The sequence below is a fragment of the Tamandua tetradactyla genome, chromosome 18, assembly GCF_023851605.1.
Source record: "Tamandua tetradactyla isolate mTamTet1 chromosome 18, mTamTet1.pri, whole genome shotgun sequence".
NCBI lineage: Eukaryota > Metazoa > Chordata > Mammalia > Pilosa > Myrmecophagidae > Tamandua > Tamandua tetradactyla.
This window is the reverse complement of record NC_135344.1, coordinates 57,226,594-57,370,772: the sequence shown is the minus strand read 5'-3', so window position 1 is coordinate 57,370,772 and position 144,179 is coordinate 57,226,594. Positions and strand designations below refer to the sequence as shown.

Genomic DNA, 144,179 nt, shown 5'->3' with positions numbered 1-144,179 from the left:
CATGTTGTCTAGGCTATTTTCAAGTTACAGCAGTGAGGTGAGTAGTTGCAATGGAGACCCTATGGCCAGGAATAAATGATGGTATTTATTATGTGGCCCTTTACAGAAAAAGTTTTCAGACCCCTGGTCTAGATACAGGATCAGGCCTTATTGAGAAGGAACTCAAACGAGAAGATACATGCATTGGACCATAGAGAGCCAGGGAGAAGCAGGGGCTCCTAGGATGACAGCGGACGGACTCTGCCAGGACAGCCCCAAAGTTATTCTGGAGCCTGAAAGCCCAAGTCTGAATCTAGGGACAGATGCAGGAACCCCCAACAGAGTCCAACTCATTAAAAGTACCTCCGGTTATCTCACACATGTTAGTCTACAGACTATACTTTGAGAACAGGATCTGGCTCTTCAGATGCAGGAAGAGGCAAACATATCCTGGTGCTCTTAGAATGTTCATCCCGGAAAAAGCTGATCTAAATCCCCCAACTGCAGCTATGATTTTTTGCACTTTCTAACAAATATGGCAGGGGGTTGAAGATCAGTTTAAACTTTTAGGCTAGCTTCATTAATTTAGCCTAGAATATGTGTAATTATCATTTAGCATTCATCTCAAATTTCATACTACTAGTACTCCAAGTCCAGATTAGTGAAGCAAATTTTGAATTAACAGAACCAAATTTTCATCAGACCAGAAAGCTAAATAGAGTTTGTTTGTTTGTTTGTTTTTTACATGGGCAGGCACCAGGAACCGAACCCGGGTCTCCAGCATGATGGCAGGTGAGAACTCTGCCTCATGAGCTACCATGGCCCGCCCCTAAATAGAGTTTTAACTCATATCATCACATATACAAATGCTTGTTCCAAATGTAACCTTAAGGCATTTTGGAGTTAGGAAGTTCTGATCTCTCAAAAAAACAGATGGGCTTATAGCTTGCACATATTGAGGGAATTTTAAGGGTATAGTGAGAAAACAGACTGATACCTTTAAGGTTACAAAAGAAATTTTGAAAATTGTCAACTTTTCAAACAAATGCAAAATTGTTTTGTATTCCATAAGCCTTCTAAAAAGAATTTAAAACCAAAGGACTTTTGCTTTAAAACTAAAGTATTTTAATGTTTTCTTTTTTGTGATAAAAGCTATATAAATCATTATAAGAAATGTATATAGAGAAAAAGAAATCTACCCACATTCCAAATACCTGAACACAATCATGTTAGTGAAAGAGAAAACTCCTAAAGATTAAAAGTAGATAGAATTTGTTTTGCTGATATGGAAAGAGATGTTTCTAAATTGTTGACAAGTAACTAAGAACGTCAAAGTTTAATGAAAGCAGGTGAGCAAGACCCAAAAAAGCACCAGAGTAAACATCCCTCAGAGTATCATTGACACACTCTCCTTATTTCCCTCCCCTGACTCAACCTTCAAGATTTATCCCTATTTCTTTTCCTCTATTTTATTCCTCCTCCCTAATTTCTATTTCTCTCTTCCTTTCTTAATTGGCAATAATATAATTATAGCTAACATTTATTGAACACTGTGCTGGGCACTTCACATGCATTATTTCATCTGATCTTCAGAAGAAACCTGTGAATAGTTACTACAGAGAATGTACTCACCACTTAGAAAAGCAGTGTGGCAGACTGTTGGTATCGAGGTCCCCAATTCATTCACATCTCTCTACATACACATTTGTTCAAGAGCTGGAATCTACGTCACTAAGCCTTAAATCTGGGCTTGACCATGTTACTTGCATTGGTCAATGGGAAAATAGCAAAGTGAAGCAAGTCAAGGCTAGAAAGGTACTTGCTCATTGCTGCTGGGAAATTTGGTCACCATAAGCAGCAGCCCAGGGTGGGCTGTTAGATGATGGCAGATCACATGGAGAAGGTCCTAAACATATGAGTGACATAGCCAGTGATATGTGGAGCAAAAATAGGATCTCAGCTGAGACCACCCTAAATAGTCAACCCCTCCAATTGTGAGCAAATATGTAATTTTTTTAAGCCATTAAGTTTTAGGGTAGTTTTTACACAGCTAACTGAACAAGTAGTTTGCCCGAAATTGCAGGTAGAACTAGGATTCAAACCCAAATGGTCTTGCCTCTGGAGCCCAATATCCAGCGTATTATGCTGTGAACCCCCCACAAATCTAGTCAGTGCCAGATATAAAGTGGATGTTTCATGATGACAGTGTTCCCTCAAAGACAACCAGATGAGCTATCTGTCAAGTTGGCCCAAATATGGGCCCATTCCACACATTGCCGGTAGTAACTCATTTCTAAATTCAGGCCAGAGGAGCCTGGGAAATAATTAGTTGCAGTGCTGCTATCCTCCTATAACAAATTTGAGGCTAACTCTTTATTTTGCTAAAGTTAAACAGTTTGTGGCAAGAAATGTTACACTTTTCTAGGAATAGAAATGTATTTACTTTCAATCAGTTGGGGACTCATTAGCGAGGCTGTCTTCATCTCCCTGAGCCTTCGCCTTCTTTGCTTTTTTGGCCCAGTATTAGTGTTTTGTTTGTTTTCTACAGAATCATCTGAAATGAACTTTAATGGGCAGAACAAATCGGAAAGAGAAGCAACGTCAACGGCAATATGAGTCAGTCCTTATAGCCTAACTCTTTTCACAAAATGAATAACTGATTAGTAAAAACAAAAAAGCTCTCATACAGCTAATCAAAATGCATGAAGCACTGATCTGGCGGAGAACCATTAATGAGAATTTCTAGAAAAGACTACATAGAATCACATCGTAATGAAACTTTTAAAATATTTTTTTCCATAATTACAGAAAAACTTTAAAGATGAGCAAGATGTGTAACCAAAGTGAATAAAATTTTTTGAGGTATAATCAACATGAGTCATGCAGAAAAGCAAATTTAAGAAACCAAGTTTGAAAACAATCATCACTACACCTAACATGCTTGACTTGAAGTAGATCACTTCTACTTCTTCCCCTCTTATTTTCTCTATCTGCAAAACGTGTCTAGTAGCCATTCTTTTGTGGAATGATTGAGAGTGGCGTTTCAGACAGTACGGCTTAGGAAAAGTTATTCTTTGAAATTCGGTGGTTCTTCACAGTTATTAATTTAGGATCTGCACAGAATTATTTTATCATCTACCTCTGACATACATATCTCTGGCCCCTGTCTGCATCGGAGTGACAGTCCTGGTAGTACATTTGGGCGCCTTCCCCCCACACACACACACAAGCAAATGAAGTGCGGACAGTCTGTAGCTCTAATGCCTCTCATCTGGTGTGCCTCAAGGATAGATTTAGGCAACCAGGCACTTCTGGAGCATCTGGTAAGGGTTTTTCTGCTTACCCATCTGAGTATGCCCTAACCATGACTTTTGCCCTGGTTGCTGGTATCCAGTTTTTCCTCTAGGTCTCTGCTAAGAACTAGAACCCAACTTTTGGGGATTCAGGGCCTGGGACTCCCCTTCATGTTGAGAACAAGTCAGATGTTTTTCCAGATGAGTGGGGGACTGCCAGGAGAGTATGGGGACGCTCTAAAAACTTTGGCAGTGTTGCTAAATGCTCTGCAACATATAGCAAGCAACTATCTGTGGGGGAAATCCCAAGTTGGCCCCTAACATCCATATCGGGAGGGGTGCCTGCCCTCCCAGACAAGTGGGGACTGCTGTGAGAGTATGGGGATGCCCTATAAACTCCAGCAGCATTACTATTTTGTAACAGATAGTAGGACAACTAACTTTCACTAAGGAGAAAGGAGACCTCCAAATAACAGCGGTCATAGCAGGACCCCTGTTAGGAGCCCTGTGAATGGATACCCGGGCAGAACAAGTGGAAAAAGCCATGGATGCTGTTTGGAAGAGGTATGGAAAGTAAAGGATAAAGGACCACCTTTGTTTGCAGTGGTTCCAAAAGTTGCCTCTTTATTACAAGGAATTAACACTCAATTGTCATTATCACTTTGTTTTGAATTTAGTTAATGTTTTCTACAGAATTCCCTTAAATGAAGCCAGTCAACCTGCTTTTGTCTTCACCTCAGAAGGAGAACCTGCTTTTGCTCTCACAAGGCTATTTATATTTATATTTATATAGTCTGGCCATCTGCCACAGCCTCATGGCAAAAGATACAGCTAAGTGGAAAAGCCTATTTCACTATACTGATGACGTCATGTTAAGCAATAACTTAGAAATCTTAGAATTAAAAGCAGCCTCAGACTCATTGTTTTCTCACCTTCAGAGTTGGGGATAGGCAACTAACCCAATAAACTGCAATGCCTCAGCTGCCCTGTCAAATTCTTAGGTGTTGTATGGTTGGGTAAGACAAAAAATTATTCCTTCTGATAATGTTTTCCTATGCCACAAATGCCAAAACAAGTAATGGTTTTCTTGAAGCTGTTGGGGTATTGGAAATCTTTTGTTCCTCACCTAACCCAAATATTAAAACCTTTATATATGCTAATTAGAAAAGCTCAAACTTGGAAATATGAGGATCTCCAGTATGTTGCTTTTTTTTTTTTTCAGCTTGAGTAGGTATTTTTGAAAAAGCAAACAGGGCAGTAGTGCAACAACAAGCACTGGGGGGCACAGAACCAGATCCACCCTGTAAATTGGATATAGCCAGCACTGATAATGACTTTGGATGGGGTTTGTGGCAGAGGCAACATTGTAGACAAACACCTCTCGGCTTTTGGTCAGAATTATGGAAAGGGGCAGAACTGAGATACAGACCCCCTGGTAAAGCAATTGTGTGTTGCATATAATGCCTTATTGCAAGTAGAGGGACTGACACAAAGAAGCTCAGCCACCTTGGAAATAGCCATTCCTATTCAGGGGTGGATAACTGGCTCGGCTTCTAAGCCACGTTCAGGCAGTGCCTAACTAAGCATACTGACAAAGTGGAAAGCCTACCAGCTATGCACAGCATTTTCAATACCAGCCCTCTGAGTGCAGAAATGCATGAGATTCTTGGACCAGTGTCCTATATAGAAGATTCAACAGCTAAAGTCACTGTATCTGAGACAGCTGCTGAAATGCCCACTATAGAAAGGATGAGTACCATTCCCAAGTTTGTTTGGTACACTGATGGGTCCATGGGCAGCCTCTCATGTGAACAGCTGTGCCAGTACAACCCAGTACGGACAATATATGGTGGAAGACTGGTGCTATCTCCCAGTCAATGGGCTAGTTTCAAGCAGAATGAATCTATGGATAGTAATAGTGCATAAGCCAGGAGATGTGCTATTTATACCCATAGCAAGGCTGTGTACAAAGGCCTTATGACCTGGTTGGCAACCTGGAAACAGAAACAATGGACAGTCATAAGTCATCCCCTTGGGGACAAGAATTATGGAAAGATATCTGAGATGCCTGCTAATGACCAAAGTTCCAGCTGCCAATCACATGACAGAAGCCAGTGGACATGACTAGAAAGTGCCCTTGCTATCCCCTGCATTGACCACATAGGCTACCATACCAGATGGGGCACATCAGCTAGTTACAAATCCCAGTGACCCAGAGGCAAGTGGATGATATCAGTCCCCTCCCACTCTTGGAGGGAGTGAGGTATGCTTTTACTGTCATGGACACGGCTACAGGACTATTGTTACTTTTCCCAGTGGGGAAGGCAGACCAGAGGTCCACCCACAGATGTTTGGAGAAAGTGAGTGCTCTGTATGGAGTGGCTACACAGATAAACAGTGACTGGGGACCCCTTTCACTGAACAGATAGCCCAATTCTGGGCCATGGATCAGGACATCATGTGGACATTCATCAGCACTATAATCCCACAGGTGCATTTATTGAAAGAATAAATGGCTTGTTAAGGAAACAACTAAAAGATCATTAACAGGTCCTTACAACAGTGTACTAAGAAAGTACACTGAACAAAGATGAGTGTCAGTATGGTTCAAAGTGGAAGATAGGGTCATGTATGACACCAGAAGGAAAGACAGAAGATAAAGACCTGACTGTATAACTTTGCAAAATCTAGAGTAGTCAAAGATGGTAATTAAATATACAAATATAAAAATGTTTTTGCATGAGGGAGAACAAATGAGTATCAACATTGTAAAGTGTTGACAATGGGATGGTACACAGGGAAAAAATATAATTAATGCAAGCTAGGGTCTACAGTCAACAGTAACATTACAACATGCTTCCACTGAATGTAACAAAGCCATTATATAAAAACTAAATGTCAACAAGTAGGGGATATGAGGAAAGGTATGGATTCTTTGCAGAAGAAAAGGAAATGTCTTCATATAGATTAAGGTGGCAAAGGCATGGCTATTTACTTAGGCTGGATTATATGATGTGCCAATAAAACTGTTAAAAATGAAAAGGGAGAAAAAGTGCTAGAGAACATGTGGAAAAAGAGATGTACCTATTCACTGTTGGTAGGGAAGTTGAGAGGTGGAGATCTTCTGGAGGACAGTGTGGTGGTTCTAAAGGAGGACAGGGGTGGGGTTGCCATATCACCCTGCAACCCAGTTGCTAGGTATATACGTGGAAGAACTGAGAGTGGGGACAGGAAGGGAAATTTGCACACTGGTGTTTATATGGCAGCAGTGTACACTATTCACAACGGATGGAGGTGGCCAAAGGGTACAGTGACTGAGGATTGGAAGGGGGAACTGTGGTGTTTACATACAATGGTCTACTGAATGGCTGCAATAAGGAATGAAGTTGTGAGACATGCAACTAGGTTAATTAACCTTAATAACAATATGTTAAATGAAATGCCAGAAACGAAAAGGCAAATATTATCAAGCCTCACTCAACCGGACTAACTATAATATACAAACACCGACAACTGAAGTCGAGAACATGGGTCATCAGGTTGGGGCCTATTGCAAAATGTCCTAGATTGTAAGCTCTTAAAGCAGTCATATATATTCAGAAGCTATAACTGTTACATCTAAATTTTGAGATACTGAGCTATTTGTATATAACCTGGTCATTCTGAGAAACTCTGGGTATTTTGTGACACCTGAGACTTGGAGTTAGAGCATGAAATTGTGAAAGTCCGCATTACTCCATTCAGCAACTGTGAAAAAGTGATCAGAATGTGACTAGAGATATGAATGAAGCTTATGTAGATAGGATTAAGTATATCAGAATCCTGGGTAAAGGATGATATGGCCCATATTCTCAAACTTCAATTTCTGTGTGAGACCAAAGAGAAAGATGTTTATTTGGTATAAAATTTATATTTGGTGCAGCACATTATCTAATTTGACTTGTATAGTCAGTTTACTTGAACATGATAATTACATGGAATACTGAATACAGCATGAGATCTTGTTGGTTTGTACAGGTTAATGTGATGCCCCGACATATTCGAGAGTAATTTGGGCAGAGAATAAAAAAGTACTTGCAAAGTTCCCTTGGGTAAATGGGGAGAAAAGAAATATTCAACTTCCCCATCTGGAGAATTCCTGATATTCTCACAAGCAGTGTGAACAACCAACTCAATAGGCTGAACCCTCCATCTTGGGGCTCACCCCTATGAAGCTTTTTCTTGCAAAGGAGAAGCTAAACCAACTTATAACTATGCCTAAGAATGCACCACCACCACCACTACCACCCTCAAAGAACCTCTTTTGTGGTTCAGATGTAGCCTCTCTCTCTCTAAGCCAACACAGCAGGTGAACTCTCTGCCCTCTGCTACGTGGGACATGACTCCTAAAGGTATATATCTCCCTGGCAACACAGGACCTGACTCCCAGGGACGAGCCAGGACCCAGCACCATGTGATTAACAAAGTCTTCTTGACCAAAAGGGGGAAGAGAGAAATAAGACAAAATAAAGTTTCAGTGGCCGAGAGATTACAAATAGAGTTGCGAGGTTATCCTGGAGGTTATTCTTATGCATTATATGGATATCCCTTTTTAGTTTATGTTGTATTGGAAAGAAAAGTATCAGAAACTGTTGAAAGGTATCCCAGCAGCCTTGATTCTTGAAGACGACTGTATATCTATATAGCTTTTACAATGTGACAGTGTGATTGTGGAAACTTTGTATCTGATGCTCCTTTTATCCAGGGTATGGACAGATGAGCAAAAAAAGAAAAAAGGTTAAAAAATAAATAAGAGGCGGAATAAAGAGTTAAAAATTCAATAGATTAAAATATTGGTGGTGGGCAGGCAATGGTGGCTCAGTGGCAGAGTTCTCACCTGCGATGCTGGAGACCGGGGTTTGATTCCCACTGCCTGCCCATGCAAAAAAATTAAATTAAATTAAAAATAAAATATTGGTGGTGAATGAGGGGGAGTAAGGGTATGGGATATATGAGATTTTTCTTTTTTTTAAATTTCCTTTTCTGCGTATGCAAATGGTCTAAAAACGATCATAATAAATATACAACTATGTGATGATATTGTGAGCCACTGATTGTATGCTATGGTTAGACTGTATGTGTGTGAAGATTTCTCAATAAATTTTTTTTTAAAAGAAACTCTGTCAAGCTTTAACTGGCTTGAAGGCAACGCCAGGGGGCTGCAGCCCCAGGTACTATTGAACTACTAACAGCAGGACGGATGCAGGCGCTGAGAATACAATTTAAAGAGCCAGGTGTTTTACAGCCTAAAGAGGGGAATAATAATAATTTGTTATTGCCTATGCCTCAGACCATAACAAACAGGGGAAAATAAGGCCCTTTGACCCTAAGCTGGCCTATGCAGGTGTGCTGCTTGGGAATCCTAAACCCATGGGGAATAGGAGTCACCCATAATATTGTAATTTGACAGTCAAAAAATGCCTGTTAAAATTTTTTATCACCAATCGAGGGCCTCCTACTTCCACAGGAACCTTATGTATAACTGTGGACCTCCCTTATGCCTAGACTAACAATTTATGTCACTGTGGAGGACTCTCAAGATTTGCAAAGGATGAATACCTGGTATTTAACACCTTCCCGTAATGTTCCTTTGCCTGGTACCTTATTGTTAACCAATGGAATTCTAGCATGTATATTGTTAGACAGCAGAAATTACTCCTTATTGTTCCCCATAAACATCTTTCTTTTCACCCATAGTACTCTAGCAAACACCTTTCTACACTGGGCTTCATCAGTAACTCATGCCCACAATTGAAACCAATGTTGGATTTGCACAGACTTGCCATTTTCAGGTATGACCAGCCTTCCCTAGACTGTGACCCCTGCAAATTGGACTGTGTAGAATACCCTGATGGCCTGGAAGAATTCAGCACATCAGAAAATCTGAAAAAGAACACAGAAGATTGTGGGGCAGCCCGATGTCCCCACTATCTTATATAATACTCTCAGAAATCAGGAAACGGTTTAATTCCCTTTCTTGGCCGTGATGGCATCTCCTTGTAGGGCTATTATCTCTGTGTGGGGACTCTGAGTGTTTTGTTGTGTCTTATACTGTAGAATATGGAAGTAATGTCTGTCCTATGGTCAATGTAGTCTGCTGTGTGGGGGTGGACTGTGGGGATCCAGGGCCCAGGATTCCCCTCCTTATTGAGAGCAGGTTAAGTAGCCCCTACAGGACTTGGGACATATATTAAAGGTCATCAAACCTCCTCAGGGAGGAAAGAATGTACAAACCTCATCATAAAAAGGGCAACGACACTCCCCTCACTTAATCACTGTTGTAACACAAGACCCTGATGAAACTCTGTTCTCATATCCTTGTCCCAAACCCTCATAAGCCCTTGCACTCTACCTGCCCCCTTTACAGAATGCTAAACTTCTTTTCCACAGCCAGCTGCCACTGAAAATCTTCTCTCATTTGTAAGTCCTGATAAAATTCATCTCCAACTCCATACCTGACGTGTCCTTTAGTGGTAGGCTGAAGTCCAAACCTCTCACTGGGTTTTTGCCAGCCTGGCGCTGGTCTTCATTTACTTTCTCAAGCTATAATCTCAAATCTCCTCATTGGATGACCGACCTAGATGGGTTCCCACCCGACGGTGAGAACTGTAATCTCCCAGAAATCTTTCTTCTCCATCTTGGATTTTAATGCTCACCTGTTAAGACTTAATTCTGCCCCACTATTTGTATCCTGGACAGTCAGACCTTTCCTGGGGGGAAAATTGCAAATGGCCCAATGACCCAAGGAAATTTACCCTGGTCTCTTCCCTGCACTGGTTCAGGAGATTCCAGACTTATCACTGGCCAAGAGAGCCAATAACACACTATTTTGGGGCGGCAGTAGAGGGAAATGTGTTCTGAAACCCTAAGGACCATAAGGATGGTCTCATACTAACAAACTATCTCCAGGGTGTCAATAACAAAAGAAGAGAATTATGAAGCCCTTGCTTCTTTAATCTAACCTTATTTGTCACTTCCTAAGGAAAAAAGGCTGTCTGGGTCAGGAATAAACTAACTTTTCCTCTTATAGATTTTCAGAAGAAAAATTCTGACAGCCCTTTCTAATCATGTTTATTTGCATCTGCATATGGTACGGAGCTCTCTCTTCCATTACACATGAGAAGGTAAGCACCTAGATTGGAATCTTTACTAATTTTTATTGTAAAATTGAATTGTTTGCATTCCCTTTTATTCCTTATGTATCTAAACAAGCTGTGTACTTTTTACTGATTAATTCTTGAAATCTGTATCTTGTAACTGGATCTTGTAACTATTTTAAAAGAGGATAGCTGAGTGGTCAGGAATGAACTCATTTTTCTTACCCAGTTTTCTACCTTTCCTAGTTTCATTTGGTAAGGAAAGACTGATGAATTCAGCTTAGCTATGAACTACTTGATTCCATTAACACTGCTTTCTTCATCTTCTACAAAGCATGTATGTAAATTCTTTAATCTCAAAACCCAGAATCTGATTCCTATTTCTCAACCATAAACCATAAAATACTTAAATACCATAATCTCCCTTTCTTCTCAGGCAAGTGCACCTTGGCACTATCAAAACCTCTCTTAGAGACAAATTCTCTTTTAAGCTCAATTTACATGGAATTTAGAGCCTTGGGCAGAATGCTGCTGGAATTCATTCAGTACCATATTTGCCTGCAAAAGGGCATTTACTCTTGACATTTTTGAAGATACTCATTTTACAACCCAATTTTCACACTCAAATAATCACCATCTGTGTTGTCCAGTTTTGATGATCACAGAAAGCAAGTGCAAGTTATTTTTCCCTTCATTTTTTTTTCTTTTAATTGGTGGGAAGATAATTAAACTTAGTATTCCACTTCTAAGTACTGTTGCTTTATACAAAGGAAGGGAGAAAAGAAGAAAGCAGAGGAAGGAAGGGATGAATAAAGGGATAGATGGATCGATGGATAGATAGATGGAGGGAGGAAGGGAGGGAGGAAGGAAAAACAGGAGGAAGGACATCTGGGAAAAAGTAAAACACACTAAGCCCTAGCAAGCTTTTTCTCATGGGGCATTATCTTTATTATTGCTGTCATTCTTTACCACTTTTACTGCACATCATCATAATTCCACCAAATCAGAAAGAATATCAACCTTTATGCCAATTTGAGATTCTTTAACATCTGAAATTCAGCTTAATCTGCATATTGCACTTGGTTTATAACTCGGTGCACTCTTAAAAATATTATAATGACATGCTAATTCCAGTAGTATTCCTGGGTTCTCATCTGAGGAAGCCCTTTCCAGAACAATTGCTACCTTAGGAGCTCCTAGAAGCCTGTACTTTCCCTTCCATAACACTTAGAAGTACTGATTCTTATTACCTTTTACTACCTATTAAGTTCTCCAATAGCACATTCCATGTCCATGTTATCTACTCCTAGAGGCACAGTGCCTCACATGATAGCACTTTCAATGTACCTTATAAACATTTATTAATTGAATTAAGTAAAGGACTGAATGTTGATTCCTGTTTCTTTTCTTTCTCAAAAGGGAATCTGAGCCTGTCTTGCCATGAAAATCTCCATCACAAGAATTATTACTGTTCATAGACAAAAAAAGAGAGACTAGTCAATATATTTTGCATAAAGTCAGAATTATTTTTTTTGAAAAAAAATACAGTAGACATTTTTCCTGGGGTAAAACTTATATGTTAAGCAATTATAGAATTTCATAAAAAATTTCCGTATCTCCCAGATAGTTTGATATTTTTATCTGGTAAAAAGGATATTTCAATGAATTTGTGTTTATTTTAAGATGGTGCTAACATAAGCTGAACAGAAAAGAACAAATACAAAATTCAATCTATTACTACTCAGTGCGAAGTGTTCACAGGACTCGGTGATCAGTCCACAGTCAACAGATTATTGCACTAAGGCAGGGAAAATGGAGATGGAAACCATATGGTTTGTAGTAGAATAACACAGTTTATCTCCACAGGTGAGAAGAGGTGCCTATGGGAATAAATACTATATGTCACTAAATTTAAACCAAACACATACTAAGAGTTCTTTTTTGATCTTTGTTGGAGGATAAACAAAGACTTCGGACAACTGAATAAGTAACTCTCTGTTCTCGGGGAGGGCAACATGCTTTAGACTACATATTGCTCCATTTTGTTGGACCCCTGTGTGAACACATCTGGAGGGGCAAAGCAGTTTAACATCTGTGCTGCTGAAAATCTGAGTTATTGTTTAAACCACATCAGTGACCTTGTATGGGTTTCTGTTAATAAACCACGTGACCAACTTTGACTACTATTTTTATTGTTTTATACCTGTATTAGAATTTTCTTCATAGAAATAAATTCATGTGATGTCAGGTCTCTAAGTAGTACTTCCAGGGGTGACTGTTACCTAGCAAAATCTGGACAAAAGGTGCAAACCAACTGGATTTTATAAGTATTCCTTCACAGGACAAAAGCAAATGCCTCAGTTCATAAATTCAGACTCAAGCTATATGCATTCCATAGGGACACTCAACACATAGACTCAGACCTGCTACATCTACAACCAAGATACCAAGAAAATGCCCTGATATACTCACATTTTAAAATACAGATTCATATTATAAAGAGGGTATCCATTTGCCAATTTTTATATGCCATTTTTATGGCAAGTTGAAGTCTATATGTAACGTCAAAGGTGCATCAATATGGAAATGAAAGTGATTGCCCATTGCTTCTTGACTTGGAGGTGTGCTTGTCTCAAGAGACTTCTAAGAGGTTCTCCACCACCTTGTGCTGTGAATGTCTGCAGCACCAAAATGCCCATACTATTTTTCCTGAGTGAATTAATAATCTATTTATAATATAAAAAGTAGACACCATCCTATTGCACTTGTATCAGGTTCATGCTGACGATCAAAATTTTAGTGGCCTAATGCCACAGAATTTATTTCTCATTCTTCTAGCAGTCCAATGAGGGTTATCCTGGTCATCAAGTACTTTTCTTCCACATGCTGATTCAGGGATCCAGGTTCCTTTCAACCTGCGCTACCATCCCTGAGGGCCTTGGAGTCCTCTGCTTCCAGCCAGGGGAAAAGGAAAGAACAAGTAGGAGTGAAAACCCTATCCACTTAAAAGTCTCAGCCTAAAGGTGACACATATCCCCCTTTATCACATTTTTTGGAAAGAACCGGTCACATGGCCACTCTTGGATGCAAGAGAAGCTGTGTAGCTATCTTCTAGTGACAACTCCACATTATCAAAGGAGAGACACAAATATTATTTTGAAAAACTATCTATACTAGAATGTCTAACATAAATAAGCCCTGGTTTTGTCATTAATTCCAAGGAGATTTAATTTTGCAGGATCAATTGGGAACAGGGGAGTAAGTGGATTCTGGGGTTTTAAAAATTTCCCTCTCCTCCATCCACAAAATGTTTTAGGGACCAGACTCATTTAAAAATTGTTATTCTAGATAATAATGCAGAAAGTGGTCAAATGTCTAAATATACTTTGACCAATTCTGCTGGCTGCTCTTCAGAATCCTGAAATAACTTCTGTAGCTAAAGTTAAGCATTTTACATTGTTCTATACCTGAATTTGAAAGCCCTTACAATGAATGTATCCTGCAAATAAAAAAGGATCATTAGTTATTGGTGCAGGATAGCTGTAAAGAAAAGGTACTTGCTTTTATACAAAAGAGCTACTCAAGCCCTAATGTCACTTGGCCCAATTAAAAATATAAATGGCAAGGGGCCAAGTTAATTACAGCTCTAGGGACCTGGACCAGACTAGGCTAGAAACAGAGTAGTAGGACAAATGGCCAAAGCTTACACTTTGCTCTGACTCCAAACAAAGCCTTTGCCTTCACTGGAGCCTAAGGGGAATATTTTGATCTGGATGGAAGGTAGAAGCATCCTGAAGAGCTTTGGCTCTTGATCATTATGAAAAAACTGGAAGAATATTAACCAAATCCAAAAAGAGGACTAGCTGAAATAAGGCTCATTATAATGTACTGAGATGCAGAAGTAAAATGTTGACCATTCAAATGCCTTAAGTCCTCAAAAAGGGTTATAAATAGAAAGTTCCTGAGCCAGTCGCTCTTCTAAGAAAATCTCCTAGGAAAAGTGCCGATGATATCTAAGGGATATTTACATGTAAGCAGTGATCCTTCCCATCTGGCTAAATAGTCTTAAAAAGCATCTTGGAAGTTTCAGTCCCTGCCCCCTTCTGCTGGTCAGGCTGTTTTGTGTATCAAGAGTTCTGCCCTGGAGGAGTGTCAGCAAAGTGGTTAGCGTGTCCAGATGTGGATACTTCCTTAAAGGTGAAGTACAACAGAGGGGAAAGATTAATCTGCAATTCACTGAAGTCAGACTTTCTGCAACCCAACGATGTGTTAAATGAAAAGGAAAAGATGCTGTTAAATTTTATCTTCAAGTGGTGTCATTATTTCCAACTACTTTATCCTTCAGGCAACCCAGATAGTTTGCTTTCCTGAAGGCCTTTTCCAACATAGTACCCTCCTCTTGTTTCTAGAACCCAGAGAGAAATGACAGCAGCTAAAAAAACATCCCAGTCCCCAGGAAAGAGAAAGAAAGACTGATGATTGCGAGTTGGTGGGGATGGCAGGTCATCAGGCCAGGTGCATTTCTCAATTTGCATCAGGGAAAGGGGGATTTGAGTTGGGAGGGAGCTTTTTCTTGGTTCTGTGCATCACAGGGGGTTAAAGTTCAGGGATTTTTCTTGGAAAAGCAGAAAATATAATTCTTATTGCTATGTATAGTATAGCTAGAATGTGTTATTTTCTTCCACTTGTTAAATTGGGATTTTTGTTTTATGTACTTTGGATTTAGCTCCTGGGTGCTCTCTGCTTAGTTTAAAAGGGTTTCCATCTCCACATTGTCATACATGGAAAAAATATACTGAGGTAGTGCACTGTACATTGTGACTTTTATTTTTGCTGTCAGACTGCAAGTTACAATATACCTGTGTGCATTGAAGACTCATGGGCTTTAAAATGGGAAAGGATCCCTTCATATGCTGTACAAAGAGAGCTACAACCCTAGAGGGAAGAGCTGGAAAACAACTACTGGCCTTCTTATGTACATCAACCACACATCCCAGACTTCTGCAACAGCTCCAATTGCTTGCCACTACACTCATTTCAGTGAAGGCCATTTGTTTAAAATACAACTAAAGAAAGTTTTTGCCCAACGATGTGTATTGAATTTTGGTTCATTCTGAAAACACACTCATCACATTTATGTATTAGCCTGCCATAAGCTTTGAGCAGTTCGTGTTCTTTTTCAGGAGTAGTGATAGATCTCTGGGGTTCATCCTCACTTATTGCCCTGGTCCCCCATTAGACCAACAGCAAACTTGTCCCAGCCTCTGCCACTGATAGGGATGCTGGCTGACCCTGACCTTGATACCTGACGCCTGCCATGTACTAATCACCTGAGCTAGCTGGCTCCAGATAAGCATGGCGTGTCTGAGGATTCGGCCAGATGCTCAAGAGTCTGGGATGTTTTTATTATTCTAAGCCTTATCCTAGCCATACAGTCAGCTCCTGGGGGGGAAGAGGCTCTACTGAATGGGCCAACATGATTATCGACCCCTAGAAATACAGTGGAAGCTGGAAACTATGTATTCACTAGTAAAGACCTTCTGGTTCCTGTCCCCATGACACACAAAAGCTAATGGAAACAGAGTCCAGTGGATTGCAAATGGCCTTGGGGTATCACTTAATTTGGGGGTCTTGTCAGAGATATCACAGATAGGGATACATAAGCACAAAGAAGTCCCTGACCACAGCCTGGAGACTCACTGTGTTAAAAAAGATGGGCGCCAAGTAAGAGTAACTCAATCAGAGTTTAAAAGAGCAGAGGCAACCTGTTAGTCATCTAAGTTCAGAAAGCTATTTAAAAGTAAATATTTGGGTGGGTCACAGTGGCTCAGCAGGCAGAGTTCTCACCTGCTATGCCAGAGACCTGAGTTTGATTCCCGGTGCCTACCCATGCAAAAGAAGAAAAGTAAATATTCAACTCAACCAGCAAGCTACAAGTTGCCACTCTTTTCTGTTCTGTAATAAAGTTTTCAGGGAAGATCAGCTATTGTGAGGAGAAAGAGCGAGTTGGAGAGAAAGGACACCTGAGAGAGCACAGGCCGAAGCATAACGGCAAGAACAGAGTGGGGACACAGGGAGGAAAGGAAGGAGGCACGGCAAAAATAATTTTTATTTATGCTGAAATAGGGACTTAAACTTATTGTATACACCTTTTCCTTGGCATTTAGATTTGAAGGTGCCCATAAGAGACTAACGCCTGGTACAGAGCCGAGAGTAGTTTTATTTCCAATACCAGGCTGTGTATAGAACTCCCATTTTATTCTTAGTAATTTGATCATTTGGTCACGCCTCCTAATAAGTGAAATGTTACACTGGAGTATTTGTTGAAACCTCGCAGCTTCAGATACAGTAAGTTGCTGAATGATGTTTGCTAATGGCATACATTCGATAATTCTGATAATGTGAAATCTCAGCCAGATTTAATGTTTAATTTCCCTGGGATTCACTCTGAAATTATTACAGACATTATGTATTCCACCCCCTGGACTTAGAATTAATTTCAAAACAGAGTAAAAGTGCATCCATTTTGGTACCTTATGGGAGTTCAGACTAGTAACATTCCATTTATTCTGAAGTTTCTCAAGTTTAAAATACTTTTCCAGTCTACTGTATTTGATCTCAGTTGAGTACCTACATGGCGTAGTCACCAGCACTACATATTTGCTTTTATTTGTGATCCTGGACACGTCATTGCTTGATAAGTTAATATTCTTGCAAAACTGGATTTATCCTCCAATTCTTGCTCTGCCTAACTAGAGGGTAACTTTGTGTGGTTATCGCAATACAAAAATATTGCCAGCATACAATAGTCTGGCATGAAAAATAATTAAATAGCTACATTTACATCTTCTTTTTATGACTATCTGTCATAGACACAGAATTTACAACATGCGTTGCTTTGATTAATCAATCAATGCATTGGCAACACTTCCAATAGCTGGCCTGAGTAGAAAGCTCAGTGGCTGGAAACCCTCCAAACATTATAGAATAAAGCAACCAGACCTATGTTAGGCTGAGATCCAAAAATTCCCAGACAATAAATCTTTAATTTGCTCCCCTGGCAACTCTCACCAAATCTGAATTAAAAGAATATTTTCCATACAAAGCCTTGAAAAGATTTGCCTCACGAACAGTTTTAAAAGTTTAACCTTTAGCTAAAGCATGCTTCCTACAGTCCAAAAGGAAACCAAGTGAAAAAAAGATATCAAGGGATTAATTCACAAGTTTTACCCCAAAATGAGTGACAGCTGTTTGGGAGTTCAAGTGCCCTGATGTCCCATTAGGTTCAAAACATTCTGGGTGTTGCAATTATATCATAGATTTAATAAAATCTTGTTAGTAAAAACTTCATCTTCCCAGTCTGGGGCTCATTCTCACACACATACAACTGCTTCAGATGAACTCCTGAGCAGTAAGAGCACTCAAGTGTTTAGTTCCTTCCAGAATTTTTCATTTCTATCAGATAAATCTTATTTTACAATCTCTCTCTCCCTCACCATGGGGAGATTATAGGTAGCGTCTATGATTTTACTTTCAAGTGAACAATAGAAGTGCAGCCTAGAAGTTTCCTGGAAGTGGCAGAACTTGAAATTTTGCAGCTGCTCTGCAAACCTTAAAATGATTGAAGAATTTTAAACCACAAAATGCTTAGAGATCAGCCGGAAATCTAATCCTCTCATTTCTCAACTAAGAAAATTGAGAACTAAATGAAGAAGTGGCTGGCCCTAAGCCATGCAGCCAAGGAGAGACAGGGAGAGGATGGCAGCGAGGAAGGCACTCTCTTCTATCACTGCACTCACCCCACTGGATGATTCCTATTTCTTTGTCTGCCTCCTCTAAACTGAGCTCACAGAGGGCCACAGCCATGTCTTCCTAGTCTCCATATCCTCAATACAGAGTTCAGGACTGTAAATGTAATAGACCTGAAGTTAAGATTTTTCCTCTCTTTCTCTCTTTACCCAAAATAAGAATAACTTTTTCTCCTATTGTATATGTCCTTTTACCACACATTCTCACAGTGAGACAAAGAAAAGTTGTAAGAAAAAATGAAAACTGCTGCCAAATTCACCAGCCATATATACCCATTGCTAGCATTTAGGTGAATACCTTCCAAAATATTCGCTGTACCTATATATAATAGTATTTGGCATTTATTTATTTGCTTAGTTACTCATTCCTAAGTGGGATTATATTCCATGAGATGTTTAATGTCCTGCTTATTTCCCTCAACAATATAGTGGGGAGATCTTGCAATCAATACGCACAAATTTAGGTCATTACTTTGAAGAACTGTATAGCATTCTCTTACATGGACATACCATAATGGATTTAACTAAATCTGTTTTTTTTCAGAGTTTAGGTTGTTTCCATTTCTTCATTACCATAAAAAATATTCTAGTAAATATTCTCATGCATGTAATTGTGAATTTTTAAAATCTGATATATAATGCAAAATTTTCATCCAGAAATACTATAACAATTTTCATTCTCACCAACCTACTAAAATCTGCATTTGTGCATTTGTCTATCCCCCTGCCAATACTGGGGGTGTCAGACTCTAAATGTTCCAATATTTGGGCTTCAAAAATCATGTGTTAATTTACACTTCAGGGCTTATTAAGGAGGTTTATGTATTGGTAAATAGTTATTAATTGCCTACTATTTTCCAGGCATGATATTACGAGCTGGAACTATTAAAGTGTACAAAGCAGACATGGTCCCCAACTTTGAGCAGTTTACTAATTCTAGTGAAGATACAGATGAGGAATAAGGAAATAAGCAAATAAATAAATGCCAACTGCAAAAAAATCTATGAAGGGTATAAGCCATGTGTTGTGATAATGAAAAATAGGGACGAGGATGGTGTTTTTAGACAAGGATGTCAGGAAAGTCCTGGCTGAGGAAACGACATTGAGACCAAGACATATAAGGCAGGTAAGGAGGAGCTGGTCAAGCAAAGAGCAAGGTTCAGGGCTTTCCAGAGAGGGGCACTGTGGGTGCAACATCCCTAAAGAAAGATGCCCACAGCATGCTCTGGGAAACGTCTTCAGGCTAATGTAGTCAGAAACAGCAAAATTGAAGCAGAATGCCACGCAATCAGACTGAAAAAGGAGGCCAGGAACTAGGGCCTGGAGGGCCTGCAGGGATCGGAGGACTTCGGATTTTAGTCAAGTACAATGAGAAGCCACTGAAGGGTCCAAGGCAGGGAACTGAAGTGATCCAATTTATGTTTTCAAAAGATCACTCTGGCTGCTGAGCTTGAAACGGATAGGGGAAGGGGTATGTAGGAGGAAGCAGAGGGAGCCATCAGGCGCATACTGCAGTAGAGCAGGTGCAAGCCCAGGGCTGTGGCAGTGGAAATGGGGATGAGTGACAGACTGGAGAATACATTTTGGAAATAGGACTAGCAGGACCCTGGTGATGGATTGGAAGTGGAGTTTTAATGTGGGAATGCGTAACTTCTGTATTTCTGATTTGAACAGCAGAATAAAGAATGATGCCATTTGCTAAGATGGGAAAGCTGGAACGAGGATTAATTTTGGTAGTAAATCAAGAATTCTAAAATAGCACTATTTATGCCATTAAAATAAAAAACAAACTAGAGGGTACACAGGTGGTTCAGTGGTAGAATGCTCACCTTTCATGCAGAAGACCCGGGTTCAATTTCTGGACCATGAACCCAAAAAGAAAAAAAAACTAAATATACAGCAACTGAAATGGTTAAATAAATTATAGTTTAACATATATTGTGCCCTCAGTGAAAATCATTTTGAAGAACTGTTATTACATAGGAAAATGTTCATAATATGTGAAGTGAAAAAAAGAGCACATTACTGTTTATACAGAATTATCTATACAAATATAGGTGTAGATATAGACATAGATAAGAGACAGTGATAGAGAAAAAGAGTAGCATGAAACACACCAAAAGGTTTCTAACAGTTATATCTTGATGGTGAGATTACAAGTAATTTTTATTATTTTCTTTATGCCTTTGTTTGCTAAATTTCCCATGATAAATGTGTTACTATTACAATCTCAAAGAAAATGTCATTAAAACAGAATGTATTGGTAGGATTGGGATTTGGGACAGTTTACCTGCAATAATCCATGGTCTACATTTGGGTCCAGTCATAATTAAACAACATAAATAACCTAACAGAAATAGATAAAGCACATTATTGTGCTGTCATGTCTTAGCTTAGCTTTGTCATAGCGTAAAACCTTGAAGATTATCACTGCTATTTTATTTACAGATGTATGTTTTATAAAATGAAATATGTGTATGCTTCCAGGCTAATTAGTGGAAGACTTATGACTAGAACTCAAGTCTCTGATTCACCATGAAGTGCTTTTTCCGCTGGGTACTTAATCCATCTCAGAAGCATGCATATTCACTGATCTCATCAAGGAAGCTGAACCCAGCCAAGAATGTTGAGAAGTCTGCGCCAACCATCATTTACAGGCAGCGCAGGAGGCCACTGATGTACTAGGGTTTCAGGGGCACTTGGTCTTTCCGTCCTTCCTCTGCTCCTCTTCCATCTACTTTGCTAATACATGAAATACCTTCAACAAGGATCGGTTCTTTTTATTCCACAATCAGAAGTAAGTCTAAAAGTACATATTCCTGGGAGAGGTGACTCCTTGACATAAATTCACTCTAAGTTTTCAGGACTTTTATCAAATACTTTCTTGAGGAAAGACTTTAAAAGGGCCACCTTAATACAGGATGCCTAAAACTTAGGGATTTTCAAAACAAGGGGAATAAAGAGAGAAAGATGAGATTTAGAGGAAAATGGAACAAAGAATGAAAACTTTCTGAATACTGGTCACTCACCTAGTTGTTATACACTCACTTTATTTAATCCCACCATGCCAGCAAAGCAGGATTACTATTTCCAATTACTCAAGAAATAATTATTGAGCATGTTCTATATGTTAGGCACTATTCTGGTCCCTGGAAATATTGCACAAACCAAAGCAGGTAAAGTCCCAGATCTCACAAAGCTTACTCAGGCTACTTGGGGGAGACTGGTAACACACAATTAAAAATGAACATACGTTTCATCACAATTAAAAACTTTTGTGCATCAAAGGGCATAATAAAGAAAGAGAAAAGAACCTACAGGATGGGAGAAAATGTTTGCAAATCATATATCTGATAAAAGTTTCATATCAAAATATGTAAATACCTTCTATAACTTCACAACAAAAATGACAAAACAACCCAATTCAAAAATGGGCAAGAACATTTCTCCAAAGAAGAGACACAAATGGCCAATAAACACATAAAAACATGCTCAACATCATTAGCCATTAGGGAAATACAATCACAACCAAATGAGATATCACTTCAATCCCACTAGGATGGTTATTATTTCAAAACAGAAAATGAAAAGTCTTGGTGATGATGTGGAGAAATTGGAACCCTTTTACAATGTTGATGGGATTGCAAAATGGTACATCTACTATGGAAACCAATTAAAGTTAAACAAAAAGTTTAAACATAAAATTACCATGATTTGGCAATTAATTCCACTTCTAAGTAAGTACTTCAAAGAACTGAAAGCAGGTACTAGAACAAATACTTGTACACCAAAATTCATAGCACCACTATTCACAGTAGCTAAAAGATGGAAACAACCCACTTGTCCATCAAATGACAAAAGGATAAACAAAATGTGGTATATACATGCAATAGAATATTGCACAGCCATAAAAAGGAATGGATTTCTGATAAACGCTTGTGCCAGTTTGAAACTATTTTATACTCCAGAAAAGCCAAGTTTTAATCCTGATCCAATCTTATGGGGCCAGACCTATAGTTTAGGGTGGGAAACTGTGACTGGATTATTTCTATGGAGATATGATACATCCAGTTGTGGGTGTGACCTTGTAGTTAGATTACTTCCATGGTATAATCCATCCATTCAAGGTGGGTCTTGCTTAGTTTGCTAGGGTCCTTTTAAAGGGGAAACATTTTGGAGAAAACACAGATGCAGATGCTTGGAGAACAGCTGCTTCAGCGCTGACAGAGACACAGATTTTTGGAGATGCCTGGAGTCACCATGTGCCTTCCCATGAGATGCTAAGCAAGCCAGAACCTAGAGAGAATCAAGGGGAGCCAAGAAATGAAACCCAGCCCTGGAGAAGCAAAGTAAGGAACCCCCACAGAAACAAAGGCTAAAAGCAACAGAGCCCAGGAGCAAGGGACCAGCAGTAGCTAGCCACAGACCTCCCCAGCTGATAGAGGTGTTCTAGATGGCATCAGCCTTTCTTAAGTGAAGGTAACCTCTTGTTGGTACCTTAATTTGGACATTTCTCAACCTTAGAACTGTAAACTTGCAACTTAATAAATTCTCCTTTTAAAAGCTGTTTCATTTCTGTTTGTACTCTAGCAGTTTTAGCAAACTAAAACCATGCTAAAACATGGATGAATTTTGAAGGCATTTGTGGTAGTTAGATTTAGTTGTCAACTTAGCCAGCTGAAGGCACCAGGTTTTGTTGTTGCGGACATGAGCCAATGGTACGTGAACTTCATCTGTTGCTAATTACATCTGCAGTTGGCTAGGAGGCGTGCCTGCTCCAATGAATGACATTTGACTTAATTGGCTGGTGCTTAAATGAGAGAGCGCAACATAGCACAGCCCAAGCAGCTCAGCATACCTCATCTCAGCACTCACAGCTCAGCCCAGGCCTTTGGAGATGCAGAACGAAATCACCCTGGGGAAAGTTGTTGGAACCCAGAGGCCTGGAGAGAAGGCCAGCAGAGACCATCCTGCGTCTTTCCACGTAAGAAAGAACTTCAGTTGAAAGTTAGCTGCCTTTCCTCTGAAGAACTAACAAAACAAATCCCCTTTTATTAAAAGCAAATCCATCTCTGGTATGTTGCATTCCGGCATCTAGCAAACTAGAACAGCATTATACTGAGTGAAATAAGTCAGAACAAAAAGACAAATAACATGTGATCACACTTATTTGAAATAATGAGACTATGCAAATTCATAGAGTCAGAAACTGGTACACTGTTTACCAGGGGATGGGGTGGGGATAGGAAATGGGGCATTAAGGCTTAATTGGTACGGAGTTTCTGTTTGAGGTCACGGAAAAAATTTTGGTAATGGATAAAAGTGATGGTAGCACAAAATTGTGAATATAATTAATACCAATGAACTGTATATGTGAATGTAGTTAAAATGGGAAATTTTACATTACCAGAAGAAAAATTTTAAAAACCCAAGACCTGTACAACACAAACAATGAATCCTAATGTACTCTATGAACTACAATTAATAGTATAATTATAATAATATTTTTTCATCAATTGTAACAAACATATCACACTGACACAAAATGTTAAGAATAGAATAAAACTGTGAGTTGTGAGAGTGATCCATACATAGGAACTCTACTTTCTGCATGATTTGCATGATTTTTCTGTAAATCTAGAATTGCTCTAATAAAAAATAGAAAAAAAGAGAATGAATTTCTGACACATACCATGACATGGATGGACCTTGAAAACATGCTGAGTGAAATAAGCCAGATAAAAAAGACAGATGATACATGATTCCATTTATATGAAATATCTAGAATTAGCCAATTCATGGAGATAAAGTAGATTAGAGGTTACCAAGGACCAGAAGGAGTGGGAAATAGGAAGTTACAGCTTAATGAGTAAAAGGTTGTTGTTTGGGGTGATGAAAAAGTTCAGTAATAGATGGTAGAGACGGCAGCACAACAGTGTGAATGTAATTATGTCACAACACAATTTTTTTTTAAATGAAAATACTGTAAATTATAGCAACTGGTAAGAGGTGCAAAGAAGATAAATAAAGGAAGGGAAAGGGATAGCAAGTGATAAGTAACAAAAAATGTCAAGCTCTCTGCTATTAAACAATCAGAAAACTATAAATGTTGGAGAGGATGTGGAGAAACTGGGACACTTATGCACTGCTGGTGGAAATATACAATGGTGTAGCCACTATGGAAAATTGTTGTGTGGTTCCTTAGGAAACTTAATATAGAGCTGCCCTATGAACCCAGCAATAGCACTACTTGGTATACACGGAGAATAGCTGAAAGCAACGACACAAACAGACATTTGCACACTGAAGTTCATAGCAGCATTATTCACAATCACCAAAAGATGGAAACAAACCAAATACCCATCAACAGATGAGTATATCGGAAAAATGTGGTGTATACATACGATGTAATATTATGCAGCAGTAAGACAAAATGATGTCCTGAAACACATGACAAGACGGGCGAGCCTTGAAGACAAAATGCTGAGTGAAATTAGCCAGACACAAAAGGATAGATACTGTATGATTCTACTTTTATGACCAGCATAAAGGTATAATCAGAGACTTATAAATAGAATACAGGGGACTTAGAGATACATAGAAGCTAGAGATGGATGAACCGTTAGCTAATGAGGTTGAGCTCCAATGTAAGGGAATAAATAGGAGTGAAGGTGATTCTTTAGTGGGTCTAGAAGTAATACTACCATATTGAAGATGAACAAGATTGAAAGGGGTTGTATAGATCTACATGAATCACTGACTCACACTAGTAATTCTCATAAGAATTACTTCAAAGATATTATTCTTGTATAAAGAATGTTTAAGTCCAGGGTACAGGAGGAAAACTGCTATTGCATGCTATGAGCTATGTTCAGAAGGAAACCATCAGCACTACCACAGCAACAGCAGAGGTAAATAATGGGGTGAGGAACAAGAGTTAAGAGGAGGTTTAGATCTCCTATTTGGTGAGGGTGTGTTTATTGGTTTTCTGTCTCTTGGGAACACTGAAATTATTTAAAATTGTGAATGTTGATGGACTGTGGACTTTGGGCCCTCTACATGACACCGGATAAATGCAGGTAGCTGAAGGGTGCACTGACGGAGAAGTAGAATGGCAAACGATGGTGTCTACTTATGAAAGAAGGCTGTGCTGCTACAAAAAGGAACATTGTTGTGAGGCATGCAACGATGTGAATAAACATGTGGGATATTTGATGAGACAAAATAAGCCAGAAACAAAAAACAACAATGGTATGGTAAACTTTAGAAAATGCTTATAAGAAAACAGGGGCCTAGACTCTAAACTTTTAGAGTAGACACATTAAGTCTGGAGTGGTGATTATTGTTTCTGGATTTTGAGAGGCTGTTTTAGATATATAACCTGATACCTTAGAGATAAGAACAAAGCCGAACAGGTTGGGGTTAAAGTAATTCAGAACATAGGGGTAAGGAAGACAGTGTCTATATTTTAGAACCACACATACTGTTTGAGACCAATGGAAGAAAGGATGATTTGATCTGGAACTGAAATTTTCTATAGCGCATAATCTAATTCAACCTATCTGTATAGCTCATTTGAACAACTGAAACAGAGAGCACAGAATGAGAAAGAGGTCCTGTAATCCTGTATAGATTACTGTAATGCCTGGAAACATCCTACAGTATATTAACCAGATAATCAAAAAGTATTGGCAAAGTCCCCTGAGGGAGGGGAGAAAGACTAGGGAATTATTAAATCTTACCATCAGGGAATTCCTTGATACTGTGTCAAACTTCAGGGACCAAATAAATAGGCCATGCCTCGATCATGAGGCTTACTCTTGTGAAGCTTATGTAGACAGCACAGAAGCTTAGACTACCTATATGCATGCCTAAGAGTTGCTTCCGGAAGACCTCTGTTGATGAGATGTGGCCTCAGTCTCTCTAAGCCCAACTCTGCAAATGAAATCATTGCCCTCCCCACTATGTGGGACATGACATCCAGGCGTGAAAGTCTCCCTGGCAACATGGGATCAACAATTCCATCCTGACCAAATGAGCAATAAGAAGTGTAATTAATAAAGTATCAGTGGCAGAGACAGTTCAAATAGAGTTGAGAGGCTGCTCTGGAGGTCGCTCTTAAGCAAGCTTCAGTTAGTCCTTGCTACTTATCATAACCTGCCAACCCCCAACCAGGATCAATCCAGTCAATCCTAAAGAACATCTAGGGCAACATATAAGATTCCACAAGGGTCCCAGGCACTAGACTAATTTTCCAAAAATCTATAGCCTCCAGATGGGTCCCTGGTCCAGATAAGTCCTAAAACTTAGCCCAGCCTCTCCAGACATCAGATGGTTCCATCTCCCTACCCCATATCAGTGACAGACCCTTCCAATATCAAAAATTTTGAACTGCCATAGCCCAAACACCCCTCAAGAGAGGGATGAAAAAAATCAAAGGTGATGGTTCAGTTATTCAGAGAAGATAGGGCTTAACAAATGAGTATGAATGCTGAATCATTAAATTGATATCTCTTTTAGTCTCCAGTATTTTAGAGCAGCTAGAAGTAAAAACCTAAAATTGTGAAATTGCAACCCATGTCAAAGTCTGAAATATGCTCTACAACTAATCGTGGTGCTGTGCTTGGAAATTTATAGCTTTTTTTGTATGTTATTGTTCACAAAAAAAAAAAAGGAAGAAAAAAAGTCAATTGTGATAGTAAAAAAGTATTTAAGCCCACTAGCCTCCTATATTCTGCAGCAGCTACAAGGAAAAATATGAGAGGATCATACTGTAGTCCATGACAAACTCTGGATCTATTCTGTAACCACTTTTTGAAGGGTGCTTTGAAAACTATTGCTTGTTATTTCTTCGCTTTGTATATATGTTATACTATACAATAAAAAAAGTTTTAAAAAAATTTTTAAACTCTATAAAGAACCTGAGTCTTTGATGACATTAAGCTTCAAAACAATGTCTAGCTTGTAAATATTATATCCATTGTTCATATTGTTCAAGACAAAAAAAAAAAATGTCAAGCTCTTACAGCTGGCAAGTACTTGATCTAAGACCCAACTCGAGTCTGCCTTTTCCTAGGCTCCTGCTTTCCTTCATGTGCTACTGCCTCCCTAGAAAGCTCATAGTCCCTGATAATTTTGCCTGATGTTAGCCCTGCAGGCAACTCCCAAATATCCTAATGAGTAAGCCTTTGGTGAACAATTGTTAGCCTACTGTGAGTTGAGTAAAATCTACTTACTGGTAATTGTTCAGCATGATTGGTCTTTGCGCATGAATTCAAGACTCATTCAATTTTGGTGACTTTCAACAACAAAAACCTTAACCTCTAAATGAAATGGAGTAAGTATTTCCTGAAATTTTTGGAGCCCCAGACTCTACCATGTGCAAGCAATATCAATTTCCATTTCTGTAAAAAAGAAAATAGTGTGAATACAATGTAAACCTCACATGACCATTTAAGCTGCAGTATAGCGTTCTTTGGTCTTATGAATTTTTATCTTCTTTTTTTTAACTTTGGTACTCTGTTAAATCATTTTTCCCCTAGGTCAAGGAGGGTAAGAATTCTAGTTCACAAAAGTAGGAAAAGAAGAAGCAAGGATCGATATATTTTTTTGTTTGATGCACATTTACATGCATATAAAATTCATCTTCAAAACATCTTACCTTCTAAATATAAGGCATTCAAAATTCATATTCTAAGCCCATCAGTGGTATAATACCATTGAAAGGTCAGCCCACCTGGAGTTTCCAGCTTCTCTGTGGACAAATATGACCTGATCATGAGCTGGGTGAGAGAATATAAGCCTCTACAGTATCTTAGCAAAGAGAAGAGAAGAGCAGGGGCAAACAGAAACAGTATTAATTTTCATCAAGAGAAAATCAAACTTGCTCAAGAACTTTATTGGCAGAAGTAAAATTAGTTTTTCTATAGCAAATAGTTAGTGGAGTTGAGGGATTAGTCTATTGCCCAAGAAGGAAAGTAAACCCGCTGGAGTCCAGAAGCATCCTTGTTCTCAGTAATGCATTAAACTCTCAAAAACAAATAATATTTGTCTCTACACTTTCACTTTTAAAAAATACCTAAGATTAGATGATTCTAAAACTCTCCCCTGCTAGAAACCAATTTATTAAAGCAAGTTTCCTAAACTCATAAAGCTTAAGACAATTGTTATTATTTTTATAGAACATGAAAAGGCAGTCCAGGCAGACTTTCTCCATTCAAACACAATCCACTGTAGATGGTAACAAGCACAGAACCATTCAATTGACAGAATGCAACAAAATTTAGTTACTTAATCCTGTGGTCCCTGAGCCCAGCGCATAAAGAGAAACAAAACAGAATTAGTATATTATCTGGAAGCTCTCTGGATTAAGCAAGTAGAAATAATGTTGCAGAATGTCATGACCTGTTAGCTTTCCTGCAGAACACATTACCTGAGCTTTTGGTAATTAGAAGTATGCTGCTGGTGGTCAGTTAAAAGCTGTTTCAGTGCAGGGGGTGGTGGATGGGACGCCCAGACTGTCCAGATATCTGATAAATGGAGTCCATGAATTTACCTATAGCACTGCATGAACCAATACTACAGCAAATGAGGCAGAGCAATTACTAAAGCTATAATCAGCATTATGAAGAACATGAACTTCGTCTAAACTTGGAGCAACTGCCATCAGAAAATCTGAGTTCTCTGTACTTCTAGAAAATCTGAGTTCTCTGTCCTTCTTTGTATTTCCCCTCATCCAAGAAAGTGACTTGCTTGGGACACAGAACAATGATAAACAAAAGATGAGCAATGAGACAGAGGTCAATGAAAGGAAAGAATCTGGACAGAGCTATATCTGCTGAGGATTTTGCCAGTTTCCTAGTAATGAGGGAATGAAATTGACCCCATAACCACTTTATCATTTGTGATGGCTGTCTCATAAGCCGTAAATTATGTACTTCAGCGGATGGGTTCTGCCAGTCTTAACTAATCTGTCTGTATATTTTTCAAAGTTAGGGAACTCTATCAGCTATTGTTAAAAGTTTGATCTGGGAGCCCAGGTGGACCATCAGGCAAATAGATCCCTTTGAGAAACGGCTTATCAAGTGTTATTCCAGCCTGGGTGCCACACCAAAGGGTACAGCTACTAAGATAGTGGAAGGATCTTGTACATTGTTAATAAAACCTAAATATTGTTTTTGCTGTTATTATTCCTGCCAAACAACCTTAAAATATTCCAAATATCATCCAACTCCCAGCAAGAACTGTCATACATTAAGGGACCTTACCAGCCCATCACCCACCTACTCCTTCCTATTAATCAACCCCAACCTCAGTACTAGGTTCCTATCTACAACAATTGAATACAGCTTGTCTGAGTAATAGCCACTGGGGGCTCTAAAGTCATAATGTATCTGTTTGCAGTGATAATGGTTTACCTTGAAGAACACCCACACATAGACATATAAACTCTTAAACACATGTACCTTCCTTTCCTCAAAAAGAAAATCCTAATGGTCTGAGAGTAGGCATTCAATATGTGCTGCTACTGCTTTTTTTTTTTAAGTCTTTATTTTTATCTGGTTTGCTTTAATTGCTTCCAAAGTTGTGTTCCTACCTGATTGCACAGGTTTACCTAGCAAAACTGTCCTGTTAAATACAGATGAAAGCAGTGAGCAGAAATAATGAGTTTGGGAATTCCTCATCCTTATAACTAACTTCTTCAGTTCCTTTCCTGGGGTTTGAGATGCTACAATAGATTCCCCCCCACTCCCCCCCACCCCAAATTATGGAGAATTAATCATTATGAGTCAATATGTTACTTTTGTTGGCATTTCTAGCACCGTGATACACCAGCTACCAACAGTGGGACTAAAAGAAAGCTACAAGAATTTCATTCTCCTCTGTTTCCTGTATAAATCAAGTACAATGCAAAATAAGTGCAATGGGATTTTGAAATTCATCCCCAAATCACACGAATTGGAATGCCCTCCCCCAGCCTGCAATCCACTTTCCTTTGGTAAGCAACAACCTTTCACCCCACAGCAACTTAAGGGGCTTCTTTTCTTGAAATGTCATTTTAACTTGATCTCATCTGATAGGATGAAAAAGAATAGTAATTTATGGTATTTTAGTGTGTAAGGAACATTATTTCCCAATGAGGATCTAAATAACTGCGGGCACACCTGTCCAGGAACACAGCAGTTTAAACATGCATGTGGAAGCAGAGCAGCTTAGTGTTTTTACTAGAGTCATCTCTGGCACTTCCAACTCCCAAGAACCCATTTTCTTCACCCTAAGCAGGCAACATATTGGCACCCGTATTATATGTAGGTGGTAATATCTGGTTCCTGGCAATTCTGTAGTGTCAGCCCCTGTTGAATTCAAGTGAAAGATGCTCTCTGCAACCAATAGGGGGAGAATATATATGTTTATACACACATACATATGCATGTGTGTGTCTTTACACACATACACATGCATACATATGAAATTTATATTGCTCACGTGTGTGAATAAAATTGCTAGTGTGTATACAAACATTCATGTGAATTTTAATTATATGCCCATTCTATTCCCAATTACAACAAAACTTAAAAAAAAAAAAAACAGGTAAAAATTTCTGTTCTCTAGAGTCGACATCCAACCGCCCTTTTTTCTCCACCAAGGGACCAAGGTCTTAACTAAGTATTTGAGGTCTTCAGTGATAAGTTCTTATCCAACTCTTTCCCTATATGTATCATAGTTCTAGTTATACTGAACTACTCACGGATCCAAAGGAAATCAAGATGCCTCCAAGTCCCTACTCAGGCCAAATGCGCCATCTGTAATATCCTTTCTTGTAGCCCTCCCAGTTAAAATCCTACACAAACTTTAAGGCTCAATACGAACACATGTACTTGGTGAAGCATTCCCTCATTCCCTAAGCAGGAATTTTCTTTCTGAATCTCCTGGCAAGGGAAACAACGTCTTTCTCAAACACCTTTCCTCCCCTTTGAAGAAGGTCAGAGAAAAGCAAACCTTGACGTTCAGAAGAATAAATGCGGCAAACCACAGCCCCTTTGTCGCTTTACATCCGTTATTGTATTTAATCCTCCCGATGAAAAGAAGTTCTTTAAATGAAACCCTTGAAGTCAGACTTAAAAGAATACTTCCCACCAAATCACTTTCTCACTTCTCAGATTTAAACACCTTTCAGAAATACCGATCATATACTGCCTTGAATCTAATTCTCTGCTAACGCTTCTTTTCTCCCTTTCTGTATCATGTTTGTTTGTTCGATGCTGTTACTGTTGAGGGGAAAAGTAAGCTCTTCACCTTTCCCCCTCGCAAGGTAAATTTCTCGCTTAAATGTTTGTTAAATAAATGATTACTTACACAGGTCTTCAACAGGCAAATGTTTTAAAGGAAAAATAAGCATGAAGATAACTTCTCTTTCTAATTATTTACCTTAAGGCCTCCAAAAAGAAACATACTAAAAGGAACTATTTTCTGGAAACGTGGTGTTTCGAGATTAGAAAAGGCCCCTAGAGGCTCAGCTGCGCGCTGCCTGCCGGGAGGCGCTTCCTCTGCGCCTGCGCAGGACCCGCGCGCGCAAAGGAAGAGAAGCATCCTGAGGTTCATCCCGCCTGGTCTCCGCGTTCTTCTCTTCTCCTCTTTCCTCAGCTCGCTGCCTGGCGGACCAGGCCCGCCGCTGCACCCGCAGACGGCCGCTTCCCCATCTGCCGCACCCTGCAGTACCTGGGCCAAGACAACGAGGTAAAGGACTCGGGGAAGGCCATGGCACACCGGGAGCTGGACGAGGGCGCCAGATCCCAGGAACAGGTCCTGGTGAACCTGGAGACAAAGGCCAATAAGGAGATTCTGGAGCACATCAAGAAAACCTTGGAGAAAAATGAAGACACCCTCAAGAAAGAGGAGTAGAAGAATAAACAGCTCTCTCACCCAGCCCACTCTGGCCCCGAAAGAATTGCCTGGGGGCGCGCATTTGCAAAGTAGAAAGGGCCCGTGGCCTGCCCCGCCCTTTGCTGGTACCCAAAGAGATGAGGGGCTGTCAGTGTCCAGGGCAGAGGCGCCCGGGGCCTGACTGGCAGAGGTGATTGTTTCTGGCCAGGGGAGAGCTTGGTTGGTATAGGCCTGCCTTTGTCACCAGGAAGATTCCCTGGTTCTGTTTCCAGAGAGACTCTGCAAATCTCCTTGCAATATAAGGATCCCCTTTAGACACCGTTGTAAAAGGAGAGAGGGAGGAATAGCAGCCATTGAGCTGCTAAGTGAATATCTCTGCTGCATCATGTCAATAAAACATTTCTTAAGTACAAAAAAAAAGCTGCTTCCATTTTTTGCACATTGATTATGTGCCTGACATTGGACATGCATATCATTTAATTCTTATACCTGCCTTTACAGGAGGTAGCATGATTGCGATATTACAAATAAGGACCCTGAGACAGAGTAGGGGTAACAAGTAAAAGCGGGACTTAAATGCCGAAGCATGTGCTCTTAAACACTGCCCTATCTCACCATTGCTTATACCAGAAAAAAACCTCATTTTCTCCCTGCTTCTGTACAGCAGACCCCTTTTTCCCAACTTCATCTTTCTCAATCTCTTTCTGTGATTCCTCAGATAATTTCCCCTCCTTTTGGACAATAGAAGTCATGAACAGTGATTCAGGAAAAACAATGCTGCTTTCTTGCTTTATTCAGTAATGTAAATGAAAATAATTCAATGGAGTCTTCACAGCATCTAACCACAATAATAACACCCGTACTACAATCGGTACAGCCCCCGTGTAAGTAGTATGACTCCTAGTGGGCACCAGTGGTTAAGTATCTAGCTATTCCTACCAAGACACAGACCAATGGTTTCTTTTAATAGGTGGATAGAAAAATAAGTCAAGATGTTGTAATTACGTTTATGTGAATTAAAGAGAGTACGCATTTTTGGTTGACTATTGAAATAAAGAAAAAGTAGGAAAATACATAGTTTTAAAAAAAAACATAATTCAGGAACCAATTCTGAAGTGGGTTTTTATTTACATTTCCTTTCATTTACAACCTTTGTCTTCTATAACTTAATTACATCTCTTAATCTTCTACATTTCTTCAGCAAAGATAAGTTGCACAGGAGTGCTTTCAAGAAGGATTAAAAATGGTAAGGTTGGGACATCTTGAGTTTGTCTAGATAAAATACTCTCATGAATCCATCATTTTAAAATATCCCAATCCACACTCAATGTTACTTGTAATTTCACTAATGTTTAATTTATTTTACTACAAATTATAGTTTAATTAAACACCAGACAGAAGCTTCACTGGGATCACTCTTTTCTACCCAGCAATGTTTAGGTCTTACAAATTTCAGACAAAGCAAAGAGTGGTAGTCAAAGGAGTAGTGAGCTCATGATGTTTCATTTAAATAACTGGGTCACATTCATTTCCATTTTATTACCAGAAGACAGTCTATATTAATCCCACACCCAACTTTCTTTTTTAAAAAAAGTAAATAGGAATTCTTATTAACAGCAGTGACACCTGCATTAAGGTGGACAAATCTGGTCACCAGCAGGTCCCCCTGCTGTTTTATTCAACTGGCAACATGCTTTCAACCCTGTCAGCTGCTCCTGTTTTGTTTTTTCTCTCAGGCAAATAGGAACTCTCTGGATGTTTAAAAACTTTGGTTCAGAAAATAGCAATAGATAATAAACTTTTATAAAGGTACTTCATTACACAAAAAATACATGAACATACTTCCATAAAAAAAATTAATAATGCTAGTATGTATAAACTGTGAAACCTCTTTTATGTCCTGCCTCTCCACCCCATCCTACTTTCCTCCCCAGCACGAGGTCGTCAAGAGAGTCCCTCCACCAAATTAAGTATAAAACTATACGATATTATTTAAAACAACCATTTCAGAGCATTGGAAAATGGTGAAAGACAGAAAACAACATGAGAATTTTTTTGTTGTTGTTTTCTTCCAATCCTTTGTATATAGTCAAATAAATTGTTTGGGTTTGTTTCTCTTTACAGAAACAGGATCCTATAATATGTTTGTTCTGCAACTTGTTCTTTTGATTAACATTAGATATTGACAATGTTTCTGCACTGGTACCAACCTCTCTCATTCTTTTTAAACTATGGCACAGCATTCAAAAAAGGATGTATCATTGTTTATTTGGGCATTTTCCTATTGATTTAAGGTTGGTTATAAAACTTTCTTATTACAAACAATAGTGCAATGAGCACCTTGAACTCTCTTGGTATATATAAGTAAATATTTTCGTGTCTAGATGCCTCAAGTAAAATTACAAGGTCAAAGGATGTGCTAATATTACATTTGGATGACACTGCCAAATTCTCTCCCAAAAAGGCAGGAATATTTTAAGAAATTACCAGTCCTTTGGAGTTAATCATCACATTAGCACAGGTGCTCTTTGAAATTACACAGTCAAAAAACTTCATTCTTTACAGCAATACTGAAACTTTCAGAAATTATGTGACTGGTCCAGAGTCACTCAGCTAGACTCCAGTTCAGGTTTTGTTATTCCCAGCCTAGTACTTTCTTCACTGCAATATATCCTATAGAACAAAAATGAGACTTGAGTTTTGGAGTAATCCATTCCAGAGAAGTAAAGATGTTTTTACAAACAGTTAAAAACACGTTTCTTTCCTTTGGTTTTTTCATAAGTAGAACTGGTGTTATATATCCAAAAAATCAGTGGAAATAACTCTACAAATCAAACAGGTTCTGTATTAGCACTCAATATAGTAAATCAAAACATGCAAACAGAGTCTGATTTCCTTTTTAATGACGTTAGAAAAGGAAGCTTCAGTTTTATCTTCAGGTACCTATTATTTTATGGAAAATTCAATTACCACAGTAAGCTCCTCTAAATATCTACTGCTCCATAAAAAATCACATTATGTAACAAATCTCCTGATTCTGTGGGTCAGGAATTTGAAATTTGCACAGCAGAAAAGTCTTGTCTCAGCTCCGCAATGTCCAGAACCTCTCTTGGGACATCTCAAAGGTTGGGAGTGACTCAACAGCTCAAGGCTGGAATCATCTAATGGTGCACTCACTCTCACATTTGAAAGTTGATTCTGGCTGCCATCTGGGACCTCAGCTGGGGCTGGGCCAGCACACCTACACCTGGGCTCACCCTGTTGTTTCTAGGATTCTTCATGGTATGGCAACTAGGTTAGAAGAGAAATTGTCCCAAGACTCACCTTCCACTAATGGTGTTATGAGATCAGGCTCATACTCTCCACAGAAATAAGTGTAAAACCTGGCAACCTTATTAAAATCAACATTTCAGGTCATTGGAACATGGCTAAAGGTAAGAACCAACTTGAGAAGAATTTACTCATAAAAATTGTCATTACATGGTGATTTCTTGCCTAGGCATCCCCTGATTAGTGTTAAAAATCCTCAGCTTTACCTGCTGGAGATGGTGTTCTGGGTTCAGGATGAATGGTAAATCTGTTAGAACCAGGAGATACTAGAGGTGAGAGAATCTTCAAAAGGTAGAGATACGTTATACTTACAGGCCCAATAATATAACTATATATGTATATATTACAATTGCTTTTAAATCACTTAAGAAAGGAAAAGAAATGTGCAATTGTAATGTCTTTTATAATCCCCTAAATACCTTTCCAAGCACTCTTTGTTTTTTAAAGCAGAATTTGAAGTATAAAGTCCTCATTTTGCCCTCACTTTATAAAGACAGTTCTTGTTGGATATAAGATTCTAGTTGTTGTTTTTTAGTTTTTTCTTTAATTTCCTTTCAGCATTTTGATTACATCTCATTGTATTCTGGCTTTCTTTTTTTCTGGTGATAAACGGATGTTAATTTTATTGGGATTCCCTTATAAATGATAAGTGATTTTTCTGTTGCTGCTTTCAAGATCTCTCTCTGTCTTTGTTTTTAATATTTTTACTCTGATGTTTCTTGGTGTGCATCTCAATGTTTATCCTACTTGGAATATGTTGAGCTTCTTGGGCATATAGATAAATGTTTTTATCAAATTTGGGGAGTTTTCGGCAGTTATTTCTTGGGATATTTCTTCTGCTCCTTTCTCTTCCCTTCTCCTAATACTCCTATTACACTTATGTGTGTGCACTTAGTGGTATCACACATTTCTCTGAGGCTTAATTTTTATTACTCCTTTTTTCTCTCTGTTCTTCAGATTCTACAGCCACTATAAATCTGTCTTCAAGTTCACTGGTTCTTTCTTCTGCCAGTTCAAATCCATTTTTGAGTCCTTCTAGTGAATTTTCCATTTGTTATTGGAACTTTCAACTCTGGAATTTCTATTGGTTTCTGTTTTGTATCTTTCTAATGATATTCTCTATTTGATAAGACATTGTCATCATACCTTCCTTTATTGTTTAAATGTGGTTTCCTTTAGTTCTTTAAGCATATTTATAATAGCTGTTTCAAACTCTTTGTCTGCTAAGTCTGACTTGTCATCAGAAACGATGGAAGCAAGAAGACAGTGGGATAACACATTCAAAGTTCTCAAAATAAGAAATGGTAGACCAAGAATCCTATATCCAGCAAAGCTATATTTCAAAAATGGAGGTGACATACATTCCCCAGATAAAAACTGAGAATTTGTTGCTAGTAGACAAACATACAAGGAATACTAAAGGAAGTTCTTTAGTCTGAAAGCCCACGTGGTGATTTGAATACATACAAAAAAGCAAAGAGCACCAGGAAGGGCTATTAGATAATTATAAATAAAAGAACAAAAACGTACTTTTTCTTCTTTCTTCTCATAACTGATTTAAAAAGCAATTGTATAAAATAATATATATATATACATATAATGTAATATCTGGACTATAACATATAGAAATGTAATGTATGAGTAATAAATATTTGCCAATAGCAGCATAAAGGAGGCGGATGAGAGGAAGGCTTTATGGCTAAGGAATTTACAAAAGATAGGGCAATGTGTTGTTGGGTTTATAATATTAATAGATGTGATATGTGTAACAATAATACCACAAGGTAGGGGGAGGAAATAGAGCAATAAAGGAGTAACATTTCTATGTATCACTGGAATTTAGGTAGTATAATCTGCAAATGATTCTAATATGGCTTAAAATATAGAGGTTCCTATTTGGAATAATGGAAATATTGTATTAATGGATGGTGGTGATGGTAGCACAACATTATGAACATAATTAACAGCACTGAAACATATGTTTGAATTTGCTTAAAATGTGAACTGTTAGGTTGTAATTCTGGAAACAGAATTTAAACTTCTTTAAAAATCCATGGAACTACACCACACAGTCAACCCTATGTTAAACCATGGACTATAGTTATCAATTGTAAAAAAATATTCCACACCAGTGCAACATGTTAATAATAGGGTGATATGTGGGAATCCTGTATTTTTAGGCATGATTGTTCTGTAACCCACAACTTCTCTAATAAAAGGGGAAAGCAAGATGGATATGATGAACCCATTCGTTATTTAGTAATAAATATCTCAAATAAAGGCAGTTCCCCTGTGGAGAGCTATAAAGAGCTCTGTTTTTAAGACTGCCTTTCCCTCTGAGCAACTGCTAGTGAGGGTAGGAATAGTGATCTGCTTCTCTTGGAATGATATCTCTGGTTTACAAATGTGGCACTGGGTGGGGATGGTAGACCTGGTCTTCTTGGCCTTTCCTTCCTGGAGTAGGAAACTCATCATACAAAAATGCTGGGACAAGGGTGATCAGGGTCCAATATCCTCACATAACAGTGCTTGGGGTAAAGCTTTCACTCTTTGATTTGGGACTGAGTAGAGGAATGAAGCCCCAGATCTCTTAGTCTCATTTGCCTGAAATACAGTTTCTTCAACATGGGGTGTGGATGGGGAATGCTGGCAGTTTGCCCTCTCTGGAAGAAACTGTATTTCTAGACTGGGATCTGGGGATAGTGGGAGTCCATCTTCTTTGTCACAGCCACCATTAGTAGACCTTCTAGCACTCTGAGCTATCTAGATAGATGGGGAATGGGTTATGGCTCAAATACCACAGATTCTTGCTGTTCTTATCAAGATTTAGTAGATTTTCTTGAATAACTGCTTCTCCATTTGTTGTATGCCCTTAAGATAATTTCCAGAGACATTAAATGGTTGGATTTTTAAAAAATAATATTCATCAGTTATGGTTGTTTTGCTGAAGAGAGTCAGTACAGCTCCTCACCCACATTCTGGAAGTGTCTCTTCTATATTTACTTAAAAGAGGAGATTTTCCTAAGGTCAGGACCCAGGAGAGACCCTTATGAGAAGAACTCCACTGAACCAGGAGACTAGAAGAGGAAGCTAAGGGTAGAAGCAACCAAGACTGGTGTTCTAGTTTGCTAGCTGCTAGAATGCAATATACCAGAAAGGGAATGGCTTTTAAAAAGGGAAATTTAATGAGTTGCTAGTTTATAGTTCTAAGGCTGAGAAAATGTCCCAATTAAAATAAGTCTATAAAATGTCCAACTAAGACATCCATCCAGGGAAAGATACCTTGGTTCAAGAAGGCCGATGAAGTTCAGGGTTTCTCTCTCAAGTGAGAAGGCACATGGCAAACACAGTCAAGGCTTCTCTCTTGGCTGGAAGGGCACATGGCGAATATGGTGTCATCTGCTAGCTTTGTCTCCTGGCTTCCTGTTTCATGAAGCTCCCCAGGAGGTGTTTTCCTTCTTCATCTCTAAAGGTCGCTGGCTGGTGGACTCTGCTTTGTGGTGCTGTTCTCTCTGAATCTTTCATTCTCCAAAATATTTCCTCTTTTATAGGACTCCAATAAACCAATCAGGACCCACCCAAATGGGTGGAGACATGTTGTCCCTTAATCCAGTTTAACAACCACTCTTGACTAAATCACATCATCCAGGGAGATGATCTGATTACAGTTTCAAACATACAGTATTGAATAGAGATTATTCTACCTTTATGAAATGATATTTTGATTAGAACATGGCTTTTCTAGGGGGCATATTTGCTTTCAAACCAGCACAACTGGCCTACATAGTTGTGAAGACTATGTACTCTGCTCACCAAGCCATGTGCCCATGGAACTGTATCAGCCTAGAACAAGCACATTCTAAAGTGTAAAAGCAGAAGGGTACCTTTTTTCTAATCCACATAAAGGCACCAATGTACTTGCACAGCCCCAGAAACCACACAGACTCCAGCTTTCAGATTACATAGAATGCATCAACCAATCAGAACAGTGGTTCCTAATCTTGACTATTCATTAGCATCACTTGAGGAGCAACAATATTCATGCTTGGGTCCCTCCTAGATCAATTAAATCATATTCTCTTGGAATGCAGCCCAGATATCAGTATTTTTAACAGCTTCTCAGGGGCTTTGAATATATAGCTAGGATTGAAAAACCAGCACTCTAGAGCCCAGAGCCAAGGGAACAGGATTCTTTACACCTCAAGAGGAAGTAAGCTGATGATGGAGTTTGAGTGCTGGCAGCTGTAAAATGTTCTAAGTAAATAGTAAAATTGGCAGAGCAAAAAAGTCAAATCACAGTGAGTTGAGAAATAACCTCTTTCTGTCTGCAGGAAAATCTCTGAAGTTGCTCCCAAGTAATAAGAAAAACAGACTGTGGCCCTATAAACATAGGTTCCGCATCTTCCTCCATTGTCAGTCCTAATTGACATAGCTCATCTAAGCCCAGTTGATTATATCCTCTTGTGTCACTATGATGCCTAGAATGGCAGAATCTGCCACTCCTTTAGTCACACTCTACTCCATGCTTCTCTTGGCACAGAAAAGACAAGAGGCTATTTTTACAGAGACATTAATTCCCAAATGCCAGAGTGCGTTCATCCCTGGGACAGATTGCAGGTCTTTAACAAAAAGGAACTCTACTTATTTTCCATAATTAACCCAAAAGTAGTCTTTACTGTGGTGTAGAAAGAATTCTCTGAAAGAAAACCAGTGTTGAGAGAATTTTTGTAATGTTAGGTTCCTCTAAGTCATTTGCTGAATTATTTGCTCTTATCTTGGATGCTTAGGTTTATGTGGAGTCCCCATTTGCTGAACTATTTGCTCTTATCTTGGATGCTTAGGTTTGTGTGGAGTCCCCACTATGCTACAAAAATATCGTATTGTTCACCCTTCCTTCTTTCAGAGACCCCATGACTCACCCAAAAAGAACCATAGCTTAGTAAAATTGAAAATGTTGGTGGAGATGTTCTAAATAATGAAGACAAATACATGCATGGCTTACACCCCCCATTCTTTATTATTAGCAGTTGTCACTAATTGATTCATGGTGAGCTTTCCTTAGAGTCCCACCTCCAGGCAGCCAATCCAGAGCTGAAACATGAGCTGAACCTTCATTGCTACCTCTGCATCAAATCAAAGACAACTAGGTACAATTGGAAGAATTTACAGACTTAAGTTCAAATTCTAGCCTAGTTGCTTTAAGCTGTTGATCTTAGCAAGTTACTCCACCTCTCTGAGTCTTCTCAGTTAAATGGAAGAACAAATGCCTACCTGGGTTATTGAATTAAATAATCTTGAAGATCACCTAACAGTGTACCTGGCATGTGACGCATACTCACCTTCTCTTGTCCTCCCCCTCCCTCTGCCTCCTCCTCCCCCTCCCCCCTCACATTCAGAAGAAAAGGAAATGAATGAAGCCCTAAGGGATGAAATGACTTGCTAGTTAATCAGTGTTGGAGTTATTATAACTCAATGAAGGGTACTTGATTAATGAATAATAACAACCTCAGCTCAAGATAAATGGCTTTTAAGTGTTTCTTGGATTGGTTTAATGAAAAATATGCTCTTCCAATGCTCACACATGTTTTTGTTTTTTACTTTTTATTTTTAAATAATTTCAAACTTATAGGACAATTACAAAAATAATACAAACCCCATACAGAGAACTCTGATAAACTTCTACCTCCACCCCACCCTCAGATAGTCAGATCCACCAATTTTAACATTTTATCAGCTTTGCTATACCATTCTGTCTATCTGCCTGTCTATCTATCTTCTGAACATTTGAGAGCAGGTTGCACACATCATACTCCTTGAACATATAATACTTCCATGTACATTTCCTATGAACAAGGATATTCATGTATGTAATCATCCTAAGTACAGTTATCAAGCTCAAGAAATTTAACATTCACATAAAACTAACATTGTTATTCCAATTCCTGATGTACCAGTAACGTCCTTTTGAGCCTTTTCTCCTCCCTTGTTAGAGCCCATTTAATATCATGTATTGCATTTGCCTGTCATTATCTCTTTAGTTTCTATTTCCTTTTTTAAATGTGGAAACATATATACAACATAAACTTTCCCATTCCAAGCATTCCCAAGCATACCATTTAGTGGGATTAATCACACTTACAATGTTGTAATACCCTCACCACTATCCATTACCAGAACTCTCCCTTCACCCTAACAAGAAGCCCTACATTCATTCTGCATTAACTCCCCATTGCCCCTGCACCCTCCACCCTGGTAATCTGCTCTCTATATTTCTATGAGTTTGCATATACTATGATTTTTTTTATGGTTATGATGACTCATATTTAATATCCTATATCCATAACAATTTCATTTGCTTTGATACCTACTTATCAACTTCAACAGAATAAATGAACTATGTTCCTATACCCCTTTTAAACCATTTTGCCAATCTCTGTCTTTTGAATAGATAGTTTAATCCATTTACATTTAAACTCACTATTTATAATATAGGACTTTTCTCTGCCATTTTACTATTTAGCCTTTGTAAGTTGTATACTTTTTTTGTCCCTCACTTCTGTTAAGGCCTACTTTTACATTTATTTGCTATTTTACATTGAACCATAATGAGTGACACCTCATTTCCATCTGAATATATTTTTCATCTGTTTACCTTGTGGTTACCATGAGGTTAACATATGTATGTTAAAATATATACAATCATATTTGGTATTATACCAACTTAACTTCAATAGCATACATCTATATTCTTCCTACACCCCGCTGTCCCCTACCATTCTTTTGAACTTGTTACCACTTATATATTTGTATATCATATGTCTAAAAACCTAGATTTCTCATTACTTTTTATGCTTTTGCATTTTAGCACCTGTAGGAGGTAAGAAGTGGAATTACATATCAAACAATATGATACAATAATACTGGCATTTATAATTACCCAAATGATTACCTTTACCACAAGTCTTTACTTCTTTATGCTGCTTTGCATCACTGTCTAGTGTTCTTTCCTTTCTGTTTGAAGAACTTTCTTTAGCATTGTTTGTAGGGCAGGCCTAGTGGTGAACTCCCTCAGCTTTTGCTTATCTGAGAATGCCTAATTTCCATCATTTTTAAAAGAGAGTCTGGATGGATATAAAATTCCTGGCTGGCTATCGTTCTCTTTCAGAACTTCAAGTATTTCAATCCACTGCCTCCTTGCCTCCATGGTTTCTGATGAGAAATCAGCACTCAATCTCATTGGGACTCTCCTGTATGTAACACACTGATTTTTATCTTGGAGCTTTCAGAACTCTTTCCTTGTCCTTTGCATTTGGTAGTGTAATCAATATATGAAAGAGTACATTTTTGTATACGTTTATTCTGTTAGATGTTTTCTGAGATTCCTGGATGTACATAGTCACATCTTTTGCTAAGTTTGGGAAATTCTCTATCACTGTTTCATTAACTATTCCTTCTGTCTCTTTCTCTCTTTCTGTTTCTTCTGGGACTCCCACAATGTATATCAGTGTGTTTGTTGGTGTTCCATAGCTCTTGCCATGGTCAGGTTCATGTGTCAACTTGGCCAAGTGGTGGTACCTGTTTGTCTGGCTGGGCAAGTGCAGGCTATATCTGTTGCTATGAGGACATTTCATAGAATTAAATCATGATCATGTCAGCTGTATCCACAGCTGATTCCATTTGTAATAAGCCAAGGGGAGTGTCTTCTTTAATGAGTGATGCTTAATCTAATCACTGTAGGCCTTTTAAGGAAGTTTCAGAAGAGATAGGCTCTCTTCCTGCTTCAGCTGGCAAGCCTCTTCTGTGGAGTTCATCCAGACCATATCCATCACAACCGTCAGCTTTACAGCCTGCCCTACAGATTTTGGATTCTACATTACCATGGTTATGTGAGACACTTTTATAAATTTTATATTTACAAATATTTCTTGTTGATTCTGTTTCTCTAGAGAACCCTAACTAATACAGCTGTCTCAATCTATTTTGCTTTTAATATTTATTTTTTCTTTCTGCTCTTCAGCCTGACTCATTTCAAGTGTCTTGTCTTCAAGTTCACTGATTCTTTCTTCTGCCAGCTCCAATCTACTCTTGAAACCCTGCTGGGCATTTTTCATTTCAGTTATTCTGGTCTTCAACTCCAGGAGTTCTGTTTGATTCCTTTTTAGAATTTCTATCTCTTAGTCTCTCATATTGCTCATTCATTTTTTTTCTGATATCCTTTACTTCTTTCTCTGTACTTTCCCTTATTTCCTTGAGGATTTTTAAGATCATTTTTTAAAGGTTTTGTTCAGTATGTCCACATTCTTGTCTTCTTCATTGGTATTTTCTGTATTTTTATCCTCTTCCTTTGGGTGGGCCATCATTTCCTGTTTCTTTGTTTGCCCTACACTGTTTTGTTGCACATGGTACATTTTAATATTTTTAAATGTTTACTCTGGGATTTATTCCCCACAATATCTGTTTCTTGGTTTTGTAACTGGCTGGTGCTAAGACAGAGATTTTCTTGAGCTTTAGTCCTTCTATCAGGAAAGTCTGCCCAAGACAAATGCAATGTGCAGGGTTTTCTCTATCTTTCCAGGCCGCTGTCTTGTCCTGGGCTTTTGATTGTTAGTTGTTTCAGAATTCACTTGTTTGTAGGGATTGGTTGTCACCTCTGTTTCCCAGGAGACAGACCTCCCTCTCCTAGGCATTTAAAGCTGGCAGGCTTTGTCCAAGACTGCCGAACTATATAGTTTTTATACTTCTTTCATTGTCTCAAGCTGCTTTTGCCTGGAGGACAAAATTCTGGGAAGAGAGCACAATGGATAGGACTTTCCTAAGTCAGTGTTTCCCAGTCAAAAACAAGGCCAGGGACCCATGGAAGGGGTGCAGACCAGCTCAAAAGTACCTTGGGGAGATCAGGAAGGGCACCAAAAGCTTCTCTGATGGTTCCCCAAAGCTGAGCTTTTCTAGCCTACCCAGGACAGTTTCCTTCTGCTAACTGTCCCCCACAGCCCTGCCAAATCACTGCATCTTTAAATCTTTAAATCTTTACCTACTCCACCTCCACTTCCCCCAACCCTGTCCAGAGAGGGTGGAAACAATGGCTGCCACTGCCTTTTGCCAGGGTGGATGAAACACTAGTATCCTCAGAGCTTGGTCCCCAGAGATCCAAAGTCTCTAATCAAAAGCCATGATGGTGGTTCCAGACCAAGATGGCGGCTTAACAATGTGTGCATTTTAGTTCGCCCTCCAGAATAACTACTAAATAACCAGACACAGTACAAAACAGCTCCTGGGGCCACATCAGTGACCGGACACACAGCATACCCCAATCTGGACCAGCTGGACCGCCTGAGAGCCCCCCCAGAACCATGAGTTCCCCAAGCCATGGTGTCTGGTGCCCCTCCCCCACAGGCTGCTCCCAGAGGGGAAAGAAAAGAGACTTTACCAGCAGCAGGGGCTGAGCCCAATCAAACGCCAATTGTGGAATTAATTAACAAATTATGACTACTAAAAATAGGCCCCCAGCTCAGGTGAACCTGGTCAAAGTGGAGGGCACTCATTTTTGCCTCAGTGCCAAGGGGGCAGGGCTGATGGAAAAATAAAAAAAAAAAAAAGAAAAAAGGAAACAGAGGTTTTTGTGGCTGTGTTTCTATGAAGGCTTGACTGCCTTTGGATACAGTGGCAGGGCTTCTCAGGCTGCAACTGCCCCATGCATAGGCAGAAACAAACTCGTTTGAGGGCTTTTCTGAAGCCTGTGCCTTGCCCAGGGGAGGAGGGAAGCTGAACTCAGGTGGAATCCCTCTCTCAAGGAATTCAGACACCAGGGCTTGGTAATTTGAAGCCATTAAAACCAGCCTACAACCTCTCCTCTGTCTCCACCATGCCCCCAGCCAAGTTAAAGGTACTGCGTCATCTTATGCTGGTGGGACCTGCAGGCAGACAAGCACCACATACTGGGCAGGATAAGAAAAAGAGAGGCCAGAGACATCACAGGAAAGTATTTCAACCTGCTGGGTCTCACCCTCAGGGAAAACCAACGCAAGTGACTCTTTCCTCCTGATAGGAGGCGAGTTTAGTCTGGGAAAATCTGGTTGCAGTCTATAATATCTAAGTAGACCCTTCTAAGGGTGGGGGGGAAAGGCGCCATCCAAGCAGGGCAAGAAATAAGAAAACAAGAACTGAAAAATTCTCCTCTGTTAAACAAAACTTAAGCTAGAGGTCCAGACAAAGCTGAATTGAATGTCAAAGAACAGATAGACAACAAATTCATCCAGCAAGAAAACCTTAGACAAAAGAAGTGCAAGCAATCTCCAGAATAAACTAATTAAGGTAATTAAATGCCTAGACACCAGCAAAAAATAACAAATCACACTAGGAAAATTGAAGATATGATCCAGTCAAAGGAACAAACCAACAATTCAAATGAGATATAGGAGCTGAAACATTTAATTCAGAATATATGAACAGACATGGAAAACCTCATCAAGAACCAAATCAATGAATTGAGGGAGGATATAAAGAAGGCAAGGAACGAACAAAAAGAAGAAATTAAAACTCTGAAAAAACAAATCCCAGAACTTATGGGAATGAAAGGCACGGTAGATGAGATGGAAACCTACAATGGTAGATTTTGAGAGACACAAGATAGGATTTCTGAACTGGAGGATGGAACATCTGAAATCTGGCAAGAAAAAGAAAATATAGGGGAAAAATTGGAAAAATATGAGCAGGGACTCAGGGAACTGAAAGACAATATGAAGTGCATGAATATATGGGTTGTGGGTATCCCAGAAGGAGAAGAGAAGGGAAAAGGAGGAGAAAAACTAATGGAGGAAATTATCACTGAAAATTTCCCAACTCTTATGAAAGACTTAAAATTACAGATCCAAGAAGTGTAGCGTACCCCAAAGAGAATAGATCCAAATAGACATACTCCAACACACTTACTAATCACAATGTCAGAGGTCAAAGAGAAAGAGAGAATCTTGAAAGCAGCAAGAGAAAAGCAATCCATCACATACAAGGGGAGCCCAATAAGACTATGCAGAGAGTTCTCAGCAGAAACCATGGAGGCAAGAAGACAGTGAAATGATATATTTAAATTATTAAAAGAGAAAAATTGCCAACCAAGAATACTATATCCGGCAAAATTGTCCTTCAAAAATGAAGGAGAAATTAAAACATTTTCAGACAAAAAATCACTGAGATAATTTGTGTCCAAGAGATCAGCTCTGCAAGAAATACTAAAGGGAGCACTAGAGACAGATATGAAAAGACAGCAGGGAGAGGGGTGGAGAAGAGTGCAGAAAGGAAGACTATGTGTAAAGATAGACTGACAGAATGGATTAAAAAACAAGACCCATCTATATGCTGTCTGTCTCCACTCAAAGGACATGAGAGCAAGGACACAAATGGACATTTACACACCAGTGTTTATAGCAGCATTATTTACAATTACCAAGAGATGGAAACAGCCAAAATGTCCATCAATGGATGGGTGGCTAAACAAACTGTGGCATATACATATGATGGAATAGTATGCAGCTATAAGACAGAATAAAGTTACGAAGTATATAACAACATGGATGAACCTTAAGGACATTATGCTGAGTGTGATTAGCCAGAAACAGAAGGACAAATACTGTATGGTCTCACTGATATGAATTGACATTAGTTTATAAACTTGGAGTATTTCATTGGTAACAGAGACCATCAGGACATAGAAACAGGGTAAGATATTGAGTAACTGGAGCTGAAGGGATATAGATTGTGCAATATAAAAACTCAGAAATGGATAGCACAACACTACCTAACTGTAATACAATTATGTTAAAACACTGAATGAAGCTGAATGTGAGAATGATAGAGGGAGGAGGGCTGGGGGCATAAATGAAATCACAAAAAAAGATAGACAATAAAGATTGAGATGGTATAATCTAGGAATGCCTAAAGTGTATAATGATAATGACTAAATGTACAAATTTAAAAATGTTTTTGCATGAGGAAGAGCAAAGGAATGTCATTACTGCAGGATGCTGAAAATAGATGGTAATTAATATTTTAAAATTTCAACTTATGTGTGAGACAAAATTAAAAAATGTCTATTTGGTACAAAATTTATATTTTGACTGGTGCATCTCCTAATATAACTTATGTAGATAGTTGGTTAAACAACATAAGTACATGGAACCTTGGGTAGGATATTAGATTTTATTGGTTTGTCCAGAGTGATGCCCCAATGAATCCCAGAGTGATTTGATCAGTGAGTGGAAAAGTATTTGCAAAATCCCCTTCAGGGAATGGTGAGAACAGGGGAAAATTCAACCTCCCCAAGTTGAATTCTTGATATTCTCACAATCAGTGTGGACAACCAAAGCTATAGGCTGAGCCCCCAGTCTTGGGGTTTGTTCACATGAAACTTAACCCACAAAGGATAGGTCAAGCCTATTTAAAATTAGGCCTAAGAGTCACCCCCAAGAGAACCTCTTTTGTTGCTCAGATGTGGCCTCTCTCTCCAGCCCATATAATAAGCAAACTCACCACTCTCCCCCTGTCTACATGGGACATGACTCCCAGAGGTGTAGACCTTCCTGGCAACATGGGACAGAGATCCTAGAATGAGCTGAGACTCGGCATCAAGCATTGAGAAAAACTCTAGAATGAGCTGAGACCCAGCATCAAGGGATTGAAAAAACCTTCTTGACCAAAAGAGGGAAGAGTGAAATGAGACAAAGTGTCAATGGCTGTGAGATTCCAAACAGAGTCCAGAGGTTGTCCTGGAGGTTATTCTTGTGCATTAAGTAGATATCACCTTGTTATCCAAGATGTAACAGAGAGGCTGGAAGGAACTGCCCAAAAATGTAGAGCTGTGTTCCAGTAGCCATGTTTCTTGATGATGATTCTATAATGATAGAGCTTCACAATGTGACTGTGTGATTGTGAAAACCTGGTGTCTGATGCTCCTTTTATCTACCTTGTCAAAAGACGAGTAGAACATATGGAATAAAAATAAACAATAGGGGGAACAAATGTTAAAATAAATTCAGTTTGAAATGCTAGTGATCAATGAAAGGGAGGGGTAAGAGGTATGGTATGTAAAATTCTTTTTTTCTTTTTCTGTTTTTGTTTTATTTTTCTGTTGTCTTTTTATTTCTTTTTCTGAATTTATGCAAATGTTCTAAGAAATGATCATGATGAACATGCAACTATGTGATGATTTGTGAATTACTGATTATATATGTAGAGCGGAATGAGCATATATTAAGAATGTTTGCGTTTCTTTCTTGTAATTTTTTTTTTTTAAATCTATGGTCAATTGATTTTTTTATTTTTATTTTACTCAATTTTTTTTTACATGGGCAGGCACCGGGAATCGAACCCGGGTCCTCAGGCATGGCAGGCAAGTGTTCTTGCCTGCTGAGCCACCGTGGCCCGCCCTAATTTTTTTTAATTAATTAAAAATTATTAAAAAAAAAAAAGCCATGATGGTGATTGTCCATGCCCACCCCTGTTCTTGGGGAAGAAGATTTTTACGTCCCTTTCAGTCACCAGTGAGCTAGCCAGAAATGGACCCCAGGGGGCTTGCTGCAAGAGTGAGGGACAGGCACCAGTAGGGACAGTGCAAAATAATTTACTATCCTTAACTGTAGTTTAACAGTCTCTTCTTCCCACCCTTCCCTGGATGAAATGTTCTTCTGGCCTCCAAAGTTTAAAAATAGTTGCTTCAGACAGTTCCTGCCTGTTTAAATTTTATTGGAGGGAAGCAGTGAGTCCTAAAGCTCCCTATTCCTCTGTCTTACCTGGAAGTCTCACTCCCACATCTTTTTAAATGTACTGGTATATCCTAAACAACTTCCCATTCAGAGAAACACAGTAGAGGCCATTGTGTGGGAAAGTCTGCATTATGCAAAATGCATTGCTTGTAAAATACAAAGAAAAACTTTGGATTCCTAGGCCTGTTAATGAATCTTCTTTGAAAGAACACAGCTCTCTTTCAGTGATTAAAAAAGAACTTTCTTTCAGCAGCTTGTGTGAGTCATATTGCTTATCTTTCAAGTTGTCTGGCATATAAGGCAGTGCCCCAGAGATGATCATGTCATCAGGAGCCCCCCGTAGATCTGAGAACATCCTTCCCACCCTCATCCTCATGGCCTCTTGCATTTTTCCATCTCCCCAGCTCTCCTGTTTTCTACCTTTTAAAAAAATTTCTTTATATTTATTCTAGTGGTAGCCTACAATGCAATAAAAGAACGAGGAAAATCTCAGTAAAATTATATCAAAAAGAAAAAGATGAAATAGAACTTGAAATTTCTGTAATCTATAACACAATAACCTAATCAACAGAACATACAGGTTAGATGGAGTCCACCCTATGAGCCTGAATGATTAAGCCCCCTCCTCGGAAATTGGTACCTTCAGGGTGCCTGGTGGTGAGCCGTATTAAATGCAGCCATGAAAATATCTCACATTTTAGAGCACTTTTAGCTTACCCATTCACTTTCACAACTATTTATCTTACTGACTTCTTTCACTTGGGCCCTGGAAGGTGAGAAGAACTATTGCTGTTATCCTGTTTCGATGGTTAAGGCAAAGAAGGCAGCTAGGTTGCTCTAAGATCATCCACTTAGTGACAGAGATAAAGTCACTCAAGAATCCCATCTTGATTCTTCCCACACCTCATTCACTTACTTGAAATGGAACCAGGCCTAAAGGAAGTCACTGACCTAAAAATTGTACTATCGTCTTCCTTTTCCTTGGCTTTTTTGTTTGAATTTGACATGAGCCCGAATAAGTAGAGAATATAATATTTACTCAAGACTGAAAGTCAGGTTCCATTTTAGCCCAGAAACATGGGAGTAAAAGGAGGATCACAAATCCACATGCACAGTGACATTATCAGTAAGCTGGATAAATAAATGTCTTACTAGGTTTGTACAGATTCCATTCCAAGTTAATTCACAGTAGTTTGAGACAGCATATTTTCTCAATCAAAGAATATTAAAAAGAGAATTGTGGGACAGTAGGAAGGCTGGCAAAATTTGTTAGCATTAAAGAGGGGCCCTCAGATTCTAAAAGGTTAGAAATCTCCACTTCAGAAAATTTCTTCCTTGTCCTGCCACTCAAAATTCACCAGTTCTGATTTTCATTCCTTCAGGGGACAGATTTCTGCTTTAAAATGATAGTAAGCTAATATGATAATATAATACGTATTAATAATTTAATGCTTACTCTTCCTAGGTAATATATGTGCATTTTAAAATAAGCCTTTTTTGACAACACACTTTAATCCAACGCCAATTTTCTAACCCATTGTTCTCTGGCTCTGACCTCTCACCTGAGTTCCAGACCTGTATATACTCAGCTTACTAAACATCTCCTCTCTACCCTTCCACAGGCTCAGAAATGTAATATATCCAAACGTGGTCCTCTACTTCTAGTCTTTATCTCAGTCACTGCCACCACCAACAATCTATTTATACAGCCAGACACCTGGAATTCTTCCAGTTCTTCACCCCTCACCCCTGCCCCCCCCCCACATTCTCAGCCAAAAGCTCTTTCAATCTATCTAATTCAGTATTTCCCAAATTGTGTTCTAAGAACATCCTACCAATAGGAAAAATAGTTGCCTTGGGATCAAATAAATTTGGAAAACACTAGATTGGACAAAGATAAACCAATTTCTTTATCAAAGGACTTAACAGAGTTTCTACTGTGTTGTCCTGCACTGCAAATATCCAAAACGAAAATATATCACTTAATGATCTCCAAACTCATTTACCCGGGGAACCTTTATTTTAAAGCCACATATCTCGTAGGACCTGTGTATTACAGAACATGCTTTGAGAAACTCCAGTTTACATATAAAAAACTAAAATGTCAAGGTATTACATGGTCTGAAAGTCATAAATGTGAATGAAAATATTTCATTCCAAATATCTTTTAATAAATTCTAGTAAACAATTTGCTGATATTTTAGGGGCACTTCACAAAATGTGTCCACCCATAAAGATAGGGGAAAGTCCAAACAGATGCTCAACCAATGGCTTTGCAGCAGCTACCTCTGGGATGTGATACTAGAGGGGAGGAGAGAAAGCTTTCAAGGTTTATTTTCCACATTTGTATTGTTCGAATTTGTTATAGCAAGCACATGTCAGTTTAGTCATTTGATCTTGTTTTTAAATCAATACAGAAAATACTTTGTATTATAAGTACTGTTTTTAAGAATAAATCTGAAAGAACAAAAATGCAAGAAGATCCAACACATTCGTTAAAAATACAATAATGTATGAGAATTTATGCAACCAATTGCTACAAGGTATTAAAATCATAGCAATTTTTAAAGGAGATAGTGGCAGGAGTATATAACAGACAGATGAATAGAACTGATAGAAAGTCCACAAATAGAGGAAAGGAGGCATGAAACTTTAACGTGTGATTAAAGTGGCATTTCAAAGCAGTGAAGGAAGATCAACTATATTAAAATGATGGATTTGTGATTTCTCAAATAAATAAGGCTGGATTCCTAACTCATTCCTGATGCCAAAATAAATTCCAGAAAGATCAGATTTTAAAGTTAACCATGAATTTGTACAAGTTAGTGTCATGCCCCAATTTATCCCAAAGTAATTTTGGCAGAGAATAAAAATGTAGTTGCAAAGTTTCCTTGGAGGCCTGGGGAGAAAGGAATAAATATTCAGCTTCCCCATCTGGGGAATTCCTGATATTCTCACAAGCAGCGAAGACGAACAAACAAACAGGCTGAGCCCTCGATCTTGGGGTTTGCCCCTATGAAACTTGTTCCTGCAAAGGAGAAGTTAAGCCTACTTATAATTATGCCTAAGACTCACCCCCAAAGAACCTCTTTTGTTGCTCAAATGTAGCCTCTGTCTCTAAGCCAACTCAGCAAGTAAACTCACTGCCCTCCCCCCACTACATGGGACATGACTCCCAGTGGTGTAAATCTCCCTGGCAATGTGGGATAGAACTCCTGGGCTGAACCCAGGATCATATGACTGAGAAGGCCTTCTTGACCAAAAGGGGGAAGAGAGAAATGAGGCAAAATAAAATTTCAGTGGCTGAGAGATTTCAGAGTTGAGAGGTTATCTCAGAGGTTATTCTCATGCATTATATAGATATCCCTTTTTAGTTTATGTTGTATTGGAGAGGCTGGGGGGAAATACCTGAAACTGTTTAACTGTGTTCCAGTAGCCTTGATTCCAAAAAATGATATATAACAATACAAGCTTTTACACTGTGACAGGTGATTGCGAAAACCTTGTGCTTGATGCTCCTTTCATCCAGGGTATGAACAGATGAATAAAAAAATAAGAATAAAAAATAAATATGTAACGGGGGGATAAAGAATAGAAAACTGGATAGATTGAAATACTGATGGTCAACGAGAGGGAGGGGTAAGGGGTATGGGATATATGAGTTTTATCTTTTTTTCCTTTTTATTTCTTTTTCTGGAGTGTTGTAAATGTTCTAAAAATGTTCATGGTGATGAATACAAAACTATGTAATGATATTGTGAACCACTGATTGTACACCATGTATGGGCTGTAAGTATATGAAGAGTTCTCAATAAAAATATATTTTTAAAAAGTTAACCATGAAGCCATGAAAATAATAGAGGAAAATGAAGTAACTATTTTTATAATCCTTGTTTGAAGGAAGCTTTTTTAAACTTAATATAAAAGCCAGAGAATCGAAGATTATACATCTGACAACACAAAAATGTTCTAAAGCAAAAATCACTGCAAGGTTAAAATACAAAAAAAAAAAAAAAAAAAACCACATGGAGGAAAATGTTTGTAACATATACAAAAAAGGGTTAAGATCGTAATCTTAATATCTTAATTAAGTCTTAATTAAAATACCCTTGCAAATCACTGAGAAAAAGATGACTGCCAGTAGAACCCGAAAATTATGTCACAATTTCTTTAATTTACTTTGGTTAAAATTAAAGTTAAAATCAGAGAATACACATTTGTAATAGCAGGAATATCAAGAGGTTATTGAGAAAAATTAAGCCCTAAGTAAGTCTTTAACCTTTTTTTATAAGAATAAGGAAAAAGACTGCAGGATATTTAAAACTGGCATATCTAAAATAAACTAAGAATATAAAAACTACCCAGGTTGGAGTGAAGGTTCTTATCATTTTATAATTAATCAGTATCATGTCAATATAAAATTGGATGGTCCTTTGCAAGAAGCTCTCTGGTAAGCTTTTACTTTATAGACAATATTTCATTGATTCATAAACTTCAACCTTGAAATTAATAAATATGCTTATTCGCTTAGTATAGCAAGTTTTACTTATTCATTGTTCTACAAAGCTGAATTTGAATTCACTCAACATCACCTCTTTTTCTCCTTGCATAAAACACAATGCAAGTAAAAAAGAATGGCTGTTATAGCCAAAACAATGCAAAATTTCAACTTTTTCCTCAACATGTTTAAGACGAAAATTGGCTAAGAATGTTTTATCAATCAGGATTGCTTGTGGCTGAAAGCTACAGAAAACCTAACATTGTAGAAGTAATAAACACATTTAATTACTTCAAATAACAAGAAGCCTGTCACTGAAAATTCTAAGGATTAATTCAGCTATTCATGGATGTCAACTTGCTAAGTTGATATCTCTGTGATTCTCTTGTAAGAATCACCTCCTCAACAGCAAAAAAAGGAAAATCCAAAGCAACGGGGGTAAGAAAGGGAGAGACCCCCATGGCTCAACCGTATCCCCATTCTGGTCCCAGTGCTCACATCTATCCCTGCTCTTCTCAGGTTGTATTGTGATTTTCAGTTACATGATTCTCTCCTTCATCAGTAGTGAGCCACCTTCCATCTGATTTCCATCACCAAACAAATGCCTGCTATATGGGGAACCCCTCGATAATTGTTTTTTGATGAACGAATAATAGAAACATCATGATAAGCAAATAGCAAGATTTGGGGGGGGAGCAATGTCTTTTTCAGCATCTCTTTCATCCTACTTAGAACCTTGTAACTGCATGGGATATAACAATACTCGATCTAACAATAAGGGAATTCTGAAGTCCTAAGTCAAAGGTAATGAGATCATTCAGAACATAAACTGGCAATCCACACACCATGAGACCAGAAGGGGGTCAAGAAACACTGTCGTGGCCAGGTTGGGCCCACTTCAAACCCTGGCAAACTGAGCCCAGTCTCTCCTCCTGCCAAGACCGCTTCCACATCCCATAGAACATGTAAAGGATTAGGGGCATCCTTCACTCTTCTCCTTCTGGTATCTCAGGTTAACCACCACCCCTATTATATTTTTAAACCTCTTTCACTCATCCCTGAGTCCTTTACTGAACTCATAAGGGAAATTCTTCCCTTTCTTATTCTCAATGTTTTCCCCTTAGCAGCATCGTCTCTAACATGAGGTCTTTGCTCATGTAGATTTAGGCTTTGGAAACACAAAAACTGGAGACCAGAGTCTGGTCAACAGGAAGGGGCTGCCAGACTGAGAAATATGGAGCAAGGAATAAATATTGACACAAAATTACCACATTTCTTGTTCTAGGAATTCTTTGCATTTCTACAAAAGAAATTTACCTCTCTCCAGGTACCTCCAGCAAACTGGGTCTGTCTCAAATCTAGAGTTTTTTTCAGAATAGTAACTCTCTCAAGCAAGACATCATATGATATTGGGGGTGCTGTCTTCCCAAAGTTCCCAAAGTTCAGGTAGGTGAGGCTTTTTGCAGAGCAAATGTCTTGCCTCAGTTATCTGGAAAACACTAATCTGGTAGAACCCCTTCTGCATTTACAGCTCCATCTACTAGAAGGAGTCTGACCACTTTTGCACCAAGGTAAGCCTGCATGTGCTTCCCATCATACTTGGCTTCAAGGTGATGGACCTTGTGGGTGGCAGATTCTGCAGCTCAGCTCCCTAAATTGCCCTCTTCAGTTGAGGCTACATAGGTACTTGTGCAACATGTGAAGCAATTTCAGGCTTACCTTTCATACTCATGGATTAAGAAGCCACGTGCTCTGCTCTGTCTCTCCTTTCCCAAGACCCCTCTGTTCCACCTTAGCTTCAGTATTGCCATCTGTGATTCTATATAGTCAACTGTGAAATGTTCACTTTTTTCCTGCAAGAAAAGCAAAAAGAGGGGATTCTGGGTTTCCCCAAACTCTTGGCAGGGTCTTCAAAGCATTGACCTCCTAGGCAAGGCAGTACTTTGCATTCTCCTATATAGAGTACCTTCTCATCCAGGACACCGTTCCCAGACTCCACTGGGTACCTCAGGCCACTACAGCGAGTGGTGTGTTTCTATCTGTGTGAGTACTGGGCCAGCTCCAAGTAAGGGGCCCCCCACCTGGCTCCCCAAAAAGCCTGAGGAATGTTATTTGCAGCTTAACTGCTGTTCCCATCAGGCTTAACGGTCAGAAACTGAGCTGGAGCCACCAAATTTTCTCTTTCTAGAGGATTCCCATGAGAATGAAATAATATCATCTCTTCTGTGGGCCCCAGTAAGGCATCCTTCTTCTGCTTTCTACACTCCACACTCCTATCCTCCTTCCTCTCTCCGCTGTATTTTCTGGATCTGTCTACAGGGGTTAAAACAGTCTGCGGCAATCCTTCAAACTCAGTTTCTGCACTGTCCACTTGCATCCCCAAACTCTATGATTACTTTCTGGAGTCTACTTATTTCTGTCCATCAATTCCCCACCTGGGTCATGGCCTCAGACTCAAAATGGTTCTTCTACAGTTTGAGGGATCGTAATTGGGGATCTGGTTCTAGTCAAGGCAGGTACAAATCACGATACTGCTTTATTTTTCTATAACTCAACTTAATTTCTATATTGATACCAAAGTCTTCCAGGGTAGCAGAAACCCAGTACCAGTCTATTTGGAATCCACCCTCCTTCTCCAGGGTTGGTTTATGTTCTGAGAGGCTTCAGGCAGTGCTGGAATGTATGGTTCTCATAGGAGGCCATGTGGTGTCCTCCATTACCTTATGCCCCCTGGTACCCATTGGCTCTCTGTACAGCTACTATAGCATTTAGAGGGGCATAGGAATCTTCTGGCTATTTAGGTGCCAGCTTGTGGCTCAGAAACCTCCATAAAGCTATCTGTAGTATCTTTGGCCCAGCAGTCTTGACACCTCCTATGGTACTGCCCGAGATGTGGGCACAGAGCCCTTCTCTCCAGCATCCACCAACTCCTCTGTTCTAATTCTATTCCCTTGGCACCTCCTCAACTCCATGGCCCAAGGGAATCTTTTCCTATTCCAAAAGAAACACCCTTCTCAAATCCTATTTTACCTACATTCCAATTTTTTTCAATTCCCCCCAAGAACTGAGGTTTTGGAAAAGGCATTGGACACCTTCTCTCATCCCTCACTTGAGGAAATGAACCTAGAGAAATTTCTTAATGAGGAGGGGCAGTATAGGGAAAGAGAGAGGGCAGATAACAGCAGGAGTGAGAAGAAACAGAAGCTGATATTTTTATGTGCCATCATATTTGTATCTGCTATGACTTGATTTGAAGTCTTGTTCTTAAGCCTCAGGAAAAATTGGGGATTGTTAAAACTCCTTCCCTACAAGTTATTTTCCCTTGATCTCAGATCATGAACCTTGCTCTTTCCATATCCCCAGCCTGGGTTATGGGGATATGAACTCTTTATACCTTTACCAATAAGCCTGGACCCATTTTTTTATAGCAGCCACCTCCCCATTATTCCACTTAGGCATTCTTCTGCCTACAGCTCCTAGGACCCCTTCACATTTCATTAGGTACTTAAAGAAGATGGGAAGAAAAAATGTAGGTAGCTCAAAATTACTGTCTCTATTTGCTGATTTCTTTGTTTTGCACCAGGAAGCATTTCTGCAATTCAGTTGGAGTATTCAAGCATGGTTGAAAGAAACCCCTCCTGTCAAATCCAATTCCACTCCATTTACTGGCATACACAGTTGAGTGAACTGTTTAAGTGGGGTTGTTATGAAATGAGATGAGTTGGAATTTGCATTACATATTCTTTCAATTATTTATGGTTTAGGGTAGCCCATACCAATGACTTTTCTTCTTTCTCCTCCTGAATCATCAAGAGAAAGCAGAAGGAAAAGTAACTCCGCACTATTTAGTAAGGCCTGACAGAGATTCTGCTCCCTTGGCCAAGCTGATCTTCACTAGGAGTTCCATACCCTGGTTTCTTGCTGTTGCCTTACAAATCTCTGAAGATCCTTGGGTCTGGAGCCACTACCCTGTAGAGCTAGAAGAGACAACACAGGATTTGAGAGGCCTCACCAGGTACCAGCTGTTCTATCCTTCTGAAATTCCTAATATTGAAGTCCTTTTTTTAGACTGTTTTCAGAAATTGTCTTAATTTGTTACCACTTGGGTGACTCTTTAGAGGTCTGGGGCATGGCTCCTTAAAGGACACTGTTAAAATGTATATTTGTAGCCTGCTTGGGGAGTCTCCCCAAATCTTCTCTCATAATCAGCTTAGCTAACCATCCCCTGGGAAGGTTGAGAGAGTCCAGCTCTGCAAGAGGTGGGGTTTTATAAATAACTTCAGGACTATGCCCTTCACTGTAGAAGGACAGAGGATAACCATCCATTATTAAGCAAACCAAGTATTAAGCACATGCACAGGCTGCCAAAGAACGTACAAAATAATCCCTTGCTTTAGAAAACAAACAAAATAATCATCTCTTCAGCTAAACCTAAGAGGCTAAGAACAAAGAAATCAAGAAATCATTCCAGGCTTGAATTCCAGGCCTGAATTTGTTCTTGAATTCCAGGCTGGAGTTAGTTATCAAACCCATAGTCTGAATATGATCCTCTCCTGACTTAGTCCTTTCTCATACTACTCTTTTCCGCCCCAAGTTTATGCAGGTATTTTGGTGATTTTCTTAAATATTTTTTTAATTAAAAAAAAATTATAATTTAATTTGGGTGATTTATCATTAAAAAACATATAAAATTATAAAGAACTAGTATGGTCAACAAAAGCATATTATACAACAAAAGCCTAGAAAAGATAAACATAGGCAAAATTAAAAGACAGCATTTAGACATTCTTTAATTGCAGGGCAATTGGGAGTCAAATCAGACTCTATTTAGAATCCACAGTATCTATTAGGAGTCCAGAGGGCCAATAGCAAGTCAACCAAAGTTAGGAAAAGAAATCGGACTTTAATTGTAAACAGAAAACTGATCACTAACTGTTCCCTCTCCCTAGATTAAGTCATGGATAGTTGCCTGACATTTTACATTTTACTTTAAGTACAAAAAATTTACGCAAGTGGCCAACTCATTAGCAGGTTTTTCTGTATTAGTGGCCATCAGAAATCTAGCTAATGGCCAAGATTAAAAAAAAAATCTTCCCAATTCTTCCATAATAGCACACTCTCCGAATTGTCTTTTATCTACCCCAGGTCTGCAACTGTAGACAAGGACCACATTTTGCATTTGTGCAGGAGAGTTCATACCTAGTCATCGTCTGTTGCGCAGACCAATTACATATGCATTTTAAAAATAAAGTTAACCCCAAAACTTTTAGAAATGTGTCTCAGTGCTAAGTAGCAAAGAACTCTTTTCAACAGCTGTCATGTTAATTGATAGAGGAAAATAAGGTCAGCAGCTGCCACAATTAGTTATACATATTAACAGAGAATCAAATGATCCTGAAATTGGTAACATCTTTTAATAACCATGCTTATTATACAGCAGTCAAATATTATTTTCTATTACTTAATCTAGCTGTAATACATTTAACTGTATTAGGGCTCTATTAGCCAAATATATTAGAGGAATCTGTTGTTCAGTTAGAAATGACAGATGTGACAGACATTGTTGGAATAGATTATATTGGAAATTATAAACTGTTAATGTATGAAAAAGCATCTCAATCTCTTAACTTATTAAGTTCTACTATGATATTCTACAATTCCTTTGTCAGATTCATATCCTAATCTATTCTGTGTAGATTCTACAAACATTTCTGTAGAGAGAAACACACACACACAAATAGTCCTACTTGTTAATATTAAATTATTTATTAAGTAGGTTTATTTATTTATTTATTTCTGGCTTGGGCACAAAATTCAAACCCCAAGGGCTCTATGTTACACAGTTTTAAAAATACTGTACCAAGTCTTTCATGCATCTAATAAACATCTAATAAGTATAAAATACTATGATGGGCATTGGAAAGACTAGAAAAATATAAAAAGTAGAAAAGGACTAATATAATAAAACAAGTGCCACAGAAGCCCAGAGAAAGAGAGATGGATTCCAGAGAAAGGATTGAGAAAGGCTTCCTGGAGATGACAGAGTATGCAATAGGCCAAAAAGAGTGGGGAAAAGCTCCATTCATTTATTCAGCATATTTGTTGATTCCTAACCTGTGCTGAAAAATATCAAGGGTGAAGGTGCAGAAGCAGATATGCTCAAGAATGTTAGGGCAACTGTCAGAAGACTGATTAAATTAAATGCAGCATAGCTACAGGGCTGCAGTGGGAGATGGCTGTTGTATCAACATATGACTGATCCATGAAGGGATCTGAAAGACAACCTAAAGAGTTTGAACTTCACTCCCAGTCACTAAGTGTTTGAGCAGTAGGGGAGCATCAGCAGCACGTTTAATTAGAATAGAAAGAAACTGGAGTCAGAAAAGCAAGGTAGAAGACTGCTGGGAATGTTTCTGGATGTCAAAAGATATTAAAAGTAGTGTTAGAAATTTGAAAGTCATGCATCTATGGTGCAGATTGGCAAGAGATTATCTAGAGAGGGAGATAATATAGGCTAGAGTGATAAGATTATGAAATCAAAGAGACCACAATGGAGGACACGAAATTGAAGGAGTAGGCAGAGGTTGGAAACTTAGAACTGGAAGAAAATTATGTCTCTGGCACCGAGAAAGCAGAGTTTCATGAATAGGAAGTTGATAACAGCATTTATTCTACAGGGATATCACATAGGATGGAAACTGAAAATGGGCTCTTGGGAGTCCCTAATGGACCAAATAAATATGAGCAGTTTAGTGATTTTTGTGGAGCAGAAGCCAGATTGTTGCAGATTTTGAAGAGTAAAAACAGATGAAGAAGAGACAAAAAAGAGGGCAGAATGCTCTTCCCAGAAAGAGGATTATCATAAGCTATAGTGAGGGATGGCAGTATTGTAGTTAAGAGAAGAATAATTTAAGATAGGAAAGATCTGGGAGCATTTATATTAATAAAAGAAGGGGCCAGAAAAAGACAAACATTGAAGACATGGAGCACACATGAATCAACTGATGTAGTAAGACTGTTTAATCTAGTAAGTACTTTATAACAAGCAATAAGTAGAGAACAACACATTAGTTTTCAGGTCTCCCTAAAACCCACTATAAAGTTAGGTTTACATGTCATATTCACCAAGTGATGGTGCCCAGTTGTTCTGTTGCTGTGGATGTAAATGATCAGAATGGGAAATTCACCTATGGCTGATTACATCTGAGGTCAGCTAAGGGGAGTGCTTTCCACAATGAGTGATGTTTAATTTAATTACCTGGAGGCTTAAAAGAGAGGTCAGAAGGGAGCTCAGAGGCTCAGACACGGATATTTGCAGATCCAGAAAGGACATGCCCAGGAATTTCCAGAAAGGACTTCCTGGAACCCAGAAGTCAGGAGGGAAGGCCAGTAGATGTTGCAGTGTGCCTTCCCAAGGGGCAGAGAAACTCAGATGAAAGCCAGCTGCTTTTCCTCCAAAGAACTGTAAATTTATAAATAAATAAATCCCCTTTATAAAAGCCAGTCAACTTCCAGAGAAGATGGCGGCTTAGTAAGACGCACGGGTCTTAGTTCCTTCTCCAGAACAGCTACTAAAGAAATAGAAATGGTAGAGACAGTGCCTGGAGCCACGACAGAGACCAAAAAGACAGCGTACCCCACTCTGGAAAGGCTGAACCAGCAGGGAGAATCCGCTGCGGTGAGATACCCAAGGGGCGCATGCTCCCCCGGGCCGGGGCGGCTGGTGGCCGGAGTCCCTCCCTCCCTCCTTCCCGGGCCAGCTGGGAGAATTGGACAGGCGGTCCCCTCAAGCCGCGGCAGCCGGTGCCCCCCCCCCCCCACGTGCGGCCACCCGGGCCGGCTGGGAGAATTGGATAGGAGGTCCCCCAAGCCAAGGAGGCTGGCGACCGGGGTCCCTTCCACACACGTGGCTTCCCAGTCCGGCTGGGAATGTTGGACCGGCACTCCCCCAAGCCGCGGCAGCCAGCGCCCCACGCCACGCTTGGCTTCCTGGGCCGGCTGGGAGATTTGGACCGGCACTCCACCAAGCCGCGGAGGCCGGCGCCCCCCTCCAACGTGTGGACTCCCGGGCCAGCTGGGAGATTTGAATCGGAACTCCCCCAAGCCGCTTCGGCTGGCGACCCTCCCCCACAGTGAGAGTTTTCCAAAGTTAAAGGAGCCACAGCATCTTTTGCTGGTGGGACCCGCAGACAGACGAGCGCCACGAGCGCCACATACTGGGCAGGATAAGAAAAACAGAGCCCAGAGATTTCACAGAAAAACATTTCAACCTGCTGGGTCCCACACCCAGGGAAATCTGATTAAATGTCCAGACGCCAGCAAAAAATAATGGATAACGCCAGGAAAATTGAAGATATGGCCCAGTCAAAGGAACAAACCAATAGTTCAAATGAGATACAGGAGCTGAGACAACTAATTCTGAATATAAGAACAGAAATGGAAAACCTTTTCAAAGACCAAATCAATAAATTGAGGGAAGACATGAAGAAGACATGGGCTGAACAAAAAGAAGAAATAGAAAGTCTGAAAAAACAAATCACAGAACTTATGGGATTGAAGGACAAAGTAGAAAAGATGGAAAAAACAATGGATACCTACAATGGTAGATTTAAAGAGACAGAAGCTAGAATTAGTGAACTGGAGGATGGAACATCTGAATTCCAAAAAGAAACAGAAATTATAGGGAAAAGAATGGAAAATTTTGAGCAGGGGATCAGGAAACTGAATGATAAAATGAAGCACACAAATATACGTGTTGTGGGTGTCCCAGAAGGAGAAGAGAAGGGAAAAGGAGGAGAAAAACTAATGGAAGAAATTATCACTGAAAATTTCCCAACTCTTATGAAAGACCTAAATTTACAGATCCAAAAAGTGCAGCGCACCCCAAAGAGAACAGACCCAAATAGGCATTCTCCAAGACACTTACTAGTTAGAATGTCAGAGGTCAAAGAGAAAGAGAGGATCTTGAAAGCAGCAAGAGAAAAACAATCCATCACATACAAGGGAAACCCAATAAGACTATGTGTAGATTTCTCAGCAGAAACCATGGAAGCTAGATGACAGTGGGATGATATATTTAAATTACTAAAAGAGAAAAACTGCCAACCAAGACTTCTATATCCAGCAAAATTGTCCTTCAAAAATGAGGGAGAAATTAAAACATTCTCAGACAAAAAGTCACTGAGAGAATTTGTGACCAAGAGACCAGCTCTGCAAGAAATACTAAAGGGAGCACTAGAGTCAGATACGAAAAGACAGAAGAGAGAGGTATGGAGAAGAGTGTAGAAAGAAGGAAAATCAGATATGATATATATAATACAAAAGGCAAAATGGTAGAGAAAAATATTATCCAAACAGTAATAACACTAAATGTCAATGGACTGAATTCCCCAATCAAAAGACATAGACTGGCAGAATGGATTAAAAAACAGGATCCTTCTATATGCTGTCTACAGGAAACACATCTTAGACCCAAAGATAAACATAGGTTGAAAGTAAAAGGTTGGGAAAAGATATTTCATGCAAATAACAACCAGAAAAGAGCAGGAGTGGCTATACTAATATCCAACAAATTAGACTTCAAATGTAAAACAGTTAAAAGAGACAAAGAAGGACACTATCTACTAATAAAAGGAACAATTAAACAAGAAGACATAACAATCATAAATATTTATGCACCGAACCAGAATGCCCCAAAATACGTGAGGAATACACTGCAAACACTGAAAAGGGAAATAGACACATATACCATAATAGTTGGAGACTTCAATTCCCCACTCTCATCAATGGACAGAACATCTAGACAGAGGATCAATAAAGAAATAGAGAATTTGAATATTACAATAAATGAGCTAGACTTAACAGACATTTATAGGACATTACATCCCACAACAGCAGGATACACCTTTTTCTCAAGTGCTCATGGATCATTCTCAAAGATGGACCATATGCTGGGTCACAAAGCAAGTCTTAACAAATTTAAAAAGATTGAAATCATACACAATACTTTCTCTGATCATAAAGGAATGAAGTTGGAAATCATTAATAGGTGGAGTGCCAGAAAATTCACAAATACGTGGAGGATCAACAACACACTCCTAAACAACGAGTGGGTCAAGGAAGAAATTGCAAGAGAAATAAGTAAATATCTCGAGGCGAATGAAAATGAAAACACAACATATCAAAATCTATGGGACGCAGCAAAGGCAGTGCTAAGAGGGAAATTTATTGCCCTAAATGCCTATATCAGAAAAGAAGAAAAGGCAAAAATTCAGGAATTAACTGTCCACTTGGAAGAACTGGAGAAAGAACAGCAAACTAACCCCAAAGCAAGCAAAAGGAAAGAAATAACAAAGATTAGAGCAGAAATAAATGAAATTGAAAACATGAAAACAATAGAGAAAATCAATAAGACCAGAAGTTGGTTCTATGAGAAAATCAATAAGATTGATGGGCCCTTAGCAAGATTGACAAAAAGAAGAAGAGAGAGGACGCAAATAAATAAGATCAGAAATGGAAGAGGAGACATAACCACTGACCTCACAGAAATAAAGGAGGTAATAACAGGATACTATGAACAACTTTACGCTAATAAATACAACAATTTAGATGAAATGGACGGGTTCCTGGAAAGGCATGAACAACCAACTTTGACTCAAGAAGAAATAGATGACCGCAACAAACCAATCACAAGTAAAGAAATTGAATCAGTCATTCAAAAGCTTCCCAAAAACAAACGTCCAGGACCAGATGGCTTCACATGTGAATTCTACCAAACATTCCAGAAAGAATTAGTACCAACTCTCCTCAAACTCTTCAAAAAAATCGAAGTAGAGGGAAAGCTACCTAATTCATTCTATGAAGCCAACATCACCCTCATACCAAAACCAGGCAAAGATATTACAAAAAAAGAAAACTACAGACCAATCTCTCTAATGAATATAGATGCAAAAATTCTCAACAAAATTCTAGCAAATCAAATCCAGCAACACATTAAAAGAATTATACATCATGACCAAGTAGGATTCATCCCAGGTATGCAAGGATGGTTCAACATAAGAAAATCAATTAATGTAATACACCATATCAACAAATCAAAGCAGAAAAATCACATGATCATCTCAATTGATGCAGAGAAGGCATTTGACAAGATTCAACATCCTTTCCTGTTGAAAACACTTCAAATGATAGGAATACAAGGGAACTTCCTTAAAATGATAGAGGGAATATATGAAAAACCCACAGCTAATATCATCCTCAATGGGGAAAAATTGAAAACTTTCCCCCTAAGATCAGGAACAAGACAAGGATGTCCATCATCACCACTGATATCCAACATCGTGTTGGAGGTTCTAGCCAGAGCAATTAGACAAGAAAAAGAAATACAAGGCATCAAAATTGGAAAGGAAGAAGTAAAACTATCACTGTTTGCAGACAATATGATACTATATGTCGAAAACCCGGAAAAATCCACAACAAAACTACTAGAGCTAATAAATGAGTACAGCAATGTAGCAGGTTACAAGATCAACATTCAAAAATCTGTAGCATTTCTATACACTAGCAATGAACAAGCGGAGGGGGAAATCAAGAAACGAATCCCATTTACAATTGCAACTAAAAGAATAAAATACCTAGGAATAAATTTACCTAAAGAGACAAAAAACCTATACAAAGAAAACTACAAAAAACTGTTAAAAGAAATCACAGAAGACCTAAATAGATGGAAGGGCATACCGTGTTCATGGATTGGAAGACTAAATATAGTTAAGATGTCGATCCTACCTAAATTGATTTACAGATTCAATGCAATACCAATCAAAATCCCAACAACTTATTTTTCAGAAATAGAAAACCAATAAGCAAATTCATCTGGAAGGGCAGGGTGCCCTGAATTGCTAAAAGTATCTTGAGGAAAAAAAACGAAGCTGGAGGTCTCACGCTGCCTGACTTTAAGGCATATTATGAAGCCACAGTGGCCAAAACAGCATGGTATTGGCATAAAGATAGATCTATCGACCAATGGAATCGAATAGAGTGCTCAGATATAGACCCTCTCATCTATGGACATTTGATCTTTGATAAGGCAGTCAAGCCAACTCACCTGGGACAGAACAGTCTCTTCAATAAATGGTGCCTAGAGAACTGGCTATCCATATGCAAAAGAATGAAAGAGGACCCATATCTCACACCCTATACAAAAGTTAACTCAAAATGGATCGAAGATCTAAACATTAGGTCTAAGACCATAAAACAGTTAGAGGAAAATGTAGGGAGATATCTTATGAACCTTACAATTGGAGGTGGTTTTATGGACCTTAAACCTAAAGCAAGATCACTGAAGAAGAAATAAATAAATGGGAGCTCCTCAAAATTAAACACTTTTGTGCATCAAAGAACTTCATCAAGAAAGTAGAAAGACAGCCTACACAATGGGAGACAATATTTGGAAACGACATATCAGATAAAGGGCTAGTATCCAGAATTTATAAAGAGATTGTTCAACTCAACAACAAAAAGACAGCCAACCCAATTACAAAATGGGAAAAAGACTTGAACAGACACCCCTCAGAAGAGGAAATACAAATGGCCAAAAGGCGCATGAAGAGATGCTCAATGTCCCTGGCCATTAGAGAAATGCAAATCAAAACCACAATGAGATATCACCTCACACCCACCAGAATGACCATTATCAACAAAACAGAAAATGACAAGTGCTGGAGAGGATGTGGAGAAAGAGGCACACTTATTCACTGTTGGTGGGAATGTCAAATGGTGCAACCACTGTGGAAGGCAGTTTGGCGGTTCCTCAAAAAACTGAATATAGACTTGCCATATGACCCAGCAATACCATTGCTAGGTATCTACTCAAAGGACTTAAGGGCAAAGACACAAATGGACATTTGCACACCAATGTTTATAGCAGCATTATTTACAACTGCAAAGAGATGGAAACAGCCAAAATGTCCATCAACAGACGAGTGCCTAAACAAACTGTGGTATATATATACGATGGAATATTATGCAGCTTTAAGACAGAATAAACTTATGAAACATGTAATAACATGGATGGATCTAGAGAACATTAAGCTGAGTGAGTCTAGCCAAAAACTAAAGGACAAATACTGTATGGTCCCACTGATGTGAACCGACATTCGAGAATAAACTTGGAATATGTCATTGGTAACAGAGACCAGCAGGAGTTAGAAACAGGGTAAGATAATGGGTAATTGGAGCTGAAGGGGTACAAACTGTGCAACAGGACTAGATACAAAAACTCAAAAATGGACAGTACAATACTACCTAATTGTAATGTAATTATGTTAAAACACTGAATGAAGCTGCATCTGTGCTACAGTTTTTTGTTTGTTTGTTTGTTTGTTTCTTTTTATATATATATATATTTTTATTTTTCTCTATATTATCATTCTATATCTTTTTCTTTTGTTTTGCTAGTTCTTTTCCTTAATCGATGCAAATGTACTAAGAAATGATGATCATACATCTATGTGATGATATTAAGAATTACTGATTGCATATGTAGAATGGAATGATTTCTAAATGTTGTGTTAATTTTTTTTAATTAATTAAAATAAATAAATAAATATTAGGGGGAACAAATGTTAAAAATAAATTTAGTTTGAAGTGCTAGTGGTAAATGAAAGCGAGGGGTAAGGGGTATGGCATGTATAATCTTTTTTTTCTGTTATCATTTTATTTCTTTTTATGTTGTCTTTTTTATTTTTTTCTAAATTGATGCAAATGTTCTAGAAATGATGAATATGCAACTATGTGATGATATTAAGAATTACTGATTGTATATGTAGAATGGAATGATATCTTAATGTTTTGTCTGTTAATTTTTTTAATTAATAAAAAAATTAAAAAAAAAAAAAAAAGCCAGTCCATTTCTGGTGTGTTGCATTCCAGCAGGCTCAGCAAACTAAAACCCCCACCATCACAGAGTCAGATGCAAATTCTGTATGTTGAGGGGAAGAAAGTCAAAAGACACAAAAATAGAAAACTCCAATCCAAGCATGAATAAAAGCAATGAGTCACAATTGTCCAGCATCTAGTGATGAGAAACCTCATCTGGAGTAACTGAGAACCATCCAGGATGATGGTTTCATACACACTGATTGTCTCCATTGCCAAACAATAAACATACCTGACATACCTGACAATAAAATAAGATATGAGGTGGATGGTAGCTCATTTGTTCAAAGACTGGCACTCATAGGTGCCCTTGGGAAGGGGCAGGAGGGACTTCTCACCTGTGGATGTGACGTTCAGCCAGGTCAACAGAAGGACCAGGAAAAATGAGAAAGGAGAGCATAGATACCTAAAAGCACGACGGCATAGGCTGCCTCCTTCACCTACCCTTGGCCAAAATAGTTAGATGCTTGAAGTCTTGTCCATTAATGAAGTAGAGGAGAATTAGGGTGAGAAAGTAAAACAGCACATTATGCAAATGATTTCAAATAAATTCCTCAAAAAGCATCCCCCAAATACTTCATTGAGAGATAGATGCAGATATCTCAGATGAAGCAAGTTTATTGTTGACTTTCTGGGGTGGAGGCCCTAAGGCAAGCTCTTGTTCCTAGAAAATCTCAGTTGCTGCCAGCTCCCAAAGGGCATCTCCACATAATCCACTGAAGATGTTGATACTGCAAAAGGCTCAGGCTGAGGAGGTCCACAGGCTCTCCAAATTACCACGGGGCCTCTTGGCTTGACCTCTTAGAAGGTGGATCCTAATTCCCGCAAAGGATCCAGATTTGAAAATAGGTGTTTAGAAACAGCAGCGGCCCTCACATAAGGCTCACAAAGCAGTAGGCAAGTAGCATTCTCAGTACACCATTCAATGATAATAGGTTTACCAAGCAAAATAAAGGCTAAACTGGGGAGAGGGGAGAGCACTTTAGCCTGTTCGACCTCTTAGGAAAGTCACCCAGTGTGTCCCGGGGAGAGCAGAGCAGACTAGAGGGGAATGTGGATAGGTCCACCCAGATGAGTGTTATGGAATTGAAGAGAAAAAGAAAACTTTTCTTTTTCCAACTACTTTTACAATGATTTTCTTTGTTTCTAGTTTATTTATTGAAGTGGGGCAGTGTTTGTCTAGTTCTCCTGCCCATGCTCCATGATAATGGCACAGGGCCAGGCAGTTGAGGCAGCTAACCCTACAGGGTCTGTGTCAACCTCCTTGAGAACTCTCCCAGCTCACGTCCTCGAGGCCACCCTCTGTTCCCAAAGATCCCAGGCACAAGTGCTCACCCAGCAATCCTTCTCACCAAGAGGCTGGACAGGAAGGACTTGGATGGACTAAAATAGAATTTTTAGAGAGAGAAAGCTAAAAGCTCCACATTGCATTATATCATTTATTTTACCAACCCCAAAATTCTTCTTAAAAAAAAATGGTTATGTCCACCTTTCTGTGGAAAGAGAAAATTACGTGGCTTATTAATTCTGTTCATGTTTTTGCATAAAGATCACTGAGTTTTCACACCACTGGTTCTGCACATACATAAGCACATCACATTTTAGCAGCCTGCATGAGCTCCTTTGCAAATGTTAATGTCTCTCTGTAATGGGAATTCTTGTAATGGGTGTACATATATGCACTATATACGTTTTATGAGTGATTTTTGTCCTCCTGATTCCTATTATTTTCTAAAATAACGTTCTTCCCTGATTACAAGTGGAATACATGTTTATTATAGAAAATTTAGAAAGTAAAGGAAAGCATAAAGAAGGAAATTAAAATCATTCGTAAACCCCTATCCAGAGACAAGCACTCTCATCATTTTGGTATATATACTTTCAATCCACTTTGCTCTTGTCCCCCCCCCCCAAAATAATATTGCACTGTGTATACAGCATTTTACAATAAATAATTGACCCACTTTTCTATAGCATTAAATATTCTTCCAAGCATAATTTTCAATAGATGCATAATATATTAAGAATATACCTAGAGCTATTTCATCATTCCCTATTATTGGATATTTAGTTTGTTTCCAATATATTATCATTAGCCAAATTATGTCAAACATCCTTTTATCTTTGCTGGTACCCACAATTATTACTTAAAGGTAACACCTTGAAAGTCAAATTGCTGAGTCACTGGGATTAGGTAACTATTAAGGCTTTCTACACATTGTACAATTGTCTTTCAGGAAGATTATACCAATTTACATCCCCACCAGGAGTGTATCAGAGAGAGTACTTCCCCGAATCCTTATTAATACTAGGTTTCCTATTATTACGGCTTTGTGTTTTTTTTGGAATAGAGGGCATTCTTACCATTTTCTCTAAACCAGTAAATGAACAGTATGATTAAAAGTTAAACATGTCCCCACGATATCTTGCGTAAACCTGTCAGACAGAACTAACCATTAACATATTAAGCCTGATTCCAGAGTACTGCTCTCCTGCAGCTCCCATGGCCTCACTTTCTATGGCTAATCTGTTATTTTCCATCTACACAAAATGTTTCTGATCAGATAGCTAAATGCTCTTAAGTAAAAATAAAGGCAATTTCAAACAGTTGGGGATAGAGATTCCAAACATGGTTCTATAAAATGTAATGAGGTTTTGAATTGTAAAACTCTCAGTTGAGGGGAGAGTTCTCTGCAGTGACTGTGATAGTAGCAGGAAGATCTAAAGAGTAAACAGCTCAGATCCCTGAATGGACCTCTGAGGGATGAAAGCCTGGTAAGAGCTAGCAGGAGTGAACAGAACAATATCAGAGTAAATAGACTGTACCAATTCCAAGAGATAAGATTGATGAAATCCACTGTAGCGCTAATATATCCCACCCACATAGTAATATAAATAGGATTTCAGAACAGAGCTCATGGAAACGTATGCCAGAAGAAAGGTTTTGTCAGGTCATGGCAGCCTGGCAGCCGGCTTTCTTTAGGTAGTAAACAAACTCTTTCCTCATAAAATCAAAACCTTACATAAGTCTGATAGGGTATTATAAAACGGGATGTGCTGAAAATAATTTTCAAACTAGTAATCTTGTACATATAAAGTTCGGACCCAATTTCTCATGTAAAACAGTTTAGAAGTCAATAATTAGTATAAGAGATAACTTCTAGGGCAGGCCACGGTGGCTCAGTGGCAGAATTCTCACCTGTCATGCGGGAGACCCAGGTTTGATTCCCGGTGCCTGCCCATGCAAAAAAAAAAAAAGAGATAACTTCCAGAAATGTCTGACAGAGAAAATGCCATCAGATGAGAACGTAAGTGTCCCAGCATTATTGCCCTCCGAGGCTACCACCTGGACTTCAGGTCAACCACAGAGGTAAATGAGTCCCAGAATGCTTAGGGAAAGCTGACACACTAAACGAATCCCTAATTCATTGATTTGCTACCTCACTGGAAAAAACTAGTATATCAATAAACGGTTTCAGTTAAGAAGTTAAGGTCCAAGAAGAAACAGATAGGGTTTGCTGGAATATATCAAGTACTTCAAGGTTTATAGAAAATAAAATCGTGAGTTTCTGGGAGAAAATTGATGTCTGGTAAGGACACAATTACATCCAACAACGTAAACTTTATGATAAACAAGCTTTAGGATCTATTTTATAACCTCCTTCCTTTTTCCCCTGCCTCCTTCTTCGTACAAAGTAGAAAACAACAACAATAAACTGGAGATTTTTCAGATAAACTAATCTAAAAACAGTGAGTGGAATGAATAATTTAGCACTCTAGGATCCAGCAAAATATGACTTTGTAACTTATGACTTTATGCTTAATTATAATGATCAATTAAAGAAATCTCTGTATGAAAATTAAAAATAGGGAATCCTAAAATGATAAAACTAAAAAGGAAAGTAAAAGAGAAAAGGCAATGATGTAAAATTAAAATAATCCTTAATTCTGAAGATGAAAATGGTCCCTGAACATATTTAAATTACTTCGTGCTCTTGTAGTCTTGTATTACTCTTTCATAAAAATAAATTATAAAATTTTCCTTTATACTGAGAGGAAATGTTGTTAAAACAATTTCTAAGTGACTAAATACGACATATTAATAATTTGGAGAAGTACAAAATTATTTCTTCTAAATAAATACAGAAAGTTGATTTTTAATAAAAATTAAAATTTCACAAATACACGTGTAGTATAATATTTCAGAAGGTTTGAGTAGGGAAGAGAAGAATGACTCATGATCATATATAATTTTCATAGATTCCCTTCTAATATATTTAATTTAAATTAATGTTTATTCCATGGTTTTCATAAGCTACATAAAATTGTGTATTCTTTTCTATTTAATAGTATGTCAAAAGCATTTTTTAAGTTACTACACGGTAGCTACCAAACAGTCCACCCAGTGTGTCATTTTTTATTGTTTTTATTGGACATTTGAATTCCATTTATGTATTGCTACACTACAAAAACAACTGTGGTATCTTAATGCATATGTTTATGGTTTGACTATAAAATGGCTAGCAATTAATCCCCTTCCTGCATTACAAGCCCTCTTGTCGTGTAACTGTGAGTGTCCTCCCACACTGACTCTTAGCAACCAGATGTAAGCAAACACTTGCACTTTGGAGCTTGCTTCCTTGCTCCTCTTGGAGCTCTAACACCACAAGAACAAGTTCAGACTTGCTTGCTGGATGGTAAGATGCATAGCCCAATTGTTTCCATCACGTCTGCAGACCTGACATCACCAGATATGTGAGGAGAGCCATTCCAGATCATCCTGCCACCAACCAACTCACGACCTGAGCACAGAGACTTGAGCAAACCTAGCTGAAATCAGCTGTGCTGGCCCAGACAAGAAGAAATACCCAGTAACCCACAGACTCATGAGCCAAAGAAATAGTTTTAAACTACTTTGTTTTGGAGTGGTTTGTTATACAGCATAAGGTACCTAATACAAATTTTTTCTATATTTTTCTTTATGCTACTTTCCTAGAAAAGAATTTACTGGATCAAAAGGCAAGAGTATTGACTATCCTTTAGATATCACATTAGTGATGATGAGTTATGGTAAGCAATATAACTTCTCAACATTCAGTGGTTCCAAGGAAGAATAATCCTTTATGTAGCTATTATCCAAGTGGTTCCTACAGTTTTCAAAGATTCTTTTCTTCAGTGGGTCTGAACATGGCATTTGAGATGTCAGTGGGCTGAAGGAGGGCCCCTTGCTAGGATTTGCTTAAGGACTCAGAATTCAAACCTCCAATCCTAGTAAGGAAACATATGTCTCATTAATGTGGAAAGCTTCCTGTCTTCTGGGCATCCTTTCTTTAAGACCTAATGAGTTCCACTCTGAAGGAGGGAAGCCATTCTACCTCTATTACTCTCTTTCATACTTCATTCAAAAGGTTTTAGATTTTTTTTTTAGATTAACTAACTAATCAGGTTCTAGTAATGGTTCCTACCTTCAAGATGTGTGAACTTCTAGAGGAGAGGAAAAATGTATAGCCACACAGATCCTGCCAACATTCTCTGGACTTTCCATCAAAATATATCCTGAAACACACCTTGTTTAAAGCCAGCAACCCCTACCTTGATCCTAATTTCATATCTCCTTGGCTTTGGCAGTAAAGTAAAGATTATTCAGAACACAAATAATTTCTATATTGATTACATGTTGCAATGACAATATTTCATATGCATTGGGTTAAATAAAATATATTATTAAAATTGAGTTCACCTTTTTAATTTTAGTTTTTAATGTGGTTACTAGTTAACTGCAACCTGGACAGAAGCAAAGGCCCACATCAGATGAGACCACTTAGTGAAGGTGTTGCTTTGGCATTCTCCCTTTGACATAGAACCTTTAAAGAAGAGGCAAACCTGCCAATTAGTGGCACAGGAAGAGTGATCATAGAAGCATGTAGTCTTCAGGCCCAATACCCCATCTTCCAACTCTGACCACTCATGACCTGCCCATGAATTGTCAACCTAGTAACCAATCTCAGCTCGTCCAGTATAGTAAATTTTCTAATGGGTATGTTCTTAAGATTAGAAACTTTAGAATCAAATACATATACAATAAAGTAAATCAAACCCATAGTATTAACAAATTCGTGTTCAATTCAGGAATAAATTTTTATATTAGTGAGACAATTAGTGTGTATGTATCAAAATGTTTGTAATTTTAAGACAATTTAGCATATCAGAGATTCCAGTAGGTTATTAAGTCTTGTGATTCCAACTTAAACATGCAAGTAACTGTAGAATTGCTTTTGAAAAGACTGAGAGAATTTGCCAAAATTATGAAAGTACTATTAGAATTTTGGGAGAGTTTGTTTCTGCTAGGTTTGCAAACTTAACATATTAGATATATGAGTTTTTAAGTTCTTGGGAATGTTTCCTTTGTTAGAGTCAATAATTTGTCTTTCTATTAAAGAAAAAATATTAAATGCATTGCTTTTAAAAAACTGTAAATTGATCTGGCTGTTCAAAAATTTTCAGTCTTTTCAATTTGAGTTAATTAAATTTCTAATCTAAGAAAGAGTGAAGTTATTTGTTCTTATTTTAATAGATTTTTATATAGAACACAAGATTTGCAAGTTAAACATAAAAGCTTAATGAAAACAGGTTTTAATTTGTTTAATTTTTGTAAATTATTAAATTAAAACTCAAGTATTATAAATAGTTCTTTCTATGCACAAAAGCCACACTCAAGACATGTAAAACTCATGCTCATCAACAAAGGAAGGTCTCCAAAATTCTTGTGAGAAAACCAAGTCCCTTCTTATATAGAAAATTTAATTGCTTGCTATATGTTTCCATTAGAGAATTAAAATCCAGTCTTAAATGAGGTAAGAATGCCTGTCCCCATATCTGCCTCAGGAGGTCAGAATATCTCTACTCTTCAAAGTACTTGCCTGGTCGTGCCACAAAACTCAGCTGTGGATTGAGTGTAAATCCTCTATGAGCATCCTTTCAAACCAAGTGGCCACCTTGGCTCAGGGTCCTGGATTGCTCAGACAGTGAAGCATCTACCCTTGGCAGAGGTCTCAAGGAAGTACCTTCCACATTGCCTTAGACAGGGAATAAAGGGACAATGAAAACCTATCAATTGGCCACTTGGAGTCTTAAATTTTCTGTCTCATTGTTATTACAAGAACCAAAGTTGGACCTGTCCCAGGAAGAGGATCTATTCCTAATTTTGACAGATCCTAAAACATCTTCTACATGCCTATGCTTGCAACCATGTTGAAATACTGGCCTAGACTTGTCACAGTCTAGAGCTTGTTCTTTGAAGCCCCATACTTTCTTTTCAGAGAGAAGTAGGAATTAAAACTAAAATGCAGTTTGGGGCCAAATTATGGAGGATCTCCAACAAAAACCAAAGGGCATTTATGTTGTCTAAAAGGCAGTGATGTGTCAGCAAAAATTTTAAAGCAGAGGGTCAAGTTACCAGATAAAACACTCCAAAATTATTCATCTTTTCCAGTAGCAATCAGTGAGGGAGAGTGTAGAAGTAAGAGATTAGTCAGGAGGTACTGCAAGAGGAAACGAAGACCTGAGCTAGTGTTGTGTCAGTTTGAAGGCGACTCTCTCCCCTGTGGTCCTAACTGGGACATTCTGTGAATAAAAGAAGATGCTACCTGATTGGGAGACTTGGGGTAAATCCAGACTGTCTGGAGCAAACCAGGATGTATGATCTCCCCAGTCAGAAGGAAGGCAGGAAAAAAATAGATGTGAGAGGAAAGGGAAGAAAAAACACTTAGTAATTTACTAGATTCAAGAGGTCAAGAGGAAGGGAAGAATCACAGCTCTGAGCTCTGAGTCTGGCAAACTTGGTGAGCACTGGTACTATTAATAGAAACTTGACACCCATGGGGTACTGGGCAGTAAACAGGTAGAGGTGTCCAGCAAGCAGCAAATGATGGGTTAAAGTCTGATCAGACCTCTCCTTGGCGGCAGAAGATGACTCCCAGGGATGAGTCCAGTCCTGACACTGTGGAATTAACAATGTCATCCTGCCCAAACAAGGGAAAAGAAGTGTAACTAATAAAGTATCAGGGGACAAGAGAGTTCAGATCGAGTTGAGAGGCTACTCTGGAGGTCACTCTAAGGCAAGCTTCATTTAGACATTGCTACCTATCATAATTTGCCAAACCCCAAACAAAACCATTCCAGCCAATCCTAAAGAACACCTAGGGCATGATATAAGATTCTACAAAGGTTCCATGCACTAGGGTAACTTTCCAGAAACCTACAACCCCCAGATGGGTCCCTGAACCGGATAAGTCCTGAAAACTAGAGGGGCTAGCCTCTCCAGAACATCAACTAGTTCCATCTCCCTACCCCATATCATTGATAGCTCCCTCCAATATGAAAAAAATTAGTATGGCCATAGCCCAAATACTGCTAAAGAGTGGGATAGAAAGATCAAAGGTGATGGTGGAGTTATGCAGAGAAGGCAGGGTTTAACAAACGAATATGATTGGTGAAATCATTAAATTGATATTTCTTTTAGTCTCCAGTATCTTAGAGCAGCTAGAAGTAAAAATCTAAAATTGTGGAATTGTAACCCATCTGTGCTGGTTTGAAAAGGTTTATGTACCCTAGAAAAGTCATGCTCTAATCCTATTCAGTACTGTATGTCAGAAACTTTAATCAGCTTATCTCCATGGAGGTGTGACTCAATCAGTGTGGGTATTAAGCTTGATAGGTGGAGACATGTCTCCACCCATTCCAGGTGGATCTTGATTGGTTTTACAGGTATCCTTTAAAAGAAGAAGCACTTTGGAAAAAGCTAGAGAAAGACAAGAGAGAAAGCCAGGAGTTTCAGAGAGAGCAGAGAAGGGCAACAGAACACTAGGGAACCACGAAGCAGAGAGTCCTACTGGCCAGTGATTTTTGGAGATGAAGAAGGGAAATGCCTCTCAGGGACCTGAAGAGGAAGCTAGCAGATGCAACTGTGTTTGCCATGTACCCTTCCAGTGGAGAGAAAAACCCTGACCATGTTCGCCATGTGCCTTTCCACTTGAGAGAGAAACCCTGAACTTCATCAGCCTTCTTGAATCAAGGTATCTTTCCCTGGATGCCTTAGATTGGACATATCTACAAACTTGTTTTAACTGGGGACATTTTCTCAGTCTTAGAACTATAAACTGGCAACTTATTAAATTCCCCTTTTTAAAAGTCATTCCATTTCTGGTATATTGCATTCCAGCAGCTAGCAAACTAGAACACCATCCAAATTCTGAAATCTATTCTAAAACTAATTGTTGTGCTATGCTTTGAAAATTATTGCTTTTTTTGTATATATGCTAATTTTCACAAAAAAAAGTCGATTGTGATGATAAAAAAATGTTTATTCCTTCTAGCCTCCTATATTCTGAAACAGCTAGAAGGAAAAATCTGAGATGACAGTATGGTAGCCCATGACAAACTCTGGGACCTGTCATGTAACTACTTGTTGAAGAGTCCTTTGAAAACTATTGCTTTTTTTTCTCTTTGCTTTGTATATATATTATATTATACAATAAAAAAAGAAAGTTAAAAAAAAAGTCTGATCAGATCTGGAAGTAGAAATAGGGAACTCATTTTCATAAGGAGAAAGGAAAAAGAAGACAAAGATAGTCTCAGGGAAACTGCTTATGTGGGGGGAGAAGAAGAGGAAAGGCAGTCAGTGATGGAGACAAAAGGAGTGATCAGAGACAGAGTAGGAGGAAAATTGGACACTATTGCTAAAACAAAGGCTTTCAAGAGAGTTAGGGGAAAATAATAGTACCAAAAACTACAGAAAGCTCCAGGTTGCTAAAAACAGAGCCCACCTGACTGGCTTAGCAATTAGGAAGTTACTACAGAACGTCAAAAAGGTTATTTCTTTAGAGAGATGGAAACCAAAGACAGACCCCCAGGAATGTAATTAGTGACTGGCGATGAGAAATAGAGGCAGAGAGGAGTGACTGTTCTTTATAAATGTTGGGTAGGGAAATGAAGGAGAAAAAGGAAGGGTGCTTTGGGCATAATCAAAGCTTGTATAGTAAACCTATTTCCAAAAGCAAAATTCTAAAGCTAAATTCAGGTACCCCACCCAGGTAAGAACTATGTGAAAAGCACCTGATTCTCTTGGGCTCTGTCTATTCATTTTGGAGAGAGCCAAAAAAAAAGCCCATATAATAGCCTACAGCATGTTAACTTCTGTTTTGAAGTCTCTCAGTGATTGTAAATTCCTAATCTATTGTTTTTGTGGAATTAGAGTCAAGTGGTTCCTTCTGGTATTGGAATTTTGTCAAAATCTCATCTCTTGCTCAAATTTCCACTTTGTTGTTATTTAAAAGTTTATTAATTTAGATATAGTCCATTTTAGAAATAACATTTTTATCTGTAAATTGCCCAAGTAAAGGTTTAATTTCATCTTTAAAAGGTAGAAGAAAATAGAAACGGGAATTCACTATAATTTTTTAAAATACAAGAACGTAAGTAAAATCTCTCTAGATTTGTCCATTTGATGACTTGATCATTAAGACAATAGTCCAAGAAAATTAAAATGAATTTAAATTATTTATAGAGAGGACTTCCGGAGAAGATGGCGGCTTAGTAAAATGCGCGGGTCTTAGTTCCTCCTCCAGAAAAGCAACTAAAGAAACAGAAACAATACGAAACAGCTCCCGGAGCCACGACAGAGACCAAAAAGACAGCGTACCCCATTCTGGAATGGCTGAACGGGCAGGGAGAAGCCGCTGCGGTGAGATACCCGAGGGGCGCGTGTTTTCCTGGCCGGGGCGGCTGGCGACTGGGGTCCCCTCCACGCACGTGGCTCCCCGGTCTGACTGGGAACGTTAGATAGCGGGGCCCTCCCGCCACGCTTGGCATCTCGGGCCAGCTGGGCAATTTGGACCAGCACTCCCCCAAGCCGCGGCGGCCGGCGACGCCCCCCTCCACGTGCGGTTTCCCAGGCTGACTGTGAGATTCGGATTGGCAATTTAAAGGAGCCACAGCATCTTTTGCTGGTGGGACCCGCAGACAGACGAGTGCCACGAGCGCCACCTACTGGGCAGGAAAAGAAAAACAGAGCCCAGAGATTTCACAGAAAAACCTTTCAACCAGCCGGGTCCCACACCCAGGGAAATCTGATCAAATGCCCAGACACCAGCAGAAAATAATGGATGACGCTCGGAAAATTGAAGATACGGCCCAGTCAAAGGAACAAACCAATAGTTCAAATGAGATACAGGAGCTGAGACAACTAATGCTGAATATACGAACAGAAATGGAAAACCTCTTCAAAAACCAAATCAATAAATTGAGGGAGGACATGAAGAAGACATGGGCTGAACAAAAAGAAGAAATAGAAAATCTGAAAAAACAAATCACAGAACTTATGGGAGTGAAGGACAAAGAAGAAAAAATGGAAAAAACAATGGATACCTACAATGGTAGATCTAAAGAGACAGAAGCTACAATTAGTGAACTGGAGGATGGAACATCTGAATTCCAAAAAGAAACAGAAACTATAGGGAAAAGAATGGAAAAACTTGAGCAGGGGATCAGGGAACTGAATGACAATATGAAGCGCACAAATATACGTGTTGTGGGTGTCCCAGAAGGAGAAGAGAAGGGAAAAGGAGGAGAAAAACTAATGGAAGAAATTATCACTGAAAATTTCCCAACTCTTATGAAAGACCTAAATTTACAGATCCAAGAAGTGCAGCGCACCCCAAAGAGAATAGACCCAAATAGGTGTTCTCCAAGACACTTACTATTTAGAATGTCAGAGGTCAAAGAGAAAGAGAGAATCTTGAAAGCAGCAAGAGAAAAACAATCTGTCACATACAAGGGAAACCCAAAAAGACTATGTGTAGATTTCTCAGCAGAAACTATGGAAGCTAGAAGATAGTGGGATGATATATTTAAATTACTAAAAGAGAAAAACTGCGAACCAAGACTTCTATATCCAGCAAAATTGTCCTTCAAAAATGAAGGAGAAATTAAAACATTCTCAGACAAAAAGTCACTGAGAGAATTTGTGACCAAGAGACCAGCTCTGCAAGAAATACTAAAGGGAGCACTAGAGTCAGATACGAAAAGACAGAAGAGAGAGGTATGGAGTAAAGTGTAGAAAGAAGGAAAATCAGATATGATATATATAATACAAAAGCCAAAATGGTAGAGGAAAATATTATCCAAACAGTAATAACACTAAAAGTTAATGGACTAAATTTCCCAATCAAAAGACATAGAATGGGCGGGCCGCGGTGGCTCAGCGGGCAAAGTGCTTGCCTGCTATGCCGGAGGACCTCGGTTCGATTCCCGGCCCCAGCCCATGTAACAAAAACGGAGAAACAGAATACAATAAAAACAAGAAAATGTTTAAAAATGTTTCCCTTTCTTCCTTCCTTCCTTCCTTCTATCCTTCCTTCCTTCTCTCTGTCTTTCCTTTAAAAAAAAAAAAAAAAAAAAAGACATAGAATGGCAGAATGGATTACGACCCAGCAATACCACTGCTAGGTATCTACTCAAAGGACTTAAGGGCAAAGACACAGACGGACATTTGCACACCAGCGTTTATAGCAGCATTATCTACCATTGCAAAGAGATGGAAACAGCCAAAATGTCCATCAACAGACGAGTGGCTAAACAAACTGTGACGTATACCTACGATGGAATATTATGCAGCTTTAAGACAGACTAAAGTTATGAAGCATGTAATAACATGGATGGACCTAGAGAACATTATGCTGAGTGAGTCTAGCCAAAAACTAAAGGACAAATACTGTATGGTCCCACTGATGTGAACCGACATTCGAGAATCAGCTTGGAATATATCATTGGTAACAGAGACCAGCAGGAGTTAGAAACAGGGTAAGATAATGGGTAATTGGAGCTGAAGGGATACAGACTGTGCAACAGGACTAGATACAAAAACTCAAAAAGGGACAGCACAATAATACCTAAGTGTAATGTAACTATGTTGGAACACTGAATGAAACTGCACCTGAAATATAGTTTTTTGTTTGCTTATTTGTTTGTTTGTATCTTTTGTTTTTGTTTTTTTCTTTTTCCTTTTTTTATATATATATATTTTTTTATTAGTATTATTATTTTAATTCTCTCCTCTATATTAACATTCTATATCTTTTTCTGCTGTTTTGCTAGTTCTTTTCCTAAATTGATGCAAATGTACTAAAAATGATGATCATACATCTATGTGATGATACTAAGAATTACTGAGTGCATGTGTAGAATGGAATGATTTCTAAAAAAAAAAAAAAAAATTATTTATAGAGTCCTGTGCCACCTAATCCTCAGCTCTTCTCCTTCCTTTCTCTAATTCATACTCACTTTCAGGTCACAGCTGAGCTGTTACTTTCTCATCACCACCCTTAAAACTAAGGTAGGATAACTAAAATACCATATGTTACTTTCATAATCCTCCAACATGTTTTATTGGAATTACTTGTTTACTATGTGTCTTCCCCATTAGCCAATAAAGTCCAAGAGGGCAGGAAACGTATCTGTCTTGTTTACAGCTTTATCAGCAGTTTACCTACTGCCTAGACAAAGTAGCTATTTAATCATACCTAGCAAGTTAATAAATAAATGAATGAATGAATAAAGCTGTAAAAAATTTGATCATGTCTCCATCCTGACCAATCTCCCCTCCCTAACAGACTCCAGCATTATTTTTTGAATACATAGAATTAAAGATCATAATACTCCAGAGCAATAAAGATACTTAAAGATGATCTGTTTAAATACTTATTTTTAACAGCAGATCCTTTTTTTTCTTCAAGACATCATCTTATAAAAATTCTAATCTATAACTGATGTAAAAGAGAGCAATTCTGGGTGAAACATGGGTACAGGGAACCAGAACCCTGTCTCTTCTGCTTCTCCTCTCCAAGGAAGTACCCGTCCCCCAACATACCCCACAAAGCTCCATAAAACCTCAGGGCTCCATGGAACACAGTTTGAAAGAAATTGAACTGTATTTATAGCCACAAAATATTAAAAACATCTAGAGGTCTCTCCTCTCTGATTTGAAGTGGAGTATGAGGAGCTGCCATCCACTGATCCTTACCTAAGCAGTGCTTTACCAAAACTGGTTACAATAGGATCTCTTCCCTGTTCCTTTGAGTCCTTTGTGCTGTGATAATTTCTTATAAAACAAAATGGCTGGAAGATGGCAGAAGAGGAAGGCTGAGTTCATACCTGTTCCATGGAGCAACTAGAGAAGTAACAGAGAAACAGAGACAGTGGTTCCAGGGTATGAGTGATAGAGAGTGACTTCCACATTAAATAAGGAGGACCTGGGTGAAAAAGTGGAGAAATTACAAAAGAGAGGACAGAGTGAGTTTACTCAGACATGACTGTACCTGGGGTGGACTGCAATGCACAGGTTGGAGCGGGCACTGAAGGAGCAGCACACCCCTGCACCTCCATGCCCATATCAGCTTGCAAGCTCTCGGCTCCACAGCCAGAAACTCCCCTATGGGAACCTGGAAGCCAGCAAACTTGGCTTACCTATGCACAGAGACCTTGAGGAGCACAGTGCCTACCTCCTACCCCTGAGGCAAGTCGGTGTGGTTGCCTGATTTTGGCAGAGATTGGGGCCCTCTCCTTGGGAGAAAGGGAAACACAGAGCTGAGGTGAGCTGACAATTCAGCGGTGAAAGAGACTCCCTAGGTCCTACTGCTTCTATCCATTCTCCATGGAAACCTGGAGTACTCATGGCATGCAAGGGTGGAGAGGTGGAGAGGCAGGGATGAGGGAGTGAGCTGTACCACATTGCCAGGTGTTCCCAGGCTGACTCTTGGCAGAGTTAGTTGAAATACTTAGTTTCACAGCCCAAGGTCATGCCATGAGGGATCCTGGAGACAACCGGACCCATTGTACCCATGGGCAGATTCTCCAACAAGAATATGAAAGAATAAATAGAAAAATAGCACATCTTACAGAAATGAAAGATACTGTAGATCAAGTTAAAAATATACTAGAGACATAACAGCAGATATGAAGAGGCAGAAGAAAGAATAAGCAAACCAGAGGACAGGACAACTGAACTTGAACATGCAATAGAATAAATGGTGGGCCACAGTGGCTCAGCAGGCAGAGTTCTTGCCTGCCATGCCAGAGACCTTGGTTTGCTTCCCAGTGCCTGCCCATGCAGAAAAAAAAGAATAAATGATGGGAAAGATGGAAAAATATTAATTTTTTATTAATTATTTATTAATAACTGGGAAAATTTCCCGACCCTTTTAAAAGACATAAATATGCAAATCAAAGAAGCCCAACAAATTTCAAATAGAATAAATCCAAATAGAGTACTCCAAGATACATACTAATCAGACTGTCAAATGCTGAAGAGAAGGAGAAAGTCCTGAAAGCAGCAAAAGAAAAGCGATTCACTACATACAAGGGAAGCCATATAAGAGTAAGTTCAGACTACTCAACAAGCACCATGGAGGTGAAGGCTGTGATAGGAAAATTTTAAGATCCTGAAAGAGAAAGATTTCCAGCCAAGAATTCTTTATCCAGCCAAGTTCTCCTTCAAAAGTGAGGGAGAGGGCGGTACAATGGTGGCTCAGCAGGTAGAATTCTCACTTGCCATACCAGAGACCTGGATTTGATTCCCAGTGCCTACCCATGCAAAAAAAAAAAAAAAAAAGTTAAATTAAAATTTTCACAGAAAAACAAAGCCTGAGCGAATTTATCAACAAGAGACCTGCCCTACAAGAAATACTAAAGGGAGCTCTGGTGAAAAAAAAAAAAAAAGACAGGAGTGGGAGGTCAGGAAGAGGGCATAGTAAGGGTAACAAAGTATACAAAGAGAGAGTGGGAAAAATATATAAACCTGACAAATGAAAAACAAAGAATAAGATGGGAGATTCAAGAACTAACTTTAAAGTAATAATCTTGAATGTTAATGGAGTAAACCCACCAATTAAAAGATACAGATTGGCAGAGTGGATTTTAAAATATGATCCATCTATATGCTGTTTACAAGAGACTCATCTTAAACCAAGGATTCAAATAGATTGAAAGTGAAAGGATGAAAAAGATATTCTACACAAGTTCTAAGCAAAAGAAAGCAGGAGTAGCTATACTAATATATAAAATAGACTTTGAATGCACAGATGTCATAAGAGACAAGGAAGGACACTATATATTAATGAGACAATTCACCAAGAAGAAATAATAATCATAAATGTTTATGCACCCAATCAAGGAGCTCCGAAGTACCTGAGGCAAACATTGGCAAAACTGAAGAAGCAACAGGTGACTCAACAATAATAGTGGGAGACTTCAATACACAACTGTCTTCTATACATAGAACAAGAGAGAGGATCAATAAGGAAATAGAAAACCTAAACAATGTGATAAATGAATTTGACCTAACAGACATATATAGATTATTACACCCAAAACACCAGGATATACATTCTTCTCTAGTGCTCATGGAACATTCTCCAGGATAGATCATATGAGCAGGCACAAAACAGGTCTTAGTGTATTTTAAAAGACTGAAATTATTCAAAGCACTATCTCTGACCACAATGGAAATTAAATAACACATTCTTAATCAGTGGCTCAAAGAAGAAATTTGCAGAAGGAATCAGTAAATATCTGGAGATGAAAGAAAATGAGACTATAACATAACAGAACTTATGGGATGCAGTAAAGGTAGTGCTGAGAGGGCATTTTCCTAAATACCTATATTAAAAGAGAAGAAAGAGCAAAAATTGAGGACTTAACTTCTCACCTGAAGGAACTAGAGAAAGAACAGCACACTAAGCCCAAAGCAAATAGAGGAAGAGAAATAACGATTAAAACATGAATGAGTGAATTGGATAATAAAAAAAGAATAGAATCAATAAAAACAAAAATTGGTTCTTTGAGATCAAAAACCTAAATATAAGAGCCAGTACCATAAACTCCTAGAAGAAAATATAGGGAAACATCTTCAAGACCTAGTAATGTGAGGTAGTTTCTTAGACCTTACACCCAAAACACAAGCAATGAAAGACAAAATAGAGAAATGGGCAATCCTCAAAATCAGATGCTTCTGTGCCTCAAAGAACTTTGTCAAAAAAGTGAAAAGGTAGCCAAGTCAATGGGAGAAAATATTTGGAAACCATATATCTGATAAGGATTTGTTATTCAGCAATATAAAGAAATCATACAACTCAACAACAAAAGAACAAACAACCCAATTACAAAAAGGGCAAAAAATATGAATATACATTTTTCCAAAGAGGAAATACAAATAGCTAAAAAGCATAGGAAAAGATGTTCATCTTCATTAACTATAAGGGAAGTACAGATCAAAACCACAATGAGATATCATCTGACACTTATAAGAATGGCTGCTATTGGGCGGGCCACGGTGGCTCAGTAGGCAAGAATACTTGCCTGCCATGCCAGAGGACCCAGGTTCGATTCCTGGTGCCTGCCCATGTGGAAAAAAAAAAAAAAAAGAATGGCTGCTATTAAACAAACAGGAAACTGCAAATGTTGGAGAGGATACGGAGAAATTGGAACACTTATTCATTGCTGGTGGGAATGTATAATAGTACAGTGGCTGTAGGAGACAGTTTGGCTGTTCCTTCGAAAGCCAAATATTGAGAAGTGGCAATACCACTTGTACTGGTTTCAAAGGATGTATGTACCCTAGAAAAAGCCATGTTTTAATCCTAATTCCATTTTATAAATCTAGCCATTTCTTCTAGTTCCTATTCAGTACTTTATGTTTGAATCTGTAATTAGATAATCTCCCTAGAGATGTGACTCAATCTAGAGTGTTTGTTAAATTGGATTAGGTGGAGAACGTATCTCTACCCATTTGGGTGGGTCTTGATTAGTTTACTGGAATACTATAAAAGAGGAAACATTTTGGAGAAAGCTGAAGATTTCAGAGAGAGCATAGAAGAATGACATAGCCAGGAGAATCAGAGAGTCCACCAGCCAGTGACCTTTAGAGATGAAGAAGAAAAATGCCTCCTGGGGAGCTTCATGAAACAGGAAGCCAGGAGAGAAAGCTAGCAGATGATACTGTGTTTGCCATGTGCCTTTACAGATGAGAGAAAAAACCTAACAGTGTTCACTATGTGCCTTATAACTTGAGAGAGAAACCCTGAACTTCATTGGCCTTCTTGAGTTAAGATATCTTTCCCTGGATGCCTTAGATTGGACATTTCTATAGATTTGCTTTAATTGGGACATTTTCTCAGCCTTAGAGCTGTAAACTCACAAACTCGAACACCACTACTCAGTATATACCCAGAAAATCTTAAAGCAGTATCACAAATTTACATTTGCACACCAATGTTCATAGCAGCATTATTCATGATTGCCAAAAGATGGAAACAATCCAAGTGCCCATCAACAGAAGAGTGAATAAAAAAACTGCGATACATATACATGATGGAGTACTGTGCAGAAGTAAGAAGAAATGAGATCCTGAAGCATATGACAACATGGATGAATCTTGAGGACATAATGCTGAATGGAATAAGCAAGACCAAAAAGATAAATAGTTTTTGATTTCATGAATATGAACCTCCTGGAAAATGTAAACTCAGAGTCTTAAAATATAGATATAGGGGAACTCGAGATAGACAGAAGCTAGAGGAAGGTGGAACAGTTATGTACAGACTAGTTAATGAGTTTGAAGTTAAAAGTATGGGAGAAACTAAGTCTACCTACAATTATGCCTAAGAGTTACTTTCAGAGAACCTCTTTTGTTGTCCAGATGTGGCCTCAACCTCTCTAAGCCCAACTCTGCAAGTAAAATCATTACCCATCCCCCATGTGAGACAGGACATCCAGGGGTGTAGGTCTCCCTGGGAACGTGGGACATGACTCCCAGGGATGAGCCTGGCCCTGGCACCGCAGGATCAATAATGTCTACCTGAACAAAAGGGGGAAAAGAAATAAACAAAAAAAGACATCAGTGGCTAAGAGATTTCATAGTCCAGATTCTATTCTGGAGGTACTCTTCTGCAAGCTTCAGCAAGATATTGCTAATTGCCATGGCATGCAAAGCCCCAACCAACAGTATTCCTGCAAACTCCAAAGAATACCCAGGACTCTATCTGAGACTCTGTGAAAGTTTCACTCACTAAGTTCATTTTTTGGAAACCTAAAACCTCTAGATGGTTCCCATGCCAGATAAGCCCTTAAACCTAGAGTTACTAGCCTTGCCAAGAGCATCAACCAGTTGCCTCCCCTACCCTTTAATGTCAGTAGCCCTTTTCAACATGAAAAATTTAGAACAGTCATTGCCCAAATATTCCTAAAGATTGGGGGGGATGACTCCCAAATCATTATATTGATATTTCTTTTTAGTCTCCAGTGTCTTTGAGCATTTAGAAGGAAATACCTGAAATTATGGAACTACAACTCATACCATACTTTGAAATTTGTTCTATAACTATTGGTTAAAAATATACTTTGTAATTTATCATGTTTTTGTATATATGTTGTATTTCACACACAAAAAAGGTGTTTAAGAAATCAATAATGAAAAAGACAAATTACAATAGAAAAAAATGTGCAAAGTTTATGAAAAGGCAATTCACTGAAGAAAATATACTAATGGCCACTCAAAATTTGTAAAGATGATGAACTCCTCTCTTAATCAGGAAAATGTAGATTAAAACAGGGGGAAAGACTTTTCCTATGAAACTGGTAAAAATGCAAATATTGATATTATCAAGAAACTATGAAAGTACTCTACAGAAGTGGAAATTGGGCAGCAATTCCAGTTTTAAATTGTCTTTGCCCTTTGGTAAGGAAATAATACTTCCAAGAATCTATTATACAGAAATTCCAAACATTTGCACAAAGATAGCCATCCTTGTATGTATCTTTGTGCATTATTTTTTAATTAAAAATATTTATTAGAGAAGTTTTGGGTTTACAGAGCAATCATGCATAAAATACAAGATTCCCATTCACCACTCTACCACCAACACTTGCATTGGTAGAAAGTTTGTTATGACTGATAATTTTTTTTGTAATTCTACTATTTTTTAACAGTAGTTACATTTGTTATACTTGATGAAAGATTATTAAAGTAGTATTATAACTATCATCCATAGTTTATGTAGGGGTATTTTTCCCCGTATTCATGGCCAATTATTTGTTTTCATGCATGTCTTTATTACTCATCTACCCATACACTGGATAAAGAAAGTGCCAGTCTAAGGTTTTTATAATCACATGCTCACAAGATAAAAGCTATATAGTTATACAATCATTATCAAAGATCAAGGCTTCTGGATTACAGTTCTGGCTATTCTAGTATAGTAGAAACTAAGAAGAAATATCTATATAATGAGTCAGTAGTCAGAATCATTTGTTTAATTTTAATTTCTCAGTTACACCTCCTCCCTCTCATTTGATCATTCTCTCAACTTCAGGGATATCTGGGCAATGACCATTTTAATTTCTTCAGGCTAGAAAGGAATTTTGACCTTATGGGGTAGAGGAATGAGATTGGTTTATGTTCTTAGAGAGACTGGTACCTTTGGGTTTCAGGGTTTATCTGATTAAGGAACAATTGGGAAGTTTTAAGTTTCTGAAAAAATAAACTTACCAGGTAAAATAGAGAGAGAGAATTAGACAGAGCCCAGGGTATTCTTCAGGGTTTTCTGGAATACTATTGCTTAGGACTTGGCATTCTGTGGCAATTTGCAGTATTTGGCTAAAGCTTACATAAGAATGACCTCTCGATTCCATTTGAAATCTCTCAGCCACAGAAACTTTATTTTGTCTCATTTCCTTTCCCCTTTTGGTCAAGAATACATTGTCAATCTCATGATGTCAGGGCAAGTCTTATCCCTGGGAATCATGTCCCAGGTAGTGGGGAAGGCAGTGAGTTCACCAGCCAAGTTGGCTTAGCGAGGCCACATCTGAGCAACAAAAGAGGTTCTCTGGGGGCAACTCTTAGGCATAATTATAAGTAGGCTTAGTTTTACCATTGCAGAAATAGGTTTCATAAGGGCAAGCCTCAAGATACAGGGCTTGGTTTATTAAATTGGGAGTCCCTAATGTTTGATAGAATATCAGGAATTTTAATCATTTTGCATTTTCTTCCAGTTTGTGCATTATTTTTAATTAAGAAAAATGGAAACAATCTCAGTGACCATGAAGAGAAATCAATTATAACATCAATACTATGGGCAATCATTTTTTTAACAATGATAAAAGTAATAGCCAATATAGGAGAATGTTAAATTGGAAATTTTAACTGGGGCACCATGTGGAGATAGCTGTTGAGTAGGCAACCAATAGTGTCTGTGATGCCCCCCAACATAAACCATATTACTGCCCTTTAAAAGGCAAACCAGCTACAGTAATTTTCAAGATTAAAAGCAAATTTACTTTATGCTATTATAGATATACAATAGTCAGAATTCAAGGGCAGAAATGTAAGTGGTTCTTTGCAATCCTGCATTACATTAGTCTTCATCTGGGCACATCATCTCTGAGAAGAGGCAGGTTTTGGAATCCTGTGTGATCCTGGGGCCCATAAGGAATCAGAACAGCCATTCATGAGAGAACTACATATATTTCTTTGATATTTTTAGGAGCTTGTTCATGGTTTTAGCTACCACATATTTTTAATTAAATCAAAAGATATTTTAGCTGGTAGAAATTCAGATATTGTTTTGTCCAACAAACCATTTTACAGATTTAAAAATGAGGATTCAGGGAATTTATATCTATGTCCAAGAAAACAGTAAATGGCAGAGCCAGGAAGTTGACTTCTGAACCTCAGCATTCTTCCATCTCCCATTCTACCTCTACCATACAGAGTTCACATCTTTAGCTGGGTAGCAGAGTTAAATAAGAATACTGGATTAGGCGGGGACTTCCTGGAAGATGGCGGCTTAGTAAGACGCGCGGATCTTAGTTTCTTCTCCAGGACACCTACTAGGGGAGTAGAAACGATACAGAAAGCGCCCAAAGCCACAACAGAGATAAAAAAGACAGCGTACCCCATCCTGGAACGGCTGGCTGGCTGAGAGAAGCAGCTCGGGTGAGATCGCCGAGGCGCGCGGGCCTTAACGGGCGGGGTGGCAAGCGGCCGGAGTTACTCCCTTCCCCCTTCCCGGGCTGGCTGGGAGAATTGGAGAGGTGGTCCCCTGAAACCAAGGCGACTGGCGCCCACACCACGCGCAGCCCCCGGACCAACTGAGAGAATTGGATCGGAAACCCCCAGGCCGCGGAGAACGGTGACCCCGTGACTCCCGGGGAACGTGCACTCTCTCGGGCGGGCCGCTGCCGCTGGCGCCATCCCGCCACGCTTGTTGCCCAGGGCCGACTAGGAAATTCGGACGGGCTCTTTCCCTGGCTGCAGCGACCAGCAACCCTCCCTGCGTTCGGACCCCGGGCCGGCTCAAGCCGCTTCGGCTAGCGAACTCCCAGGACGGCGAGAGTTTTCCAAAGTTTAAGGTCCCACAGCACCTTTTACTGGTGGGACCCGCAGACAAACGTGTGCCACAAGCGCCACCTACTGGGCAGGATAAGAAAAATAGAACCCAGAGATTTCACAGAAAAATATTACAACCTTGCTGGGTCCAACACCAAGAGAAATCTGAATAAATGCCCAGACGCCAGCAGCAGAAGATAACTGTCCACGCTCAAAAGATTGAGAATATGGCTCAGTCAAAGGAACAAACCAATAGCTCAAATGAGACACAAGAGCTGAGACAACTAATGCTGAATATACGAACAGAAATGGAAAACCTCTTCAAAAATGAAATCGATAAATTGAGGGAGGACATGAAGAGGACATAGGCTGAACATAAAGAAGAAATAGAAAAACTGAAAAAACAAATTGCAGAACTTATGGAAGTGAAGGATAAAGTAGCAAACATAGAAAAAATAATGGATAGCTACAATGATAGATTTAAAGAGACAGAAGATAGAATTAGTGATTTGGAGGATGGAACATCTGAATTCCAAAAAGAAACAGAAACTATAGGGAAAAGAATGGAAAAATTTGAACAGGGTATCAGGGAACTCAAGGACAATATGAACCGCACAAATATACGTGTTGTGGGTGTCCCAGAAGGAGAAGAGAAGGGAAAAGGAGGAGAAAAACTAATGGAAGAAATTATCACTGAAAATTTCCCAACTCTTATGAAAGACCTAAAATTACAGATCCAAGAAGTGCAGCACACCCCAAAGAGATTAGACCCAAATAGGCGTTCTCCAAGACACTTACTAGTTAGAATGTCAGAGGTCAAAGAGAAAGAGAAGATCTTGAAAGCAGCAAGAGAAAAACAATCCATTACATACAAGGGAAACCCAATAAGACTTTGTGTAGATTTCTCAGCAGAAACCATGGAAGCTAGAAGACAGTGGGATGATATATTTAAAATACTAAAAGAGAAAAACTGCCAACCAAGACTCCTATATCCAGCAAAATTATCCTTCAAAAATGAGGGAGAAATTAAAACATTCTCAGACAAAAAGTCACTGAAAGAATTTGTGACCAAGAGACCAGCTCTGCAAGAAATACTAAAGGGAGCACTAGAGTCAGATACAAAAAGACAGAAGAGAGAGATATGGAAAAGAGTGTAGAAAGAAGGAAAATCAGATATGATATATATAATACAAAAGGCAAAATGTTAGAGGAAAATATTATCCAAACAGTAATAACACTAAATGTCAATGGACTGAATTCCCCAATCAAAAGACATAGATTGGCAGAATGGATTAAAAAACAGGATCCTTCGATATGCTGTCTACAGGAAACACATCTTAGACCCAAAGATAAACATAGGTTGAAAGTGAAAGGTTGGGAAAAGATATTTCATGCAAATAACAACCAGAAAAGAGCAGGAGTGGCTATACTAATATCCAACAAATTAGACTTCAAATGTAAAACAGTTAAAAGAGACAAAGAAGGACACTATATACTAATAAAAGGAACAATTAAACAAGAAGACATAACAATCATAAATATTTACGCACCGAATCAGAATGCCCCAAAATACGTGAGGAATATACTGCAAACACTGAAAAGGGAAATAGACTCATATACCATAATAGTTGGAGACTTCAACTCACCACTCTCATCAAGGGACAGAACATCTAGACAGAGGATCAACAAAGAAATAGAGAATCTGAATATTACTATAAATGAACTAGACTTAATAGACATTTATAGGACATTACATCCCACAACAGCAGGATACACCTTTTTCTCAAGTGCTCATGGATCATTCTCAAAGATAGACCATATGCTGGGTCACAAAGCAAGTCTTAGCAAATTTAAAAAGATTGAAATCTTACACAACACTTTCTCGGACCATAAAGGAATGATGTTGGAAATCAATAATAGGCAGAGTGCCAGAAAATTCACAAATACGTGGAGGCTCAACAACACACTCCTAAACAACGACTGGGTCAAAGAAGAAATTGCAAGAGAAATTAGCAAATACCTTGAGGTGAATGAAAATGAAAACACAACATATCAAAACTTATGGGACGCAGCAAAGGCAGTGCTAAGAGGGAAATATACTGCTCTAAATGCCTATATCAGAAAAGAAGAAAAGGCAAAAACTCAGGAATTAACTATCCATTTGGAAGAACTGGAGAAAGAACAGCAAGCTAACCCCAAAGCAAGCAAAAGGAAAGAAATAACAAAGATTAGAGCAGAAATAAATGAAATTGAAAACATGAAAACAATAGAGAAAATCAATAAGGTCAGAAGTTGGTTCTATGAGAAAATCAATAAGATTGATGGGCCCTTAGCAAGATTGACAAAAAGAAGAAGAGAGAGGATGCAAATAAATAAGATCAGAAATGGAAGAGGAGACATAACTACTGACCTCACAGAAATAAAGGAGGTAATAACAGGATACTATGAACAACTTTACGCTAATAAATACAACAATTTAGAGGAAATGGACGGGTCCCTGGAAAGGCATGAACAACCAACTTTGACTCAAGAAGAAATAGATGACCGCAACAAACCAATCACAAGTAAAGAAATTGAATTAGTCATTCAAAAGCTTCCTAAAAAGAAAAGTCCAGGACCAGATGGCTTCACATGTGAATTCTACCAAACGTTCCAGAAAGAATTAGTACCAATTCTCTTCAAACTCTTCAAAAAAATCGAAGTGGAGGGAAAACTACCTAATTCATTCTATGAAGCCAACATCACCCTCATACCAAAACCAGGCAAAGATATTACAAAAAAAGAAAACTACAGACCAATCTCTCTAATGAATACAGATGCAAAAATCCTCAATAAAATTCTAGCAAATCGTATCCAACAACACATTAAAAGAATTATACATCATGACCAAGTAGGATTCATCCCAGGTATGCAAGGATGGTTCAACATAAGAAAATCAATTAATGTAATACACCATATCAACAAATCAAAGCAGAAAAATCACATGATCATCTCAATTGATGCAGAGAAGGCATTCGACAAGATTCAACATGCTTTCCTGTTGAAAACACTTCAAAAGATAGGAATACAAGGGAACTTCCTTAAAATGATAGAGGGAATATATGAAAAACCCACAGCTAATATCATCATCAATGGGGAAAAATTGAAAACTTTCCCCCTAAGATCAGGAACAAGACAAGGATGTCCACTATCACCACTATTATTCAACATTGTGTTGGAGGTTCTAGCCAGAGCAATTAGACAAGAAAAAGAAATACAAGGCATCAAAATTGGAAAGGAAGAAGTAAAACTATCACTGTTTGCAGACGATATGATACTATACGTCGAAAACCCGGAAAAATCCACAACAAAACTACTAGAGCTAATAAATGAGTACAGCAAAGTAGCAGGTTACAAGATCAACATTCAAAAATCTGTAGCATTTCTATACACTAGTAATGAACAAGCTGAGGGGGAAATCAAGAAACGAATCCCATTTACAATTGCAACTAAAAGAATAAAATACCTAGGAATAAATTTAACTAAAGAGACAAAAAACCTATATAAAGAAAACTACAAAAAACTGCTAAAAGAAATCACAGAAGACCTAAATAGATGGAAGGGCATACCGTGTTCATGGATTGGAAGACTAAATATAGTTAAGATGTCAATCCTACCTAAATTGATTTACAAATTCAATGCAATACCAATCAAAATCCCAACAACTTATTTTTCAGAAATAGAAAAACCAATAAGCAAATTTATCTGGAAGGGCAGGGTGCCCTGAATTGCTAAAAACATCTTGAGGAAAAAAAATGAAGCTGGAGGTCTCGCGCTGCCTGACTTTAAGGCATATTATGAAGCCACAGTGGTCAAAACAGCATGGTATTGGCATAAAGATAGATATATCGACCAATGGAATCGAATAGAGTGCTCAGATATAGACCCTCTCATCTATGGACATTTGATCTTTGATAAGGCAGTCAAGCCAACTCACCTGGGACAGAGCAGTCTCTTCAATAAATGGTGCCTAGAGAACTGGATATCCATATGCAAAAGAATGAAAGAAGACCCATCTCTCACACCCTATACAAAAGTTAACTCAAAATGGATCAAAGATCTAAACATTAGGTCTAAGACCATAAAACAGTTAGAGGAAACTGTTGGGAGATATCTTATGGATCTTACAACTGGAGGCGGTTTTATGGACCTTAAACCTAAAGCAAGAGCACTGAAGAAGGAAATAAATAAATGGGAACTCCTCAAAATTCAACACTTTTGTGCATCAAAGAACTTCATCAAGAAAGTAGAAAGACAGCCTTCACAATGGGAGACAATATTTGGAAATGATATATCAGATAAAGGTCTAGTATCCAGAATTTATAAAGAGATTGTTCATCTCAACAACAAAAAGACAGCCAACCCAATTACAAAATGGGAAAAAGACTTGAACAGACACCTCTCAGAAGAGGAAATACGGATGGCCAAGAGGCACATGAAGAGATGCTCAATGTCCCTGGCCATTAGAGAAATGCAAATCAAAACCACAATGAGATATCATCTCACACCCACCAGAATGGCCATTATCAACAAAACAGAAAATGACAAGTGCTGGAGAGGATGCGGAGAAAGAGGCACACCTATCCACTGTTGGTGGGAATGTCAAAGGGTGCAACCACTGTGGAAGGCAGTTTGGCGGTTCCTCAAAAAGCTGAATATAGAATTGCCATACGACCCAGCAATACCATTGCTAGGTATCTACTCAAAGGACTTAAGGGCAAAGACACAAACGGACATTTGCACACCAATGTTTATAGCAGCATTATTTGCAATTGCAAAGAGATGGAAACAGCCAAAATCTCCATCAACAGAAGAGTGGCTAAACAAACTGTGGTATATACATACGATGGAATATTATGCAGCTTTAAGACAAGATAAACTTATGAACCATGTAATAACATGGATGGACCTAGAGAATATTATGCTGAGTGAATCCAGCCAAAAACTAAAGGACAAATACTGTATGGTCCCACTGATGTGAACGGACATTCGAGAATAAACTTGAAATATGTCATTGGTAACAGACTTCAGCAGGAATTAGAAACAGGGTAAGACAATGGGTAATTGAAGCTGAAGGGATACAGACTGTGCAACAGGACTAGATACAAAAACTCAAAAATGGACAGCACAATAATACCTAATTGTAAAGTAATCATGTTAAAACACTGAATGAAGCTGCATCTGAGCTATAGGTTTTTGTTTTGTTTTGTTTTGTTTTGTTTTGATTTTACTATTATTACTTTTATTTTTTTCTCTATATTAACATTCTATATCTTTTTCGGTTATGTTGCTAGTTCTTCTAAACCAATGCAAATGTACTAAGAAATGATGATCATGCATCTATGTGATGATGTTAAGAATTAATGATTGCATGTGTAGAATGGTATGATCTCTAAATGTTGGGTTAATTTCTTTTTTTCCGTTAATTAAAAAAAAAAAAAGAGAGAAGGGATAATTGGAGATGAAGGGATACAGACTGTACAACGGGACTGGATATAAAAACTCAGAAATGGACAGCACAATACTACCCAATTGTAATGCAATTATGTTAAAACACTGAATGAAGCTGCATGTGAGGTATAGGTTTTTTGTTTTTGTTTTTTTTGTTTTTTATTCTTTCTATTATTGTTTTAATTCTTATTCTGTTGTCTTTTTATTTCTTTTTCTAAATCGATGCAAATGTACTAAGAAATGATGAATATGCAACTATGTGATGTTATTAAGAATTACTGATTGTACATGTAGATTGGAATGATTTCTAATTGTTTTGTTAATTCTTTTTTTAATTAATAAAAAAATAATAAAAAAAAAAAAAAAAAAGAATACTGGATTAGGAACCAGGGACCAAGTTCTACGTCTAGCTTTATGTCACATAGACTGCTAATGGCACCCCAAAGTTCAGGCTCACTTTTTCCCTAGTAAAAGAACTCCCAAGTTTATTTAGGACATGTGCTTCATTAAAGCACCTCCTTGTAGCTCAGTGTAGCCATGTGACAATGTTCTGGCCAATAACATCTATATTTCGGTACCTTAGCTTTTAAAAATAAGATTAATCAGAGAGTGTGACTTCCAGGAAACCTCTTTACAAACAGACATTTGCCTACAGCCCTTTTCTTCACCTTTCTCGCTCTTCTTCCCTTCTCATGCCTAAATTCCTCTGTGATAGCCAGTCTTGACAGCCATTTTGGGCCACTGAGACAAAGGAAGGCAAAGGCAACTGAAATCCTGACAACTCTGTACAACTAAATGCAAATTATTTTTCCCCAATTGTGCTCCTCAGTTTCCACAATCTCCAGATACAGCAATTGCTCCTTCCAAGACATGAAAGCTCATCACATTGGGCATCATCTTCATCTCCCTTATTTCTGCCACCAGACATCAAATCCTTCACCAAGCCCATCTGATTCCTTCCAACATTATAACCTCCGACTCTTCCATCCTCACCTGGCTTTGCCTGAGCAGCTATCTGATTGGTACTGATAGTGACAGAAACAACTAAAGCCATTTGCCAATCTCATAAAGAGATGCCTTGCTCACTGCCTTTGCTATATCCTTTGCTTTTGTTAATCACTATTTATTGGGTTCTCTGTGGGTGGTGATTTCACAAGGCACAAAGGAAATGGCAGGGGTAGAGCCTTCCTCCAATGAATGTGCAGTTCTTCCAAGGAGGCAGTATGCCATTCATTTGTTCATTAAGCCAACATTTATTATGCGGCATTTATTATGTGCCAAGCACTGAGCTGGTACCAGAGATAGAAAGATAACTAAGATATGGTCCATGCCTGCCCCTTCCAGGGAATAAGGTAGACGTATAGAGAGACCAGAAACAAATAACTAGATTAAAATTTATTTTCAAGAAGAAAGTCCCAAAGTCAAGTTTATATTTGCCATTCAAGGAAGAAGAATGCAAACACCACCCAGAGTCTCTTAGGCTCACTCTATCCATTTAGAAGAGAGTCCCATAGAGCCCATTTAATAACCTACAGCACACTAACTTCTGTTGTAATCCATTAGTGATTGTACAATGCCCATCTATCGTCTTAGGTAACTGGGATTTGGGTGATTACATTCTATCCAGCACTAAATTTCTATGTCACATGAAATACATAACTAATGTCAGTGATGGTTACCCAGACAGATGTGCGTGAGTGATTAGAGGTGCCTAAGGTGATGGTTTTCTGGAGATGAGTAAGTTATTTTAGGGGGGTTTAGCAAAGGAACTACCCAAAGAGGCATTCTAGTAGGAAAGTGAGTGTCTCACTGTAACTGACAGCCACAAGCAAAACTACAACTCGTGGTTAATACAAGAGTTTCCATATTATGTTTCACTACAAAACATGGCAATATTATTAAATAACGTGTCATGGTTTCATTGCACTTATTTATTTTCTACACCCCCACCTATTTCTAAAAATGATACGAAATCACTTACAATGAAATAAGACTATACAAGAGGAAGATTTGTAAAGGATAAAAGAACAAGAGACTTAGAAAAAACTACATTAGAATTACTAAATTGATAAGAATATTTATCTGAGCTTCTCAGCAGCTAAGGAAAAGGCAAAACATCCTGAGTTATCCAGATCCCATTAGCTGATAAAAAGTAGCATATCAGTTTATCAGAATCTCCTTTTAAATTTTGAGGGGAGTTTATTTATTTATTCATAATACAGATATTTCTGAAAGTGACATTGAACAACTTGAGAAAAACATATTCAATAGAAGATTTACATACTAGTATACCTTAAATCAAGGCTTAATAAAATGCACAGTATCAAATAATAGTCTGTACAGGACTATATAATATAATGTCACCACCAACTACAGCAACCTGTTTTTGAAAGGAATGAAGATCCTTTTCCTAGAGACTCTTTTGTAAAACTATGTTCTGAGCTCCAATCGCCCCAACCCCACCCTAGCCAAGTAGTCACTTTGCACAGAAATAGCTCTGTGTGACCCAGAACTCTGCAATAGGGTTGTATGGGGTTCTCAGTGAATTCTTAGTGAACACTGGTGACCATCTGACCAAGATAAGATAAACTCCATCTACCAGGTGCTATCACATGGAGTCACAAATAATTCTCTGATGGTAACAGCCTTTATTCTCCACTGGCTCATCCTGAATGCAAAGTACCCTCCCTGAACTACCCTGGAAGCCATTGGCAGCCCTGGATCTGCTTTCCAAATGGACCAGGTGCATCCCCACAATGCCAGATGACAGACAAGGGGATGCAGATTCTTCTTCATCCTCCAACAGTTCAAAAGCATAGACTTCTCTATTCCTCTAGACAGAAGCTGGTTTACTCTCAGACTCTATCCTACCCAGATCATCAGATATCTTTCCCAAGAACCTACCTAGCTTTATCCCTAAGAAAAAAAGCAGTTGTCAGCTCTTGATGCCATTCAAAGAGTAGGGACTCTGAAAACCAAAAGCAGACCTTCCAGAGCTAAACAGGACTCTAACAATCCCCAAACTTGATTTCTCAAAAGTTTTCTGGAGGATCAAGAACTCATTTCTTACCATGAAATCTCTAGAGTCCCCTAGATTCACAAAGCAGAGGCAGGAAGCCTCAGCAGGCTTTGAACTTCTTTCCCCAAGTCACACAGGCCTTAATTTAGATTCAAAGTGCAGCCAGCAGAGCAGGGTACAGGACTGGAACACATTTCTGTACTTTTGCATATGTCCCTTCCACTGGGATGGACCTGCTTCTCTGTTGTCCATCTGGCAAAATCCTATTCATCTTTTGGAAAATTTTCAGATCAGGCACTATCACTTTTGAAAAATTTTCCCTAACAACTTCCTTTCCCCATGAGAATAAATCACTCCCAACTCGGTACTATTCCTTTACTTTCTTTATTATTGCCTGTATCATTTCATGCGTTTATTTCTTGGGATAGGTTCTAAAGTCTACCAAGGCAAAGATTTTTACCCATCCTCATAATCCTCACTTCTAGCAGAAGGCTTACCATTTTCTAGGGGCTTAATTAAGGTATGCTGCACTGTACTGAACAAGAGTCTTTAAGTAGGATTAAAAATTCCAAATGTTACACCAGGGATTTTCCTGGTTCTCTGATGGGCTCAGTAAATTCCACATACTTCCAAGTTACCTACCATTCTTCAAGCCAGATTAATATAGATTTGTCAATATTGATCTTTTAAAATTTAGACCTACATTGGTGGCAAGTCAGGATAAAGAGGAATTATGTGCTCAGAAAGGATACAGAATATGTTGAAAGAAAATATTTTGAAATATTAATCTCTATTGTTCTGTTATTCTCTACATCCTCATCCCAGCCCCATTGAATTCTTCCACATATATACCAAGAGCCCACCCTTCTCCTCAGCTCCTGGTAGTGGTCAATAGTCTCTCACTAGTAAGCAGAAGGAAAAGCTTCAGGCACTTGACTATTTGGAGAAAAAAGGAAACCTACTGATCTAAATTCAAGAAGAAAGATTTCAAGGCACACTTGCAAAGTAGGGTTCTCTGTTCTTTGAAATAAAAAAGTCTGCCCTTTCTAGGTGGCTATATTAGTCAAGAGATACCTGTAAATATAAGATATATAGAAGTGTCTCATGTAAGCATAGGGATGCGAGAGTCCAAAATCCATAGGGCAGGCTGCAAGGCTGGAATTCCAATGAAGTTCTGTAACGAACTCTACAAAAGAGACTCACTTGCTGAAGAAAAAGTGAAAATACTCTCTTTTCCCTTAAAAGTCCTCAACTGATTAGATTCTCTCATTGCAGAAGACACACCCTTAGCAGATCATAGATAGTAACTAGATAACTGGGCACGATCACCTGGCTAAGTTAACACCAGACAAGATGGAATCTAACTATCACAGTCCACCCCTTGTCAACTTGACAGCAACACACAACACCTTAAACCGTACTTAATTTCTAAATAGAACACAATAACAGACATATGTTGCCTAACAGTACTCAACTGCCCTGTGCCCAACTAAAAAGGTACTAAATCCAGAATGAGGTGCAAGACCTTAGGTAACATTCATTCTTAAACTTGATATCCTATAACTCAAATACTGTAACATGAACAATGAAACTTATTTCATATGATAAGGAGAAAATAAAATATTTACTTTATGTATAAACACAAACATACTCATAACAAAACAAGGAGGAAATATTCATACCATCACAGTCCTCATTTCTATAACTGGTATGTGCTTGTAGTTAATATTCTATCACTAGCTTCTCCCACTGCCCATTCTATATTCCTTTTACCCTCAACAAGCATTTCAGATGGCTATGATTCTTTGCTTGGTGAGTAACCCCAACATTCATTCTTGAAGTTTCTGAGCCATTGGTAGGCATCCCTGAGTTGGGCTATTGCAGTTTTCCATTGACTTTAATCACAGCGCACTGTAGTACTAAGAGACACGCTAAAGAATCTCCTGTTATTTCATGAAAACTCTTCTTTACCTCAGTTGTGTAGTTGAAGTCCTATTTTGCCTTGATAGTCAGGATCAATTACCCCAGCCAGTATAGTAATTCCCTTCCTTGCCTGTTGATTCAGAAGCATGAGAAGTCCAAAGTGGCTAGATGACAATCTTAACTTCCAGTTCAATGAAATCATTGTTGTGCCTCCTGGTAGGAGCATTCCTTCTTCTGGAAGTAAGACCTGTAGGCCAGCAGAGCTTAAGGTTTCAGGGACAGGAAGCAACAATGTTTCTAGTGGATCACCAGGGATAATAGTGAGTGGTGTCACTCCCATTTCCACCCATTAACTCCTGAAACTGAGAATCCCGGCTATAGGAGAAAAAGCACCAAAGAGTGGACACTGATTCAGAGCATACACAGCATTCTGGAGAACATTGCCCCAGCCCTACAAAGTATTGCCACCTAGTTGGTGACAATTGGGTCTTCAAAAGGCCATTCAACCATTCTATCAACCCAGCTGCCTCTGAATGAACTTGGTAAGAACAGAGAATTCCATGAGCATGTGCCCATTCCCACACTTCATTTGCTATGAAGTGGGTTCCTTGAACAGAAGCAATGCTGTATGGAATAACATGATGGTGGATAAGGTATTCCATAAATCCAGGGATGGTAATTTTTGCAGAAGCATTGCATGCAGGGAAGGTAACCCATATCTGGTATATGTATCTATTCCTGTTAGAACAAATCACTGCCCCATCCATGATGGAAGTGGTCCAATGCAATCAACTTGCCACCAGGTAGTACACTGATCACCTCAGGAAATGGTGTCATATGGGGACTGAGTGTTGGTCTCTGCTGCTGGCAGATTGGGCACTCAGTAGTGGCCATAGCCTAGTTGGCCTTGGTGAATGGAGGTCCATGTTGCTAAGCCCATGCATAGTTTCCATCCCTACCACCATAGCCATGTTTTTCATGAACCCAATGGCCAATGGCAGAGGTGGCTGGGGAAAATGTATAACTTGTATCTACAGAATGGGTCATCTTATCCACTTGATTATTAAAACTTTTCTCTGCTGAAGTTACCCTCTGGTGTGCATTCACATGGGACACAAATATCTCCATGTTTTTTTGCTTACTCAGAAAGGTCTATTCACATACCTTTACCCCAGACCTTTTGTCACCAATTTTCCAATCACACTCCTCCCAAGTCCCTGACCATTGAGCCAAACCATTAACAACAGTCCATGAGTCAGTATACAAATGTATATCCTGCCAGTTCTCCTTTCAAGCAAAATGAACAACCATGTTCACTGCTTGAAGTTCTGCCTTCTGAGAGGATTTCCCCCTCATCACTGTATTTCAGGGACATCCCAGAAAGGGGCTGGAGGGTTGTAGCTGTCCACATTCAAGTGGTACCTGCATATCATGCAGAACCATCTGTAAAATAGGACCCAGCGGTTGGCCATAAACCGACCATCTGGGCATTCTCTGGGTAGGTATTTTAGTCTGCTAAAACTGCCAGAATGCAACACACCAGAGATGGATTGGCTTTTAATAAAAGGGGATTTATTTAGTCAAAAACCTACAGTTCTTCAGAAGAAAGACAGCTAACTTTCATCTGAGGTTCTCTGTTACATGGGAAGGCACAGTGTGACATCAGCTGGCCTTCTCTCCTGGCTTCTAGGTTCCAACAACTTTACCCAGGGTGATTCCTTTCTTCATCTCCAAAGTCTGGGCTAAGCTGCTTGGGCTGTACTGCATTAAGCGCTCTTCTGACCTCTCTCTTTTAAGTCCCCAGCTAATTAAATTGAATATCACTCACTATGAAAGGCACTCCCCTTAGCAGGCTGCAGACGTAATCAGCCATAGATGTGTTTTGCATCCTAATGATTCAAGTCCACAGCAACAGAACTAGACACTATCACCTGGCCAAGCTGACAACGGAACCTATCAGATGTCCACCCCTTGTCAACTTGTTAACTATGTGCATTACCTTAAACCATACTTAATAAAATACATTCACTTCATCACATCACAAAAGCCTCAAATCATTTCAGTAACAATAGAAATACAATACCAGCTCAAAAACAGTACAAAAGCTCATCAAAGTCAGCTATAAGCATGGTCTGTTCTAAGGCAAAAATTCTTTTCTGGCTCTGGACCTGTGAAACTCAAAACAAGTTATCTACTGCCAATATATAAAGAAGGGACAATTATAGAATACATTTTGTCATTACCATAGGAAGAAATCAAAAGGAACACAGGGGTCACTGGGCCCAAACAGTTCTGATTTGGATTTCAAAGTCTGAGAGTCATTTATCCTCAGGGCTTTAGAAGGTGGGCCCACACTTTCCAAGGGCCTACATTGTGGCTTTGCTCTTTCCAAACACTGGGGTGGTTGCAGTCTTGGGGGGCAATGGTGAGACCAACTTTTTCTCACCTCCACCCTCTCCAAGCTTCAGGGCAGCACCCGGGATCTCTGCCATCTACAGGGCACATGCTCAATGCCTCTAGAACAATGGGGTGACAGCCAGGCTCCCCTCAATCCCTTGTTTTTGCACTCCACCCTCTCCACCCTGTGATGGCACAACTCTTCCTGAGCAATGAAGTGGAAGGCCCACTCTCTGCTCCTGGGGCAAACTCACCCTCTCCAGATGCATGGGTGGATCTGCTCTCCTGGCCCAAGGTTTCTTGACTCCAAACCCTAGCTTCCATGGTTCTCACTTGCAAAACTCCAATTTGTCCCTTTTCTGTTCCCCTTTGTCCAGACTGGCAGTGGTTCCATTTACACCAACAGTCTCTTCAAAACACTCCAAGCCTTCTCCTTCAAGCTCCTCACAGTTCCTCCAAAATCTTCCCATTATCCATTTAAAAAACCTGTTCCAACATGTCTGGTATTTGCAAACTCCAGCAGCATCCCACTTCTCCGGTACCGAAATATTTCAGTCTGCTAAAGCTGCCAGAATGCAACACACTAGAGATGGATTGGCTTTTAATAAAAGGGGATTTCTTAGTTAAAAACTTATAGTTCTTCAGAGGAAAGGCAGCTAACTTTCATCTGAGGTTCTCTGTTACATGGGAAGGCACAGGGTGATGTCTGCTGGCCTTCTCTCCTGGCTTCTGGGTTCCAATGGCTTTCCCCAAGGCAATTCCTGTCTGTATCTCCAAATATCTGGGCTGAGCTGCAAGTGCTGAGATGATCTATGTTAGCTGCTTGGGCTGTGCCTTGTTGAGCTCTTTTCTGACCTCTCTCTTTTAAGCCTCCAGCTAATTAAATGAAACATCATTCACTGTGGAAGGCACTCCTCTTAGCGGAATGCAAATGTAATCAGCCATAGATGAGTTTCACATGCCAATGATTCGAGTCCATAAAACTAGGCACCATCACCTGGCCAAGTTGACACCTGAACCTAACTACCACAGTGGACATGAGTCTCATAAGGACACCCAAATCTCACCTAGCCTCATTTCTGTACCCATCCCCTTATACAATCCTTATCCCATGGTCCAACATTAGTCAGTTCCTCTCAGAATGGAGAACAATGGCAGGAAGAAAAAGCCCCTAATACAGAGGGACCATATGGAACCATTTTGAAATGCCACATTGTCAGCAAAGAGTGGGACATATTATTCCTCTTACAACAGGCTTTGATGAGCTCCAAGCATGAAACAATTTACATTATGATGTAAATAATTGGGCAACACTCTGAAATATGAAAACTTCCCATTTGGACATCAGGCATAACTCAGCTGCTGGTGTTCCATGGGTCCTTAGAAGACGCTAGAAAAATGACCTATGGCTCAAGGAAGGAGCCAGTAGCCTCTGTCTCCAGACCATGTAGTTCCCCCTGTTTTCCTAATCATAAGATTAGTAGTTCCTAATCCTTCAGATCACATCATCCAGCTGCTGCAAATATTTTTAGTACTAATATAGTGCTAATATTTTTAGTACTGGTGGCTCACTCCAAAAATGTGCTTGAAGTTAAAATCTAACGTAAAATATGCATTTTCATACTTGGTGACTGAGGCGTGAAATGGAATCATGTGGGATAAGGAAATGGCAGAGCAGAACAAAGAAACAATACCAACAACACAGAAATTAGTGTTTCCCTGGCTCTGGGAAACACATGTTTGAAAAAGTTAATTCCCTGGGAAGTACTTGCTTCTGTGCTGTAGTTTTTTCTGTTCTACTCTACCACTTCCTTATCCCATGTGATTCTTTCTCATGGCTCAGTCACTGAAAAGAAAATGTATATTTTAATTTTGAAGTGAGAATTCTGAAATGTCTTTGAAGCATGTGTTCATGCAACAAAGCTGAATCCCAAGGCCTGACAGATCAGAAACAGAGGTGAGACAGTTGAAAAGAAAGTTAAGAGCTCAAAAAGTTGATTGAGTCAGTAAGAAAATCGTGGATGACATTAGGGGGTGAGAAGTAAGTAAGTGGCAAACTAACCTACTGTTGCTCAAAATCAGGTAAAAATTAAAACAAACAAAAGGGTAATTTGGATACCTGTAGAAGGAAGGTAGTAGCAATTAACAGGAGAACAAAGGTGTTTTTTTTTTTGCATTGGTTTTCTGGATGAGAAGCACTACAATGTTTGCAGCCAATTAAGAGAATCCTAATATTAATCACTTTACTTGCAAAGAAGAATAAATCCAGAAGAAGGGTGAGTACAATGGTTATTGTTTTTTAAATCAGAAGTACAACATTTTAAATGTCCAGCCACATTTTTTAATGGTGCAGAAGGCTACAATTATTTTTCCAAGACATATATTCAATAATTCTCACACTGTTTCCTATTTCAGAGCAAATCTTTGGAGAAAGGGAATGGATGGCAGTAGAAACACAAGACCTGCCAAGGTTCCAACAAAAAAAAATATTCCTGTATCTAGTTGATGGTTTTACCAAAATAAATGGCCATCTGGGACTTGAATACCAGCCATTATTTATGCTTTTAAAATTACTGATTATAATTTATTTTTCCTTTAAAAAAAACAGAAAAAATCAATTATATCCTAGGAGGTAAATTTTTATCTCAGTGGGAAAGAATTTTATGCTCATATGTTATCCTAACAATAACAATATTTGTGTTACTGAAGCTGCCCCCTCCTCAGCTCTACAATAAAAATCTACTTGAAGGAGACAGACTTGATTCCTGAGATAGTCATCATGCTTCAGTATATTTATTGCAATAGAATAAAAAGAATGTTGATCTCTCAAGGACTTCTCTGCACTTGGGAGGGGACTCGAGGCACCAAAACCTAACCTGATGATAAAAAAACATCCTATAATGCTGTATGTGGAAAGTCAGGTCTATTCAACAGGCACGAATGTTATATACTTACCAAAACAAAGGAAGTACTGGAGAAGCTTTGGAATACAGAGACAAAGGATCTCTGGAAAGCAATGGGCGAGCTGCCCCTCAAAAAAGGCCTTTAGCCAATGGTACATATTTGTGACTTTTTTTTTTCTGTAAACTAGTTCAACTATCTACTAAATCTCTCTTGGGCCTCTCATTAGCAACTCTTCATGTCTTTATGTTCCTCAGTACAACGTGAGACAAATACCTAGAACAGAAAAGGAAAACAAAGTTCTATAGCACACCAAAATCAAGAACGTAAAACTTTTTCCTGAAAATTTAATTGTAAAATTTTCAAATTATGACTTTGGCCATCAACTATTTTTATTAAAGAACAAAGGGTATAGCATCTAGAGAAAGCACACAGTGCAAATGGCTCAGAACCTATATGTACAAATTAATAGAGATTAAATCCTATTACTGTTTCATGTATTCGAGCTTGAAAAATAGGCTCAGATAAGCCAATAAATTCTGAAGTTATGGGCTTCTGGAGGTACAAGAATTTTCTAGCCTCTCACAGTGAACATTTTATACTTTTAAAATGTATAGGCAAACACAAATTACAGGACACTCTACAAAATAACTGGTCTGTACTCTTCAAAAATGTCAATGTAATGATAATGACAGTCCAGATTAAAAAATACAAAAGAGGTATGACAACTGAATGCAATGTATAAGCTGGGATTTGCTTTGGTTCTAAAGGACATTATTGAGAAAATTAGCAAAACTGGAATAAGATAGGTTAGATAATAGTATTATATCACTGTTAATTTTTTGATTTTGGTGATGACACTGTGATTATATAAGAAAATGCTCTTGCCTGAGGAAATAAACATTAAGGTATTTAAGGGTATAAAGGCATCTATTATCTGCAGTTTACCCTTTAACTGTTCAGAAAAAAAATCAAATGTATATGAGTATGTGTGCATATGAGAATGGGGAAGTGAAAGCAAATGTGATATAATATTAACATCTGGACAATCTGAAGGTGAATCTAAGCAAATGCAGAAATTCTTTAGTATAAGTGCTCTGTAAATCTGACATTATGTCAAAATAAAGAGAAAATGAACAAATATTTTTAAATATGTAAGATTTCATTTTTACCCCATACAATCCTTTATGGTCTTTAGTAGTATTTAATAAGAGGAACATACTAGAGGCAGTCCTACTAGGATGTTTTACCCTAAAAAAATATGTACAAGGGTTTACTATTTCCAGTGTAAGAAAAAAATCGTCAATCATTACATTTACAGCCTATCTGGAAAGAGACTTAGAATGCGACAGGTTTCTTATGGTTTAGCAATAAACATATTTTAAAAGCTAAGGATTACCCATCTCAGTAAAAGGAAACAATTATTACCAAAGGAAATAATTATACCATAAAATACCAGTACCGTTTTAAAAAGCAAGATTTCTAACTATCCTACTACACTCAACTTAGTAGCAGTTTGGGGAGAGGAAACTGATGTGAATGGAAGCAGCAAGACCCACTATTGACAAAAGTGCCAGCACAAAAATGCCCCTAAATTGGGTCCTAGGCCTGGGCTCATTGGGTCATTGCTTTAACAAATGGGTCATTGAGAGCATTAAAGTGTTTTTTTTTTCCCAGCAGAAGGATGTGTGTGAGTGTGTGTGCGAGTGAGTGTGTGTGTGTGTGTGTGTGCGCATATAGTATACATATGAGGAGTATGTCTACACATAAAATTAGTGTTGGTCTGATTTTTTTTTATTAGAGAATCTCTGGGTTTACAGAACAATCATGCATAAAATAAACCAGTACCCACCAGCACCTTGCATTGGTTTGGAATATTTCATGCAATCAATGATAGCCCATTTATATAATTGTACTACTAATTAAAATCATGGTTTAACTTAGGGTTCACTATTGGTATAGTATAGTTCCATAGATTTTTAAAATTAATTTTTATTCTGTTATTGTACCTACAATCTAATATTTCCCATTTTAACCATATTTACCTATACATTTCAGTGTTGTGGTTAATTGAATTCAAAATGTTATGCTACCATTACCACCACCCATTACATAAATACCTCCATCATTCCAAATAAGAATCCTGTACATTTTAAGCCATAACTTCCCATTCCCTATCCAAACCTCATCACCTGATAACCTAACTCTAGATTCTGATTCTGAGTTTGCTTATTCTAATTATTTCATATCAGTGATCATACACTATTTGTCCTTTTGTGTCTGACTTATTTCACTCAACATGATGTCTTCACTGTTCAAGCATGCTGTTACATGTATCAGGACTTCATTTCTTTTTTGCTGAGTAATGTTCCACTCAATGTATATACTATATTTTATTTATCCACTTATTGGTTGGTGGACACTTTGGTTGCTTCCATCTTTTGGCCATTATCAGTAATGCTGCTATGAACATTGGTGTGCAAATATCTGTTCAAGTCCCTGCTTTCAGTTCTTTTGGATATATACCTAGCAGAGGGATTGTCAGGTAATATGGAAGTCCAATACTTAGCTTTCTGAAGAACTGCTAAACTATTTTTCCACAGCAGCTGCACCATTCTACATTCTCACCAACCATAAAAGTATGTTCCCATTTCTGCACATCCTCTCCAATACTTATTTTCTTTTTTTTTTTTAATAGCAGCCCATCTAATGAGTGTGAAATGGTATCTCACTGTGGTTTTGATTTGCATTTCCCTGATGACTAATGATGTTTTCATGTGGTTGCCATTTGTATATTTTCTTTGGAGAGACACCTGTTCAAATCTTTTGCCTAAGCTGTAATTATTTTTTTGTATTTTTGTCTTTTTGTCAAGTTGAAGGATATTTTATACATATTGGATATTAATTCTTTAACGGCTATATGGTTTCCAAATATTTTTCCCACTGTGTGGGTTATTGTTTTTACTTTCATGATAAAGTCTTTTGAGGTGCAAAGGTTTTTTATTTTGATGAGGTCCCACTTATCCATTTTTTTCTTTTTGTGCTTTGAGTGTAGAGTCTAAGAAACCATTGCCTAACACAATGTCCTGAAGATGCTTCCCTACCTTTTCTTCTAGGAGTTTGATAGTTCTAGTTATTACATTAAGATCTTTGATCAATCTTGAGGTAATTTTTGTATATGGTGTAAGGCAGAAGTCCTCCTTCGTTTTTTGTTTTCTGTGTTTTTTTTGGCAAATGGAAATCAAGGTTTCCCAGCACCATTTGTTGCAGAGACCAGTCTTTCACAGTTGAGAAATCTTTGACACCTTGGCCATAAGTGTGAGGGTTAATTTCTGAGCCCTCATTCCTATTTCTCTGGCTTATACATCTGTTTTTGTGCCAGCACCATGCTGTTTTGATTACTGTGCATTGTAATAAGTTTAAGATCAGGAAGTGTGAGTCCTCCTGCTTCATTCTTTTTTCTCTAAAGGTGGCTTTAGCTATTCAGGGCCTCTTGTCCTCCCATATACATTTGATGATTGGCTTTTCCATTTGTTCAAAGAAGGTTGTTGGAATTTCTAGTGGGAATGCATTGAATCGGTAAATAGCTTTGGATAAAAATGACATCTTAACAAGATTTAGTCTTCCAATCCATGAGCGTGCAATGTCCTTCCATTTATTTAGGTGTTGTTTCATTTCATTTAGCAATGTTTTGTAATCTTTTGTGTGCAAATCCTTTAAAGCCATAGCTAGATTTAGTCACAGATATTTGATTATTTTAGTTGCTATTTTAAATGGGATTTTTTTCTTGATTTCTTCTTCGGATTGTTCATTGCTTGTGTATAGAAATACTACTTATTTGGAGTGTTGACCTTGTACCCTGCCACTTTGCTGAATTCATCTTTATTAGATTTAGGGGCTTTGTTGTGGATTTCTCAGGATTTTCTGTATAGGACCATATCATCTGCAAACGGTGAAACCTTTACATATTTATTTCCAATTTGGATGCCTTTCATTTCTTTTTCTTGCTTTGAACTGCTCTGACAAGCACTTCCAATACAATGTGGAATAACAGTGGTGACAGTGGGCATCCTTCTCTTGTTCCTGACCTTAGAGGGAAAGTGTTCAATCTTTCACCATTAAGTAGGTTGTTGGCTGTGGGCTTTTCATACATGCCTTTCAGGATGTTGAGAAAGTTATCTTCTATTCCTAGTGTTTTATCCAAAAAGGGCACTCTATTTTGTCAAATACCTTGAGAAGAGAATTTTTTTTTCCCCTTGATTTTGTTAATGTGATGTATTACATTAATTGATTTTCTAAAGTTGAACCAACCTTATATACCAGAGACATACCCCATTAGGTCATGGTGTATAATAATATACTGTTGAATTCAGTTTGCTAGTACTTTGGGATTTTTGCATCTACATTCATAAGAGATATTAGTTTGCAATTTTCTTTTCTTGTGGTATCTTTGTCCTGCTTTGGTATGAGGGTGATGTTAGCCTTCAAGAATGACTTGAGGACTATTCCCTGCTTCTCAGTCTGTTGAGATATTTGAGATTCAGTATCCTTGGAATGTTTGGTAGAATTTCCCCATAAAGCCATTTTGTCCAGGGCTTTTCTTTGTTGGGAGGTTTTTGATTACTGAATCAATCTCTTTACTGGTAATTGGTTTGTTGAGATCTTCTATTTCTTCTTGAGTCAATGTAGGATGTTTTTGCATTTCTAAGAATCTTTCCATTTCATCTCAAACACCTAATTCATTGACATATATTTGTTCATAGGATCCTCTTAGAGTTCTTCTTATTTCAGAGGAGCAGGTAGTAATGTTATCCTTTTCATTTCTGATTTTCATTATTTGTATCTCTCTTTTTCTTTGTCAGTCTAGCTAAAGGTTTTGTGATTTTATTGACCCTTTCAAAGAACCAACTTTTGGTTTGGTTGATTCTCTTTCTTGTTTTCTATTTCATTTATCTTTGGTTGGTTCTTATTTCCTTCATTCTGCTCATCCTGGGTTTAGTTCACTCTTCTTCTAGTTCTTCTGGTTTGGAGGTTAGGTCTCTGATTTGAGGTCTTTTTTCATTTTTACATAGTGTTTTCAGTTATAAATTTCCCTCTCAGCACTGACTTTGCTGAATCCCATAAGTTTTGCTATGTTATATTTTGGTTTTCATTCACATCAAGACATTTTGTAATTTCACTTGTGATTTCCCTTTTAACTCATTGGTTGTTTCAGACTATGTTCTTTAATTTCTACATATTTGTGAATTTTCCATTTCTCCCTCTAGCTTCATTCTACTGTGGCCAGAGAACATACATTGTATGATTTCAATATTTTTTGGATTTGTTGATACTTGTTTTGTGACCTATCATATGGTTTATTCTTGGAGAATGATCCACATGCCCTCAAGAAGAATGTGTGTTTTGTTTTCATTGGGTGCCTGTTCTATACCTGTCTGTTAGGTCTAGTTGGTTTAGTGTATCATTCAAGTCCTGTACTATCTTATTGGCCTCTGACTAGATGTTCTATTCATTATTAAGAGTGGTGTGTTAAGATCTCCTACTAATTATGTAAACCATCAATTTCTCCCTTCATATCCCTCAAAATTTGCTTCATATATTTTAGGCTTTGCTGTTGGTTTCAGTATTTATAATAAACACATCTTCCTGTTGAATTTTCCCCTTCGTCAGTATATAATGACTATCTTTGTCCCTTGTAACTGTTTTTTTTTTTTTTACATGGGCAGGCACCAGGAAATGAACCTGGGTCCTCTGGCATGTCAGGCGAGCATTCTTGCCTGTTGAACCACCGTGGCCTGCCCCTTGTAACTGTTTTTTGACTTAAAGTCTATTTCATTCACTATTGGTATAGCCACCCCAGCTCTCTTTTGGTTACTACTTGCATGGAATATATTTTTTTCATCTTTTCACCCTCGACTTACTTCTATCTTTGACTTTAAGGTGAGTCTCTTACAGACAGCATATATTTGGTCATGTTTTTTTATCCATTCTGTAAATCTCGGTCTTTTGCCTGTACAGTTAATTCATTTACATTAAAATGTAATGTAATTACTTATACTGCAGAACTTTCTTTTGCCATTTTGCTCTTCAGCCTTTGTAAGTCTTATACTTTTTTTGTCTCTCACTTCTGTTACCTCTGTTTCCCAGGAGACAGACCTCCCTCTCCCAGGCATTTAAAGCTTTGTCCCAGACTGTCAAGCTATATAGTTTTTATATTCTATATGTTTTTATATGTTTCAGGCTGCTTTTGCCTTTCAGGAAAATTTTGGAGGCAAGTCACCGAGAAATGACTTTCCCAAGTCAATCTTTCCTCTAAAACCAAGCTAAGGACCCACAAAGTGCTCCCAAGTGCCGTGGGGAGGGAATCAGGGAGGGCACCAAAATCTTCTCCAATCACTCCCCAGAGTTGTGCTTTCCTGGTCTATCCAGCAAATGCAGCCCTTCAACTAATTCTCCCCTGCAATCCTAATGAGGTGCTGCATCTTTTAATTTCCACCACCTAAGCCTCTGACCAGGGAGTGTTGAAGTAATGGCTGCCACCACCTTTCTCTCTGGTGGGTTGAAACAACAGCTGCTTCCACCTTTGCCCAGGGCAGGTTGAAATAGGAACTTCCCTCAGAGCCAGGATCCAGCAATTCAAATTCACTAATCAAAAGCTGTGAGCAATGATTGGCCATGCCCACCCCTCTTCTTGGGAAGGAGGATTTGTATTTCCCTTTCTGTCATCAGCAGCTAGCCAGCGACTGGATCCTGCAGCAATCCACCATGAGAGTGGGGGATGGGCACTGGTAGCCGCCATGCAGAAAGAGCAATTTACAGTTCTTTACCATAGTTTATCAGCCTCTTGCTCTTGCTCTTCCCTGAATGCTGTACCATATTCTTCTGACCTCTGGAGTTTCAAAAATAGTTGTTTTAGATAGTTTCTGCCTGCTTTGGTGAAGTACTGAGTCCTGGAGCTTCCTATTCCTCCATCTTCCCTGGAATTCCCATATAATATTTCTTTAACCACCTTTACAGCAATCAGTGGGTCCTTCCCTCTGAAGGATATCCTCTGAAGGATAAGAATCACTTCCCTGTTTATTTTACTCCAAACCACAGGAAAGAAGAAAACTCAGTGCAGAAAAATGTTTGTGGACAAAAGAAGTCAAGTGATGGCCCAAGACTACACAAAATCCACTAGTCCAACCAAGAAGAATATGTGTGTTACATTTTTATGTATTAGTAACTTGGTCAGACGCTCTTAATAACATGATTTTTTTTAAATGACCCAAGTATTCACATTAATGTCTGAGAGTAAGCTGGTCTCCTCCAACCCCCAACCCCACCCCCCAAAATTTCCCTAGATAAAATGAAATGGATTCATTATACTATGTAATATGGCCACATTAGCAATTTTACTTTTTTTCAATTTCTATAAAATTTCAAACTAAATTACTTCACTTTCCATCCTAAACTTTTTATTTATATATATTTATATCTGCATTTAATTTGTTAAGAAAAATCCTCTGTAGAAAACAAAGCAAAGTTAAAAGTTAATGCAGGCTTCCGGGTCAAGATGGCGGCTTAACAATGTGCGCATTTTAGTTCGTCCTCCAGAACAACTACTAAATAACGAGAAACAGTACAGAACAGCTCCTGGGGCCACGTCAGTGACCAGACACACAGCGTACCCCAGTCTGGACCAACTGGACCAGCTGCGAGCCCCCACAGAACTGTGAGTTCCCCCAAAGCTGCAGCAGCCGGCGCCCCTCCCCCACAGGCTGCTTCCCAGAGGGGAAAGGAAATAGACTTTACCAGCAGTAGGGACTGAGAACAATCAAATGCCAATTGTGGAATTAATTAACAAATTCTGACTACTAAAAATAGGTCCCCAGCTTAGGTGAACCTGGTCAAAGTAGAGGTTGCTCATTTTTGCCCTGGTGCCCAGGGGGCAGGGCTGACGGGAAAAAGAAAAAAAGAAGGAAACAGAGGTTTTTGTGGCTGCGTTTCGACAAAGGCTTGACTGCCTTTGGACATAGTGGTAGGACTTCTCAGGCTGTAACTGCCCCAGGCATAAGCAGAAACAAGCTCCTTTGAGGGCTTGTCTGGAGTCTGGGCCTTCCCCAGGGGAGGGGTGAAGCACAACACAGGTGGAATCCCTCTCTCAAGAAATTCATACACCAGGGCTTGGTAATTTGAAGCCATTAAAACCAGCCTACAACCTCTCCTCTGTCTCCACCACGCCCCCAGCTTGGAGAGTCCGTCAAAGTTAAAGGTACCGCATCATCTTACGCTGGTGGGACCTGCAGGCAGACAAGCGCCATGTACTGGGCAGGATAAGGAAAACAGAGTCCAGAGACTTCACAGGAAAGTCTTTCAACCTGCTGGGTCTCACCCTCAGGGAAAACCGACGCAGGTGACTCTTTCCTCCTGATAGGAGGTCAGTTTGGTCTGGGAAAATCTGGCTGCGGTCTATAATATCTAAGTAGACCCTCCTAAGGGTGGGGGGGGAAAAGGCACCACACAAGCAGGGCAAGAAACAAGAAAACAAGAACTGAAAAATTCTTCTCTATTAAAAAAAACTTAAGCTAGAGGTCCAGATAAAGCTGAACGGAATGTCAAAGAACAGATAGACAACAAATTCATCCAGCAAGAAAACCCTAGGTAAAAGAAGTGGAAGCAATCTCCAGAATAAACTAATTAAGGTAATTAAATGCCTAGACACCAGCAAAAAATAACAAATCACACTAGGAAAATTGAAGATATGATCCAGTCAGAGGAACAAACCAACAATTCAAATGACATACAGGAGCTGAAACAATTAATTCAGAATATACAAACAGACATGGAAAACCTCATCAAAAACCAAATCAATGAATTGAAGGAAGATATAAAGAAGACAAGGTGTATTAGTTAGAGTTCTCTAGATAAACAGAATCAACAGGGAACACTTGCAAATATAAAATTTATAAAACTGTCTCACGTGACCGCAGGAAAGCAGAGTCCAAATCCACAGGGCAGACGACTCCAAAGAGGGTCTGGATGAACTCTGCAGGAGAGGCTCACCAGCCGAAGCAGGAATGGGGCCTGTCTCCTCTAAGTCCTCCTTAAAAGGCTTCCCGTGATTAAATTTAGCATCACTAATTGTAGAAGACACTCCCCTTTGGCTGATTACAAATGGAATCAGCTGTGAATGCAGCTGAAGTGATCATGACCTAATCCTATGAAATGTCCTCATTGCAACAGACAGGCCAGTACTTGCCCAATCAGATTAACAGCTACCACAACTTGGCTGAGTTGACACATGTCCCTAACCATGACACAAGGAATGAACAAAAAGAAAAAATTGAAAGTCTGAAAAAACAAATCACAGAACTTATGGGAATGAAAGATACAGTAGAAGAGATGAAAAAAACAATGGAAACCTACAATGGTAGATTTCAAGAGACAGAACATAGGATTAGCGGACTGGAGGATGGAACATCTGAAATCCAGCAAGAAAAAGAAAATATAGGGAAAAATATGAGCAGAGACTCAGGGAATTGAAAGACAATATGAAGCGCACAAATATGCATGTTTTGGGTATCCCAGAAGGAGAAGAGAAGGGAAAAGGTGGAGAAAAACTAATGGAGGAAATTATCACTGAAAATTTCCCAACTCTTATGAAAGACTTAAAATTAAAGATCCAAGAAGTGCAGCATACCTCAAAGAGAATAGATCCAAATAGACATACTCCAAGACATTTACTAATCAGAATGTCAGAGGTCAAAGAGAAAGAGAGAATCTTGAAAGCAGCAAGAGAAAAGCAATCCATCATATACAAGGGAAGCCCAATAAGACTATGTGCAGATCTCTCAGCAGAAACCATGGAGGCAAGAAGACAGTGGGATGATATATTTAAATTATTCAAAGAGAAAAACTGCCAACCAAGAATTCTATATCCAGCAAAATTGTCCTTCAAAAATGAGGGAGAAATTAAAACATTTTCAGACAAAAAATCACTGAGAGAATTTGTGACCAAGAGACCAGCTCTGCAAGAAATACTAAAGGGAGCACTAGAGACAGATACGAAGACAGAAGAGAGAGGTGTAGAGAAGAGTGTAGAAAGGAAGACTATGAGTAAAGGTAAAAAGAAGGAAAATTAGATATGACATATAAAATCCAGAAGGCAAAATAGTGGAAGAAAGTACTACCCATGCAGTAATAACACTGAATGTTAATGGATGAAACTCTCCAATCAAAAGACATAGTCTGGCAGAATGGATTAAAAAACAGGACCCATCTATATGCTGTCTCTACTCAAAGGACACAAGGCCAAGGACACAAATGGACATTTACACACCAATGTTTATAGCAGCATTATTTACAATTACCAAGAGATGGAAGCAGCCAAAATGTCCATCAATAGACGGTTGGCTAAACAAACTGTGGCATTTACATAAGATGGAATATTATGCAGCTGTAAGATAGAATAAAGTTATGAAGTATGTAACAACATGAATGGACCTTAAGGACATTATGCTGAGTGTGATTAGCCAGAAACAAAAGGACAAATACTGTATGGTCTCACTGATATGAACTGACATTAGTGAATAAACTTGGAATATTTCATTGGTAACAGAGACCATCAGGAGATAGAAATAGGGTAAGATAGTGGGTAATTGGTGCTGAAGGGATACAGATTGTGCAACAGGACTGAATATAAAAACTCAGAAATGGACAACACAATATTACCTAACTGTAATACAATTATGTTAAAACTCTGAATGAAGCTGCATATGAGAATGATAGAGGGAGGAGGGCTGGGGCATCAATGAAATCACAAAGAAAGATAGATGATAAAGATTGAGATGGTATAAGCTAGGAATGCCTAGAGTGTATAATGATAATGACTAAATGACAAATTTTAAAAATGTTTTTGCATAAGGAAGAACAAAGGAATGTCATTACTGCAGGGTGCTGAAAATAGATGGTAATTAATATTTTAAAATTTCAATTTATGTGTGAGACTAAAGCAAAAAATGTTTATTTGGTACAAACTTATACTTTGACTAGTGCATCTCCTAATATAACTTACGTAGATAGTTGGTTGAACACCATAAGTACATGGAACTTTGTATAGGATATGAGATTTTGTTGGTTTGTCCAGGTGATGCCCTGATGAATCCCAGAGTGATTTGATCAGTGAGGGGGAAAAGTATTTGCAAAGTCTCACTGAATGGTGAGAACGAGGGAAAACTCAACTTCCCCAAGTTGAATTCTTGATATTCTCACAAGCAGTGTGGACAACCAAAGCTATAGGCTGAGCCCTCAGTCTTGGGGTTTGTTCATATGAAACTTAACCCCACAAAGGATAGGTCAAGCCTACTTAAAATTAGGCCTAAGAGTCACCACCAAGAGAACCTCTTTTGTTGCTCAGATGTGGCCTCTCTCTCCAGCCAACACAGCAAGCAAACTCATCACCTTCTTCCTGTCTACATGGGACATGACTCCCAGGGGTGTGGATCTTCCTGGCAACGTGGGACAGAAATCCCAGAATGAGCTGAGACCCAGCATCAAGGGATTGAGAAAACCTTCTCGACCAAAAGGGGGAAGAGTGAAATGAGACAAAGTGTCAATAGCTGAGAGATTCCAAACAGAGTTGAGAGATTATCCTGGAGGTTATTCTTACACATTAAGTAGATATCACCTTGTTGTTCAAGACGTAGTGGAGAGGCTGGAGGGAACTGCCTGAAAATGTAGAGCTGTGTTCCAGTAGCCATGTTTCTTGAGGATGATTGTATAATGATATAGCTTTCACAATGTGACTGTGTGATTGTGAAAACCTTGTGTCTGATGCTCCTTTTATCTACCTTGTCAACAGACGAGTAGAACATATGGAATAAAAATAAATAATAGATGGAACAAATGTTAAAATAAATTTAGTTTGAAATGCTAGTGATCAATGAAAGGGAGGGGTAAGGGGTATGGTATGTAAAATTTTTTTTTCTGTCTTTGTTTTATTTTCTGTTGTCTTTTTATTTCTTTTTCTGAATTGATGCAAATGTTCTGGGAAATGATTATGATGATGAATATGCAACTATGTGATGATATTGTGAATTGCTGAGTGTATGTGTTGGGACTGTTTGTGTTTCTTTCTTGCAATTTTTTTTTTAGTTAATAAAAAATTTTTTAAAAAAGTTAATACACATGGTTCTTTATTTCAGCCTTATCTGAATAGCTCTAAAAGCCATATGAACTGTCTAAATGTCTGGGCTTAGGTTTAAATTTTTAATATTCCCATCTAAAAAATATGAAACCATTTTTCTTCTAATTTGACTTCATCTTTCTTTCTCAATGAAGACTTCACTCACATTGTTTGAAGTTTGTGGCTTCAGCTATTTGAGTTATATAAGCCCAAAAAAGGTCATAGCTTTTTTTTCTTTTAAAAAGAAAGTGTGTTTTTTCATCCTTCCATGACTTATACATGGGTACAGTGTCCCTGTAGAAGTTTAAAAAATTACCTACCAGTTAGTTTGGTGAATTTTAACCTGGAGGAATATAATCTACAACGTAAGGTTGAAACTTTCGAGTAGCATGTTCTCAAATTATCTTGATTATATGTGCTATAATAAATGTGACCACTTAATAAACTTACAAAGTCCAGCATTTCAAGAATTTTACACATTATTTATTTGACTTTCATTATCCCTTTCTAGATAAAAAATAAAACAAAACAGAATCTATTAATGGATTCTGTTTTACAGTATTCAAAGTATTACAGTTAATTCAAAGTATTACAGTTAATTTGAACAAATAGTACCAGTAGTCACAGAGCAACTATATTTCTCTCCCATCGTTTTTGCTTGTTTGTTTGTTTGCATGGGCAGGCACTGGGAATTGGACAGTCTCCGGCATGGCAGGCAAGAATTCTTCCACTGAGCTACCGTCACAGGACCCCTCCCATTGTTCTTTAAATCAGGTCTTTTGGGGGCTTCTCTTTCCTCCCTCCTTGGATGAAAATTAGGGCAGGTGCCACAGATTTTCCAAATATTCTTAGGAACTAAATCTTCTCTGGTAACTCTACTCCCCTAAATAGTCTCAGCTCATTAATAAAATATTCAATCCCTGTATTTTTTTTGTGCTCCAAAGAGAGGTCTGGCCTTTGTCTTGGCACCTGGGAATTTTCACTCTGATAGAAGTCTTTGTTATTCGTGGAAGGCCTTTTAGACCAAACCTAATTGTTTATGCTAATGAGGTGACTCAGGGTGGGGGCTGGCTATGTCAGGAAGACCAACCATGTGATTGGGACTTTGAGCCACATGATAAAAAATATCTGATCAACCTCCAGTGAGAGAAGAGAGGTTAGAGATTGAGTTCAACCAGTGGCCAAAGGTTCAGTCAATCATGACAAATAATGAAGGTTTAATAAAAACTCTAGATCCCAAAGCTTCAGTGAGATTCTCTGGTTGGCAGTACTCTTTGAGTATTGTCATACATTGATGTGGTGGGAAGTGCCCTCTGCTCTACTTATCAAACTTTCCAATTATGCTTCAAGTTAAGTTTTCTTTCCTTCTTGACCTGCTTTAGACTGGACATCTACAGTGGCAAAGAAGAGCATGATTGACTTCTTTAGTTAATCCACCACACCCACTCTACTCCAATCCCTGCTCCACCATCCCCAACTCAACTCTAGCTGAGGCTGCAGACTTGTCAGGATTGGAGAGAAGGTGAGGGAGCAGTAGTAAAAGCAGCAGTGTGGTGTGACTGTCTTCTTAAAGTCTGAAAGATAATTGACTCTCTCATGGGCTTTTCAATAGTCTTTTGGGAAATATACCTCTTCAGACTGGGGATCTATTACCTACAACTCTCTTATCCTGGTGAAAGTATCATCTTAGGCTAGGAATCTTGTCTCTCAGTCTTCGGAATCTGGTTGTAGTCTTCCAGCATCTTCCTGCTGAGGTCTCCTTACCCCCCTCCCCCCGCCCCAGGTAGATCTATAAAGCAGGATCTTGGAGTATTCCACAGACTAGTTTTCTCTCTCTCGTGGCCCATACCTGGTTTCAGACAAAACAAGAGGCATTCATTGCTCCATAAATCCTGAGCATGCAGGCTGTTCCCTACCCAGTAATCAGTATTCCCCTTTCTGTCAAAGTAGGCAACCAGTCTTGGCCCTATTGAAGTTATCTTTCCCTAGGCATGAGGTGAAAGTAAACACCCTTACTTCTTTACCTAGGGAACCATAGAATATTTCCAAAGCATGATCCAGATTTCTTTTTCTTATTTTCAATTCTTCTATTAGTCTCTCCAACAACTCTCATAGGCTGAGTTGACTGATCAGCTAAAGATTATAAAAATCAGTTTTCAGATAACCTCTTTGTAATTCCTTCCTTGGTAGTTGGGAATCTGGATGTAGTTGGCACCTATGATCTTCTGAGCCAGAACTGGTTGCATTTTCAACATCCTATTCTTAATACTTTTGCAATACCTTTTGAGATCATTAAAAACATAATGGAGAAAAAAAATAATGGAATGTAAGAAAGCCAATGTTGGGAAATATGGTAGTAAGCATTCAGTTTATACTATTTTAATAGAACATCTTTAGATGCCAGATTACATGTATACATAAATCTAAACAGAAGGGAAATAAACACTACACTTGTATCCCCATGTTAATGTGCCTAGAATTTCCATGATAACATAAAATTCCAGTGAAACTGTTAAAAGCAGCTTATCCTGCTATAGAACTTCCATCTTCAATTATCTACATGACCGAGGGCTTTCACATGCCTACAGAGTTCCACATGGCCATTTCAGAAGAATTCACAGATTCTAACATGGTACTAACTGAAAAATATTCTTGCCACAAAACACTCAGCATGTAGAACTATTCTACTCTATGTTTTTTCACCTTTCTCCAATTAGTCTACTAGTAGCTAAATGTGGTCCACAAGAAAGTAAAACTGAAAGTTACCTCTAAGATTAATAATTGCCACAAGCACAAATTGGTTCTCTATAAAAATAAGTTAATATAAAGCTATTTGCTCCCTTCAATAGAAATCTTCATATCTTGTAGTAATTCATTCTCTTCACTTCTATTTTAAAAAGCAAGAAAAAATATGTGATGAGGGTAGAATTAAGTTAGTTTCAAACTATTGTATGGAGATATTTATCCCTTTATCTTTCTTCATCTTGCAAAACGAGTTATATGATTCTACTAGATATTATAACTAAATACTAAATAATAGAAATAAATAAACCTTGGGAATAATTTGTTACAAATTGCCCATTTTACAAATGAGGAAATCAAGAGAAAAAGAAGAGATGTTGCCCCCAAAATTGTGCAACTAGTTATAAGTAAAGACATCACAAGGACATAAACGTCCTGATTCCCAGCTAAATGCAGCACCCCCTCATTACAAGGCTTCCACGTTTTCTTTTTACTTTTTAAAAATGACAAAACACATGCTCATTATTTTAAAATATTAAAATATGCAAAAGCAAGAAAAAAATTAATACCATACTAATAATGTCACAACCCAGCAAAAAAGTTCTTATTGTACCAGGCAGCAGCACTAGCACCTCTTTCTCTGTTTCTCTATCTCTCACATATAATACCATATAAATAATGCCATAATGTCCACCTCTTATCAACATGGCAACTAAACACATCACTTTAAGTGATATTAAAATAGCAAAAATTCCCTTCTGGCTCTGGACCTATGAATATCAAAACAACTTATCTGGTGCCAATATACAAAGGAGGGACAGTCACAAGATACATGCTTTCATTTCCATAGGGAGAAATTGGAAGGAACACAGGGGTCACAAGACCCAAACAGTTCTGAAAATCTGCAGGGCAAACTCCATTGGATTTCAAAGTCTGGGTTATTTATCCTTTGGGGTTTAGAAAGTGGCAGTCCCACCCTTTCCAAGGGCCTACACAGTGGCCCACCTCTCTCTGAAGGCAACCTTGAGGAACAATGGGGAGACCACATTTTTCTCAGCTCCACCCTCTCCAAGCATCAGGGACACACCTGGGCTCTCTGCCATCTCCAGGGCATACGCTCAACCGCTCCATGTGGTGGTAGCCAGGGCCTCCCCAATCCCTAAGGAGTGTGCTGTGCCTTCTCCAAGGCCTGAGGTGTTATGACTCCACTGCAACAAGGGGGAAGGACCATCCTTTGCCTTCGGAGCAAACTCACCCTCTCCACATGTATGGGTGGGACCACTCTCCCAGCCAAAGTTTCTTGGCTTCAGACCTGAAGTTCCATGGCCCTCACCCTGCAAACTCCAATCTGTCCCTTTTCTGCCCCTCTTTGTTAAAACTGGCAATGGTTCCTTTTACACCAACAGTCTCTTCAAGCACTCCAGGACTTCTCCGTCAAGCTCCCCACAGTTCCTCCAGAATCCTCCCCTTATCCGCCCAAATAACTGTTCCAACATACCTGGTATTCGCAAACTGCAGCAGCACCCCACTTCTCAGGTACCAAATCTGTTTTAGTTTGCTAAGTCTGCCAGAATGCAACACACCAGAGATGGACTGGCTTTTGATAAAGGGAAATATATTTAGTTAAAACTTACAGTTCTTCAGAGGAAAGGCAGTTAACTTTGATCTGAGATTCTCTCTTACATAGAAAGGCACAGGGTGATTTCTGCTGGCCTTCTCTTCCAGCCTCTGGGTTCCCACAGCTTTCTCTGGGGTGACTCCTTTCTACATTTCCAAAGGTCTGGGCTGAGCTGTGAGTGCTGAGATGAGGTATGCTGAGCTGCTTGGGCTGTGCTATGTTGAGCTCTCTCACTTAAGCATCCAGCCAATTAAACTAAACATTACTCATTGCAGGAGGCACTAACCCAAGCTGACTGCAGATGCAATCAGTGACAGATGAGCTTCACATGCCAATGGCTCATGGCCACAGCAACAGGACTAGGCACCTTCACCTGGCCAAATTGGCACCTGAACTTAACTACCACAATATGTGATGGTTAATTTCATATATTAAGTTAGCTGAGTTATGGTGTCTATTTGTTTGGTCAAGCAAGTGCTGGCCTAATTATTACTGTGGAGGTATTTTATGTATTAAATCTTTAGTCAGTTGATTGCATCTGTGGCGGATTACATCTACAGTGAAGAAAGGAGATTGCCTTCAGCAATGAAGGAAGTCTCATCCAGCCAGTTGAAGGCCTGAAAGGGAGAACTGATGGTTTTGGTAGTCAGAATGAAGAATTTCTATTTCTACTTCAGCCAGCTAGCTTCTCCTGCAGAATTCATCAAAACTTTCATGAGTTCTCAACCTGCAGTCTGGGCCTGCCTAGTGGAATTCAGACTTGCCAATCCCACATTTATTTGGGACAATTCCTATAATAAATTTCATAATATTTACATGCATACATATCCTGTCAGTTCTGTTTCTCTGCAGAATCCTAATACTATATAACATATAATAATGCATATACTGTTTGTGTGTAAACATCTTTCCATATCAATTATTATTCTCTCACTTCATTTTTAATCACTATATAGTATTCCATTACTCCATTTTTGGCAAAATATATTTCACCAATTCCATACTGTTGAAAATTTAAATTGTTTCCAGTTTGTTTGCTTTTTTTTTTACCAATGAATATCACCCTTGTACATACACCTTTGTATCCATTACTGATTGATTTCTAATTGCAAATCTTAGAAACCAAATTGCCTGTTTATAGAGTGTGCATATTTTCAAGGTTCCAAGGCAAATTATTTCACAAGGAGTTAGCACTCTTCTTTTTTTTTTTGTAATCTGCGTTTCCTCTTTTAATTTTTATTGTGATGACATATTGTTCTAGTTTGCTAGGTGCCAGAATGCAATACACCAGAAATGGAATAGCTTTAAAAAGGGGAAATTAATAAGTTGCTAGTTTACAGTTCTAAGACTGAGAAAATGTCCCAATTACAACAGGTCTATAGAAATGTCCAATCTAAGGCATCCAGGGAAAGATAATGTTGGTTCAAGAAGGCCGATGAAGTTCAGGGTTTCTCTCTCAAGTGGAAGGGCACATGGCGAACACAGTCAGAGTTTCTCTCGGCTGGAAGTGCACATGGCAAACATGGTGTCATCTGCTATCTTCTTCTCCAGCTTCCCGGGAGGCATTTTCCTTCTTCATCTCCAAAAGTCACTGGCTGGTGGATGCTCTGCTTTGTGGTGCTGCAGCATTCTCTGCTCTCTCAAATTCTCAAACTTTCTCCAAAATGTTTTCTCTTTTATAGGATTCCAGTAAACTAATCAAGACCCATTTAGAATGGGTGGAGACATGTCCCCACCTAATCCAGCTTAACAACCACTCTTGACTGAGTCATGTCTCCAGGAGATGATCTAATTAAGATTTCAAACACACAGTACTGAATAGGGATTAGAGGAAACGGCTGCCTTTACAAAATAGGATTAGGATTAAAACATGGATTTTCTAGGGTACATACATACTTTCAAACCAGCACACATATATACAACACAAAAATTTCCATTTAAACCGCATATATGTGTACAATTCAGTGATATCAATTGCATTCACAAGATTGTGCCACCATCACCACAATCCATTGCCAAATTTTTTTCATCACGTCGAACAAACTCCAAACCCATTAAGCAATAATTCCTTACTGTCCCCTTTCCTCCAGCTCCTAGTAAATGCTAATCTATTTTTTGTCTATATGAATCTGCTTTTTCTAGGTATTTCATATAAGTAAAATCATACAATACCTCTTCTTTTTTTATCAGGCGTATTTCATTTAATATGATGCGTTCAAGTTTCAACCATTTTGTAGCATGTATCAGAACCTCTTTTCCTTTTATGGCTGAATAGAATTCCATTGTATATATATATATACCATATTTTGCTTATCCATTCATCTGTTGATGGCTATTTGGACTGCTTCCACCTTTTGGTTATTGCAAACAATATTGCTATGAACATTGGTCTACAAATAGGTAATTCATTTTTTAATGTTTATTCTGAAATAATTTCAAGCAAACAGGATATTTGCGAAATTAACACCAGACCTATACAGAGAACTCCAACATACCCCCAATCCAGATACCCAAATCCACCAACTTTTGGGGGGGGCTGGGAGGGCGGTACATGGGCCGGGAATTGAACCCAGGTCTTCTGCATGGGAGACAAGCATTCTACCACTGAACCACTCATGCATCTAGATCCACCAACTCCTAACATTTTGTCAAATTTGTTGTTCCATTCTATCATCAATCATCTATCTATTTCTCTATATTCTAAACATTTGAGAATAGGTTGCATATATGCTCCTTGAACTGTTAATACTTCCATGTACATTTCCTAAGATCAAGGATATTCACCTATTGTGCCAGTTTGAATCTGTTGTGTACCCCAGAAAAGCCACATTCTTTAATTCTAATTCAATATTGCTGTGTAGGATCTTTTTATTGTTTCCATGGAGATGTGACCCACCCATTCGAGGTGGGGTTGCTTCCTGGAGCCTTTTAAGAGAGAACCATTTTGGAAAAAAGCTTTAGAGCCACCAGGACCAACAGAGCCTACATAGTCAGAGACCTTTGGAGATGCATAAAGAAATGCCCCCAGGGAAGCTGTTGAAGAAGCCTGGAGAGAAAGCTAGAAGACATCACCATGTGCCTTTCCAGTTGAGAGAGAAATGGCCTTCTTGGACCAAGGTATCTTTCCCTAGATGCCTTAATTTGGATATTTTCATGGTCTTAGAACTGTAAATTTGTAACTTAATAAATTCTCCTTTTTAAAAGCCATCCTGTTTCTGGTATTTTGTATTCTGGCAGCTTTTGCAAACTAAAACACTCATGTAACCACCTTAATGCAGATACTAAGTTCAGTACATTTAGCATTGATGTGAAGCCTACAGTCATTATTCCAATTTTTTTCATATGTTCCTATAATATCTGTGCTGGTTTGAAACTGTTTTGCACCCCAGAAAAGCTATGTATTTCTAACCCAATCTTGTGGATGCAGACCAATTGTGGGTGGGACCGTTTGATTAGGCTGTTTCCATGGAGATGTGACCCACCCAATTCAAGGCTTAGAGCCCTCTATAAGAAAGAACTCAGCACTTACACAAGGAGAAGAGAGATGAAACCAAGACACAGATATTTGGAGATGCTAAGCTAAGAGAAGAAACTCAGACTTTTCCCTGAAGAAGTTGAGAGAGGACTCACAGATGCTTAGAGAGAAAACCACTGGAGTCAGAAGCTGAAAGCAACAAACCAGGGGTAAGGACCAGCAGATGTCAGCTACATGCCTTCCCAGCTGACAGAAGTGGCCTGATGTCGGCAGCTTTTCTTCAGAGTCCAGATGTTGATACCTTAATTTGAACATTTTCTTGGCCTAAGAACAGTAAATTTGTAACCCAATAAATCCCCCTTGTAAAAGCCAATTCATTTCTGGTATATTGCATTTTGCCAGCTTTAGCAAACTGAAACAATATCCTTTTGGACCTTTTCTCCTCCATTACTAGATCTAGTTAAGGATCTTGTGTTGCCTTTAGATGTCATTGTGTCTTTAGTCTCTGACTCTCTTTCTCTCTTTTAATTGTGGTGTCAGTTATACAACACAAAATTTCCCATTTTAACCACTTTCAAGTATATAATTCAGTGGCTTAATCACATTCCCAATGTTGTGCTACCATTGCCACCATCTATTACCAAAGTTTTCCATCACCATAAACAGAAATTCTGAACCCGTTAGGCACTAACTTCCCATTTTCCCTGTCCCCCTCCTCTGGTAACCTCTACTCTAGTTTCTGCTCTGAATTTGCATATTCTAGCCATTTCATAAAAGTGAAATCATACAACAGCTGTCCTTTTGTGTCTGGTTTATTTCACATAACATGATGTCTTCAAGGTTCATACATGAAAGAACTTCACTCCTTTTGCAACTGAATAATATGCCAATGTAGGAAAATACTGCATTTTGGTTATTCATTTATCTGTCAATGGGCAGTTGTGTTGCCTCCACCTTTTGACAATTGTGAATAATACTGCTATAGACATTGATGTGCAAATATCTGAGTCTCTGCTTTCAATTATTTTGGGCATATACACAGAAGTGGGAGGGCAGGGTCATATAGTAGTTTCATGTTTAATGTTTTGAATAATTACCAAACTGTTTTCCATAGTACTCTTCTTAAATTTTACTTGATGAACAATTGAAAATAGTATCATACTGTTTTTTTTTTTCAATTTGAGTATTACCTACTTATTTTTTGCTATTTTTATATTGGGATTTATCTTTTGATCTTGATTTGCTAAAGCTCTGTATGTATTAAACATATTAACCCTGAATCTTACACATGGCAAGTGATTTTTTTCCAGTCTATCAGTTTTTGTGTTTTAATGATATTTATTGTGTTTTCTTCTGACATAAGTTTTAGATTGTTTCTTGGATAAATCTGTCATTTTTTTCCCTGAAGGGTGTTTGCTTTTGGTACCTACAGTTCTTCAAAGAGAGTGGTAGGATATGTTTGGGGGTAAAAAAGGAGGAGCTGGCTTAAATACAACCATAGTAATTCCTTAGTGGCAAGACACATGGACAGTTAGGGAAAGTTGAAGCTGGCAGTATCAAAGCTAACTCTTGAGATCATCAAATTTAATGGTTTTCAAACTTTGGAAACATGGAATTCCAAGGAAGTCCCTCACAGTCCCCACTAGGAATTAAGAGGGAGTCTGGGCAGGTGGTTCAGGATGCTCTACTTCAGTTTCAAAAAGAACAGTTCAAATTTTGTTTCATTATTGGGCTTCCACAAAATGTTTCATGTTTTTAAAAAAGGTTCCTTTGGGAAACAAAAACCTGATCAAGAATAACACCCTTATCTACAAAATCTACTAGATTACCTTCACTTTCTTATCACCTCTATTGTCTTTGAATGTAGTTGAATTCATGAAGTCATTTGCCCATGACAATACAGCTGGTTAGTGGCAGAGCTGGGACAGGAACCTTGGTCTCCAGATCCCGAGGCCAATGTTATCACTGCCGCTGTCATGCTGCTTACAGTTCTTACAGTCTTAAGTTTAATTATCTCCTGCTCCATGGAAAAAACAATGCATGCTTCATAAGAAATACAGCAGTTCCATTGGTCATGGGTGGCTACTCTGGCTTTTGCTAAAACTAGCCTTTAGCTGAGATGGGATAGAAGGTCCCCTAGGTGATAGGATTTGGAAAGGAGTAGTTAGAGCAACACCCAAGAGGACCCAGTTTTCAAAAATCTTTTTATAGCCATTCCTGTCTGTCACAGACTTTTGTTCTTTTAGTTCAAACTGTCACATTACCAGAAGTCCCTTTTTCTAATGCCAGAGCTTCTGGGTAGGCCAATCTACTCTGCCATTGAGACCTTCAAAATGAATTAGACCAGTGCTTCAAAGCATTGACTGGGCACAGCCATTACCTTGAGCTCTGGTTAAAAAGCAGCTTCTGATTCAGTAGTTCTGGGGCAGGGGCCTGAGTTTCTCCATTTGTAACAAGCTCTCAGGTGTTGTCTAAGCTGCTGCTATGTAGTCTCTCTGAAATTAGCAAACAAGTCTCCAGAAGACTCACAGGGAACCCAGCATAAATCTGGTGGTAACGAGACTTCAGCATGAGCTCCACACTAAGAGAGGCCAGGCTGGGGGGATCCTACTGGGGGAGGTTCCGAAAATCCCCTAGGAAGAGCCTGATGTGGTCACAGAAAAGGCAGGGCAACAGCAACTCTCTGGTTTGGAAAAAAGACACAGCTGGGTTGCACAAAGGGAATGGGTGAGTCTCATAATCAACCATCTATGTGCCTAGCACCCACCTGGGCATCAATAAGAGCCGAGAGTCCCAGACTGTTTAATGAGATCCACTTAGCAGGCTCCCTTGACTTTCGAGCTAACACCTCACCGAAGTGACTAAGCTATAAGCATGCACTGGAGTCATACCTAGCTCCACAGAGCAACAATATTATCTGATTGGAGATGGTCTTTATAAAGGCCATGGGACAGAAGCATTTGCTAAGTTGGTTTCAGAGAGACTTTCACAAAGCTCCTTAAGCAGTTTTGCATCATCACAGGCAATATTCAGTCTTCCTCCCTCTGTGGCATTATGCAGGGGCTTGGAGCTTCATTAGCCTCAGCTTAATTTTTACCAGATCCCTGCTGAGTGTACACAGAAGCAACTTTTTTAATTGGCTATTTTCTAATATTTTGTACTTTTCTTTTTTCTTCTTTTTTAAAAAATTTACACAAATACTATTGCACAAGGGAGATGAGTCATTTGTGAAGTTTGAAATTTTGTTGTTTGGACATTTTTAAGGCATTCTGGTAAAGAATATTCTCTTTTTAAACCAATACAGCTCAGAAATATATATATATTATATATAAAGACACAACATAATGAATATAAGTAAATATACATATTATATATATTTATGATGGGGAACTTTTGTGTAACAAAATAGACAAAAACTAGTGCAATATTTTTCAAAAACTATTGTACATGTAAAATTATATCCATGACTTTGCCAAATAAAATACAAATTTAATTTCTAGAAATGATAGTTACATTTTTATGCTCATCTTGGAAACATCTTTTCCCTTATTTGAAAAAAAATAGATTATTTTAATTATTATTTGCCAGTTAGAAGCTTGAGACGAACCAGAGCTAACTTCCTTTTTACATTTCTGAGTTTATTGACACCACTTTGCATTTCTGTAAGCTGGTCTGAATATTCTCCAACACCTTCAGTAATGGAGGTGTTTCAATTAGTCAGCAGCTAACCCTCCTCTTCATAGAAAAAATGAAAAATTTTGCTGGCAGTCAGTACAATCTGCAGGGTTTTTCCTGGCTCTTATCTGCATTTCCCATGTTGAGAAGTCTTCCTACTTCTATTCCATCACTAAAAAGTTAATGTTATTTTAAAATGTCCCATGTCACAGCCTAGATTCTCCCGAGGAGCATATTCCTTTCTATAGAATGGGCATTTTTGCAACTTAATATCTTACATTTGATTACCATTGGTGCATATTTAAGTGTTGTCTTGCTCATCTTGTTTATTACATATATGTATTAAAAACTAATAAAAGCAAAATAATACAAAAAATGAGCATTTCATTTGGCATTCTCTCTTCTACAAAACCCTGCAGATGTTTGGCTGCCTGTGATGTATTTTGGAGGATGGAATTTGCAACTGTTATAATTAAGCAATACCATTAAGTCACCCGAGAGTAAATTAGAAGCTAAACTGGCACTGTGTGCTCGGGAACCCAAGATTATGGGCTGAGATCTCTATTCAGTGTGTGAAGTCAGCTCCCTTCAAATTGATTCTGAAATAAAAGGTGTTATTTCTATTCCCCACCCCATCCCCCCAAAAAAAACCTATGTGTATTAAACATGTCCCTAATATTGATTTGGCATGCCAATTGTGGTCTTAAATTGTAGGGGGATAATGTTTTTGTAAATAGAGCAATTTTTATTTTGCTACTACTGTTTTAGTTGTAATGGGCAAGAGAAATGTGTAAGTCTGGATTATTTCCAGGGATTTGGCTGGATTCCATTGAGTCAGTAGTGGTTTAAAAAAAATAGGAAAGAAAGAAAGGGGAAAAAGGAGTCTTAGTACATTCTGCTGCAGTTAGAATTAGCTAAAGGTAATGTCACTTCTCAGAGTTTTCCCTGCGCAATGCCATCTGGAGAGAGAGGTTCAAGTCCCAACAATCAAAAATACAAATCGTCAGTAATCTGAAGAGGACATTGATACAATTCTTGACTCCAAAGATAGTTTACAATCTGCAATCCAGTATACTCAGAATATTAACAGTTAAGAACATTTTAACAAAGATCCTAATAAAATTAAAAGATTTATCTTGAACATGCCACTATGCCAAGTCTCTCTCTTCAAAGACAATTTAAGCATACATGAAGGTGGAGGACATGGAGACGTAATAGTTAGTAGCCCCTTACTACTACTCAAAGGATGGTTTTCGGTCATGGGCATTAGCAGGGAGTTTGTTGGAAACACAGACTCGTAGGCCCCACCCAAGGCCTACTGAATCATAATCTACATTTTAACAATATCTCTAGGTGATGTAGATGCATATTTAAGTTTGAGAAGCACTGATCTAGACCGATTGCTTCCTACCTGCTTTCAGGTAACTAAAAAGTCTAAACTCACAAAGTCTTTCATTCACCCAACAGTGGGTGTCTCGTATTACAGCCTTCCTCTACTTCCTCACTTGTCAATCATTTCTTTGGCTTTGACAGTGTGACAATGTCACAGTTCATTTTAGCAGCTCCCAAGAATTCTTTACAGACACCCCTCGTCCAGAGGATTGAATCTTCTTTCTTTACAGAAGAGCTGTTTTCACTGAGCCCCTTACAGAAATATTGACAAGATATTGATGCTATACATTTACAATTTGGTCTTTAGACTGCACCTGAATTGCTGTTAGGATGAATTGCTGTTCTCCTCATATCTGACATATGTCTTCCCTGATCTCAGAATCTGCTGCAATTTGGCTGCCCAAGTTTATGAAGTTTTCTATTCTTCTTCCAGATTTTCTTCTACAGATACTATTCTGCTTTTCTTCTCCATTTGTCTGCGTTTAATTAGTTTTGATCTAGAAGGCCTTACGCAAAGGGCAACTCTTTGTAAAGTGACGTATGTCCTTTATATATGTGGCCAACCAGTAATGTGTCTTCCTCCGGCATGATTACAAAGGACTTTTTCTATGGTCTTCTTAGGTTCCCACCTTTTCACCCTGCCCTACCAGGATGGAAGGGCGTTTCCCATTCTCTGCGATCTTGTTGGAAATTTACAAAGAACATCAATACATGAGGGGACATACCCTTTAATGATCTTTAAGAAAAAGGAAAAAAGAAAAAGCACAAAGCTAGCTACAAGAGGTCCACTGCATTATGTTGCAATGATACGAAAAGATTTAATTATGGCTAAGTCCAGGCAATTACTGTGGTACTAGTTTATCAACCAAAAGACCTTGATCTGCTTCATACTCCAGGCAATTCTATAGATTCTTCTCCTCCCCACCCCACCCCAAATGTACTTGCTTGTCCGCTGCCTCCATAATTACATGCAATGCTAGATTTTGCTACAACAGGTTTGTTTTTTTCTACTTGGCAATTTCAAGATTGCAATGATTTACACAATCTCAAGATCATGAGCTGCTTGAGCAAATAACGAGCCAATAAGCACAAATCTAGAGGAAATTTCTACAAAGCTGCTTTCAGCTGTTTTCACACAGAGTGAGGTGTTCCTTATCATGGGATATGAATCTGGGAAACATCTGGCCATACCCACCACTCAGTTTCAAACTGCATAGTATTTTAATATCTTAGAACAAGCATTCCCTTTATTCAATAAATACTTATTGAGTGCCTACTTTATGAAAGAAACAAAGGAACAATTCCTAGAGTCAAATGATTTTTTTCTTATTTCTTTCAAGCCCATTCCTCTCAAATCTATCACAAGGGCCTCTGAGCTAATTGAAAGGTCTCTGGGGCTCTCCCCACTCCTGAACTGTTCACATCAGCCATGGGGATGCTATCAATTCAGGAGAGGCCTTGAACACTTTCAAACTCCCCATGGAAGCACTCTCCTAAGCATCTAAAAGAGTAGAGCACTTGATGGCAAATCAAACAATTCAAGTTAATATGTTTCTTAGTCATCTCGGTTTAATTTGTGTCCTCCCCTCACATGGACAATTTTTCATACCACTTTCAATGGTAACAATTTCTTAGTCTCTTGAAATTTTCTGTGCTTAGCAGAGTGGGACCTAATCAAGTTTTCTGTGCAGCTCCATGCTGTGCTCTCAGCACTCTGGGAGAGTGGAAGACAGCTCTAAAATAAACTGGGGGGAAATATGTTTCCTTCTCTATTCCCAAGTCTGTAGCCACCTCTCAACAAGTTTGCTTCTGATATGTTAGCCAGTCATAAAACCTTATCATCATATTGAGAATCATTGTCCCTAAGATATATCCAAAGGTGCTGAGTGAGTTCTGATACCAGGTAGGCATCTTTAGAAGGGATAGCAAATCTCCACGTTGAACACTGGATTTGAATACCATTGGATGAGTAGAGAGATGTACATGAGTAAGTAAAACCTCATTTTGAATGAAAGCCCTATCAATTTAAACTATCTGCCCCGATTTGGAATGTATGCCCAATTGATATATTCTTTATCATATCAGTAAATGGAAGGACTCTTCATTCTATTTTCCTGTTTCCCAGTACATATTTCTCTTTCACATATCGTAACTTTTGTGTTTCCAGAGCCCTTCCTTCTAAGCTTACCTAGAGCTTCAACCTCTTTTAGGAGATATCATTGCATTGCAAAAATGCAAACCAAATTATAACAAATCTAGGCATGTTATCTGCTTCAAAACTAAAATCAAACACGATCCAGCCATTATTATCTATAAAAATTATTAATAAATGATGCTTCTGATACACTCCTTCTTTTATGCTTGGCAAATTAATCTGCTGTTCTCATAATTTGCTTCACAGGGTTGGCAAGATGGGCAATGGACCCCAGATAATACTTTTATTGGCAACCCCTGCCCAAAATAACAAAGCCAGTGCCCCACTGTTCCCTCCTCTCCCTTCCTCAGGTTGCCCCATCTCTCTAATTGGTATTCATCCAACGCTGAACAGTAGCTACCAGTACTTGATGATTAACAGCCTTGTGAGACCTTGTGATAGCAGCAAGAGTTGGCTCTTGTATCCACATTTAAAAGGGATGCCTGAATGTGAGATTCTTGTTTCAAAGAGGTACAGATGGATAGTATTGTGTTTCCACTACCTGAATGGCTTGCAGGAGCAAGGGGTGTGTGGTGCAAACAAGTGGAGGGAGGACAAAAATCCCTCTGCAGCACCCATCCTGACATTCCTATATCCTGGGAAACTTTTAAAGTTTGATCTGATTCCATATCACTCAAACATTAATAAATCATTTGATTGTATAGTTTTGAGATGTCCCTTTGTATTTTAAAGGGCCTCATGATTTTCATTCACTTTTCTTCCTTGCATTCTGATTTCTGTGCAATCCCACCCCTTTCACCTGTACCAACCCTGGATTTTTTAGAATTCCTGACTCCCTACCTTGCACCAACTTCACTGAGTCATAGGAAATTGGATTTTACTCTATTTTTAAATATTCACTAGAGAATAGCCCTGAGTTTCATGCAAAAATCTATTTCTATTCAGAATGACTGTGAGGGTCTCTAGCTATGACGAATCTTGTGGGTCAGGATTATGATCCCACCATATGGGACTCTGCTTTGCACTGGAGTTGGGCGTGGGATTTTAGAGACATGTTTTGAGTCTCATGGAACTAGCAAGTATGTTTGGATTACACCAGATTTTATAAGTCATGGAGCAAATTGTAAATACTTTTGGATAGTGGCGCACATTTTATAAATAATTTTGGCAGAGTTTTAATTCTCCAGGAGTTTAGGGGTTTGTTATATTCGATTTTTCATTATTTGTTCATGTCCATGTGGCCTTATTTCTGCAAATACGATTTCTCGAAAAATGGAATTAGGTCCAGATTTAGCAAATACAAAAAGATGATTTGTAATATTTCTCACATAAACTGGTTCTGAGCAAAGGCAAAATGAACTTATTTAAATTTAGTGAAACATTATTGTAAATTTGCACATAAAGGCTGAAATGAAAGGAAAAGTGATATTTTAAATTTCACCTGTCTCTACAGTTGCTATCCTAACATCTACAGGTCTCTATTTTTTGGTGAGCTTTACACTCAGAAATTCACAAGACCAGAGCACTTGACTGGAGAAAGCAATAACTAAGTGGCCCCAGTAACATGTTCCTCTCAGGAGAACTGTCACTTTTCAGAGTGCTTCATACTCACCATCTTGTGTTGGTACCACAGAGTAAACTCGGGGAGTGAGGAAATGGCTCTACTAGCTAAGAGCTGCAGAGCAATTTTTCCCTCTGCTACCTAAATTGCTCTTTGAACAGATATGGCAATGGCTCCCTTCCTCATGCCTTTCTGGCCAAACAGTTGCATCTTCTGAGGACACCTTGCAATACCCATATCCACCCCCAAAATCCCTACCTGCATTCTCAGCTTTATTTCTCTCCATAGTCCCTGCCGTCCCCTCACCTAGCCCAGGAATGTAGGCTTCCTGAGGAAAGGGACTTTTGTCTTCCTAGAATGGTGTCTAGCACTTTAGAGACACTCAATACATATTTGTTGAAAAAAATGAATGAATACAAACCCATACACTTTCACAACCACATGAAGAGTATAAAGCACACACGATCCTATTTATTTTTACCCTAGACTTTGCCCTGTTTTTGGGACTGAGCCTATATTTGAAATTCCTTTTAACCTGCTTTTATCTGTATAGAAAGACTCAATGTCAGAGAAAGTGCATGTGCCTGAACTCACTCTCTGCTATAAGTAATCAGTCAAGTTTCTAAAATGACTGGCCTGCACCTTCATTTCCTCAACAGCCTCCCTATAGTATGGATTCTGTCCCCACCATGCCACACAATACCACTGAAATTCTCCTCACAATCACTAAATCCAAATACAAAATATTGACTTTAAGTTGTTTTTTTTTTTGTCTGTCAGCATGCTGCCTTTGTTGGAATTGGCTACTCACTTCTTCCTGGAAGTCTTACCCTCCTAGTTTTTTCAGGCTGGCTCCTCACCCTCTTCTCCAGCCACACCATGGCCTGTGCTCCTCTTGAACTTCTTTTCCATTCAACGTTGGGAGATTCAGGGCTTAATCTACCACCTCCAACTGACAACTCCCAAATATCTTCTCCAGCTTAACTCTTCTCTACATCCCACACTTTTCTTTCTACTTTCTCACTTGTCATTTGTATTTCTCTGACAGCCCCTTCAAACTTCACACTTAGACTGACCAGCTTGTCTCTGTGTTCCTTCTTGCAACAAATGGCATCATCATCTGCCCAAACAACTAAATTAAAAACCTTGGACCTTTCTCTCACCATCAAACTACATTCATGTGAGGACAGTCAGAAAATTTGAGTGGGAAAATGGAGAGACTTCAGGGGCAGATCAACTCAGGTTCAAATCTGGACTGTCCAGGACCTTGGGCAACTTTACACTCCCTGAGCCTTAACTTTGTCAAATGTAAAATGGAGATACTTACTATCCAATAACAATAACTACCTTAAGAATTTTTAAAAGGATTAATTTCATCATCTAACAAATAGGCAGGCATGTGCTAGGTACTATTCTAGGCACTAGGATTCAACAGTGAACCAAATAAGTCATCTAATCAAAAGCATATATGCTCTAGTGGACATGGGATAAATATATAATTTATCTTATACTTAACCTAACAGCCCAGCATACAGTAGTTGCTCAATAAATTGAAGCTATTTTCATTATTATCCCTGTCACTAAAATCTCTCAAATCTACCCTGTCCAAACCTTTTATATCTACATCAACCTTTTTCCCCCTACCTCAGAATAGGGCTTTAATATTTCCTGTCTGAAATATTTGGAGATTCTCAATTTCTAAAAGGTTTCCCTGCAACCATTTACACAGCATTCATCCAACAACAAATATTTAAGTATCTACTTTATCAGGAAATTGAGGATATAAGTGAGCAAAACAGACTAAAAAAGAGTCCCTTCCCTAATGGAAATTACATTCTACTTAATTTTACCTCACTTTAATTCATTCTCCACACTGATATCAGAATGATGTTCCCAATTTCCTACTCATCCCAAGTCTATACCAAGTTGAAAGGCTGCATGCTCAGGAAAATTTTCCCTGACTCTGCAGACTAGGTAGGATGCTGAAGTCAAATGGCTTCACAGTGTTCTTCCCTTCTTCTTTATGACCCTCATCACTTTTGAAACGGATGAGAAAACCTGGAACTCTGAACAGTAATTATAACTCCCATCTTCACAGGGACTTAGGCAAGCCATAATGGGCACTAGGTCACCAAGAGTTGAGGCTAGAGCTGGATAACTTAACTAAAAGAGAATAAGAGTAGAGTGACTTAAGATCTCAGTGAAATGAGATTAAATTGCAAAAGAGTGAGTTTGAATCTAGGTTATAAAAACTACTGGGAGTTGTGAAGGAACAAGAAATGCTTAGGAGCAGGTGGACATAAACCAAGCAAGGAGGGTTATGGGTAACTCTCACAAAGCAATATAACTTTTCACATATCCAAGGATTATGTTTACTAGCCATTTGATGTGATTGGGCTGATAAAAGTTGAAGATAACTTTCAAGCTGAGGTCCTCTCTCCCAAAGTCAAATACTATTTACATTGTTTTCAAGGTATACAACTCTTGGTTTCCTTAATACAGTTTTATGAATTGTAAATATAACTCTCATTTAAGCATTTAATTAATAACTTTGCTGAGTAGCTCAGCCTTGGAGAGGATTAGAAATCAATGTAGAAGTAGAATATCTACCAAAATAAGTTATCTACATTCTTATATTAGCAGCAAAAGGGCAGAGAAGGTAGAAGAAAATCTGGGAAGGAAAGGATATATCAAATATTATGGCTAACTTATCTTCTCTGGATTTTAACAGGGCAGTACCTTGCTGCCTAGTCTTGCCAAGACAGAGTCTCCCAGTTCTTGAAAGAACTGCTGAAGAGCTAGCTGCTTCAGATAATACTCATTATTCCTACTTAGCCTTCCAGGAAGACCCTGATGTGGTGGGCAAGAAAGCTGCCTTCTAGGAAGGGGGAGTTATGTAAGAATAAAATTAAGTTTAGCTTTCACACAAGATAGTGCAGGAAAGGGCTGCAGGACAGTGCAAACCCGGTCTTGCAGGTAAGGAAGGAGAGAACCTCTGATGCAAACCTAGAATTGGTACCAAATAGGTAGAAACAAGTTTAAATAAATAACGACCAGGGTCATTGAAATGTAAAGTAGGAATCTTCAGCAGGAAATTTGAGTTAGTTAGACTATCTGGACAGGCTGTAACCTCTGGAGCATCCAATCAGTGGAGAAACAGGGAGGGACCTGCAGGTTAGGCTTAAGAGACAAATATCACTGCTTTTGGTTGCTTTGCGCACCAGCCAACATTTTTTGGCTGGGCACCCATTCTTGCAAGACCATGAATAAATTCATTGCTTCTCCATAATCAGGTGAGCATTTATTCTTTTTCAGGTACGGCTTTCTTTCTTACAGTTATACTGAGAAAACAATCCTGTGCCTCATGGGAGAAGGTCAAAATCATTCACAAGAGGGTGAAACATGAATAAATATGACGACAATATTTCAGCCTAATAAAAATGTAATTTGGCGGACTTTTTATGATTCCTGTTTTGAGATAACCATTTAAAAATCTTTCTCTGGACAAGGCAGACCAAGTACTGTCAACTATACCAATTAATTTTACATCTGTTCTAACACAAACAGCCCCCACACATGTTATTTCCAGATTCCTAAAGGTGGGTAAAAAGCAGTGGAATTAATTCTTGAGTACATATAAGACAAAGCACTCCTATATGACACTCAAGCAAAGCTTCCATTCACAATTCCTGATCTCTTACTAAGGCAACCTGATCCTTTTGAAAATTGGAACTAAACAGTTTAGAATCTCTATTACATGAACACTACAAAACTATAAAAATTCATAAAAATTGTGATCTTGGGTTTGGTTTGGATAAGAATCTTAGAACGATTCCAATTTCATTAACTCTTGTTTTTCCTCGGGAAGCTTACCTCAAGACCAGATTTTTCATCCAATTCTAATGCAACTGGAGAGAGGGGATATATTTATTTTTCATTGTTAAATGTTATTAGTTTATTTAGCATTGAATTTAATATTATTCAAATTAAAGAATAAACAAACACCACTAAATCCAAGCATTTCAGAAAATCTATATATGAATCATAGTTCTGTCCCAAGAAATTTACATTCTAAGAAGAGAATAAGACAGTAGGCTGTGATAACTTATATGAAAACTTCAAACAAAATGAAATGTGGAGTGGGAAGGTGGCAGAGTAGGAGGCTCTAGGATTAAGTCTATCCACCAGAACAACTATTAAGCAGACAGAAACTGTCTGAAACCACTATTTTGAAACTCCTGAGTCTAGTAGAATACTGTACAGAATCCAAGGAGGTAAAAGAGACTGGTAAAGTATGGTAAACACCAAACTACTCTCTCCATGCTATGGTTACCAGTACCCAGCCCCCAATCTCACAACAGGCCACCAAGTCCAGTCCTGATCAGCTTGTTGGTGACAGAAAGGGATGCAAAAATCCATCTATCAAAGATCTGGGATGGGCATGGCCAATTGCTGGTCATAGATTTTGATTAGCGATTTTGAATCACTGGGGCTGCATTCTGAGGGTAGTCATTGTTCCAACCCACACCCTACAAAGGCAGCTAATGCCTCCCTGTGCCTCCCTCTGCAAGACACAAGTTAAAGTGCTGCATTTGCTAAGAAGCAAGAAAGCACAGCTTTGGGGAACCTTAGAATAACCTCCTGGTGCCCTCCCTGATCCCCTCCCCAGAATAGCATGGAGCCAGTCTGTGCCCAATTGGTAGGTGTATGGCCTTATTCTGGCTAAGAAAAACTGAATGGTAAATTACCCTCCACATGCCCCCTCTCCCAGAATTTGCCCTAAAAACAAAGGTAGGTTGAGACAACGGTGAAAGCATTGTTGTAAAATTTTGAGAAGGATGGCCTAAGGCAAAGGATTACTTAGAGTTGCCAGAAGAGGAGGAAGGTCTAGCTCCTGGAAATAGAGGAGGCATTCAGACTCCTGTACACTGGAGAACACCAGAGAAGTTAACAAGCACAAACCAGGCCAAGACACAGACCCAGAAAAGAAAGGGAGGACCCTACACTTGCATTCACCTTGGGTAGACCTTCCTGATAGGAAAGCTAACACTCAAGAAAATATCTGTCATATCACCAGCTAGTTACAAAATCAGGAAACAGACGACTCAAAGAATAAATCCCAGAGTTAACTTTTAAAATATTAAAACATACAGTGTGTAACAAAAGAGTACAAGGCAAACAAACAGAAAATGATGGCCCATCCAAAGGAAAAGGAAAACAATCTAGGAAACACCAGTGAAGAACAGATTGTGAACATACAGAATAATGACTTAAAAAAATGTGATCTTAAAAATGCTCAAGGAGATAAAGGAAAATACAGAGAAAGAAATAAGGATATCAGGAAAACGAGTGGGTAATGTGAGAACCTTAGTAAAGAGAAAATTGAAAAAGGAAACTAACAGAACTACTTAAGTTAAAGACCACAATAAACTGAAATGAAAAATTCCCAGAAGGGTCTCAACAGCAGATTGGAACTGGTAGAAGAAAGAATCAGTGAACCTGAAGACAAGGCACTTGAAATGAGTCAGACAGAGGAGCAGAAAGTAAAAAGAATCATAAAATGCAAAAATATCCTAGGAGACCTCTTGGGCACCATCAGGCATACCAGTATATGTTTTATGGGACTCTCAGAAGGAGAAGAAATAGAGAAAGGGTTAGATGGTATAGTCAAAGAAAAATGAAAGAAATTCCCAAATTCAACAAAAGACATGAATATACACATCCAAAAATCCCAAAGAATGCTAAACAGGATAAATGTGAAGAAAAACAAGCCCCCTCATATAATGGTCAATGTGTTGAATTCAAAGAAAAAGAAAGTTTTCCAGGCTGCAAGAGAAAAACAATATTTGAAGTGCAAGGGAATCCTTTAGATTAAATGATGAATATTCCTCAGAAACCACAGAGGCAAAAAGGCAGTGGGTGCAAATACATGAAGTATGGAAAGAAAACAATTGCCAACCAGGAATTTTATACCTGGCAAAACTTTCTTTCAAAAAGGAGGGAGAGGTTTAGACATTCCCAGATAAACAAAAGCTGACAAAGTTCATTAGCACTAGACCTTCCCTACAAGAAATAATAAAGAGATCTCTTCAGAGAGAAAGGAAAAGACACCAGGCAGTGGTTGAAAGTAGCATAAACAAAATAAAAACCTCAAGCAAAGGTAACCATTCAGGTAATTATAAATGTCAGTATTATTGCATTGTATTTTTTGGTATGTAATTCCACTTCTTATTTCCTACAGGTGGTAAAATACAAATGCATAAAAACAATGATAAATCTATGGTGTGGGTTACACAATGTACAAAGATATAAATGATAACAAGTACAAAAAGTGGGAGAAGGGACGTATATGGGAAAATTGTATGCTACTGAAGTCAAGCTGGTATCAAGCTAAAGATGATTCTTATATAGTTTGGATGTTAAATATTAACCCCATTGTAACCACAAGGAAAATTAATGAAAACATACATTCAGATAGAAATGAGAAGGCACTCAATATGGCTTAACACAAAAAAATCAAATAAATATAAAAGTAAGCATTAAAGGAAGAACTGAGGGACAAAAAGATATGACATATAAAAACTAAATGGAAAAATGGCAGGAAAAACTCCTGCAGTATAAGTAATGATTTTAAATATAGATGGAATAAAATAAAGGATATCAGGAAGACACTAGAAGAGCAAAAAAAAAAAAAAACAAAGAATTCAAAAGATTAAATACAAAAATGGGAGATCTCACAGAGATGAAAGATAAGAGTAGACATATACTACAGAAATATACTAGAGACACACAATAGCATATTCAAAGAAGCAGAAGGAAGAATGCGTGCTAGAACACAGAACAATTGAACTAGAGTGTACAAAAGAACAAATGGCAAGAAAGATGGAAACAAATGGAACTCAATCTTAGGGAAATGATGGACAACAAGAGGAATGCAAATATAAGCATCATTGGTGTCCCAGAAGGAGAAGAGAAAAGGGATGCAAAAGTTACTTGAACATATAATTGTGGAAAGCTTCCCAACCCTCATAAAAGACATAAATACGCTAATCAAAGAGGCCCAACAAACTTCAAATAGAATAAATCCAAATAGACCTACTCCAAGACACATATTAATTAAGCTGTCAAATGTTGAAGATAAACAGAAAGTCCTGAGAACAGCACAAGAAAAGTGATCTACTACCTATAAGGGAAAACACAAAAGACAGAGTTTGGACTACTCAATAAGCACCACAGAGGCAAGAAAGCAGTGATATGATATATTTAAGATTCTGAATAAGAAAGGCTTCCATCCAAGACTTCTTTATCCAGCCACATTCTCCTTCAAAACTGAGGAAGAGATTAAAATCTTCAAGGATAAACAAAGACTGAGAGAACTAGTGAACAAGAGATCAGCCCTATAAGAAATACTAAAGGGATTCCTGTTAGCTGCAGAGAAAAAAAAAAAAAAAAAAAGGATAGGAAAGTGAGGCCTGGAGGAGGGCACAGAATTGAAGAGTGCCAGTAATGGTAATTTAAAGATTAAAAAAGAGAGAGACGGAAAACTATATAGATCTGACAAATGAAAATATATCATCTTATGATAAAAATAAGATGGTAGATTCAAGAACTGCTTTTATTGAATGTTAATGGACTAAACTCACTAATTAAAAGATACACATTGGCAGAACGGAATAAAAACTATAATCCATTTATATGCAGCTTACAAGAGACACATCTTAGGTACAAGGACACAAATAGATTGAAAGTGAAAGGATGGGAAAAAGATGTTTCACACAAGCTGTAATCAAAAGAAAGTAGGAGTAGCTATACTAATATCAGATAAAATAGACTTTAAATGTGAAGATATCATAAGAGACAAAGAAGGACACTACCTATTAATAAAAGGGGTAATGCACCAAGATGAAATAACAATCATAAATGTTTATGCTCCCTATCAAGAAGCTCCAAAGTACATGAGGCAAATATTGGCAAAACTAAAAGGAGTGATAGATGTTTTAGCAATAATAGTTGGAGATTTCAATACACAACTCTCCACTACAGACACAACAACCAGAGAGATGATCAACAAGGAAACAGAGAATCTAAACAATGTGATAAATGAATTAGACCTAATAAACATATATAGATCATTATTCCCCAAAACATACATTCTTCTCTAGTGCACATGGAATGTTCTACAGGATAGATGATAAGCTGGAGCACAAAATTAGTCTTTTTATCAATTTAATAATATTGAAATTATCCAAAGCACTTTCTCTGACCACAATGGAATGAAGCTGGAAATTAATAATTCCCAAAGAACCAGAGTTTTCACAAATATGTGGAGATAAAACAACACACTCTTAAGTAATCCATGGGTCAAAGAAGAAATTGCTATAGAAATAAATATCTGGAGACAAATGAAAATAAGAATAAGGATATCAGAATTTACAGCATGTGGCAAAGGCAGTGCTGAGAGGGATATTTATTGCCCTAAATACCTACATCAAAAAACAAGAATGAGAAAAAATTGGGAATTTAAGTGCTCACATGGAAAATTTAGAAAAAGAACAGCAATCTAACTCCAAAGCAAATAAAAGAAGAGAAATAAAAAAATATTAACGTGGAATCAAGCGAACTGGAAAACAATAGAAAGAATCAACAAAACCAAAAGTTGGACTTCCGGAGAAGATGGCGGCTTAGTAAGACGCGCGGGTCTTAGTTCCTCCTCCAGAAAAGCAACTAAAGAAACAGAAACAATACGAAACAGCTCCCGGAGTCACAACAGAGACCAAAAAGACAGCGTACCCCATTCTGGAACAGCTGAACGGGCAGGGAGAATCTGCTGCGGTGAGATACCCGAGGGACGCGCGTTTTCCCGGCCGGGGTGGCTGGCGACTGGGGTCCCCTCCTCGCACGTGGCTCCCCGGTCTGACTGAGAACGTTGGATAGCGGGGCCCTCCCGTCACGCTTGGCGTTTCGGGCCAGCTGGGCAATTAGGACCGGCACTCTCCCAAGCCACGGCGGCCAGCGACCCCCGCCTCCACGCGCGGTTTCCCAGGCCGACTGCCGTGCAGACAGACGAGCGCCACGAGCGCCACCTACTGGGCAGGAAAAGAAAAACAGAGCCCAGAGATTTCACAGAAAAACCTTTCAACCAGCCGGGTCCCACACCCAGGGAAATCTGATCAAATGCCCAGACACCAGCAGAAAATAATGGATGACGCTCGGAAAATTGAAGATACGGCCCAGTCAAAGGAACAAACCAATAGTTCAAATGAGATACAGGAGCTGAGACAACTAATGCTGAATATACGAACAGAAATGGAAAACCTCTTCAAAAACCAAATCAATAAATTGAGGGAGGACATGAAGAAGACATGGGCTGAACAAAAAGAAGAAATAGAAAATCTGAAAAAACAAATCACAGAACTTATGGGAGTGAAGGACAAAGAAGAAAAAATGGAAAAAACAATGGATACCTACAATGGTAGATCTAAAGAGACAGAAGCTACAATTAGTGAACTGGAGGATGGAACATCTGAATTCCAAAAAGAAACAGAAACTATAGGGAAAAGAATGGAAAAACTTGAGCAGGGGATCAGGGAACTGAATGACAATATGAAGCGCA

At 38.5% G+C, this 144,179-nt stretch overlaps 1 long non-coding RNA gene across 1 annotated transcript; it reads right to left on the bottom strand.

Annotated features, from left to right (window-relative positions):
- Positions 1-55,201: 55,201 nt before the first annotated feature.
- LOC143662665 (uncharacterized) lies at positions 55,202-106,029 on the bottom strand. Its single transcript, XR_013165528.1, has 3 exons — positions 105,837-106,029; positions 57,459-57,659; positions 55,202-55,535 (listed from the first exon to the last, which is right to left on the bottom strand). It is a non-coding gene; the product is annotated as an uncharacterized LOC143662665 (long non-coding RNA).
- Between the last annotated feature and the right edge of the window lie 38,150 nt (positions 106,030-144,179).